Consider the following 144,179-nt stretch of genomic DNA (forward strand, 5'->3'; position numbering starts at 1 on the left):
CCGTCAAATTTGGGGTACATGAAAATGGGTGCAAGCATATTTTAAAGTGGCTAATGTGAACTTTTAAAAAATTTGAAAAATCCACCTGCCGCAACCACCTGCAATCCAAAAAACACCTGGCGCATACTTGGGGATCCCCCCCTGAGTCTATTCCACTAGTTTTACAGTTTGTCCGCAACATTTTTTTTTTGCCCCCAAAACATAAGTACTGTTTTTGGGGTGTCCTGTGGAACTTTTTTTTAAATGTTTTGACACAGATTACCTTTGGGGGACTGTCCAAGGGGTGCAGGGTGGTTTTTGGAAGTTTGTACCAAAAACCCCCAAATTCTGCACTTCTTTTCGCCACCTATTCATAGGTGATACTTTTTCTCAGGGTCTGATGCATTGACTTTCTGCATCGGCGAAAAGTCGGAAAAATTGAATACGGGAATAAGTGAAAACTGCGAAAATTCCGTCATTGGCGATAAAGTATCGTCGAAAACGGCTTTTCGCAGCCGAATTGAATATGGCCCTATAACTCACTTCTGAAGGGTGTGTATATCAATCTTTCAGGATTTATAAAACATTGTTACAGTTTTACACTATATATTATCTTTTTCTTTAACATATATTTTTTTGGAGAAAAATACCAAAAAGCAGAAACTTTCATTAGATCACAGGTAGCACCGGAACCACTTCACAATACAATTTCATAGAAGTCTACGTCCGCTCGAGATCTGACTCATACAGAACTCCTCACCGTTGCGGATGCCCTGCATAATACATGCGCAGACCACGGCTGCCGTTTATACAGTCTGCCGAAAATCACAAAATCCGTCTGGTTATATTCTTGCGTCCGACCCACGACTGTGTCAGGCCCACAATATTGGTTAGTTATTAGTTATATAGTGACGCAATCGTTTGCTTTGGGCAATTATCTTGCTTAGGGGGAGGTTTATCAAAACTTGGAGAGAGATAAAGTACCAACCAATCAGCTCCTAACTGTCATTAAAAAAAAAAAAAGGTCTAATTTGGAGGTGGAGCACTAAAGCATGCGCAACTGTGATTTCTTTAGGATTCGCAGCTGTGAAAATATAGAAATGCTGGTATTTATTAACATTCCCCTTGTGTACTAGCGGGTGACGGACTGAGCACGTCATGAGACTCCAACATCCGCGCATCATCGAGATCACCATCAACACTTAGGACTGCCTGTGGCTGGCGTAGTGTCTCCTTCACAGCGTTCTCTAAACATGGCCTCCGTGGCTGCTGCTCTGCATTGAGAACGCGCCCGCGCTCACTGACACTTCTGTGACACGCCATGAAAATGGCCTTTTTGTTTTGCATTCACTTCAAGCCACCTCCCAGTCACCTCCCTGGAGCGCCCATGGCTATGGCTGTCCGCCACCAGCTCTATTGCGGGCGAAGCCGTTTGTAACAGCGGCCTCTGCGTTCGCACCCAGTGGTACGCATGCGCCGTTGGGGCATCGAGGACTTGTCACGCAAATAATCGCTCAACTGTGCAAACATTGGTGCAGTTGGTACTTTGTCTCTCTCCAAGCTTTGATAAATCTCCTCATAGTCTTTGAAATGACAGTTAGAGCGCCTCATTAGGCTCCGCCCCCTATGCACGGACTGCGGGTTGCTGTTAAGGTTCTCCTTATTCTGCCGACTTCACTAGGAAGTGGGAGGGATGCGGCAGAAGTGCCTACTCTTCCAGGGGTGCTGGGGGCTACCTGAAGAATTGGGAGACTCCCGCAGGTTTCGGGAGAGAAGGCAAGTGCAAGGCGTGTATTATTATTGTCTCAGTAAGTTACACTAATCACATTATTGGCAATATATCGTAACCTGTCTAGTTCTATGGGGGGAATTCAATTAGGTGCATGTTTTGAAACAGGCGTTACACTCGCACACTTTAAATTCACACTTTGCCTTCAATTAGAAATGCCAATTCGCACTACTCGCAGTGAGAGTATGCAAATTTTGTCCAAAAAAGCGAACAGGGAAAATAGTATTAAAGTGGGGAGGCTTTCCTGGACACCAAAATAGTGACAACTTCGTTAGCAGAATCATATAGAAGACTGTAATACCCGTTTTACACCAGAGCAAAAACCTGGGTTATTGCTGGGTATACCCGGGTCGCAGCTCAGTGTAAAAGGGTCCCTGAAAAATAACCTGGGTCAAGTGACCCAGCAATCCAGCCCAGGTAGCTACCAGGGTCGGACCCAGGATGGACCCGGGTAATGGTGCAGTGTAAACGACGCAACCCGGGTTATCTGACCTGGGTCATGCCTAAAATTAGCTGATTGGTGGTTGTGGAGCAGTCACCTCCCACTTTTTATGACCTCACAAGTTTAGCAGCGCAGACCCAGGTTCAGTGTGAACCCAGATCAATGGTGCTGTGTAAACGGTGTCTGACCTGGGTTGGAACCATGTCTGAAAACCCAGGTCAGACCCAGGTTTTTGGTGGAAAAGAGGTATTAGGAAGGAAAGTACTGTATGCTTTAAAAAGGTGTAAAATTACTGATTTGTGCATTTTTTTTTTTTTATTGTAAAATAATGTGAAAAGCTGTAGAATTTCTTTAGATTACAAATAAACGCAAAAAAAGTGAAGGAAAAAAGATACTTTTGGGGGTAATTTGAGGCAACTTTAAAAAAATTTATAAAAATATATAGAAAGCAATTATTTTACATTTAAATACTTTTTTTTGCATTATTTAGCTAAAAAGCTTATTTTGGGGTAATTTGAGGCCATTTAATTATTGGCCCAATTAGGCTAATTGAAAACTTACAAACACCTAAATGGTCATTAGGAGGTGTCCAAGGGGTTCTGAAGTAAATCTAATTTTTACCTTAAAATATTTTCCCAGCCTTTTCACCTGCTCAGGGGTGTGCGGACTTAAACAAACTGGAGTTGAATTGCAAATCTAATTTGCAATGCGGGACCAAACTCACACCTAATTAAATTCCCCCCAAAGTACCAACCAATCAGCTCCTAACTGTCATTTTTCCAACATAGAATGTAACATGACAGTTAGAAGCTGATTGGTTGGTACTTTATCTCCATCCACTTTATCTCTCTCCAAGGCTTAGTACATCTACCCCCACAGCCTGTAACGTGACAGTTAGGAGCTGATTGGTTAGTACTTTATCTCTCTCCAAGGATCACCCTCAGAATCTGTGCAGGCACTAGTACGCTAATCACTGTACAACAAATTCTTAATTCTGAAGGTGCATACACACACAACGATTTTTTGAACGATTATCGTTACACAATATCGTTTAACGATAATCGTTTGAAAAAAATCGTTCACTTTCTGAGTCAAACGATGAACGATTATTGTTCATGCGCGTTCAAGTTTGTAGTTTGTCGTTTGTAGTTTGTAGTTCAGTCAGACTTGTCAACTCAACGATTTTCATTAAGGGAATATGCAAAAATCGTTTGTAGTTCATAAAAATCGTTCATTACACTTTAAAAAATCTGACAGATAATCTGACAGAAAATCGTTCATAAAAATCGTTCATAAAATCGTTGGTAACAAAATCGTTGTGTGTGTATGCAGCTTAATGGAGCATACACACGGTCAGATTTGTCAGACTTGTCAGATTTGTCAGATGAACGATTGAACGATTTGAACGATTTGACCAAAGTTTTGAACGATTGAACGATTTTTGACTGCATTAAAATGAATGGAATCGTCCAAGTCTGACTGCAAACACATCAGATGTCAGATATCGTTATCTGACAAACGGGAACGCGCATCGTTGATCGTCCATCGTTCAGGCATGTCAGATATGTCAGATTTTCCTTCAGATATGAACGACTGAACGATTTTTAAATCGTTATCGTTCATATCTGAAGGAAAAATCTGACCGTGTGTATGCACCAAGCTGCATACACACACAACGATTTAGTTAATGAACGATTTTAGTAAACAATTTTCTCCCTTGAAAAAATGAACTAAAATCGTTTACTAAAGTTGTTCATTTACTATGTTCATTTAAAGGTGCGTACACACTGGGCGATAAAGTGGACGACTGAACGATAACGATATCGTTCAGCGTTCCCACGGGTCGTTCGTCATTATCGTTCATCGGGCTGACATACAGGACAACCTGACGATCTCGTCAGGTTGCTGCATGTCAGGGAATGGGGGAGAGAGCCCGGAGCTGAACGATATCGTTAATGATATCGTTCAGCGGCTGTGCTCAATGTCATGAACGACATTGAGCACAGCCTGCCGGGGACAACACTACACGATATCGCTCAGGGAGCATATCGTGTAGTGTGTACCCACCATTATCAATGTTAACACATCAGCCCTTCATTTCATTATCCCACTTACTCAGGAAGCCTGTCCTATCCCTGCTGAGAGAAGAAGATTTATTCCATACAAAATTCCACTTTCACTTTCACTTGCATGGTCTGCTGTTGTAGGCTGGAATCGGAGCTCTATAAAACACAGAGCCGTCATGGAAGGAGCGGATTACGTCCTCATTCTCTTATTCTGTCACACATGTGAGTGTATAACATTTGTGTCCTGCATGTATGTGTTACGTAGCTGCCAGTGTATGTGCATTGCCCTGTGTGTCTGCAGCCAGCTCCCCCACCCCTCTTCCCTGTCTCTCTGTATTCTCTTCCCTGCATTATAGTCTAGTAGTCTCCCTGCTCTCTGCTTCCAGTAATAGTGTCTGCATTATACACATTATGTCGCTAGCCGTAACAAACTATTGCTATGGGGCCTTCATATACCAAGTCACAACCCTGCATATATATCTGTTATTTATTCATCCTAATTTCTGTACACCTGCATTTATTTACTAGGCTCGCCAATCCTGTGACTGCCTAGCAGTCCTGAAGCTCTCAGGGCATGCTTAGACTTGTAGTTCTGCAATAGCCAGAGTGCCACAGGTTGTCTAGGGATGGCCATCAAATGGTTAACATCGATGGCAAGAAACCATCAACAGAAAACCATTGATGGTTTGCACCTCCGATGAACATCCTGCTTGTGCTACACAGGGCAGTTGCGCTATGCGCTGTGCCCACGGCGCCATCTAAAAAATATGTTTGAAGAGACATCTACCATCGATGGCAAGACAACAAACCATCGATGGTTGATCCCTAGGGTTGACTACCTTTCATTTATAATAAGTCACAAATTCTGTTTGTGAAGTTTACTTTAGTACTGTAATATAGCCATGTTTCCCTGGGGTGCCCCCCAGTTGTAGGAGAATAGTCCCTGCCACCAATAGGCCTCTTCATGGGCACCAGGAACTGATTGCTTCTGCTGGAGCCTGGGCCTGGTAAACAGTCCTGGGCACTGGAGGCTGTGATACAGGCCTGAGGCTGCTGTAGCCGGGATTGAAAGAGAGAGGAAAGTGAGGGGCGTCTTTTGTTCATCACAGGAGCTTGTTGTCTTGAGGAACAAGAACTAACGGGATCAGTGATGCAGACACAGCGGCAGAATCTGCAGCTCTTTTGTGCCTGTATTCCAGGCAGCTGGAAGTGTAAGAGGATGGGGCCCACCTCGGAGGGATTCCAGATGTGGGAGGGGAGCGTGCAGGGATTGTTATTCCATGATGTACTAGATAAGGAATCTGAAGGGATAGATAAGGCTCTGCGCTGTGACACATATAGCGCCTAATACAGAGCCAGACGTATGCAAATTTGTGGAGCGTTCTTTGCAAGGATTCGCAGGGCGCACACTCAGAAAGTGGCGCATGCGAATGATCCAGAGCCGTACACATTTTAAACCCACCTATACTTACGACTGAAGAGGCGGAACTGCGGATGTGATGGGGCGTGAGGGCATATTCTCGCAATGGCATCCTACGCAGACCTGCACATGAGGCTTACATTGTGCAGTGTGTGTATTGCCGGTCTGAGGGCGCACTGATGGCGATGGCTAGCTGAGCATACACATAGGGGTGCGGACGCACGCTCAGATGCTGCCATATCTCCAGATGCGCGCAACTCTGCGTATGGGCCAGTATGTGCTTTGTTTCCTAGCGCTGGTCTTTTACGCAATTTGAGGCGAAATGTCGGAATCATTTTTGTCTATTTACGTCATTTTCGGTTATTTCAATTATGCCCATATTCAATTACATTGACTTTTCGCTGGTGCGAAAAGTCAAAGTAAAAAAAAACGGGATATGTTTTCACCACCTTTTTGCTGCCGAGAAAAAGTGCAGAATTGGGGTTTAGGGGTGCAGGCTTCCAAAAAATAGCCTGCACCCCTGGGAGTGTCATTTAAAGAAAAACTGCGTCAAAAAAAGTTTATAAAAAAATCGGGACACCCCAAAACAAATTAAGTTTAATATTGGGGGGTTAAAAAAAACAATTAGGGGAACAAAGTGCCAAACTATCTAAATGAATTCAGGTCGGGTCCCCATGTATGCGGCAGGTGTTTTCTTCATTGCTGGGACAAGCGGCAGGTGCATTTTTGCAGAATTTTTAAAATTAACTTTAGGGACTTAAAAATATGCTTGCACCCATTTTGATGTACCCCAAATTTGAGGGGCATAGTTAATTTTTGCCCCCAAAAAACCTGTGCTATTCTTCATCACTTTTCAAAGTCAGGAAAAAAAACCTGTCGCTGCTATTTAAAAATCCCGACAATATGCAGAAGTCCAAATCGGGGGTACCTATAGCGATTCCCCATGTCAGGGCATATTTTGGGGTGTCCCAGGATCAATTCCCAAAAATTCAGAGGACATTTCGCCAGTCAGTTTTACGCCGAGTCCCGATTCCGCACCTTTTAAATTGAATATGGGGATAAAGTGGACACGCGCCCAATACTTTATCCCCAGAAAAGCTCCGATGTGGAGCGAAAACTCCAGCACGGACTTTTCGCTCCCATATTGAATACCCCCCTATGTGTGCAGATTTGCTTCCATCTCTGTATTGAGCCGATGTATATATTGTATTCTATTGTATTTATTATTGATTAGCTGTTCCAATACAATATATTAGATATTTTTGCCTAAATTCACAAAGTAAAAATGAACATTTTCATCTGAATTTAGCACAGTGCTATCTCTGATACACGGGCTCTTGTACGAGCCTGTCCTGGGGAAAAGCAGACGCTGTCACTCTGCTTGTGGGTTCGGCGTCGGCTAAAGACCCCCATACTTCAGCAATCTGAAAACCACAATTGAACAATTTGAAGATTTATTGCCCGATCTTAGGATTTCCCAAACGAGCAATCTGCGCCCATACACTACAGATCTTTTTCAGTGATTTGCAGATCGATTGCAGCAACCACAGATCTGGCAATCTTGAAAGGCCCATTATTTTGCTAGAAACGGTCTGCAAATCTGCTGATCATGTCCATACACTAGCAATCTACAGCCCCAATCCATCTGTGAAATCCAACATGTTGGACAATCTGATTAAACAATTCCAATCACTTTTTGGTTGCAATCTGCGATCTGTGAAGCCCCATACATTGCAGATATTTATACACAATCAATTGCAAATTGCGCAATTGCTGCAATCCATCTCTGATGTATGGGGGCCTTTAGTGTACTGCGGAGCTTGGTAAATCTGACTTTTACAGCCCCCCATAGAAACCTCTGGGGGCTGCTTTTGGGGGCGGAAATTGAGGGGCTGCAACATTGGAGTTATCTGCTACGGTCCCTCATTAATTGCTGAAGATACTTCAGTTTTGCGGAGCTCCCCCGAGTTCCCGGAATGAATGAATGTGCCCCTTAGTGCCCTTTCAGTTGCAGTTTGTGCGGAGTTGTTGGACTCTGTGTTAGAGATAACAGGCCCAGCATTACAATGAGTTACAGTAATCGGGGGAACTGGTTACATTTTAACTTCACATTTGCTCCTTGTACACATGTATCTGGTGTGCAAGTAATTTATAGAGCAGTGGGGAGTGATGGGTGATAAGAGGGGGATGGGCACAATGGCAGATATATACAATGTATCTGTATTACTCCCAGATGCCATACCTCCATATATAGAGGTTTATTAAAGGTGTCTCCATTCACTCCCAGCCCTGACCCAGCACAGCACATGTCCGTGTACCCACGCTACCCTTTGTGCTGTTTATGTGGTACTCCAGATACTAGGAGTACCACTTATAGTAGTCTGCCCTTGTATAGATGTTAAAACATATATTAGAATTGTATATACTGTAAGTAAGGTACTATGGCTGTTATAATATGTCCTTGTTTATATTGTTCTTTATTTACGATGTTGGGGCTCTGGACCCCACAAGGGTAACCCAGAGCCAATAGGGAAAGAGAGGAGTGAATAAAGCAGAGGGGAGCCAGCAGCAGGTAACATGACAGAAGCGGCTGGAGACAGCAGCTGGTGGCTGAGGTGGACAGTTAGGGCAGTAACAGGGAGCCCTGAGGAGGCTGTCAGATGGAGAGAGGTCTGCCTTAACAGGACCCGGGACGCGCGGCAAGTGCGCAGTTGTCCCTGACGGAACGGAGCGGGAGGTAGCCCCTGTCTCGCTGTTTATTACCTGAGGTGATCGGAGAGCGGTCCCGACGGCGAGGGTGCTGCCGCTGTTGATCCGGAGCCATTTCAGCGGCCCGGAGGAAGCGTCCGGCAAGAGAAGGAGGATGGAGTCATCAGGAGGGGGCGCGGCTGAGGCGGAGTCCCGGAGGCCGGCGCTGCAGCAAAGGATAGGCTGGTCCAAGCAGCTGGGGGACAAGCGTTGACTCTGCAGAAAGAAAGAGGAGACGGAGCTGAGTAACGGGTGAGCTGGTGAGAAAGGCTGCATGGCACACATCGTACCCACAGTAGTCAGCACAGCTAGCGGCAGACAGTGAGACTAAGCTGCGCTAGAGACCTCATCATAGTTTTCCCAGAAACCAGCCCCATACCAAGCATACATAGCAGTTATGTCCTATCACTGCCACGTCCCTGTAGATACCTGTCAGCCTAGGAAAAAGACAGTTCATGGGACTATTATTTCACCGTTCTCAGGGACAATACAGTAATACAGCCGTTTAAAGAGAGCCCTGTAATTACAATTGTTGTAAGCCCACAAGCCAGCTGCCCACAGGAACATTTAACTAGGGCTGTCTGCAGCAACAAACTGTAATACCCCTTTTCCACCTAAATTCCGGGTCTGACCCGGAGTTCGAACAAAGGGCCTGATTCAGACCCACTCGCGAGCGGCTGTCCGCTTGCAAGTGGGTCGATGTTCTGGACTGAGCATGCGCACGACGGAGGGAGCTCCGTCGTGCGCATGCGCCAGACGCGACGAGCGAAGGAAAGTCCTTCGCTCGTTGTGTCTGATCAAAGGGGGCGTGCTGTCGATGTTGATTGACAGCACGCCCCCTTTGGTAGGCGTGCCGGGGGCGTGCCTCCCTGACGGGGGCTTTCCCACGGGAACGCCTCCCGTCAGAAGCCGGCCCACTGACATCACTAGGGATGTCAGTGGGAGTGATTTTGGCTCTGATAGAGCCAAAATCACTCCGGAGCTTGCGGTTGAAAACCTCAACCGCAGGCTCCGGCTTGCAGTTTCGATGGTCGCGATGGTCAAGACCATCGCGACCATCAAACAGCGCTCTCGTATAGCCTGTGGGTGGTGACCCACAGCTATACGAGCGTCCAGGAGGACGCTCCATTTTCATGGTGGCCGGCCCTCATTCAGAGCGTGCGCTCTGCTCAGAGCGTACGGCTCTGAATGAGGGCCAAAGTTCCTATCCGGATCAGACCCGGAATTTTGCCGGCGCTGACTCGGGATATTCCCAAGTCAGCGCCGCTCACACCACAGTCGGGTCTGCATAGACCCGGCTTTTGCGGAGTGAAAGTGGACGCTTGGAGATGACGTCATCTCCAAGCGCCACTGAAGCCGGACCAATCGGCCGGCTAGCAGCGCACTCCAGGTCTTCGTGACCCGGAGTGCGCTGTTCCCATAGCAGGGTTTCACGGGCTAAGCCCGTGTTAAACCCTGCTAGTTACCTGGGTTGGATTGCCGGGTCACTCGACCCGGCGATCCAACCCTCTGCCCTTTTACACTAGGGAGCTGCCCAGGTTAACCCTTCAAAAACCCGGGTTTTAGCTCCAGTGTAAAAGGGGTATTACAAAGTAGCTGTGACTGCCAGCCGCCCTACACAGCCAGAAAAAGATACTACATAGACTGTAACAGTTGCAAAGTAGCCGAGATTGCAAGCCAGCACCGTAGTGGGAGTCAGTGGAGTTCAGGGGAAAAGAGACAGTCAGCACGCAGAAAGAATAAAGTCTACCCGTAGGAGCTAATCGGTGTTAAAACCACTAATAGGGTAATTTGCATCCTCATTGACTTTTGGAAGTGTAACAGAACATTGCTTCTTCAACTAGAGTTATATAGACGTTAGTCGCAATACTGGGCAGGATTACTAAGGAGAGACTGATCTCACAGCAGCAAGTTCCCTTTAACTAATCTAAGTCACTATAAGAGAAGCAACAGTATAAAGGACAACTTCAGTCAATGATAGCGTAAAAGTGAACTAGCACCCGGGCAACATTGTGTACACCAACGGGACTTTTGTGTAAATGAGCTCATGAACTTGTAGTTTTCTGGCCAGAAAAGTGTAGAAAATAGGCTAATTTACTGTCTAAATTCAAACTGTTGGTTATTTTTATTGTGTATTGCAAATAAGAAGAGTTGTTCTGATTGTAATTGAACTTGTAATTGACCCATTAAAGTGTAGACATTGTAATTCACTTGCTTCTACTCTAATAATATACTTACCTCTTGACCTCTCTGTAATCACTGGAGAAAGTATATAGGAACCCCATTCCTCACCTGTACCCAGATAGGGGGGTATCACATTTAGACCACGCCCACTCTGGTCCTTCACCATTTATACAACCATTATCCATTTGATAACAGCAGACAGCATGGTTGACGTAGTGGTTAGCATCACTGCCTTACAGCCCTGCTGCCATGGGTTCAATTCCTGACCGTGGCATTAGGGGCCTGATTCTGAGGTGGATGCTGCTGCGACCGCTGACCTCCATTGCGTCCGCGACTTTACGTAAATGCTAGTATCAGCCCTTCCCCTGACTGACTGTGCAACGGCTGACGCTGTGGTACCGATTGGTGCATCTTTAGATGCCAGTACCAGTCGCACCACTGACACTCGCACAAGACCTATGGCAGATGCAGCCTTCCCCGTCTGACTGTGGCCTATGTGTGCGGCTGTGCGACTGTTTTGCTAACACGCCCGCGACACTAACACGCCCATGGCACTAACACCTCCACGACACTAACATGCTCGCGACACTAACACCTCCATGACACTAACATCCCCATGGCACTAACATACCTGAGACACTAACACCCCCACGACATTAACACCCCCACGACACTAACACCCCCACGACACTAACACCTCCATGGCACTAACACACTCACGACACCTTTATCCTCATTACTAGCCCTGAACTTTCCCACAACGTTTCTGATACCGTGCGTATTAATCGCTACCGTGCCTTTGTGCGCACACACCATGGGACGCATTCGCCGCAGGAGTGTTAAGGAATTTTTGCACATGCGCAGTTGCAAAAGAACACTTAACTCCGTGAACATTGGCAGTGCATCCACCTCTGGATCTGGCCCTGTATGTGTGGAGTTTGTACTTTCTCCCAGTGTGTGCTTGGGTTTCCCCTGCGTTCTTTGGTTTCCTCCTACGCGCCAACAATATACAGGTTGGTTAGGGATGTAATTAATATGCCGGCCATAGATATACCGCCGGCAGAATCCCGCCGCCCGGCAAAATGCCAACACGGATATCCCAAAGGGGATCAGGATACTGGTGTCGGCATCCCGACCACCGGAATCCCGAACGAACTGACAGCCCAGGGATGGGGGAGTTAGGTTTAGGGCCCCCGGGGGAAGTTAGGGTTAGGCACCCCCTCCCCCCCGGGAGGGTTAGGCTGCGGGGAGTGGGGGATAGGCACCACCGGGGGGGTTTAGGGTAAGGCACCACCCCTGGGAGGGTTAGGTTTAGGGTGCGGGAAGGGGGGATTAGGGTAGGGTGAGGCACCACCGGCGAGAGGTTAGGGTTAGGCACCCCCCAGGTAGATTAGGGTTAGGCACCCCCCAGGTAGATAAGGGTTAGGCACCACTAAGGGAGGGTTATGTAGGGGGAATAGGGGAGGAATAGGGTATTTAACTGCCCGTGTCAGGATGTTCTTTGATCGGGCTTCCGGCGTTGGGACTTTAAGCAGCGGCGATATTTCATACCCAATCCGGGTATTTGACTTCCAACAAAAAAAATTATCCCTACAGTATATGTGTGTGTCATTGTGGTATGGAAGATAGGGGGTCTATGTACTAAGCCTTGGATGGAGATAAAGTGAACGGAGCTCCTAACTGACATTTTTTAAGCACAGCCTGTGACATGGCAGTTAGGAGCTGATTGGTTGTTAGTTACATTATCTCTGTTCACTGTTATCTCCATCCAAGGCTTAGTAAATAGCCCCCGTAGATTGTAAGCTCCACTGGGGCAGGGACTGATGCGATAGACTGAAATGGTAACTTTTATTTTAGGGTTTCAAAATGTGTCTGCAGCAGCGCACAGTGGGGTCGATATAGCAGAGGATATTAATGTGTTTGCAGCTGCGATTTCACACGGAACTCATCTGTGAAAACATGCTAACACCTGGCAACGCATAGCTGGCATAAAGACGCCCACTGCTGCCTTCTCATGTCCGTCCAATGTCGTACCCCTGCGTACACATCGGTACCATCGACGCACATTAAGCAGTCACGCAGCGTGTACGGCAGGTCTGACCAGCCTCAAACACTGCAGGTCTCCTCGCACGCAGAGAGCGCTCAGGCTGCGTCTGCATTCACAGTGGCTAATTTATGCATGCCCCACGAAACAGCGTTTAAATGGTCCAACACGTCTGCATTTTCCTAACCACCCCCCGTGACCACCCCCCAAACTCTGACTTCCTGTCACTCACTTTGCGAGTGGTTCCTGCTTACGAGACTAATCTCAGTGCAATCGCTGCACGTGCGCAGTCTGTCGTTCACACATGCGCAGCAGCAGACAATCGCTTGTTATGCAAAAATATCGCCATTGCCTCTGTATCAGGCCCTGAGTGTGACATGGCTAAACCGCTGTTTACAGCTGACGCGTCCCAGGGAGTAGTGTGCAACATCCTAAGAAGGTGCTAAGATGTCATCAGGCCACACTGGTTTAGGTCACAGATATAGGAAAGGAGAAATGCAATTGAAATGTTATATTTACACATTGAGAGACTGTTATAGGCTAAATCAGTTGTGTTTTAGGAAAGTAAACTGGTTTGGGTGGTACTGTATATATAGGGCTGTTTCTAGACAATCTGGCTCCCAGTGCAAACAGTCAAAATGCTCCCTCTCCCCCCCACCTCATGGCTATTTTCAAGATAAATAATATGCGTGCGTGTGCGCCAAACTAGGGGTGTGGCCTCACATCAAGGGGCGTGGCCTTGCAGGAAACCTTCTCCTTATGCAGATATTTGAATTCATTTCAGACTTGGAGCTATATATAAGCTATATAAGGACATAAGATGCATGATGTAGGGTCCACACATCAATGAGAACCAGAGACAATTAGTACATGTAGTAAAAGGGGCACTCTCATATGTCAACAATATCAATATCCAACAGCAAAATCAGTGGTTTAAGGTGCCGTTGTAGGAGCCTCGTTGTAAATAAGCGCCTCCAAATGCTGATTGTAGGAGTTTGGTGGTGGCAGCAAGTTAGACGCTCGCTGTGCAGTGGGCGGAGTCAGTAACAGGCAGTTACCGGCAGTAATATTCCAGCATCCAGTAGGATCAACAATAATCTGTGATCGCCTGGCAAGGTCATCCGATCACAATCATAAAATAGTGATAAAAGGTAAATGAATAACTTCTCAATGTTTATTTGTTAACTCACCCTGAATGCCACTGAGAGTAGAAGTATTTATAATGCATGGCATGGGGGGAGCTCTGAGTGGTGGTGTACATACCCTATGGACGACACTAAATATTCCCCGTGTTTGGAGTTCACTACACCCCTTGAATGGGTCAGGACATAACCTCGGCACGCACCTCCTTTTACTTAATTGATCTTCTGAAATTAAGTATGGATGGCACTAGTTACTGATATATGCTGATTTAGCCCCCAAAATAACTGGGGCTGATATTGAGATTACACACATTATGCAGGCACTAAATGCCATCACTATAAAAACACAATTGTGTGCATACGCATCGGTGGACTAACTGTAAATTGCACGCAGCCCTGCACCTGATTTATGGCACGCTCAGACACAATGACACCCAGGTTTTTAACCATTTAGCTGACGTGGTTGCATGGGGTGCGAACGCAGCTGACAAGGTGCGACCGCACCGCCCCGCTGTGTTTTTGAAGAGGAAATCCTTTCTACACATGTGCAGAACAGATCTCCCCGGATTTCCTGCGATTTCTTTGGATAAACATTTGTTTTGGTAGTGTTGACTTTTAGGTTCTAGTACCAAAAAACAAACTCTTGAATTCAATAGGTATAGCCCTCCTTCATATTTATAACGACAGTAACTTTTTTTTAGTTGTTGTTAAAATAGCCTTACAAAGTTATGTACTGAGGCCCTGATTCAGCGCCGGACGCTCTGACAGAGCGCTCGATCTGAATCAGGGCCAGGCTGTTTTCTTCTTTGACCGGCCTCCTGGCCGCTCGCATAGCTGTGGGTGACCACCCACAGCTATAGCGAGCGGCCAAAACGATGGTCGCGATGGTCAAGGCCATCGCGACCATCGGGCTTGCGACGAGTCCCTTGCGGTAGGGTCTCGTGGCCGCAAACCCTGGAGTGCTTTTGTCTCTATCAGAGCCAAAAGCACTCCCACTGACATCACTAGTGATGTCAGTGGGGCTAGCCGCAGACGGTAGGCGTTCCCATGGGAACGCCTTCGTCTGGCTAGCCACGCCGATGGTGAGTGACAGCACGCCCCCTTTGGTGCGAGACCCATAGCGACGGCTTGGCCGTCGCTATTCGGGTCTCGCGCATGCGCATGACGGAGCCCCCTCCGTCATGCGCATGCGCACTGGGCTAACATCGACCCGCTTGCGAGCGCTCAGCGCTCGCGAGCGGGTCTGAATTAGGCCCTGTATGCATGAGCAATGAAGAACACATATTGCATCAGAGGTGAATCTGCTATCAGCCAAGCAAAAGCAGCTAGCCACGTGCTGGTGACCATCAGAGCCGTAACTAGACTTTATGGTGCCCTGTGCCAGAGAGAGCATTGGCGCCCCCCCACCCACCCATTTTTTAAATAGGGACATAAGATGGTGCACCTGAAAAAGTGCCATGGCCTCTGGAGAAGGGCCAGGGAAGAGATAGGGGAGGCCAGGAGATGCTTGGGACAAAATAAGAGGGAGCTACAAGTGCGAATTATAAAACTGACAGGCCCAAACAGCGCCCCCTTCCCTGCGGTGCCCTGTGCCATGGTACTGGTCGCACTACCCTAGTTACGGCCCTGGTGACAGTTACCATCATCAGCATGTATTTTCACCTGCCCTGGGCACCTGCAGTTCATATGGCTGCTGTCAGGTGTATAGGTATGTCTGAGTGGATCTAGGTCTACCTGCAAATAGGCAAAGCTATCCTTACTGTAATCAGTGCATATTAGCCTGCCCCTCTCCCTTATCATCTCTCCAGTCACAAGCGCATAATACAAGCCTACACTCCCAGTATGCCTTCTCCCTAAAGAGCAGAATACCTTCTCGCATCCCGCGCACTTCCCTAGTGAAGTGAGAGAACATGATGACGCATTTCACTGCAAATCACGTCCCAATGTCCTTACCCCCTTGTGATGCAGGAACTGCTTCATTGTGTAGTGGTGGGCGGGGACATGATGAAATGATCTGCTTACCCTGCATTTGTTCTATGGACCTCCCCGCCAGCATCTCTGGGGGTATAAAGTAGGGGTGAGCGGGTTCGGTTCTACTCGGTTCCATTCGGATTTAAAAACCGAATCTTATTGGCTATCCAAAACTTGTGACAGCTGATAGCCAATAAGATTCGGTTTTTAAATCCGAACGGAACCGAGTAGAACCGAACCCGCTCACCCCTAGTATAAAGTAGGGCTGGCAATCGGTGGGGTGTCCGTAACCTTCGATGGGCCCATTGGTGATTACCGTCAATGGCACAAGAAAACATCTATGGTAAACCATCAATTGTTTGTACTGCCTTGATGACCACTGTTGCTGCTGGCACGGCGGGACGCGGACCAATCAAAAATGGGGGTGGGCTTAGTGGCAGTCGGGGGCTCCATCCTGTCAAGGGGAAAAAAACAAACATCGGCTCCCAGTCATCCTTCGATGGCGGAGAACATTTGGTTCTCTGCCATCGATGGCAAAACTAGTTAAGATCGGCCAGACATCATCGGTGCTTTGAAAATATCGATGAGCGATGGTCATCCCTAGGATAAAGTTGGCAAGCATGATCCACACCAGCCCCTGTGTTTAGGTGGAGTGTACACAATAATAAGCAAATGATATTGATGACATGATATTGTATTTGCTTTACGTGACAATGCTGATGATTTATATTAGCTTTATTGTGAATTTGTGTAAGTACTATTGTATTGTGACTCATATGAAGCTCTGGTGTCTTCCTGCAGGTTCCGGACTGGAGGTCACTGTTCCCTCTTCTGAGACTGCTGTACTTCATACTCAGACCCTCCTGCCTTGTACGTTCACTGTGGTCAGCCCCCCTGTGAAACTCCAGCTCTTGGCCATATTCTGGCACTTTGAAAACAAGGAGCTGCTGAGATTTGACAATAAGGGGAAGGTTTCCAGTCCTAGAGTGTCCATCGATGAGCAGGCGGTCACCCAGGGCAACGTCTCGCTGTCCATTCACAATGTGACCATCGCTGACCAGGGAAAGTACAAATGCTTAGTGATTTACAGTCCCGACAGACAAGAGAAGGAGACTCAGCTAAATATCCAAGGTAAGAACATTAAGTGTAGCGCAAACATTATTATCCTGTGAGTTCTGAGCTAAAAATAGGTCATTATTATTGTTTAGAATTAACGCTCCTGTTTTTGCAAATGGTTCTATTGTATTGTATTGTATAATTTTCTGCCAGAAATTATATTTTGTCAAAAATTTGTGTTGCTTGAAATAAAAGGCTTTAGGACCTCATTCAGAGTCGGTCGTAGCGGCCGCACGGTCGTACGCCACCGATGCTTGCTAAACTGCGCATGCGTAAAGTTTGCAATGCACGTGCGCAAACTAGCCGCTACGATCTGAAATTTCTCTCTCCTTGAACACAGCCAGGTCGGTAGTTTGAGTGACAGATTGAGGCGTTTGTGGGTGGTAACGGGCAGGTGCTTGAAAACGGGGGAGTGGAGATCCGAACGCAGGCGTGCCTAATTATGCGAACGGCGTTTTATGGGAGTGCATAATTAACAAAGTAGTGTCATGGCACACGTGACATGGGTGGTTTGTACACTGACATGATCGTAGAGCTTAAGAGAGGGTATGGTCAACCTTAAGCTCTATGACCAGTTCCGATGGTCTTGATTAATCCTTATATGCCCGGAGATGACGTGTAATGCGTACGAGAAGGGGGCGTATTTATTTGTCTTCCGGCCGCTTCCTCCCCTTGGTCGGCCAGCTATCGATCCGATCTTAGGGACGCAACATGCGAGTGCATCATTTGCATATCCGGACCCTTTTCCCGTACGACCGTGCAGCCGCAACGACCGACTCTGAATGAGGTCCTTAATGTGTAGGAGTAGAGATATACATATATGATTAGCGCTAATACACAAAAACCATATAAGGGTTGTCCATCTTTAACGGGAGTCGAAACACGTTGATAGTTTGCATGTTGCAGTTGCTCATTTTTATCCAGCGGGTGTATCGGACGGGTGAGTCTCAACTTTGCTGATTGAAATATACATAAGCTTCAAACCTAGTACAGCTTGCTGATGAAGTACTACTAATTACTGCTGGGACGTTTATGCGCGACTTTACACGTCCTCACTGCAGCGCAATCTTACACCACTGATCTATGCGCTGGTGCATCAGACAGAAATGTATTATTATTATCTAAAAGGATCTTTGCTGCTTCACTCCCTGAGGACATTAGGTTCCAGGTGCTGCAAATACAACTAATTCTACTCTGGACAGTCGTTTGACTGTGTGTAATTCATTTTATCAGCGTTTGGGACAGTTGTTGCGGGATACGTTTAAAAAGTCACCTGCAGTGTTCCATACTATGGAGAGTTTGTTCATCCAATATCTCACATGCCCCTTTAATGTTATAGGGTGGGATGTATCAATGTAAAAGATATTCTCAAACATCCGAAAAATAGTCCGCCGGCATCGCAAGACCCGTAGGATTCTATTGTGATGCTCTGGAAGTTTGTATAGGGATGCACCACTAGAACCAGGCTCAGGTGTGGTTGTTTTGCTTTCTTGTGGCCGAGCTCCCCGTTTTCGAGGTAGGACAGACAGAGGATTGGATGCTTTGTTCTTTGAAAACAGATTATTTTTATTGTTGCGGTACTTAGAATTGTAATAGACCATGTTTTTCGCAATAAATACTTTGCAAAGCAACTGATCCAAGAAATGAATAAAGGAACATACAATGTTGTCTGCAATGTAACTAAGTAGAGATACTACACTTATACAACCTAAACAATATACAATCTTAAACTTAGATAGATACAGCACAGCAAAACTCTTGTACACCATGAAAGAGGAAATGAACCCTGGTTGTGATAAATCTCCTGCTCAATTTCTTGTGACCTCAGCTGGCAACTAAAAAGGTACAGTATGCAAAAGAACAGAGGCCCTGATTCATAGCCGGACGCTCTTTCAGAGCGCTCGCTCTGAATCAGGGCGGCATTTTTTTTATGTGAGCCGGCCTCCTGGCCACTCGCTAAGCTGTGGGTGACCACCCACAGCTTTTGCGAGCGGCCGGGTGATGGTCGTGACAATTGTGACCATCGGGCTTGCGACGAGACCCTTGTGTTAGGGTCTCGTCCATCGCAAGCCCCAGTGAGCTTCCGGCTCTAATAGAGCCGGAAGCTCACTACTGAGGCCGCCCCCAAACGGCAGGCGTTCCTTCGGGAACGCCTCCGTTTGGCAGCCACCCCCTCTGCCCGCCTCCAAAACGGGGTGAGCTGTCAATCAAAATCGACAGCAGCCCCCTATTGGTGCGAGACCTGTAGCGACGGAGCGAATGTCGCTGGCCGGGTCTCGCGCATGCGCAGTGAGGGACCATCGACCCGCTTGCGAGCGCTGTGTGCTTGAGCAGGTCTGAATCAGGCCCATAGAATCTTGCAAGCGATTCCTGGCGATGGTACAAGCTGCAGACCCAAAGTTTAAAGTCCAAAACACAGCAAAGTGTCCCAAATTCAGGTGAACATACCCTGACATCCAGGTGTAGCAGTAGAATGAGACAGGCCTTTTGTTTATAATAGCGTGAGAAAGTCTATGTGGCTTTGCTATTGAAGGACACATCATAGGTAAGCATGCACTTTATACAGGTGAAGCTGCAGGCTGAGACAGGTCTTTTTGACCTAAAACAAGTCACTGATAAACATACAAATCCAGCTAAAGCTTAGGTAAAAGATTCACTACAAGCGGGGGTTTCTATTGCCAGCTGAGGTCACGCAGTGGTGGGAACCCTTTGAGCAATATCAAATAAATGAGTGAAACATCAACAGCACATTAGCAAGCAATACATTCCCTTTTGGAAGAATATAATACAGATGCGTCCACATACATCTGGCTTCCTTGCGCGTTAAACAGGCCTTCTAGTCGCACCATGCCGTGGCGTGACTCTAGCACTGAGCGTCTTTTTGTGCGTCTTTTTACCTTCAAATGCATCTGAATCGCACATCGATGTGAATATATAGCACAAGCAGCTTCTGCTGAGTACAATCATATGCGGCATGCCTATATTCTGTGAGCGAGTGCGGGTGTATCTGCATGCGAAACGCTATACGTTACATTGCCAGCGGCTGTAACACTGTAACGTAGCATTTTCGCATGCAGATACACCCGCACTCACTCACATAAAGAGACTCACACAAAGACGCTACCGAGTCACACGGAGGTCCCGCATTATGTGTGGCGTGATTTGTAGCACACAGAGGATAGATGTATGTGGGCACATCTGTAGGTGAACAGGTATAAGCTAGAACCAGCAGTCCTATTGCTACTCAGAGGTACAAACGAAGCCTTTTAGCAAAGTGAGTATTTAAATAAAACACCAGCAGATGAACTTACATTACATTCAGGAGAAATAGCAATTTTAAATGTTACTCAACAAAAGGGGTGTAGTAGGCTTTAGCGCCGGCCGAAAATCCCGACTGCGGCAGCCCGGCAAGGGTGAAGATCCCGATTGTCCCTAAGGTATCACTAACCTAATTGTACCCCATAACCCTAACCCTCCCTTAGGGGTGTCTAACCCTAACCTCCTCCCTAAGTGCCTAACCCTAATCCCCACTCTCACTCTACACCTAACCCCCCCATCCCTGCCGCCTAAACCTAAGTCCCCCGGGGGGGTGCCTAACCCTAACCTCCCCCCGGGGGTGCCTAACCCTAACTCCCCCTTCCCCTAGCCTAAACCCATCCCTCCTGGGGGTGTGCCTAACCCTAAGTCCCCCCGGGAGCCCTAAACCTTACTCTCCCCACCCCGCGGCTGCCCGCGCCAGGCTTACCTTCGTTCGGTATGCTGGGCGTCGGTCTTCCGGCGTATGATTAATGACAAACATTGAGTTTTCGACGCCTGTCATTAGTACCACACCGGGATTAGAGAGTCTGGAAGCCGGCGGTCGGCATTTAGACCGTCGGCTTCCAAACTACTTCCCAACAAAAGGTACATATGAAATGTTTAGCGAAGTGAGTATTTAGGTAAAACACCAGCAGATAAATTTACATCACAACAAACTGAGCATTTAAACAAATACCATCAGATGAATGGACCAGACTGCATTCACAGTAATATCAGCAGGTGAACATGCTTTGCATCAGATAAAACCAGCAATTAACATGTATGGCATTAAGGGGTCTACTTACTAAGCAGTGTTAGGAGACAGAGGGGGTCATTCAGACCCGCTCGCGAGCAAAGTTCGCTCGCTAGCGGGTCGATGTTGTGAGAATGCGCACAACGGAGGGAGCTCCGTCATGCGCATGCGCGAGACCCGGCGAGCGACGAGAAATACGTCGCTCGGGGTCTCGCACCAAAGGGGGCGTGCTGTCGATGATGACTGACAGCACGCCCCCTTTGGTGGGCATGCCGGGGGCATGGGAACGCCTACCGTCTGAGTCCGGCCCCACTGACATCAGTAATGATGTCAGTGGGAGTGACTTTGGCTCTGATAGAGCTCCTGGACTTGCGGAAGCGAGACCCTACCGCAGGGTCTCGTCGCAAGCCCGATGGTCGCGATGGTCATTGACCATCGCGACCATCATCATGGACGCTCGCATAAGCTGTGGGTGGTAACCCACAGCTATGCGAGCGTCCATGAGGACGCTCCAAAAACAGGTAGGAGGGCCCTGATTCAGAGCGAGCGCTCTGGTCAGAGCGTTCAGCTCTGAATCAGGCCCAGAGTGAAAAGTGATAAGGTGCCAGCCAATCAGCTCCCAACTGTCATTTTTCAAACACAGCCTGTGACATGACAGTTAGGAGCTGATTGGCTGGCACCTTATCACTTTTCACTCTGTCTCCTAACACTGCTTAGTAACTAGACCCCTAAGGGGTTAGCTTCTCAATCACTACCAGCCTTGAACATACATTGCATTAACATAAACCAGAAGTTGAACAGTTGCACCAGACATGAGCTGGTGTGATACAATATAACACATAATATCCCAGCATGAGCTGGTGGGACACAGAGTAACCCCTGGCAACAAAATATGCAGACTATCCGCGGGCACACAGGAAAAAGGGTGACCTGTGCCTACTTCCCCCATGTTTCCTCACCTTACACCACACACCAAAGTGATTTGTAATCCAGGAGTGCTCCGGACTTTTCCTCCCGGCTGGGAGAGCGCAGTAATCCCCTGGCAGATCCTCTTCCTCCGACTCCCGGGCGCGGGTTTCTTCTGTGTCCTCTGCGTGGTCTTGCGGAGCTCTCTTCAGGGGCTGCCCTCTCTGCTGCCTGCAGCCGGCAAGCGGATCCTCCCGTCTCTCTGGCGGGGCCTCCACCTTCCATGGCCGTCACTCCGTCCTGCAGCACCCACGGACATCCGGCAGCACAGGCTCCTTCCCTCCAGTCCGGGTGTTAGATTTGACGGCGAGCCCTCCGATTTGCACCGAGGGGGGGCCCACACCGCGCACACTGCACCCATTTTAATACCACTCTGGAGTCCCACATCTGCGCCGGTGTCAGCGCTGGGAAAATGGCTGCCGGTGATCTGCGCATGTGCTGTAGACTCGGTTTCCAATGTCTACCGCCGGAGATGGAGATAGGAGGGGGCCTCGGACGGAGACTGCACACGGGCCCCCTTCTCTCGTGAAATGCCCCTAGTAAGTGAATGGATCCTGCTCAGACTATTAGTAGGTACAGAAATGCTACTGCAGCGTAGAAGTCCTATCAGCTGGTCTCTGCGCCTGATTCAGGGACAGACGCTAATGCCGCTGCTGCTGCGAATGTGTATGCAGTGGATGTGTGAGAATATGCAACTGTTGCAGATGTCTAGATTTGTATTGAGACTCCCACTGGCCCCTTCGCGAATCCAAGGTGCAGCACCGGCCGCAGATCTTCCGATAACTGGCCTTCTGAGGAGTCCTATGGTCGTACAGAGTGGGTGCAAGCACTGAGACATCGAAGCCATGTTTTCTGCTTATGGGATGACCAATGCAGCCTGCGTCACGCACTGAAAACGCTCGCGGCACGCCTGTCCTTTCCCAAACGCTCCCAGACTGTCTATCGCACTGCACGAAAATAGAGGTAATGTACCTTGGCGCTTGCACAGTGCGGCTCAGATGCATGAGCAGACTGCCGATAATCACTCAACTGCGTAAAAATTCCGGCATCGCCTCCATCTTTGAATCAGGCCCTCTGTAGGAAATAAAACTGTTGGGCCCCCCTTCAAAATCTTCCTAAGCAATGGTAAATGATTAATAGTTTAAGTATAGAAAGCCCCATTGTCTCACCATCAGCTGTTTGTCTCTGCGGACAGTCTGTGGGGCTTAGTTCAGGTCGGCAGCTGCTGTCATACTGTGGCCCCCATTTAACAAGGAAGCATAACCCCTTTAACGCTTGCTAAAGGAGTTATGTCATCCTTTCTGGATTTAACAAACAGCAATAATCTAATGGGGGGCATCCACTAGACGATTTTATCCCTGTCCAACCTCTTAACGATTTTCCCTTGAAGTTTCCCTTGAAATTTGATCTTCCACTCTGAACAATTTGCAAAAGATCTAACGATAAACTATGTTGTTTCAATCTGTGATTGAGAGCTTTCAGCTATAGTGGGCAGATAGTGGTTCATCATTTGATCGTTCAGCTTGAACGATGTGTAAACGATGTGTAAACGATTTGTAAGCAATCAAGTGAAATTGACCTGCATGTTCAGTCGATGGAGGAGACGATCAAACGACCAGCGGGAGCGCACATCGTACATCGTTAGAAACAATTACTGCACGATTTGCAAACGATGTTCAAACGATGTTTGAACGATTGTCGAACGATTATCGAATTATTTTATCATTATCGTTCAATCGTTCAACTTTATCGTCTAGTGGATACCCCACTTAAGAATGCAGCTATTTGCTGGCAATGAGGACCCGGCGCTGCCTTTCCGGCTTCAGCGCGTACATACGCAGACGGACTGTCGCAAATGTGCATTACACCAGCAGTCGGCACAGCAGCGTTATGCTGCCAGCAGGTGAGTGGAGGACCCCGCAGACGAGGTGGGCTTTGCGAGACCTCGTTGGGGGGCTGAATATTGATAAATATTAGTGGCATTTTCGTTTGTATCACAGTCATACTAAACGAAAATTGCCGCTGGGTATTTTCGTTCCTATATAAATGGGGCCCTGTGTTCGGATCTCCCTATAGTGCCCATGAAGTTTCATGAAGTCTATTTTATTAGTTTGTAATCTATAGTTGTATGAAAGTAGTGGAGGGTTTTTCTATTTTATCTCTTAAGCTTAGTTTATAGAAGTGGAGATGTTGCCCATAGTAACCAAACAGATTCTAGCTATTATCTTCTAGAAGGTGCTAGATAAATTCTAAGTAGTATCTGATTGGTTGCTATGGGCAACATCTCCACTTCTATAAACCTGCACTTTGGTAAAATAAACCACTAAAGACCCCATAGGGAGCAAACAGGAAACTGCAAGCTCATTTTGCATATAAGTGGGTGGAGTTACAGACTGCCCAAGTGATTCCTAACAGCATCTTCTCAACACGTTCTGCCACAATTATCTGAGAAGAGGGTGGGAGTTCTTCTGGGCAACAGGAAATCCCCCTGTGTGCACATGTGGTATTATTCCAGGCGAAGAGAATCTTCATAACTTGACAGGGTATGAACTAACCTTGCAGCAGCTCTGTTCCTGAGTAACCGTGTTGTACACTGCTTCAGAGACTAATGGTGCGTACACACTGGGCGATTAAAGTGGACGACTGAACGACATTGAGCACAGCCTGCCGGGGACACACTAGACGACATTGAGCACAGCCGCTGAACGATATCATTAGCGATATCGTTCAGCGCCGGGCTCTCTCACCCATTCCCTGACATGCAGCAACCTGACGAGGTCGTCAGGTTGGCCTGCATGTCAGCCCGATGAACGAGGATGACGAACGACCCGCGGGAACGCGCGTCGTCGTCATCGTTCATCTTTTTTGTGTTAAAAATGGACGATAAAGTGGACGACTGAACGATAACGATATCGTTATCGTTCAGTCGTCCACTTTAATCGCCCAGTGTGTACGCACCATTAGGAATGGCTTCCTGAACCAAACAACATTTTCCTTGCAAATTTGAAAGATTTTGAAAAACAAGAGAAATGACAGGAGGTGCAATAAGCAGATAAGCAGCTCTGGTTACATGATCATAGGCACTGCATAGCTAAATCACCTTACATATGGGCCTCATTCATCAATGATTTTTATCACTCACAATGAGTGATAAAACTTGTTGTGTATGATAAATGGTGCCCCAGCCAATCAGCTCCCAACTGTCATTTTTCAAACAGATGACAGTTGGGAGCTGATTGGCTGGAGCACCATTCATCATACGCAACAGGTTTAATCGCTCGTTGTGAATGATAAAACTCATTGATATATGAGGCCCAAAGTTCGTAGAGGACTGGCCAGGCCCCACAGTGATTCTCTCATTCCTAGCTGCTGCTGCAGGTCCACTATTTCTGGGAGGCTTCAGAGGTGGCAACATGCGCTCACAGAATACTAGGGTTCATATTTGCCTACTGTCTGGGTGGGGTTGGGTGCCTAAACCTAACCTCCCCCTCCTCACACCCTAATCCTAACACTCCCTTCCCCTAATGCCTAACCCCGCTACCTAACCCTAACCTCCCCCTAACACCCCGATACTTACCTTCGGGATGCCAGCGGTCGAGATACCATACCTCCCAACTGTCCCGCATTTAGCGGGACAGTCCCGCTTTTCTGGGACTGTCCCGCCCGCGGGCCGCATTGTCCCGCGGTGGGGGGGAATTTGGGGGAAGCATACACGCTGCTCTGCTATGCAGAGCAGCATGTATGCAGAGCTAGAATAGACACTGTGCGCATGTGCACAGCATCTATTCAGAGTATTGGGGGGAAGCCCGGGGGCTGCCCAGCATCTCAGAGATGCTTGGCACGCCCCATTAGTGATGTAAACGGGGGCTTGTCATCAGACCACGCCCCCTTTACAATTAGGTCATGCCCCCGGCGCGCGCAGGTCCCGACTCTCTCCCAACAATTGTTGGGAGGTATGAGATACTGGTGCCGGGATCCCGACCTGTCAGGATTTCGGCACCGGTATTCAGACCGTCTGCATCAGCACGCCGGGATGCCGACTACATCCCGTCGGGGAGACGTTTGAAATTTGTGGAGTTCCCTCGGACTCTGGGGTAAGCAATTTAGCCTCCCAAACCCTGATGAAATGTGCTGGATGGGGGCATGATCACAGGATTGTCAGCGTATTGTGCCATTGTGGCCTGGCATTGACATTGTGGCATACTTGCCTACTTTTGAAAACTAGTTTTAGGGAGATTGTCGGTGGCTGAGGGGGCGTGTCATGTTCAGCCCTGGGGGCGTGTCTAGCTCCACCTATGGGCGTGTCTATTATCATTTAGGGGCGTGTCCTGCAGTGGCAAATGAAAACTATAGTACTAAGAGCAGCATACCACCAGAGCTAGTTTTTGTATGGGTATCATACTACCAAAGGCTGTATAGTCAAATATCATGTGTTAGTTGCGATGTGATTGATGGTTAAGATGTATCTGTATATAATATTATAGCATGGTTTCAATCAGGCTGAAAAATTATTTTAAAAAAAAGTGGCCGCCCTCATTCAGTGCAAGCGCTCGCTTTTTGCGAGCGCCTCTGAATGAGGTCCTGAGTCCCCTCGCAGTCACTGATAAATTGTTTAAGCAAGCACGTACAATGTGCAAACTAGAGAGGGTGCAGGGTGTGGTCATTGTGGTATGCAAGGCATGGAAATGCTGCCCCCTCTGAGCACTTTTCAAAAAACACTAATCATTGGAATCTATTGTTTGAGGCCATTTTATGGTTAATATCAGGCTTGCCTACCCTCCCTATATTAGCAGGAGGCTCCTGAAAGTACAGCTGCCTGTTAAAAAAAATATATAAATCATATGTTGACTTGTTAACCAGGGGCTGGCTGACAACTTTTAGCCTGGGGGGCAAATGCATGCAGGCGGCCCTGGCAGATGAGTAGCGTGTAGCCAGGGTGCCCGAAGAACGTGCGTGCTACGGCGCCGACCCCCCTCAAGTGTTTCAGGGAGGAGGCGGGTCCATATGGGATTAATGTAAGGTAAAAATAAAGATTAGGGGCAGCCCCCTGTCGTAGTGCCCATATGCAGTGCCCCCGTGTGCCACAGGAGAGAACACCCTTATGCAGGCCTCCAGTAGTGCCCCCAGTAGTGATCCCCCCTATGCAGTGCCCCTTGTGCCCCCAGTAGTAAGCCCCTTATATAGTGCCCCCAGTAGTGGTCCCCCCTGTGCCCCCAATAGTAAGCCCCTTATATAGTGCCCCCAATAGTGGTACCTCCTATGCAGTGCCCCTTATATAGTGCCCCCAGTAGCAGTCCACCCCCCATGCAGTGCCCCCAATAGTGGTAACCCTTATGCAATGCCCCTTAAATAGTGGCCCCAGTTGTAGTCTCCCCCCTATGCAGTACCCCCAGTATTGCCCTTTATATAGAGCCCCCAGCAGTGGTCCCTCGATGCAGTGCCCCCAGTGGTAGTCCCCTCCCCCTATGTAGTGCCCCTAGTAGTAGTCTCCTCCCTTGTAGTGCCCCTAGTAGTAGTCCCCTCCCCTTGTAGTGCCCCTAGTAGTAGTCCCCTCCTTGTAGTGCCCCCAGTAGTAGCCCCCCTTGTAGTGCCCCCAGTAGTAGTAGTCCCCCCCCCTTTGTAGTGCCCCCAGTAGTAGTAGTCCCCCCCTTGGTAGTGCCCCCAGTAGTAGTAGTTCCCCCATTAGTAGTAGTCCCCCCCTTGTAGTGCCCCCAGTAGTAGTAGTCCCCACCCCTTGTAGTGCCCCCAGTAGTAGTAGTCCCCACCCCTTGTAGTGCCCCCAGTAGTAGTAGTCCCCCCCTTGTAGTGCCCTCAGTAGTAGCCCCCCCCTTGTAGTGTCCCCAGTAGTAGTAGTAGTCCCCAACCCCCCTTGTAGTGCTCCCAGTAGTAGCAGTCCCCCCCTTTGTAGTGCCCCCATTAGTGGTCTCCTCATTGTAGTGCCAGACCCCCCCCCCAGTAGACACACGTAATATAAAAAAAACAAAATAAAAAAAACCACTTACCTGAATCCCCGCTCCCGCCGCCGCCATCTGCTCCTCCGTCTGTCCTCCCGGGTCTGGCCGCTCTGCATTATGGGAGAGACGTCATGACGCCTCTCCCATTGCCCACTGCGGGAGCCGGAAGATGGAGCGGCTCCTGCAGTGGGCGCAGCAGCAGCTAATGAGAGTCTGTCAGACTCTCTTTGGCTGCTGCTTACAACAAACACACAGCTGCCGGAGCCGGCGGCTGTGTGTTTGTCACTTGTGTAGCGCTGACCGAACTCCGTCCGGTCAGCGCTACACACGCGGTGCAGTCTGTGTCACAGTGACACAGACTGCCTGCGGCCCGGGGGGCACATGGCACCCTGGCCCCCAACCCAGCCCACCACTGTTGTTAACCATTAAATGTCCTTAGACAATAGTTGCCAATGATTAGGGCCAGCTGTATTTTTAGTTCCCTTATTGTGAGATATCATATATCCAGATTACAGTCACAGGCAACAACTGCACTCTGAAAGGGCACTCACTAACAGCCATCCATTTATTGGCTGTCAGTGAGTGCACTTTCAATGTGCAGTTATTGCCTGTGACAGTCAGCACCCCAACAGCTATAAAGCTATATATATATATATATAGACTCATGACGCTTGTGACACAGGTCTCAATGGCCGCTTCTAATTATATTTTGTGAGGCCATCACAGATCACACACCTGTCTCTGCACACAGTGCAGCGCTGCTGACGCGCCTCTGATCTGCTCCGCTCTGCCCGTTGCCACCGCCGCGCCCAAGCACACTCCGTCCGTGTGCGCTGATTGCTGACTAGCCGGCCACCGCTACCCACAACCCCGCGCTGGCCGGCCTTTAAGTATCATGACGTCCCCTCGGCTGACTCCGCCCCCCGACAGTCCGGTTCGCGCATGCGCAGTCCTAGGGGGATTAAGAAATCGGGAGTTTAGATAATGTTTGCGGGAGAGCGGGAGGGTTTATTAAAAAACGGTAGACTCCCGCTAAAATCGGGAGGGTAGGTAACCCTGCATTGTGGGTTTTTGGCCATGAGCAGATTGGTTGCTATGGACAACCTCTCCACTGATCGACTTCTCCACTCTTTTCACTAGTAGGTACATTAACCCCTATAGCTGGACTGACTTCTATTAAGCTTGCAGTATTGAATTCACATAATCCGCAGTATTCCCTGTTAGGGATAATAGGCTCTTGGCAAGTTGGCACATGTTACTCCCGCCTGGGTTATTGGGTGTAGTTCAGTCTCTGACTGCTGAGCTGCTCGGTCAATGCTCCTACTTGCCTGTTGCTGCAAATGGGCGGCTCCACCCTGAGCTTCTGTAATATTCACTCAGCTTTAGCTTTTCCCCTCGGCCTGTGGTAAATTCTGCCTCCTGCAAATGGTGGCATGTTACAAATCTGGGTGATTGGTGGAGATCAAAGCCAATATTGTACCGTTTCATGCATCATAAATCTCCCCAGGCAGGGGAGCAGTGAGGACATTGCCAGGTGAGAGGAAGATACGTAGGTGTTACTGAATAAACCTTTATTTTTTTACCATTGAAGAATTTGGATGGTTTACATTACATGGGGGGGGGGGGAATCGGGGGGGATCAAGTATTTATTTGGGGAATGATGAAAAGATGACTGATTTTCTTTGTCAAAAATTATCCTCTTTTGGAGCACATAATACTGAAGGAATCTTTTCATAATATATAGTGAATTATGTATTAACCTAAGACATAATGGACCTCATTCAGAGCCGCTCGCTAGATGCGATCGGTCGCTTGCAAAAAGGGCCGGGTATGCAAATCAAGCGCTCGCTCTTTGCGCTGTAAGGACGCACTCTATGTCTTAATGAGCGACGACAGTTAGCGTACGCTGGACTATAAAACCTCCCACCTGTCACTCGCAGCACACGTCATCTCCGGGAAGTGTCTGATTAATCGTGAACATCGAGGGCCATCAGAGCTGCTTGCAGCGCTTGGGGTTGACCTAAGCTACCCCAAGCACTGTGAGCAGTTCAGGCTATAATACAACCAAGTCACGTGTGCAATGACGCTACTTTGATAATTATGCACGCCCATTAAACGCCGTTCTGACGGTCAGACACGCCTGCATTCACACAATCACTCCCCCGTTCACAAGCACCTTCCCCTGTTACCACCCACAAACGGCGCAATCTGTCACTCAAAGTTGCGGCCCGACTGCGGGCTACAGGCGAGTACGTTCCCATCGCACTGACTGGTTCGCCCACGCGCATTGCAAATTATACGCATGCGCAGATTGCGAAAAATCGCTCAATGCGTGCGAGCGCAGCATTTCGCCCGGGTCTGAATGAGGTCCAATGTTTGGAGGGTGGCAGAGGGGGTCCCTTTCAGAGGAATTTTCTCATTTATTATTGTGTAATTGATAGGAGCCACCAGCGGCTCACAATGCCCGCTCTGTCCCTGCCATTGCTAGACTCCTGGGACGCTGAGAACAGCCGCACTACGTCAGCCGCAACATGTCTGCATGATTAAGGTGCTTGTCCCTGGGAGCTTACTGATTGGCCTTTGCTTGGGTAGAGGCAGTGAGGGCTGGGTCTCCCTACCGGTTATAGCGTTCTTGCCCTGCACTGACGATGGCCTGCTGTGCTCCTGCCTTTGTCTGCTGATCCTTGGTATCTCCTGGTTCTAGTCTGTGTTTGTGCCTACACGCAATGTTCAACTTGCCCTTGTGTACGTCACCTTTCCTCTGGTATCCCAGACCATTTTGGTCTGTCAGCAGTATTCAGCTACTCCAGTATCTGCCAGCACCACTCACTGCTGCAATCAGCACTCCTGCATTACACCTGACTGCAGTGTTTAGTTACCTCAGCCTGCCAGCATTTCTCACTGCAGAACCAGTATTTCTGTATTACATCTGACGCAGGTACCCTGCTGCTTGTTACCCACTCCAGCCTTATTACTGGGTGCCACCCAGTTTCCAACATAGGCCCGTATTTAGGGCCTGATTCAGACCCACTCGCGAGCGGCTGTCCGCTCGCAAGTGGGTCGATGTTCTGCACTGAGCATGCGCACGACGGAGGGAGCTCCGTCGTGCGCATGCGCCAGACGCGACGAGCGAAGGACTTTCCTTCGCTCGTTGTGTCTGATCAAAGGGGGCGTGCTGTCGATGTTGATTGACAGCACGCCCCCTTTGGTGGGCGTGCCGGGGGCGTGCCTCCCTGCCGGGGGCGCTCCTAAGGGAACGCCTACCGTCAGAAGCCGGCCCACTGACATCACTAGTGATGTCAGTGGGAGTGATTTTGGCTCTGATAGAGCCAAAATCACTCCGGGCCTTGCGGTTGAAAACCTCAACCGCAGGCTTCGGCTCGCAGTTTCGATGGTCGCGATGGTCAAGACCATCGCGGCCATCAAACTGCACGCTCGTATAGGCTGTGGGTGGTGACCCACAGCTATACGAGCGTCCAGGAGGACGCTCCATAGTTATGGAGGCCGGCCCTCATTCAGAGCGTGCGCTCTGCTCAGAGCGTACGGCTCTGAATGAGGGCCTTAATTAGAAGCGAAAAGCCACGTTCCGAGAAAAGTATCGCCGATCGCGGCTTTTCGCATGGTCGGACCTTATCGCCTAATTCAATTCCAGACGGTTTTCGCCTAGGCGGAAAGTCAATGCAATGTAATAGGCGAAAAAGATTCGCCTCTGAATAGCAGGTGAAAAAAGTGCAACATTTATATTTTGGGGTGCAAATACTGGGAAACCACTCAGGACCCTTGGGACAGCCCCCCAAAGGACAACTGTGTCAAAAAATCCGGGAAAAAAACATAAGAACACCCCAAAAAAAGTACTTTCATTTTGGGGGCGATAAAGTAAAAAGTGGGGGGACAAGCATAAAAACTGTCAAAATAGACTTCTTGTGGGTCTGCAAGTATAGGTCAGGTGTTTTTAGGATAACAGGTGCGGTTTTCACATCGTTTTTTTAACTTCACTTTAGAGCCTTTAAAATATGCTAGCACCCATTTTCATGTACCCCAAATGTGACAGGACTACTTATATTCTCCAAAAATACTGCTTAATGCCATTCTTCACGACTTTTACAAGGACTCTAATAACAAGTATTTTAAACAACTTCAGTACCCCAAATAGTTTTAGTAGGGCTATTGGAACACTTCTACATTGATCCCCAATGTTAGTGCATCTTTTTGGGGAGTTCAGACTGGTTTCCCCTATTCTGACAGTGCTTTCCACCTGTTCTGAATTCGCCGCTTTCCGTTTTCACCTGGCTAGTAATTGAATAGGGCGAATAGCGGGGACGCGCACGATAAGTTTTCGCGTCCGAAACACGTGATGTAGGCGAAAAGTTGGATAGGCGGAACTTTTTTGCTGGGGCGAAACTAATTGAATACCCCCCTTAAGCTCCTACTATCTATAGCAGTGGTGGCGAACCTATGGCACGTGTGCCGGAGGGGGCACTCAGAGCCCTCTCTGTGGGTACGCGCCGTTGCCCCAACACAGCACAGCGTGGGGCTGGGCTGCTCCCCACCGTGTGCCTAAAGACATCCAGCCGAGGGAAGCGGCACAGGAGGTGACATCTGTCTCTGGATCAGGTTGGTGGTCTCGGGTTATGGGTGCCGCGGGGCCGGAGGCCTGAGGCCACGCTATTTTTTTTTTATTTCTTCAATTCAATTTGGTGATCGCGGGTCGGAGGGACGGTGCGGGGGCTATGGTGCGATGAGCGGGGTGTGCATGTGTGTGTTAACTAGGGATGGGGCTGTACAGATGTCTATGGGGTATAATATATTATAACTATATTGCAGAACATGAACTGGGGGCACAACTATGGAGCATTATATGATTTAGGGCATAACTATGGGGCATAATATGATTTGGGGCATAACTATATTGTAGAACATTAACTGGGGGCATAACTATGGGGCATTATATTATTTGGAGTATGATATGAACTGGGGGGCCAAACTGTGGGGCATAATATGAGTTAAGAGTATTGCTGTGTTGGCACTTTGCAGTAAATAAGTGGGTTTTGGGTTGCAGTTTGGGCACTCGGTCTCTAAAAGGTTCACCATCACTGATCTAGAGTTGAAATCCTGGCAGCATCTAAGTACCGGTGAGAGTATTTATCTGTATGGGAAAATGGTGGCTGTTATAGGTGAAGCCCTCTCTAGCTGATTCTAGGAGTTAATGAGATTTTCTGGGTGTGCAATGACAGTGGCTGACCGATAGTTGGTCCTAAAATCGGCGTAATTTACTGAGAAATATTCTTAAAAACAGCACATTCGCGCACATATACGGAGATGTACACAACTTGGTACATACAAGCTGGTACAATAGAAACATCTCCTAACAGGTGCATAAGTGCTGGCATGGCGTATACGCATGAACTCGGCCTCACTGGCATTAGGGTAGGGAGAGGGGGAGGGTTAGCATAGTGACAAACAAGTGTTGGTATGCTAACCCTGTCGGGATGCCCGCGTCGGGATTCTGACCGCTGGGATCACGACTGCCGTGCATCACGTACCCAATCCCTTGCCAGTCCTAATGTTAGTTGTCTGCACAATGCCTGCAGGTGCGGTATTTGCTCGTGTTCACATTCAGAGCACGTGTGATGTGAAATTACGCCACCTGGCCTAGTGCTCGCTCTGCAGCTGTCCCTATATGTTCAGAACTTAAGAGATAGGACTATTTGACAAGGGAGATCCTATTTTACTGTTACCTGGGTCAGTTTGAACAGCAAATGCATCTCTAATGATCACTGACTGTAACTATTATATTAATATAACTATGCTGTTTTGATTCATCTCTCTTCCAGCTGCCCCAGGGGTGAGGATAAATAAAAAGGCTCTTCGTCAGGATGAGAATAGTCTGCTGGAATGTTCTATCACAGACTTCTTCCCGAGAGATATTACAGTGAGGTGGCTGAGGAACGGGCTGCCTCTGACAGGATCCGTATTGGAGAAATCTCAGGTGAACGCTGACGGGACCTATAACATAAACAGCTCAGTGACCATCACCCCCGCTCAGGCAAAGGACAATCCTGTTATTACCTGTCAGGTGGAACATGCGTCTCTCCGTGGTCCTCTCCAAGATGACTTCAGAGTGGCGTATGGAGGTGAGTACAGCATTGTGGACCTTTCTGGCTTTAGGTGATAGAGCTACTTTCCCTCTAGTGACTGTAACCTGTTGTTGGGGGGGATTCGTGGCTGCTTCATAATACAGCTGCTGTCTGCAGATGCCATTATCTGTAAATGTGTCTTTCACCCACTGCCCGTGGCCTAGCAAAGGATGAGAGGATGGGATTCATATGAAGCAATCCAAGATCCACAAGGTTTAGTACGTCACGATGTCGGCTATGTGGGCGAAAAATTCTGGGTCTGATTAAGACCTGCTCGCAAGCGGGTCGATGGTGTGGCACTGCGCACGTGCGGCGTGCGCAAGCCCCGGAGCGAGTGCGAAATTCACTCGCTCTGGGGCTCGCTACAAATGGGGCGGCTGTCGATGTTGATTGACAGCTCACCCCGTTTTGTAGGCGGGTCGGGGGGTGGCTGGCCAAATGGAGGCGTTCCCAGAACGCTTGCCGTTTGGGGGCAGCCCTTACTGACATCACTCTTGAAGCTCACTGGGGCTTGCGGCAGACGAGACCCTACCACAAGGGTTTCGACGCAAGCCTGACCATCACCTGGCCGCTCGCAAAAGCTTAGCGAGCAGCCAGGAAGCCGTTTTAAAAAAAAAAAAAAGCGGCCGCCCTGATCCAGAGCGAGCGCTCGCTTTTTGCGAACGGCTCTGAATCAGTGCCTCTGTTCATTTAAATCAGAGATGTGAGGTTCGGTTTTCCTGAAATACGAACACACCCGAACTTAGGGGTACAGGTTATCCGATGCTGCGTTTGATAATGCAGCTCTCGGATAAGTAACACATGCAGGAGGAATGATGCCACCCACTGCATTACCATTTTTACAAGGACAGAATTGCAAAGCTACTTGCGAGCAGCTTTCCAATTCCGTCCTAAACTAAAGCCTGGCCCCAAAACCGAATCCGAACCAAAACACTTGAGATCGGTTTTACCAATAACCTAAACGCGATGATGAATTAGATCCAAAACCAAAACACCGGGGGGGGGGGGGGGAGTCCATCCACTGCGACCCGCGTGTGGGAAAGGCACCCGTAGGCTATTTTAGGGTCTCTTTAGAAATAGGGTCCCCGGGACCCCGCTAAAACAGCCTAGGGGGAACGCTAGTGGTCGTGTACACTGACGCTCAATCGCTGACATTGGAGACCGTTCTCAGGCGGTAAATCTGTTCCTGCCATAGTGTAATGGTGGCGTCTACAGACGCACCAGGCGGTATTACAGCATCTACAGGCGCTCAAAGTAGGTGCGTCAGTCCTTGCACATTCATACGCACGGATGTACACCCAGGGACGGGCTTTGTAGCGGTATTTGCGTAAAGTTACGGGAAATTTGGATTCAACTGGCAGATGTGTAAGGAGCTGCTGGACCCTGATTCTTTCCAAAATACTTGAATTCCAAATTTAATACTGGATTTGGCGCAACCCTTGATAGATCGGCAGCAGACTCAGTGACAGCCGCTCTTGGCGCAACAGGTCCCGTGAGACTCTGCTATCACTGGACCTAAATTTTGCATCTTTTTTTTCCAAAAGTTAAAACACGGTGTGACCAGGACACACCAGGAGACGGCACTGGTTAATTTGATATGCGACACTTGTATGTATTTCTGGGACTGTAGGGTCTATTACCTAAGCTTTGGATGGAGATAAAATGAACGGAAATAAAGTCCCAACCAACCAGCTCCTAACTGTCATTTTTCAAACACAGCCTGTGACGTGACAGTTAAGAGCTGATTGGCTGGTACTTCTTCTACGTTCACTTTATCTCCAGCCGAGGCTTAATACATAGGGCCTGATTCAGACCCGCTCGCTATATGCGTGCGCTCGTGGACCGATGTTCTGCATGCGCACAGTTAAAGATAAATGTGACATTTGACTTGAATTGGACACTTTTATCCACTATACATATCTGTAAATAGACAACCAGCATTTAAAATTACGTTATTACTATGATCCCTATCTCATAGAGCCTCCATCCATTAAAAAAGTAATTTTTCAGAAAACTCTTCCATCCGCTCACCTCTTCAGTTATTAATAATTATACACATTGCAATTTTAAGGTACAACTCCTGCCCCAGCATAGTCTATCAGCCACAGAGTGCACTTGATATGGAAAGAGAGGCACCACCACATCACAGTGCCTGCCCCAGCATAGTCTATCAGCCACAGTGTGCACTTTATAATGGAAAGAGAGGCACCACCACATCACTGTGCCTGCCCCAGCATAGTCTATCAGCCACAGTGTGCACTTGATAATGGAAAGAGAGGCACCACCACATCACAGTGCCTGCCCCAGCATAGTCTATCAGCCACAGTGTGCACTTGATAATGGAAAGAGAGGCACCACCACATCACAGTGCCTTCCCCTAGCATAGTCTAACAGCCACAGTGTGCACTTGATAAAGGAAAGAGAGGCACCACCACATCATCACAGTGCCTGCCCCAGCATAGTCTATCAGCGACAGTGTGCACTTGATAATGGAAAAAGAGGCACCACCACATCGCAGTGCCTGCCCCAGCATAGTCTAACAGCCACAGTGTGCACTTGATAAAGGAAAGAGAGGCACCACAACATCATCACAGTGCCTGCCCCCAGCATAGTCTAACAGCCACAGTGTGCACTTGATAATGGAAAAAGAGGCACCACCACATCACAGTGCCTGCCCCAGCATAGTCTAACAGCCACAGTGTGCACTTGATAAAGGAAAGAGAGGCACCACAACATCATCACAGTGCCTGCCCCAGCATAGTCTATCAGCCACAGAGTGCACTTGATAAAGGAAAGAGAGGCACCACCACATCACAGTGCCTGCCCCAACATAGTCTAACAGCCACAGTGTGCACTTGATAAAGGAAAGAGAGGCACCACCACATCACTGTGCCTGCCCCAGCATAGTCTATCAGCCACAGAGTGCACTTGATAAAGGAAAGAGAGGCACCACCACATCACAGTGCCTGGCCCAGCATAGTCTATCAGCCACAGTGTGCACTTGATAATGAAAAGAGAGACACCACCACATCACAGTGCCTGCCCCAGCATAGTCTATCAGCCACAGTGTGCACTTGATAAAGGAAAGAGAAGCACCACCACATAACAGTGCCTGCACCAGCATAGTCTATCAGTCACAGTGTGCACTTGATAAAGGAAAGAGAAGCACCACCACATAACAGTGCCTGCCCCAGCATAGTCTATCAGCCACAGTGTGCACTTGATAAAGGAAAGAGAGGCACCACCACATAACAGTGCCTGCACCAGCATAGTCTATCAGTCACAGTGTGCACTTGATAAAGGAAAGAGAGCCACCACCACATCACAGTGCCTGCCCCTGCCTAGTATATCAGTCACAGTGTGCACTTGATAAAGGAAAGAGAGGCACCACCACATCACAGTGCCTGCCCCTGCCTAGTCTGTCAGCCACAGTGTGCACTTGATAAAGGAAAGAGAGGCACCACCACATCACAGTGCGCTACGGAACAGTTTATTGTTGTAGCATGTTTTCTTTTGTTTAGAAAACTAACATGTTTCTGCAGTCGCTCCCTCTGTGCAAGTCACATCTTTAAAGACCCCCGATGGCGAGGAGCAGATATATGTGTGTGAAGCGAGGGGCTATTACCCAGAAGTCATGGACATAAACTGGTTGTTGGATGGGAAGAGAACTGAGCCGCCTGGAGAAAGGATCAATGGCCTTTTCAATAAAGAGATCTATTACCGGATTCTTCTCAACAAGGACAATCGACCAACTGAAATATCTTGTGAAGTCCAACATGAGACATTGTCCAGGCCCATCACTCAGACACTGGAAGTCCAAGCAAACAGTAAGTTATTAATACATTTCCCATTTGTGTTACTGCCTGCACCTATGCAGTTCAATATTGTTCGAGTATCATCTTAACACTAACATCTTAATTAAATATAGACACAGAGACATGATTGGCAAATGCAGAGGTCACAAAAAGAAAAAAATATTATAGCCACAGGCGCTTGGAAGGGGTCAATAATGGTATAAATATAAAAAGTAACACTATTTCATTATTCACATCATAGATAACACCTCACTGTGGTTAAAAAAGGGTTGCTAGGTAATACACAGAAAGAATTATAGTATATATATATATATATATATATATATATATATATATACAGTCAGGTGCATAAATATTGGGACATTGACAGAATTTTCATATTTTGGCCTCTATTCACCACCACAATGGCTTTGAAATGAAACAAACAAGATGTGCTTTACCTGCAGACTTTCAGATTCAATTTGAGGGTAATTACATCCAAATCAGGTGAACGGTGTAGGAATTACAACGGTTTCTATATGTGCCTCCCACTTTTTAAGGGGCCAAAAGTAATGGGACAAACTAAACAATCCTAAATCTAACTTTCACTTTTTAATACTTTGTTGCAAATCCTTTGCAGGCAATTGCAGCCTGAAGTCTGGAACGCATAGACATCACCAGACGCTGGGTTTCTTCCCTGGTGATGCTCTAAATATCTTCAGTTCCTGCTTGTTCTTGGGGCATTTTCCCTTCAGTTTTGTCTTCATCAAGTGAAATGCATGCTCAATCGGATTCAGGTCAGGGGATTGAGTTGGCCATTGCATAACATTCCACTTTTTAGCCTTAAAAAACTCTTTGGTTGCTTTTGCAGTATGCTTCGGGTCATTGTCCATCTGCACTGTGAAGCGCCGTCCAATGAGTTCTGAAGCATTTGACTGAATATGAGCATATAATATTGCCCGAAACACTTCAGAATTAATTCTGCTGCTTTTGTCAGCAGTCACATCATCAATAAATACAAGGGAACCAGTTCCATTGGCAGCTATACATGCCCACGCCATGACACTACCACCACCATGCTTCACTGATGAGGTGGTATGTTTTGGATCATGAGCAGTTCCTTTCCTTCTCCATACTCTTCTCTTCCCATCACTCTGGTACAAGTTGATCTTTGTCTCATCTGTCCATAGGATGTTGTTCCAGAACTGTAATGGCTTTTTTAGATGTTGTTTGGCAAACTCTAATCTGGTCTTCCTGTTTTTGAGGCTCATCAATGGTTTACATCTTGTGGTGAACCCTCTATATTCACTCTTGTGAAGTCTTCTCTTGATTGTTGACTTTGACACATATACACCTACCTCCTGGAGAGTGTTCTTGATTTGGCCAACTGTTGTGAAGGGGTTTTTCTTCACCAGGAAAATAATTCTTCTGTCATCCACCACAGTTGTTTTCCGTGGTCTTCCGGGTATTTTGGTGTTGCTGAGCTCTCCGATGCGTTCTTTCTTTTTAAGAATGTTCCAAACAGTTGATTTGGCCACACCTAATGTTTTTGCTATCTCTCTGATGGGTTTGTTTTGATTTTTCAGCCTAATGATGGCTTGCTTCAATGATTGTGACAGCTCTTTAGATCTCATATTGAGAGTTGACAGCAACGGATTCCAAATGCAAATGTCACACCTAGAATCAACTCCAGACCTTTTACCTGCTTAATTTATAATGAAATAACGAGGGAATAGCCCACAACTGTCCATGAAATAGCTTTTGAGTTGATAGTGCCATTATTTTTGGCCCCTTAAAAAGTGGGAGGCACATATAGAAACCGTTGTAATTCCTACACCGTTCACCTGATTTGGATGTAATTACCCTCAAATTAAATCTGAAAGTCTGCAGGTAAAGCACATCTTGTTTGTTTCATTTCAAAGCCATTGTGGTGGTGAATAGAGGCCAAAATATGAAAATTCTGTCAATGTCCCAATATTTATGCACCTGACTGTATAACTGTGCTGTAGGTGTATCTAAAATTGGTAAGTTGCAACTAATAAGTGAAGGTCCCCGGGAAAAGGACGGTAGCATTTGGCTGATACATTGTTTTATTATTTTATTACTTTTCTCTATGCATTTGATACTTCTGTGATTGAAGGTCTTTTACTATGGTGGATTTTTAAAAATAAATATATGTATATATATATATATATATATATTGTGACACAGTTTGGTTAGGGGGTCCCTCTCCTGGGTAGAGGACTCCTTCCTTACACACACACACGGCAGCAGGGAAGCAGCACACCATTCTGGATGCAAGTACAAGCTGGTCGGCGTCAGTCTTTATTGTACAATGTCAGAAATATAAAGAAATCATAAACATAAATCCTAGCCCTGTCGGGGCACTAACTTCACAGGTAGTTCCCTCACTACCAGAACCTGGCAGGGCCTAATGCCCTCACCAGCAACAAAAGCACAGCACAACACTTACAGATAGGTTTTCAAGTGTCTCTGAGCAAACTCCCTGTCTGCTCTCCCAGGTGAGACACTCAGCCCTAAACACACTAGGCTTATATTGGCCACTCTCAGGTGGAAACCCTAACAAGCCTGTTACCAGGCTGCGAGAATCAAAACCTGGAGTGGCCGTGGGTGGAGCCCTCCCTCTCCTCTCACCCACAACCCCCAGGTCCGAAACCGGCTTTTCAAAAAGCCGAAACTCAAGCCTGCTACACTGCAGACTTTCTCCTGGGGGTTTAAAACACATAAGACAGGAATCTGGGACAAATGTACCTGCCACAGACCACTTTACCAATGATCCTATCACATATCCCCCCCCCTTTGTTTCGACCTGTGGGGCGGAACAACTGAAGCCCCCAAACAATGAACGCGTGACAACGCGTCAGCATTGGCCAGCTGGCTTACTGGCTTGTGTTCCACTGAAAATGTAAAAGTTTGTAACGCCAAGAACCATCTCGTAATTCTCGCATTACTGTCCTTATTTTCGGACATCCACTTCAAAGGGGCATGGTCAGTGATCAATTTGAACTTTCTTCCAACCAAGTAGTACCTGAGAGCCTCTAATGCCCACTTTATGGCCAACGCCTCCTTCTCCACTGTGGCATAGTTTCTCTCATGTACATTCAACTTTCTACTTAGATAGAAAATAGGGTGTTCCTCACCCTCCTTGTTCTGGGACAGGACCGCTCCTATACCTACTTCTGATGCATCGGTTTGTACTATGAATTCCCTTTCAAAATTAGGAGTAATCAGGACTGGTTGGGAACACAACGCTACTTTCAATTCCTGAAAAGCTTTCTCTGCCTCAGGACTCCATTCTACCATGACTTTTTGTTTGCCTTTGGTCAGGTCAGTCAGTGGGACTGCCATGGTGGCAAAGTTGGGTATAAACCTCCTGTAGTACCCCGTAATTCCCAAGAAGGCTCTCACCTGCTTCTTATTCAGAGGCCGTTGCCAGTTTTGTATGGCATCAACTTTATTGAGCTGAGGCTTTATCAGGCCTCTGCCAATGGTGTATCCCAGATATTTTACTTCCTCCATGCCTAGACAACACTTTTTTGGGTTGGCTGTCAAACCTGCCTTATAGATGGAGTCCAACACTGCTTGTACCCTGGGTAAGTGAGACTGCCAATCAGGACTATGAATGACCACGTCATCCAGATAAGCAGCTGCATATCGTCTATGGGGCCTTAGAATCCTGTCCATCATTCTTTGGAAGGTAGCAGGTGCCCCATGTAGCCCGAAGGGCAACATCTTGTACTGAAACAAGCCCTCTGGCGCTGAAAAAGCTGTCTTTTGTTTGGCGCTCTCGGTTAACGGTACTTGCCAATATGCTTTGGTTAGGTCAAGAGTGGTTAAATACCTTGCCGTCCCTAGTCTCTCAATCAGTTCATCCACTCTTGGCATCGGGTAGGCATCGAATTTTGAAACACTGTTCAACTTTCGGAAGTCATTGCAGAAACGCACACTCCCGTCGGGCTTTGGAATCAACACAATGGGACTTGACCATTCACTATGTGATTCTTCAATAAGCCCTAACTCTAGCATATTTTTAATTTCTTTCGACACCGATTCTCTTTGTGCTTCTGGTAACCTATAGAGCTTTAGATTAACTTTAACCCCTGGGTCAGTGATTATGTCATGTTTAATGACCGAGGTTTTCCCAGGTACATCAGAGAACAGCACCCTATTTCTGATCAGAAACTCCTTGAACTCTTGTTGTTGAATTGCCGACAGGGTTTTTGCCACTGTCACTTCTGGAACTAAGGGCCCTGGATTTACTGGAGGGGCTCGGACGGCCGACAGTTCCGTTCTATCTTTCCAGGGCTTTAACAGATTTATATGGTATATCTGTTCCGGCTTTCTTTTCCCCGGCTGGTAAACTTTGTAATTGACCTGTCCCACTCTTTCTAAGATTTCAAAGGGCCCTTGCCATTTAGCCAAAAGTTTATTTTCCACAGTGGGAACCAACACTAACACTCTGTCCCCAGGAGCAAAGCTGCGTAACCGGGCATTGCGGTTGTATACCCTCTGCTGTGCCTGTTGAGCCTGTTCCAGGTGCTCTCTCACTATCGGCACTACCGCAGCAATTCTCTCCTGCATTTGAGAAACATACTCAATCACCATTTTGTAAGGACTAGACTGCCCCTCCCATGTCTCTTTGGCAATGTCTAGTGACCCCCTTGGGTGTCTCCCATACAACAAGTCGAAGGGTGAAAACCCGGTGGAGGACTGGGGAACTTCTCTTATGGCCAACAATAAATACGGCAATAAGTAATCCCAATCCCTACCATCCTTGTCGACCACTTTCCTAAGCATGTGTTTTAACGTCTTGTTAAACCTCTCGACCAGCCCATCGGTTTGGGGGTGATAAACCGAAGTTCTTAACTGTTCAATTTTGAACAGGCGGCATAACTCTTTCATGACTTTTGACATAAATGGTGTACCCTGGTCAGTTAGCATCTCCTTGGGTATACCCAGCCTGCTAAAGACATGAACTAGCTCTCTGGCAATGGTCTTGGTTGACGTATTGCAGAACGGGATCGCTTCCGGGTACCTGGTAGCGTAATCCATTATGACCAGAATATACTGGTGTCCCCTGGCAGACTTCATTAAGGGTCCAACCAAATCCATCGCTATTCTTTCAAACGGCACCTCTATAATAGGCAATGGAACTAGTGGACCCTTAAAATGTGGCCTGGGAGCATGATACTGACACTCAGGGCAGGATGCGCAAAAGTCAGACATCTCTTTATAGCCCAGGCCAGAAAAACCTCTGCATTATTCGCTCAGTGGATTTCTCTACCCCTAGATGGCCTGCCGTTATATGACCATGGGCCAGATCCAACACTGTTCTTCTGTAGGCTTTGGGAACTATTAGTTGTTCCACAATATCTTCCCCCTTCTTGGTCACCTGATATAACAAATCCTGACACATTGCCATGTGGGGATAGGACAAAGGACTATCAGGGTCTACGGGTTTACCATCAACTACTTTTACATTCTCCCTGGCTTTTACCAAAGTAGGGTCATTCAACTGCTCCACGGCAAAGACCTCTCTTCTGACCTCTAAATCAGGCAGACGATCACCTGGCCCAACAACACTTCCCACCTCAATGGGAGGCACATCAGTTGGCGGGCCACCGTCACGTTCCGCATTCTCTAGTTCGCCAACCATAGTAGAAAAAGGGAATAACTCTGACTCAGAAGAAACTCCCTCCTCCACTACATCGACAACCTTCTCAAATGGATCGGGGTTGTTCACCTCTGGAACAAAACGGCTTTCCCACAACTTCCAGAAGTGAGCAAAGTCTCTCCCCAATATTGCATCGTACACCAGACCATGCACCAAACCCACAGAAACTATAGCAGAGCCACATGGTGTCTCGATGTTCACCTCGGCCATAACATAATATCGAGTATCCCCATGTATGCAGGTCACACCAACAGTTTTCCCTGTATGCCTCAAGGGGTTCACCAGCTCAGCTTTTATAAGTGTCACCAAGCTACCAGAGTCTAACAGTGCCTCTACTCGGTTGCCATCTACAGTGAGTACACACATGTGCTTATCAGTCTCAGCCTGCCGGTCAGCCTTACAGGCTGTCTGTGCAAAGAAAGACCCCCTGCGGTAGACATGAGCAGTATCACATTGCATAGGTTCAGTTGTAAGTGAACAAATAGCGGCAATATGGCCGAAGCCACCACATCGGAAACACTGAGTCATATTAATGTCTAGTCGTTTACTGGGCAAGAACCTTCCCGGCCTGGCAGGCCTGTCTCCAGGTTCTACACCCTCAGTCTTAGGTACATTCCACCGCCCAGCACCCTTCTCCCCTGGAACAGTCTTACCAGTGTCTGTGGGAGTTCGCCGGTGCGCCATCAAGGCTCGGTGGGGCATACTCATCAGCTCCTCAGCCGCCACGTACCTCTCCACCAGCTCGACCAACTGGTCTGTGGACTTAGGGTCTGCATGGCTCACCCACTTGCGCAGAGTCACAGGTAATGATCGCAGGTACCGGTCCATCACGACCCTTTCCACGATCTGTGGTCCCGTCAGCGTCTCGGGCTGTAGCCATTTTGAGGACAGATGGACGAGGTCATGCATCTGTGAACGTGGAGGCTTGTCCCTATGGAACTCCCAGCAGTGGACCCGTTGGGCACGAACAAAGGTGGTGACTCCCAAGCGAGTTAGGATCTCCTGTTTTAGTTTTTTATAGTCCTTGGCATCAGCCAGGCATAAGTCGAAATAGGCCTTTTGTGGCTCCCCAGACAAAAAAGGTGCCACCAGACTTGCCCACTGCTCCTTGGGCCAACTCTCCCTTTCGGCCGTTCTTTCAAACGCGGTGAGATAGGCCTCCACATCATCGCCCGAAGTCATCTTTTGGAGGAAGTGACTGGCTCGTACGGAGTGAGTGGGGGTGGGAGGACCAGTAGTAACCTCTCTGGGCCGGGCGACCAGGTGCTGTACCACCTCTCTTATGGCCTGGCTGTTTTCCGCTAAGGCCTGGCGGGTTTCCTCAATGGCGACCTGTTGAAGTCTGTTAGTCTCCTGCTGAGCTGCTGTAGCTTGAAGCAAGGCCTTAATAATGTCCTCCATTTTGTCCTGGGGTGTAGGTTGGAAGCTGAACCTTGCCTCTGTGAGCATTGGCTGACGCCTCCTCTATGGGACTCCAAGGACACAGCGTTATTTCCACACTCACAAATTGGGTGTCTGTCCCTTTAATTTTTAAACGGAAAGTTTTCCTCTTGCTGCAACTTCAGTGTGTGTGGTTGCCCACATTCTCCACCATATTGTGACACAGTTAGGTTAGGGGGTCCCTCTCCTGGGTAGAGGACTCCTTCCTTACACACACACAGCAGCAGGGAAGCAGCACACCAGTCTGGATGCAAGTACAAGCTGGTCGGCGCCAGTCTTTATTGTACAATGTCAGAAATATAAAGAAAACATAAACATAAATCCTAGCCCTGTCGGGGCACTAACTTCACAGGTAGTTCCCTCACTACCAGAACCTGGCAGGGCCTAATGCCCTCACCAGCAACAAAAGCACAGCACAACACTTACAGTTAGGTTTTCAAGTGTCTCTGAACAAACTCCCTGTCTGCTCTCCCAGGTGAGACACTCAGCCCTAAACACACTAGGCTTATATTGGCCACTCTCAGGTGGAAACCCTAACAAGCCTGTTACCAGGCTGCGAGAACCAAAACCTGGAGTGGCCGTGGGTGGAGCCCTCCCTCTCCTCTCACCCACAACCCCCAGGTCCCAAACCGGCTTTTCAAAAAGCCGAAACTCAAGCCTGCTACACTGCAGACTTTCTCCTGGGGGTTTAAAACACATAAGACAGGAATCTGGGACAAATGTACCTGCCACAGACCACTTTACCAATGATCCTATGACAATATATATATATATATATATATATATATATAAACAACACAAGTACTGATAACAGCGCTATCCGAAACAGGTTATTTTCAATCGAATAATCAGTCTCTATTAAATCACGTCCACTTAGACACACTATATTCCCAATTTCTGAAGGTGGCTGCTCAGTTTCCTAAGGTTGACCTTTGCTGTATGGTCCTCAGATCACATGAAAATACAAAAAAGTGGAAACAAGCGCCCAATAGTGTGATATTGTTATAATAATTGTGACACGCACAACACAAATATGTTCTGCGTACCGTACGAACCTAATAAATAGGCATGCAGTATGGAATCTTTTGGGAACTTCACTCCTAGTCTCCCTTTGCTGTATAGTCCTCAGAGAACATGAAAAATATAGAAATAGAAACAGACGCCCAATAGTGTGATACTGTTGTGATGATAATAACACGCACCACACAAAAATACTCTGCATACCGTGTATCCTAATACATAGGCATATGATATGGGATCTTTAAGGAGTCTCACTGCTCTTCTCTCATATGATTTGGTGAGATGATGACAACCGATTGTTACCCGGCCCAATTCGTTATATACGGAAACAAGATAACACTCTCATGGTGTAATACTACACAATTCTTTAATACACACACACAAGACACATATAAAAAGAATAATTACATTAAAAAAGAATATCAGAAGCTTATCTGGTGTCTGACTCAGTCAGAAAGCATAGGCCACACTGTCCTCAACGCGTTTCACCTCTGATGCTTAAAATAGAATTATATTTTAGTAGTAGCATATTATTTATTAATATTTTATTATAATTGTTATATATTTATATATCTGCCAATTGAGGACATTGGTGGAATGAATATTCTGCTGATTGTATCCTTGCCATTTAATCTATACCCTTCTAGCTATGCATATTGGACTTACTTAAAATGGCGGCGCCCAGGTAAAAGTAATGGGCTTTAAGAAAATGGCCGCAGATATCTTAATAACATGTGGATGGTCAGCCAGGAACATGCAGAGCCCCTGGTGGAGCCGGGCGTGATATGCAGAGTGAGGACGCTCCGTATAGGGGAATTTCAGTGAAAGACTTCCAGCGAAACTCCCGCGATATCTGGGAGTCTCGCGCATGCGCTATGGGTCTCAAAATGGCGGCGCCCACCGGACATCCGATCCGGCCTTTTTTGGGCATCTTCTAATTATGTAATTAGGTTTTAGGGTATATAGGCAGGGATAAACCCTCTCATTACATCCTCCTGACGAAGCCCAGCTATTTTAAGCATCAGAGGTGAAACGCGTTGAGGACAGTGTGGCCTATGCTTTCTGACTGAGTCAGACACCAGATAAGCTTCTGATATTCTTTTTTAATGTAATTATTCTTTTTATATGTGTCTTGTGTGTGTGTATTAAAGAATTGTGTAGTATTACACCATGAGAGTGTTATCTTGTTTCGTATATAACGAATTGGGCCGGGTAACAATCGGTTATCATCATCTCACCAAATCATATGAGAGAAGAGCAGTGAGACTCCTTAAAGATCCCATATCATATGCCTATGTATTAGGATACACGGTATGCAGAGTATTTTTGTGTGGTGCGTGTTATTATCATCACAACAGTATCACACTATTGGGCGTCTGTTTCTATTTCTATATTTTTCATGTTCTCTGAGGACTATACAGCAAAGGGAGACTAGGAGTGAAGTTCCCAAAAGATTCCATACTACATGCCTATTTATTAGGTTCGTACGGTACGCAGAACATATTTATGTGGTGCGTGTCACAATTATTATAACAATATCACACTATTGGGCGCTTGTTTCCACTTTTTTGTGTATATATATATATATATATATATATACATACCATATATACTCGAGTATAAGTCGACCCGAATATAAGCCGAGGTAACTATTTTTACCACAAAAAACTGGGAAAACTTATTGACTCGAGTATAAGCCTAGGGTTGGAAATGCAGCAGCTACCGGTAAATTTTAAAAATAAAAATAGATACCAATAAAATTACATTAATTGAGGCATCAGTAGGTAAAATGTTTTTGAATATTTATTTCAAAGAAAAACAGTAAATTAGCTCTGTAAGTGGAAAAGAGAGTCAACAAAACCAATATGGTATCAACAATAATTTTAAAAGTACAAAAATCTTAGCTCAATCAGCAACCAAGCTAAAACACAAGAGTTAAAATCCTTCAAAACTGGATTCCTCCTCATCATCTGTATGTCCAAACAGAGCTTCAACTTTATCTGGTCTGAGGCTATCAGCATAGACATTGTCGTCATCACTGAGTTCGCAGTCATCACCATCACTGCTGTCATTCTCATACAAAGCGCTGTCTTCACTGCCATCCATAGCATTACTAATGCCACATTTCTTGAAGGCACGTTGCACCATGTTCTCTGGAATCTCTTCCCATGCATCACGAACCCACTTTGATACCAATTCTATGTCGGGCTTCATCAGATTTCCAACTTTTGTCAATCGGGCTTGACCAGATGACATCCATTCATGCCACTTTTTTCGCACACGGTCTTTGAAAGGTTTGTTTAAACACACATCTAGGGGCTGCAATACAGATGTAAGCCCACCTGGAATAACGGCCAAAGAAACTTGAGAAGACTTTGCCAATTTTTTTATGGCATCAGATGTGTGGGCTCTGAACATATCCCAAACTAGCAATGATGGTTTTTTCTTTAAGGCTGTTCCTGGACATCCATTCCAAATTTCTTCCAGACATTTTTTTGTTCCGTCTTCATCCATCCAGCCTTTAATATGTGCACGCACTGTAATTCGTGGTGGGAATTTGACCTTTTTAGGCAAGGTCTTTCTTTTAAAAATAATGACAGGCCGCAGCTTAGTTCCATTAGCCAAACATGACAGAACGACTGTGAAATGGTTTTTTTCATTTCCTGTGGTTCTGAGTAAAATAGTTTTTTCTCCCAAACTTGACAGAGTTCTGTTGCTAGGAAGATCAAAGGTCATAGGTGTTTCATCCATATTCCCAATATCTCCCAGGTCAAAGTTATGGATCCTTCTTTGTTTTATGATGAATGAATGGAATGACATCACTTTCTCATCAAGGTCTTTTGGCAACTTCTGTGAAATCTTTGTTCTTTGCCGCAAACACAAGGCAAACCTATTCATAAAGCGGGTACACCATCCTGCTGACGCAACAAAATTTTCAATGCCTGGTGCTTTTAATTTGTCATCTTTAGCCATTTGAAGGGCACGTAAGCGAATTCCCATACGTGTCACGCAGTAACCATTAAGACGACACTCCATAACCCATTTATGCAATTCAGTCTCCAGAGCTTCATATGAAGTCGTTAAACCACGTCGAGCTTTTTTTGCCTTTGGAATCTTTTCCAAGTCAGCTTTCATTTTCCGCCACTCCCTCACTTGTTTTTCGTCAACACAAAATTCCCTACTTGCAATACTGTTATTGCTCTCTTCTGCTCTTGACACAACCTTTAGTTTGAAACCAGCTTCGTATGACCTGCGTTTTTGTTTTGGTCCAGGATTAGAAGTATTGGGATCCATTTCTAACAGGATAAAAAAAAAAAAAAAAAGACTTTGAAAACTTTTGAACAGTACGCATGCACTAGGCCGTGCTGCATTGAAAGCCAGCTACAGTACTTTTTCTATTTGCTCTCTGTTCGCAAGCTCTAGCCGTACACATCCATTCGCACAGCGAGCATGTTGATGCGCAAGGCAAGATTTCACTCCAGCTGACGTTGCCCAGCTGTTCCCGACGTGGCTCTGCGCAGTGTGACGTGATGTCAGAGGTATTACCAGTAGATGAGCAGCTTTGCGGATGGCTTTGCAAAGGACTGTGCTATGGAAAGCCGTCCGCCTCTCACTGACAGCGCCGGACGGGGGAAAGCCGCTCAGTGTGTATGGTCCTGGACAGGGCCGGCCCTAGCCCAAATTTTTTTGGTAAGCGGCTATACCGTATTTTTTGGCACCCCCTATGCAGTGTCCCCGGTAGTGGTCCCCCCTATGCAGTGCCCCTTGTGCCCCCAGTAGTAAGCCCCTTATATAGTGCCCCCAGTAGTAGCCACCCTTGTAGTGCTCCCAGTAGTAGCCACCCCTTGTAGTGCCCCCAGTAGTAGCCCCCACTGTAGTGCTCCCAGTAGTAATCACCCCTGGTAGTGCCCCCAGTAGTAATCCCCCTGGTAGTGCCCCCAGTAGTATTACCCCCCCTGGTACTGCCCCCAGTAGTAATATCCCCCCCTGGTACTGCCCCCAGTAGTAATATCCCCCCTGGTACTGCCCCCAGTAGTAATATCCCCCCCTGGTACTGCCCCCAGTAGTAATATCCCCCCCTGGTACTGCCCCCAGTAGTAATATTCCCCCCTGGTAGTGTCCCCAGTAGTAATACCCCCTGGTAGTGACCCCAGTAGTATTACCCCCCTGGTACTGCCCCCAGTAGTAATATCCCCCCCTGGTACTGCCCCCAGTAGTAATATCCCCCCCTGGTACTGCCCCCAGTAATATTCCCCCCTGGTAGTGTCCCCAGTAGTAATACCCCCTGGTAGTGCCCCCAGAAGTAATCCCCCCTGGTACTGCCCCAGTAGTAATCCCCCCCCTGGTACTGCCCCCAGTAGTAAAATTCCCCCTCTGGTAGTGCATTCAGTAATAATCCCCCCTGGTACTGCCCCCAGTAGTAATACCCCCCCTGGTAGTGTCCCCAGTAGCAATATCCCCCCCTGGTAGTGCCCCCAATATTAATCCCCCCCCTGGTAGTGCCCCCAGTAGCAATATCCCCCCCTGGTAGTGCCCCCAGTATTAACCCCCCCTGGTAGTACCCCCAGTAGCAACATCCCCCCCTGGTAGTGCCCCCAGTATTAATCCCCCCCTGTTAGTGCCCCCAGTAGCAATATCCCCCCCTGGTAGTGCCCCCAGTATTAACCCCCCCTGGTAGTGCCCCCAGTAGCAACACCCCCCCTGGTAGTGCTCCCAGTATTCCCCCCCCCTGGTAGTGCCCCCATTATTAATCCCCCCCCCTCTGGTAGTGCCCCCAGTATTAACCCCCCCTGGTAGTGCCCCCAGTAGCAACATCCCCCCTGGTAGTGCCCCCAGTATTCCCCCCCTCCCTGGTAGTGCCCCCAGTAGCAACATCCCCCCCCTGGTAGTTCCCCCATTATTAATCCCCCCCCTCTGGTAGTGCCCCCAGTAGCGATATCCCCCCATGGTAGTACCCCCCGGTAGTAGCCCCCCCAGTAGAAAGAAATGTAAAAAAAAAAAACACTTACCTGTAACCCCGCTCCTGGTCCCGACGCTGCTACAGGCTCCTCCGCCGCTTTGCATAATGGGAGAGACGTCGTCATGACGACGTCTCTCCCATTACCCACTGCGGGAGCCGGAAGATGGCTCCCGCAGTGGGAGCAGCAGTAGCCGCTGAGAGTCTGACAGACTCTCAGCGGCTGCTGATTACACCAAACACATAGCTGCCGGCTCCGGCGGCTGTGTGTTTAGCAGTGTGTAGTGCTGACCGAACTCCGTCCGGTCTGCGCTACACACGTGGTGCAGCTGTGTCACAGTGACACAGTCTGCACCGCGGCCCGCATGGTACGCTACTCAGCAGCGTACCATGCGGGCATGACTCGAGTATAAGCCGAGGGGGTGCTTTTTCAGCACCAAAAATGTGCTGAAAAACTCGGCTTATACTCGAGTATATACGGTACATATATAGATATATATATATATATATATATATATATATGTTCAAGTTACCTGACCATTGAAGTACTGCCTGACTATCAGATAAGCTCTTGATTGTTTATTTTTTGGTACGCACACTACTTATCCATTTGGGCACAGATTCATTTGTTTCTAAAACACTACACTATTAGGTGCACGTTTTTCATTATTACTTTTCAGCACCTTCTTCTCCAATTGCCATACGGATTACTTGGAAAAACTGCAGCCACCTGTTACATTCAGGAGTGTTCTACACAACGTATCATCAATCATCAATATTTGACTATTCACTCTACACTAGGAATTTGACATTTGTGCGCCAGTATTCACTTATTTCTCTATCTCTACCTCTATCTTTCGCTCTCTACAGCGCAGTTATACTTATTTATTATAAACACATTGATCAGACTTTAATAATTGATTACGTAAACCATAGATTGGCCAATAAGACAATGGCCCACTCAGCTACAGCCAACCTACGGGTGGTGGGGGATGGGGGAGGGCACTGTACACTGCCTAACGCAGACAGAGTTGCAGAGAAAACCCCTCCCTCTCTTGGCACAGACTGGACTATCCTATCTGGAGACGCCCAGTCCCTCCTGCGCTCAGCCTTTCGCTATACTGCAGGGATTCCTAAATCTTTCTTTAAGCGTCCGGTAAGCTTTATAGATAGGCCCCTCAGACATAGTTTATTATACACTGTTACACATGGCGTAAAGCACTAAAACACAACGTTATCCACAAAGAAAAGAATGGATTTTGGCAACAAACAAATGTTTGAAATCTTACGGCAGAGAATCTCCTTAGGTGTCAGCACATTTATCCCAAAATTGGGGCACATTGGAAGGAAAGGGGGCTGGGACATGTATTAAGGGGAGATGTATCAAGCCTTGGAGAGGTTGGCCAAAATAACCAATCAGCTCCTAACTGTCCTATCAAAAGACTGTGCATGATAAATGACAGTTAGGAGCTGATTGGTCGCTTTGTGTAACTTCCCCACTTTATCTCTCCCCTAGGCTTGGTACACCTCCCCCTCAGACACAAAAGTAACGTACAATTGGCTTCACAGTGCCGTAGTAAAACCATGTCACCTCTCATATATCACAGACTGTTGGATCCAATAAAAATGTGCCCTTTAATCTTTATTACACACACTGTACTCCGGTAATTATAAGAGCTTCTGGCTAAGAACAATGTGTCCATAATATACTGTTACTTATGTTTCAGTGTTTGCTTCTTACTTTATAAGCTCCCGGGTGTCTGTCAGGCTGGCGGCTTTATGTATGATAGCGTTATCTTTGTGGTTATGTTCTATTGATTCATTTATCACCATTACATGTGTGTTCTGGAGTAAAGGTCACGTTTTTATTGAAAGCCGTTCTATGTGATCTCTGACAGTGCAAACACCTTGTGGCTGGTGCAGAACTGAGCACCAGTCTGTTTGCCGAGCGTTTTATTATCACACTGTACATTCTCGAGCCTGTGAGCTTATTTGTATTGGGGAGTTCTCACATAGGCTTATTTTACTATGGTGTAAACAGGAACAGGTGATTTCATTCCTTCCAGCCGTGGTGGAACTACAAGTCCTAGTATGCTCCGCCAGCCATTGGATTTGAATGGTGGGATGTGCTGGGACTTGTAGTTCCGCCACAGCTGGAGAACCACAGTGTGAATCACCTAGCATAGAGTGACAGGTATATAACTGCACGTTGTCCCGTTTCTGTGCCTGCAGCTGACTGTAAGAAGTCCTGTCACACCGGCCTCACCGTCTTCTTCCTGGTATTAGCGATCCTGTCGTTTGGATTTCTAGTGGCTGTCTGGTATTTCATCACCAAGAAGAAATGTGAGATGATTATATTATATAATACTATTCTCAAGCTTTGTAATACTACACTGCTATGTTACAGGTAACAGCACATAATAGTACAATAGCATAAATAGCATTAGGCACAATTTATATCCCCTGCTAAGAATAGAAGCCAGGAAAGCTCATTCCCATAATACTCTGTACATCAATCCCTTATCTCAGAGCTCATCTACCAACATTACATTTAGGAATAACATGTGCATCAGGCTCTCAGCATCCAATCAGTGACTTGTATCTGTCCAGTGCAATGTATACAGTGAAAGAAAGTATCTGATTGGCTGCCTGTGGCTTACTAACTCCCCCCCCCCACCACCAAAGCCTAACCCTAACCTTCTTCTAATACAGAGGTTCCCAAACTCAGGACCTCATTCAGAGTCGGTCGCAACCGACTCGATGTTAGCCCACTGGGCATGCGCACGACGGAGCCAGCTCCGTCGTGCGCATGCGCGAGACCCGGCTAGCGACAGGCGCTCCGTCGCTAGGGGTCTCGCAGCAAACGGGGCGAGCTGCCGATGGTGAGTGACAGCTCGCCCCGTTTGCTGGGTGGGCAGGGGGCGTGCCCGGCCAAACGGAGGCGTTCCAGTTGGAACGCTTGCCGTTTGGGGGCGGCCCCACTGACACCAACCTTAGGGTCTGGTCGTAAGCCCCGATGGTTGCGATGGTCTTGACCATCGCGACCATCACCCATGTCGGTCGCTAGAGCTGTGGGTGTTATCCCACAGCTTAGCGATCGACAAGGAGGCGGTCGTTCAGGATGCAAGCGGCCGCCCTGATTCAGAGCAACCGCTTGCATCTAATGACTACCTCTGAATGAGGCCCTCAGTCCTCAAGGCGTCCTAACGGCCCAGGTTCTAAGGAAATCCATGGTTGAGCACAGATGATTAAATCAAAAGACTGAAGTAGTAATTAAGTCACCTGTGCCCAAGCATGGTTATCCTTAAAATCTGGACCTAGGGTGCTTTGAGGAGCTAGCTTGGGAACCTCTGCCTGAGTACCTATCTCTAACCTCTGCAACCCACCCACAGCCTTACAGTAACCTCCACCGCAACCTAAATCTAATGTCGTCAATCTGAGAATGTTGGGACTTCACGTCGACATTTCATATTTCAACATGTTGTCTATCTACATTTCAAAAATGTTGACACCATCATTGTAGACACTGGGGTGTCGACAATGTGTAAGTGAAATTGTGATTTGTCTGTTTTCCCTTTTGAAGACTTCCAGCGGTTCCAGGTGAGTCCCATCCACGTGGAGCCATTTAGGACTGACGATGAGCAGGTGACCCTGTACTGTGTGGCTTCTAACTGCAGAGCGTACGTACATGTCACCTGGGTTATTAGAGAGAAGAATGTGGAGGAGATCACAATATCAGAACCTCAGTCACGTAAGGATGAAGAGAAGGCGCCGTTACTCTGCGGTGATTACACTGTGAGGACAGTCCGGCTGCAGTCGCCATCGGACAAGCTGTACAACGTTATCACTGCGCTGAGGTTTAAACATTCTGAACCCAAACACAAAGACATGGAGGTCACCTGCAGCTTCCTCTGTGCTGGGAGAACCGAGAAGAGGAGTTGGAAATGTAATTTTACTTCGAGTAAGAAAACCGATTGTATTTTATAGTGTTTAGGCTCAGTTATCAGTGCTGATAGTAACATTTGGGTGACATACAGGCGTATTTACTAAGCCTTGGATGGAGATAAAATGATCAAAGAAAAAATACTAGCCAACCAGCTCCTAACTGCCATGTAACAGGATGTGGGGTCTATTTACTAAGCAGTGTTGGGACACAGAGTGAAAAGTGATAAGGTACCAGCCAATCAGCTCCTAACTGTCATTTTTCAAACACAGCCTGTGAGATGGTAGTAAGGAGCTGATTGGCTGGTACATTATCTAATTTCACTTTGTCTCCTAACACTGCTTAGTAAATAGACCCCTGTGTTTGAAAAATGACAGTCAGGAGCTAATTGGTTGGGACTTTATCTCCGTTCACTTTATAGCCATCCAAGTCTTAGTAAATAGGCCCCATAGATAGTTGGTTAGGCGGCAAGAAAACACTGAATACGTTTGGCGTATGCCATTACAACCAAGAGGCACACTCCCATTTCAGGAACAAAAGAAGATGCCCCATAAGCCGCGGGCGTGGGAACGCACAGTCCAAGGTCATGCTGCCTACAGCACCCCCTGACCTAGCGTTGGCCCTGGTATTGCGGAGCACACCATACATTACTGAGCACACCATACATTACTGAGCATACCATACATTACTGATCACACCATACATTACTGATCACTCCATACATTACTGATCACACCATACATTACTGAGCACTCCATACATTACTGATCACACCATACATTACTGATCACACCATACATTACTGAGCACACCATACATTACTGAGCACTCCATACGTTACTGATCACACCATACATTACTGATCACACCATACATTACTGAGCACACCATTCATTACTGAGCACACCATACATTACTGATCACACCATACATTACTGAGCACTCCATACATTACTGATCACATCATACATTACTGATCACACCATACATTACTGATCACACCATACATTACTGAGCACTCCATACATTACTGATCACACCATACATTACTGATCACACCATACATTACTGATCACACCATACATTACTGAGCACTCCATACATTACTGATCACACCATACATTACTGAGCACTCCATACATTACCGAGCACACCATACATTACTGAGCACACCATTCATTACTGAGCACACCATACATTACTGATCACTCCATTCATTACTGATCACACCATACATTACTGAGCACTCCATACATTACTGATCACACCATACATTACTGATCACACATACATTACTGAGCACTCCATACATTACTGATCACACCATACATTACTGAGCACACCATACATTACTGATCACACCATACATTACTGAGCACACCATACATTACTGATCACACCATACATTACTGAGCACTCCATACATTACTGATCACACCATACATTACTGATCACACCATACATTACTGATCACACCATACATTACTGAGCACTCCATACATTACTGAGCACACCATACATTACTGAGCACACCATACATTACTGATCACACCATACATTACTGATCACATCATACATTACTGATCACATCATACATTACTGAGCACTCCATACATTACTGATCACACCATACATTACTGAGCACACCATACATTACTGAGCACACCATACATTACTGAGGACACCATACATTACTGATCACACCATACATTACTGACCACACCATACATTACTGATCACACCATTCATTACTGATCACACCATACATTACTGATCACACCATACATTACTGAGCACTCCATACATTACTGAGGACACCATACATTACTGAGGACACCATACATTACTGATCACACCATACATTACTGATCACACCATACATTACTGAGCACACCATTCATTACTGATCACACCATACATTACTGAGCACACCATACATTACTGATCACACCATACATTACTGAGCACTCCATACATTACTGATCACACCATACATTACTGATCACACCATACATTACTGATCACACCATACATTACTGAGCACTCCATACATTACTGAGCACACCATACATTACTGATCACACCATACATTATTGATCACACCATTCATTACTGATCACACCATACATTACTGATCACACCATACATTACTGAGCACACCAGTCATTACTGAGCACACCAGTCATTACTGTTCACACCATACATTACTGATCACACCATACTACATTACTGATCACACCATACATTACTGAGCACTCCATACATTACTGATCACACCATACATTACTGATCACACCATACATTACTGAGCACTCCATACATTACTGATCACACCATACATTACTGATCACACCATACTACATTACTGAGCACACCATACATTACTGAGCACACCATACATTACTGATCACTCCATACATTACTGATCACACCATACATTACTGAGCACGCCATACATTACTGATCACGCCATACATTACTGAGCACGCCATACATTACTGATCACGCCATACATTACTGAGCACGCCATACATTACTGATCACATCATACATTACTGATCACACCATACATTACTGATCACACCATACATTACTGAGCACACCATACATTACTGAGCACTCCATACATTACTGATCACACCATACATTACTGATCACACCATACATTACTGAGCACGCCATACATTACTGATCACGCCATACATTACTGAGCACGCCATACATTACTGATCACGCCATACATTACTGAGCACGCCATACATTACTGATCACATCATACATTACTGATCACACCATACATTACTGATCACACCATACATTACTGAGCACACCATACATTACTGAGCACACCATACATTACTGAGCACACCATACATTATTGATCACACCATACATTACTGAGCACACCATACATTACTGATCACACCATACATTACTGAGCACACCATACATTACTGATCACACCATACATTACTGAGCACGCCATACATTACTGATCACACCATACATTACTGAGCACGCCATACATTACTGATCACGCCATACATTACTGAGCACGCCATACATTACTGATCACATCATACATTACTGAGCACACCATACATTACTGAGCACACCATACATTATTGATCACACCATACATTACTGAGCACACCATACATTACTGATCACACCATACATTACTGAGCACACCATACATTACTGATCACACCATACATTACTGAGCACACCATACATTACTGAGCACACCATACATTACTGATCACACCATACATTATTGATCACACCATACATTACTGATCACACCATACATTACTGATCACACCATACATTTCTGATCACACCATACATTATTGATCACACCATACATTACTGATCACACCATACATTACTGAGCACACCATACATTACTGATCACACCATACATTACTGATGACACCATACATTACTGATCACACCACGCATTACTGAGCACACCACACATTACTGAGCACACCACACATTACTGAGCACACCATACATTACTGAGCACTCCATTCATTACTGATCACACCATACATTACTGAGCACACCATACATTACTGAGCACACCATACATTACTGAGCACACCATTCATTACTGAGCACACCATGCATTACTGAGCACACCATTCATTACTGAGCACACCATGCATTACTGATCACACCATACATTACTGATCACACCATACATTACTGAGCACACCATACATTACTGAGCACACCATACATTACTGAGCACACCATTCATTACTGAGCACACCATGCATTACTGAGCACACCATTCATTACTGAGCACACCATGCATTACTGATCACACCATACATTACTGATCACACCATACATTACTGATCACACCACTTGTTATTTTCATGGCAAATTTTGATAGTGTAGTGTAGTGTTGTGTAAAAATTAGAAGTTAAAATATTGTCTTTAGCTGTAGTACTACACATTCCTGCAAGCCTCCCCCGCCTACTGGTACTTGGAATACCACAACTACCAGCATGTGAAGCATTACAGGCCCTCTGGTACCTATAGTTTCACAGCCAAATAAATACTTAAAAAAAAAAAACACAACGTGAAAGTTCAATTTTATTTAAACACACATGCACACTCACACTCACTGACACACATACTCACCTAGTATCCTTGATGACATTATGTCCCCTTGTCCAGGAGGATTCCATAGGGGTAGCTGTAATAAAAAATCCATACTCACCTCTCCTATGCGTTGTTCATGTCCTCTTCAGTCCCTGTAGGCATCCAGGGAGTGAAAAAAAACACAAAAACCCGAAACCATGCCGGACAGGATGAAAGGTATGTGTTTACACATACCTTTCCACCGCGCAAATGACTGGGGCTCACGTGTGCCCAGTCATTGCAGGAGCCACCAGCCAATCAGCGAGCATCTTAGTTTGCTGATTGACTGTGTGCGGTCAGCCTGTCTCCTCCATAGACTTCAATGGTGAGAAATATCCATTGAAGTCTATGGTGGGAACCGCAACATTGTATCCAGTGATGTACCCACTTGAGGTGAACCTTGTGGTTACATCATTGGATACAATGTCGCGGTTCCCACCATAGACTTCAATGGAGATTTCTCACCATTGAAGTCTATGGAGTAGACAGGCAGACCGCATACAACCAATCAGCAAACAGCTCAGATGGAGACGCTTGCTGATTGGCTGGCGGCTCCTGCAATGACTGGGCACACGTGTGCCCCAGTCATTCGCGCGGTGGAAAGGTATGTGTAAACACATACCTTTCATCCTGTCCGGCATGGTTTCGGGTTTTTGTGTTTTTGTTAACCCCCTGGATGCCTACAGGAACCGAAGAGAACATGACATAATGTCATCAGGGATACTAGTGAGTATGTGTGTGAGTGTGCATGTGTGTTTAAATAAAATTGTACTTTCACGGTGTGTCTTGTTTTTTTTTAAGTATTTCTTTGGCTGTGAAACTACAGGTACCAGCGGGCCCTTAATGTCCCGCATGCTGGTACTTGTGGTTCTCCAAGTACCAGCATGCAGGGGAGGCTTGCTGGAACATGTAGTACCACAGCTTTAGACAATATTTTAGCTTCTAATTTTTATACAATACTACACTATCAACCCGGCACCCAATGGCCAGGGGTACTGGGGATAGCCCCTGGCTATCAGCCTAGGCCTGGGATGCCCTGGAGATGAGGACCCCTTTATTGGGGGGCCCCACCTCCCCAGGGATCCCCAGCCTGGGCTGAGTAATGGACAGGGGTAATGCTTTGGCCACGGAACACGGTGAAAGGGTTTCCCTGGCTGTGGCATTACCCCCCTGCTAGAAAGAGTAGTCCGGTGCTGGTTATGAAAATTACAGGGTACGCCTACTAATTTTGTTCCCTTTTTTTCCACAACCAGGACCGGCTCAGAAAAGCCTTGTGCTGGTATTTAATATACAGGGGCCCTCTACGCATTTTGGCCCCTGTATTTTTAGAACCAGGACAGTCTGTACAGAGCCCGGGGCTGGGTATGCTTCTGGGGAGGAGGTGCACATCCTTTTTTTTTTTTTTTTTTTACAACACACAGACAGAAGCCTTCATGGATCTCACTGATCTGTGAAGGCTTCTGTATAACTCGCACCCTTTAATGCTAGTTGCATTAAAAGGTGTAAGTTTACATAGGGAAATACTCGCACAGATTCGCATAGTGTAGTAGCCTCGAGCTAAAAAGTTCGCAGGCTATTACATTTTTGAGTCCCAGCACCAACTCACACCTTCAAAAAATGCGAGAAGGCGCGGGTTGGATTTTTACTTAAAATTGCAACCTATTACATTTGGCCCTTGGAGAGAGAGAAAGCGGACGGAGATAAAGTACCAACCAATCATCTCCTAACTGTCACTTTACTGGCTGTGTTTGAAAAATAACAGTTAGAAGCTGATTGGTTGGTACTTTATCTCCATACACTTTCTCTCTCCATGACACAAACATCAATTATTTGCATTCAAATTCTGACATGCTTCCTTCATTATGGGTTAAGTGAAGATGGGACACTGCTACAAGGTTCCTTATGGTGCCCACACACATACCGACTTGCTCCCAATCAGCCGATGTGCACGATTTCCCCTGAACTCTTCCCAGGCAGTCGTGGTCACGATTTGGAGTTAAAAATGTCCAATCTGACTAAAGATCTATCTTGCAGCCAATGCATTGTATCCCAGATTGGCTAATCTGCCCTACAGCACGGCAGATCTGAAGATGCGAGGTACGACGAGCGGGGACGCGCATCGCCATCGTGATCAAGAGTAGAAACTCACGATTTGGCCATTTTTTACATGATCTGTCATCACGATTCGTCGAAATCGGCCAAATTGGATGAAAAGTCGGTATGTGTGTGGGCACCTTTAGATCTTTACAGTGGATACTGAACATTGATGGTTCCCCCTTTAGCTGACTCAATCAGGTCCAAAAAGTGAACTTATGTACTTTTATTTGCAGAAAGGCCACATATATCAAGTCATACCCCTATGAATCTGTCTCTGTGTGACCCCGGGGATGTCCTGTGCTCTGTCACTCTGGAGACGTTTTATCCCAAAAATATCCAGATAACATGGAGCTGCGGAGTGGGACATTACCAGGATCTGGAGAAGTTTCCAGATAAAATTGTTAACAATTCTGACTACACATTTAATGCTGGGAGTGAGTGCAGAGTCCCCGGGAATCTCTTCCGGGATCCAGGATTCAGGGTTCGTGTGACGTGGAAACATGTCTCTATGGATGAGGCTGAGTCTCGGGAAGTGTCTGTAACAGGTAACATCACTGACTCTGCTACATTCTGCTTTATTATTTTATTTATTCTTCACAGCAAAATCCATTCATAACATTGTCTCCCATTATATCACTATGTGTTACAGACCTTCCTTGGCGCCCAGTGATGGAAGATATGATAATACCACCATTACTACACAGCACGGAGGCCAAACTGCAGTGCAGAATCTGGTGGTATTACCCGGAGGAGCTGGGGGTGAAGTGGATGAGGAGAGAAGCTGGGAAGCAGGAACTGTACGAGGTGTCTCCCAGTGATAGATACAAGATTCCTGTAATGGAGACCACACAGGAGCCGGATAAGACTTACACCTGCACAGCCAGTCTCATTGTATCTGTGTCAGTGCTAACAGACCAGGGGTCAGAGTTCATCTGCCGGGTGACGCACCCCACTCTGGTGACCCCACTGGAGAAGAGGACGGGAGAGCTCTGTGTGACAGGTGAGGGTGTATATATAAAGAAATATATATATTTTTTTTATAACATTACAGTATGCTCTTTTAACAGTATTACTCTGGTGTTTGTGGCACTATGTGTTATAGGCTGTGTAGGGAATGGATACGCTGGAACTTGTTACCTCCTGGTCAGAGTTCTGTTCTGAAAGCAATGCTTATTTCTAACAAAAAAGTTCCGGTACTTGCTGTGGTGCTGGTACTTGCTGTGGTGCCGGTACTTGCTGCGGTGCCGGTACTTGCTGTGGTGCTGGTACTTGCTGTGGTGCTGGTACTTGCTGTGGTGCCGGTACTTGCTGTGGTTCCGGTACTTGCTGTGGTTCCGGTACTTGCTGTGGTGCTGGTACTCGCTGAGGTGCTGGTACTCGCTGCGGTGCTGGTACTCGCTGCGGTGCCGGTACTCGCTGCGGTGCCGGTACTCGCTGCGGTGCCGGTACTCGCTGCGGTGCCGGTACTCGCTGCGGTGCAGGTACTTGCTGCAGTGCCGGTACTTGCTGCAGTGCCGGTACTTGCTGAGGTGCTGGTACACCTGTGGATCAGTGCTCAGATGCTTATTCTATTCATTGCTTAAATTATTTCACTGATTTCTTTCTGTTTCTGGAACTAGTTATAACTTACAAGAGCCAATAATTAGAGCAAGAAAAGCTGCCGGTACCGTGTACCCATGCGTTCCAACATCCTCTCACAGATGTAACACTAGGAATGAGGATTACAATACTCCGTTGCTTCATCCCTGCACTTCTTTGATGTCAGCGAGAGACACAATAGTGTATTCAGCATTGTGAAGGGTACTTCTTGCAGAGCCTGTGTAGCAGTATACCGAGGGATGCATCACCACTGCAATATCTGGTCTGCAAGAAGGTCAGTTACAATAAAGACAGTGGTGTCACTGGGGTCGCTGACACTTGGTGCACACAATAGATCACCTGCACTCGTCAAAAACAGGTGTGCGTGAAAAGGGGCGTGGCCTTTCTGGGAAAGGGCATGACCTCGTGCCACACCCCTGGCTTCTTCACAAAGACTTTCTCTGCACTGATGGCTCCTTCTCAGTGATCAGGAGCTGTAACACATTCCCACTCACTCATCGATTTGATACTTTCCCACTCACCTCTCACTGTAACACATTCCCACTCGCTTATCGATGTGATACTTTCCCACTCACTTCTCACTGTAACACATTCCCACTCACTCATCAATGTGACACTTTCCCACTCACCTCTCACTGTAACACATTCCCACTCACTCATCAATGTGACACTTTCCCACTCACCTCTCACTGTAATACATTCCCACTCACTCATCAATGTGATATTTTCCACTCACTGTAACACATTCCCACTCACTCTTCAATGTGATACTTTTTCACTCACTGTAACACATTCCCACTCACTCATCAATGTGATACTTTCCCACTCACTGTAACACATTCCCACTCACTCATCAATGTGATACTTTCCCACTCAACTCTCACTGTAACACATTCCCACACACTTCTCACTGTAACACATTCCCACACACCTCACTGTAACACATTCCCAGGGCTCCCTTGATAATTTCACAATCAGATAAAAAAATAAATAAATAATGTGTCACACACACCTCCTGTCCATCCGTGCTGCATACATTTGTCTCCTCACCTCTCCCCTCCAATGTCACAAATGCTATTTCCATCCGTGCTGCATCCAGATGTCTCTTCAGCCAGCCAGGTATTCACTATAGCTGCTGGCTTCCAGTTCCAGCAACTCTGACCAATGGGGAAGGGGTGGGCAGGTATGGGTAAAAAGACCCCTCCCACCTTGAGTCTGCACTGCTGCTCCATCACCCATCCGCAGCGCCATGACACCAGCCCTTGGCTAGGTACTCCCAGTGGGGCTCTGAGGGGGACCCAGCTAGCAGAGGCTCCTTTGACCCCAGACTGCAGCCGGGAATCAAGGGGAGACAGACCAGAGGCACTGACATGGACACTGGTTTGTCCAGGACTCCACTAGACCACCAGGGCATTACTAGCACTGGCACAGGACATTTGTAAGGCCAGGGGACCCATTGGTTAAAGTCAGCTTAGGGGATAAGGTGCTCTCCCTTTGGCCAATCCACCAGCTCAGGGCGCCATTCCACTGCAGTCTTGCTGCTACCTGAGCTGCTCCTCCCTCACTCTCTGCCCCCTCTGAGACTCACGGCAGCCATTTTTAGTATTCAGGTCTCCGAGACCCACCCTGGGCTACTTTTTCACAGATGCTGGCAAAAATTGCAGACCATCTAATGGTTCCTGTGATAGCTCCCCCTATGGGATGGCCACAGCAGGTACTCCCTGCAAATCCTTTGCCTCCCCCATGGGTAGACATACTTTCCACCTCAGTGCGGAGTCTGGCGGATACCTCTACAGCAGAGATACCCTTACCTAGTAAATCTGCTAAGCGTGCTGTGTTATCTTCCTAGTCCACCCAGCTATGAGATTCTGATTTATCATCTGGGGAGGCAGAAGATGCAGACCTCTCTCTCTCTCTCTCTCTGACACCCTTTCAGGAGATGAGGAACCCCCCTCTAAATTAAATATACCTGCACTTGTGAGAGCTGTATAATCTATTCTTCAAATAGAAGAGGCAGAACCTGCTCCTAAGGTAAAACAGTCATCTTTTAAATGACAAAAGGTAATTTTACTAGAATTTCCTCACTCTGATTAGCTATCGGATCATATGAGCGAGGCGTGAAATATGCCCACTAAAAGATTTAACTTTTTACCCTCTTTCCGCTACTGATTGCACTACATGGGAAGTTCCCCCCGCAGTGGATACCTATGTGACATGTCTGCTCAAGAATGCTACCTTACCTATCCATACTGAGGCCTCCTTGAAGGAGACTACGGATAGAAGAATTGAAGCTTGTCTAAAATCTATATACTCTCTTACAGGAGCTATTACTCGTCTGCAAGGGCTATGGTCTGGGTGGCAAAAGCCATTGAGAGTTGGGCAGTAGAGAGGAATAGGTTTGGGACTCTTGAGACCCGAACCCACCCAAACTAAGGGGATCCGAGCCAGATCCGAGTCGACTCGAGTTTTCCCACCTGACTCGCATCTGAAAATAAGGCAAAACGTCATCATCCTGGTACCGGATTCTCGAGGGTTTTGGATTCTATAAATGTCCCGCTATCGCCGCCATTTTTCATTCTGGCTGTGGAGAGTGAAGAGGGAGGGAGCTGGGAGCTGTGCTACAGTGTTGCTTAATGTCCATAGGGGCTGGCTGTTGTCCATATAGGGGCTGGCTGTTGTTGTGTCTGAGTTTGTCCTGTCTATCCATAGGGGCTGGCTGTCTGTTGTCCATATATAGGGGAGCTTGTCCTGTCCATAGGTCTGGCTGACTGTTGTCCATAGAGGATGGCTGTTCTGCTGTGTTGTTCAGGGGGTGCTCTGTCCATAAGGGGTGCTCTTCACCCACCCCCAGTGTGAAAAAAAAAATTATAAAAAAATTCTGTGCGCGTTAGACACACTTGTCACAACGTAGGTGTGCAGGGGTGCTGTGTTGCTGTCTGTCAAGGGACTGCTACCTCTTTCAGGGGTGCTTTTCACTCCCAGTATGAAAAAAAAAAAATAATTTCTGTGCGTGTTAGCCACACCTATCATCAATGTAGGTGCGCATGGGTGCTGTTCTGTTTGTCAAAGGGCTGCTGCTGCCTCTTTCAGGGTTTGTTTTCACCCACCCCCAGTGTGAAAAAAACAACAATAATTTTTTTATGTGTGTGTTAGCCACACCTGTCATCAACGTAGGTGCCCAGGGGTGCTGTGCTGCTGTGCTGTCTGTCAAGGGGCTGCTGTTGCCTCTTTCAGGGATGCTCTTCACCCCCAGTGTGAAAAAAACAACAGCTATTTTTTCTGTGGGTAGTTGTGTGCCTTAGCCCCAACTTAGCTGCGCTTTAATTGCTTGGTGACACTGTTGTAAGACCACAGTGAGTATGGAGGACAGTCATATGACTGGAGAGCAGGATCCACATACCAGTCTTGTAGCTGCCAGCAGCAGTCATGATGACGATGCAAGACCGTCAACATCATCTATGAAGGCCGATGTACCAGGGCTTAAGTCAGACCAAAAAGTCAGGCTAAAACTTTTACCCTGTTAAGGCAAAAAAATCAGTCAGCTTTAGATAAAAAAAAATGGCTATATGCCATTCACTACATGAAGAGGCAAGGAAAGGATAAGGCCTTAGCCTTTATTTATGACTGGTAATTATTTAAGCCCTTCTGCTTGTAGAAGAGGTACAAAAAAAAATTAAATTGTCTCAGAAAAGTGACAGATCAACGAGGAGAATCCAAATGAGTTTGCGGTTGCCATGTGTGAGCCTGACCGTTCTAATACTGTACTTGAAGAGGATCGTACTTCCATCATTTGTGTGCCCTCTGCAAATGTGGGGATGAGCAGCACAAGTCAACATGCTGACGTAGAAATCGAGGATGCTTCTATGGAATTGCACGAGGAGGATGAGGAGGATATTTATGTAACCTGTAGATAACAACAACAAGGATGATGAGGATGTTGATGCCGAGGATGTTTGTGCAAAAGCTGTAAATCACAATCAGGCAACAGTTGTTGCCCATGGTGGGAAAATCCCATTGTGGAATAATTTCCACCCAAATCTGGACAACCTTTGCCAAGCCATTTGTAACCGTTGCCATGTAAGTAAGTAGAGGAAAGGAACTTAACCTTCTTGGAACCTCTTCCCTGTTACGTCACTTGCAGTGCATTCATCAAATTGGAAAGGGTATTGAAACTTTGGGGACAAAAGAACAAACAATCAGCCCAGTGTCACCAAGCTGCCCCCTTCTAACTGGATCCAAGCGCCTGCAATATCCACCACCAACACCTGCATCATTATCAACATCCTCATTTGTGATTGGAAGTAGTCCTGGATCCAATATCATAAGGACTGACTCCTCTCCTATCCGTTGTTACTCAGAAGGATCCCTGAGTGTTACGCCTGCTGCTGTTGTTGCTATGAGTGGATATTCATCCCAGAAGGGGACCAGGAAGAAGACTACTTTTTAGTAGTTCAGGAAGTTCAACCAAACAATTGACTGTCACACAATCCTTTGATTTGTGAAAAAGTATGGTGGCAAACACCCAGTTGCACAGCGGATTACATAACAGCTATGCTGGTATTAGATGTGCATCCAGTATCCGCCATTAATGCAGTGGGTTTTACACAGTTAATGGAGGACGTGTGTCCCTTCTAGATTCCACTTCTCTAGAATAGCAATTCCCAATCTGTACAAGGACATTAAAAAAAAAACCTTATTAATGTCCTCCGAAATGCCGTTGTGCCCACTGTCCACTTAACCACAGATATGTGGACAAGTGGGACAGGGCAAACTAAAGATTACATGACTGTAAGAGGCATACCGCTTAGAACCTCTTAGAGAAACTCAGGGAAATTATTGCAAAATGGCTTACCCAACTTGGACTTTCCTCAGGATTTGTGATTTCTGACAATGCCAGCAATATTGGGCGAATTCGAACACATCCCATGTTTTGCTCACACAATGATTTTGGTGGTGCAAATTTTTTTAAAAAATGACAGGGGTGTGCATGAGATGCTCTCGGTGGCCTGAAAGATTTCTGGACATTTTCGACATTCAGCAACTACGTGTCGAAGATTGCAGCACCAGCAAGAACTGTTGAATTTGCCCTGCCATCAGCTGAAGCAAGAGGTAGTAACTAGGTGGAATTCTACCCTCTATATGCTTTAGCAGATGGAGGAGCAGAAAAATGCCATCGAAGGCTACACTACGGCCTTTGACATAGGGAAAGGAGCGGGAATGCAGCTTAGTCAAGCACAGTGGAGAATATTTTCCATGTTGTGCAAGGTTCTCAAACCCTTTGAACTTGCCACACGTGATGTTAGTTCAGACACTGCCAGCTTGAGTCAGGTCATTCCCCTAATCAGACTGGAGAAACTGAAGGAGGAGCTGAAGCGGAGTGATTCCGCTAAGTATGTGGGACTTGTAGATCAAGCCCTTCATTCGCTTTGACAGGATCCAAGGGTCTTCAATCTCATGAAATCAGATCACTATATTTTGGCGACCAAGTTTAAAGCTGCATACACACACAACGATTTTGTTACCAACGATTTTATGAACGATTTTCTGTCAGATTATCTGTAAAAAATTTTAAAGTGTAATGAACAATTTTTTTGAACTACAAACGATTTTTGCATATTCCCTTAATGAAAATAGTTCAGTTGGTCAGTCTGACTGAACTACAAACATGAACGATAATCGTTCATCATTTCAACTCAGAAACTGAACGATTTTTTGAATGATAAACAATATCGTTATCAATAATCGTTAAAAAATCGTTGTGTGTGTGTATGCACCTTTAGTCATACCTTGTGTTTTTCTTTCTGATGGCCATAAATCTGAAAAGATGCAAAGAGATGGTGGTGAAAAAATTGTCAGCTCAAGCGGAACGTGACACGGCAGCATCTCCTCCTTCAGTTTCTACAACTGCCAGGAAAAAACAACATTTTCCTAAGAGACCAACTGCTGGTGGTGATGCAGATCAGTCAGCAAAATCTAATGACATCTGGTTGGGTCTGAAAGAACTGCCTACAATGAGTGACCTGTCTACCATGGCTTTGTCTGATACGGTCACCATTCAGAGAATGGTGGATGATTATTTTAGGGATAGCATCCAAATAGGCATGTCAGACAGTCCGTTTCACTACTGACAGAAAAAGGAGGCACAAACTGGCTTTGCTGTACTTAAGTTGCCCACACTCCAGTGTGTACTCTGAAAGAGTTTTCAGGACAGACGGGAACCTTGTCAGTGATCGTCGTAGGAGGTTACTTCTCCAAAATGTGGAAAAAGATGTTGTTTATCAAAATGAATTACAAATTCCACGGGGAAGACCTTTACCAGCACTTAAGTCCAAAAAATACAGAAGTGTCTGTAATGGTGGATTCCATTGGGGACGAATTAATATTGTGTGAAGAAGAGGAGGATGCACACACTGATGGGGATGACAATGACGACATCTAATCTAATGTATTGTAAAGCCAGTTTGTGTATGGGATCATTGCCACCAATGTCCACTGCGCATTGGCAGTTTGTTTTGTGGGGGGTCCAAACAAACCAATCATTTCAGCCACAAATGGCAGTCCCTGTCACTGAAGTGATTGGTTTGTTAAACTGTGAATGTCCTGTTTCATATATACAACATAAGGGTGGGTTGGAGGGCCCAAGGACAATTTCATCTTGCACCTTTTTCCTTTCCATTATGTGCTGGTTTGGGCATTGCTGCTTGACATTTTTAATGTCACGGTTTAAGAAGGTCCAGAAATTTTAATGGCCACAGACAGTATCTCCTGCATGCCCCTTTCATTTTTTTGAAAGAAAATTCTGAACCAATTGCTGCTTGTTGTATCAACCCGACAGCACAAGTCACACAACGGTGACATTCAGCCAAGGGTTCTCAGCCCTTAAGACTGCTACACGGCCCAAAGGCCACATCTTGCTTCACGGCCTAAAGGCCACCTGTCACCACTCCTCACCAGCCCTCAAGGTTGTAATGGCCACCACTTGCCAAGAGTTCCAGGCCTCAAGGCTGTTGCAGGACTAATCATAGCTCGGTATTCCACTACTGCTCACCCTGGAGGCTGCATCAACAATCAACTATCAATTCTTCAGCCAGGGGCTGCACCAGCTATCAATTCTTCAGCCAGGGGCTGCACCAATTATCAATTCTTCAGCCAGGGGCTGCTCCAATTATCAATTCTTCAGCCAGGGGCTGCGCCAACTATCAATTCTTCAGCCAGGGGCTGCGCCAACTATCAATTCTTCAGCCATGGGCTGCACCAATTTTCAATTCAACTATCAACTATCAATTCTTCAATCCTCAAGGGGTACCCCAACCATCATCTTTGCACAGTCCTCAACTCTATTTATCACTCAGTTTTGAGCCAGCTAGCTGGATGCAACCTTTTGGTCCTTAACTAGATGAAAAAACATCAATATTGTGAGCTGTGAGGTGGTCAAGATTGACTGGAAATGAGTGGAAATAAATGTTATTGAGGTTAATAATACTGTAGGAACAAAAAAAGGCCCATTTTATGTGATTTTAGCTGTTTTTATGATCTAAAACCAAAAAACAAAACACGGAGGTGAGGTTTTGGCAAAACCAATCCAGATCCAAAACCAGGGGAGATCCACATCCAAAACCAAAAACATGGGTGTCAGCGCACATCTCTATTGAGCAGAGGCTCTAGAAGAGACATTTCCCTCTGATGCTTCGAGGGAACAGCTGTCCTACATATCTCACATTAGAGATGCAGCCTACTATTTGGATGAAACAGCTATGGATATAGCTCTCCTGGGGGTAAATTTACTGAAGTGAGAGTTTTTAGAAGTGAGTTTTAGATGTGATGTTGCCCATAGAAACCAATCAGATTCAAGCTATTGTCTGCTAGAAGGTGCTAGTTAAATGTTAAGTAGAATCTGATTGGTTGCTATGGGCAACATCACTTCTAAAACTCACTTCTAAAAACTCTCACTTTAGTAAATTTACCCCTGCCACTTCTGTAGTAGCCTGCTGTATTGTTTGGCTCCGCTGATGGAAGGCAGATGTGGACTCTAAAAAGACTCTGGAGTCTCTGACTTAATCAGGAAATATCCTGTTTGGTCCAGAATTTGACAAAATTGTGACTAACTTAGCAGATTCCAAGATAGCGTTCCTGTCCTCTGCATATAATGCGAAGCCTTTGATGCCATCCTTTTGGTCCTTTCGACCTCAAGGAGAAGCTAAAAGCCAGTTCTTTTCAAGACACCAGGCATCAACTAAGGCTTCCAAGCCTAGGACCAAGCAGACCTTGGCCAATAGATGTCAACCTACCAAATCTGAGGACAAACCCTCAGTCAGACGGGGCGGGCCTCTCCCTGGGGACTTCTTCAATTTGCCCAGTTCTGGTTTCAGACCACAACAGATGCCTGGGTAAAAGAAGTGGGATATGCCCTATACTTCCTGAGGCGACCCCCCCCCCAGCAGTACTTTAGCATAGGTGCTCCATTGGACCCAGGCAAGGCCCTGCTGCTCCAAAAAGGCCATTCAGTCCTTACTGCTCTCAGGAGTAATATTTCTTGATTGAGGTAAGCCACTGCCGTTTCGTTGTCTGACTGTACTTGTACTGGCTTGTTCTGAAGGATATCCGGAGCCAGAGTGAGAGCTCTGTAGATGGCTCAGAGTTCTAGGATGTTGATTGGTAAGACCGCCTTGGCCTGAGTCCAGCGGCCCTGGAAGGAGTGCTTGCTGGTCACTGCACCCCACACACGGAGGCTTGCGTTCGTGGTTAGGAATAACCAGTCTGGGATCCAAAAGGGGCGTTCCTTGTTCAAGCGGGACATCTGTAGCCACCAGGCCAGAGACAGGCGAACCTCATCATCTGTGATCTGAGCAGATGAGACAGCCGGTTACACCTGGAGAGGATCAGGTGTTGTAGAGGCATGGAGTAAAACATAGTGTACTGGCCTACGTCAATCACCAGGGAGGCAATCAAAGTCGAGCAGCAATGGCAGATGTGTCTCGCATTCTCAAATGGACCGAATGTCCAACCATCGCCACAGTGTTCATCCCAGGAATTCTCAATAGATTTCCTAAGCTATTACATCGTGCATGCAAGAGGGTGGTCTCTACATCCAGAAGTCTTTCAACTTCTGGTGGACAAATGGGGTCTACCAGATGTGCATCTCATGGCCTCAAGACACAACCACAAAGGTCCAGTGTATGGAGCTAGGACAAGGGACACCAATGCAGCCTTCATGGATGCATTATCTGTGAAGTGGATCTTCCATTTGGCGTGCCTCTTCCCTCCAATATCCCTTCATTCTTCTTCTGGTTCCATAGGGCCCACAGGAATTACCTTGGGGTATGTAGTTGGATCGCAATCATTGCACCAAACAGCAAAAAGAGTTGGGCTCCCAGCATGCACTGGTCCTCCTCCCTATATACCCCGCCCCCAGCCACAGGCATTTAGTTTCTTTGTTTGGTGCGTGGCAACAAGACGCACTTGTTATACAGAGGGACTGCTAGGCAGTACCAAGCTTTTTTCTATTCATGATTAACCTAAAGTTTTTCGTACTTCAGAATTTAGCGGTATCAGGGGCCGTGAAAGACTCTTGTACCACGACTCCTACTACCTCTGCCGACGCTGAAACACCAGCACCGCTATACGCCCTGAAGTTCTCGGCAGGCCTCAGCGAGGCTTGGCTAGCAGCTGCCGCTGAGGTCTGGGACTGCAGTCGGATCACGGAGATGTCGGGTAAGCGGTTCCTCTCGGGGAATCATGCGCTAAGCAGTCCCCCGCCTCCGGTGTTGAGATGCATCGGAGGCGGCTGCAGGTGAAGGTCTCGTGTAACGTTTCCTCACTAAGGCGGCCGGGGCCATATCGTCTGTCACCGGGGATGAGTGGTAAGACGCACTACAGCGCACGAGTCAACGTCTTGGTACCATGAGGTCAGCTAACCCGGCCGTCAAAATTGCAGCCATGGGGAGATAGGTGCTCCCCTGGACGCTCCTTCCCCCAGATGCAAACTTTCGGGTACGGATTCCCACGTCTCGCTTGCTATAATTGACCACCTCGTGTGTGAGATGCTTGCAGTTTAGCGTTTGTCCTTGCACTGCTGCAGTGGTCTCAGATGTTTGGTCTGTCTCTCTATATACCTCTATATTAGGTATGGCATATAGCGCACTCTTTATCCTACCATCACCCCACCGGGGCTGGCTAGTTGATTCAGCGTCCTGACTGCTTTAGCAATTGTGCGTATTTATGCACTGTATGTGACTGTATGCTAGCTGCTGCTTGTACACTGCCTGTTTTTTCAAAACTGTGAGGTATATCTATCACTGTGTTTCTCCTCATCCCTCTCAAGGTGTGTGGGGTCTTTCATTGATATAAAGTCACATTCTGCATTTGCAGTATACTGTATACCTTATACCATTTATACATTTCTCATTGCCTTTTGAAAAAACCCCTGCAAGAGGGGAGAAACATGTCAAGGTGTTCTCTGGACTGCTTTTCCAACTCTTGACCATACTACACTGCTGTACTCCATCTGTGGATCCATTGCTTGGTGATTTGCACTACCTGCATATTACCCACCAGTGTTGCCGAGACACACAGACGGACATTGCTGAGCCTGTTATGTCGGACCATCATTCCTGCTATCTGTTGCCCCCGCTGGATGGGCGGATTCTCCACAGAGGCAGATTGTCCAGCCTTCACCCCTTGCGTCCTGATCGGAAGTTACTGAGGCGCGAACGGCTGACTATCCTGCACGTCTTCCCTGTTTGTGAGTCATTGAAGCCACGCACAGTCCCGCAGTTAGCCGCCAGAGCGGCGCTTGTCACAGGGACCAATATCACATTTACTTGTTTCAATTTGTCTGGGAGTCGCAGGAGCAACTGGTTCCTAGGGAGTCTTTGGAGATTCTAGTCCATCGGGACAGGTGAGATACTGGACTGCGGGTTTGGTCTGGAGACGCCCCGCTATTATATTCACCATACCAAGATTTTTGACAGCTCCACGGCACGGCAATTTAGGGAGTCATTATACCCTATATCAGGTTATAACAGAGTGACTATACCTACTTTACAGATTGATATCATTTTGGTTGCTAATAGCAACATATGCTGATTACCATCAAGGCTCTACATAGAGGGCCTGATTCAGAGCCGGACGCTCTGACCAGAGCGCTCGCTCTGAATCAGGGCCCTCCTCCATTAAAATGGAGCGTCCTCCTGGACGCTCGTATAGCTGTGGGTCACCACCCACAGCATATACGAGCGTCCAAAAAGATGGTCGCGATGGTCTTGACCATCGCGACCATCGGACTTGCGAGGGAAACCCTGCGGTCGGGTTTCCCAGCCACAAGCCTTGGAGTGATTTTGGCTCTATCAGAGCCAAAATCACTCCCACTGACATCACTAGTGATGTCAGTGGGGCCGGCTTCAGACGGTAGGCGTTCCCATGGGAACGCCTCCATCTGGCAGGCACGCCCCCGACATTCCCACCAAAGGGGGCGTGCTGTCAATCAACATCAACAGCACGCCCCCTTTGGTGCAAGACCCGGAGCGATGGGAAGCCCGTCGCTCGCCGGGTCTCGCGCATGCGCACGACGGAGCTCCCTCCGTCGTGCGCATGCGCAGTGGGGAACATCGACCCACTTGCGAGCGTACTGCCGCTCGCGAGTGGGTCTGAATGACCACCAGAGTTTTAAACATCTATCTTTTTTTCCTATGATATATTGGAAACATTATGTGTTTAGATTATTAATGTAACATTTTATATTTTGCTTCATTCAATGTGCACTGTTTATATGTTTTTAGAGTTGAACTGCAGTTAATTTTTTCACATGTTCAATAAAAATACTATATATTTATAATTTTCACAGCCTATGTTTTATATAGTGATTAGCGCAGACACTTATTTGTATTCTTATACATTTCTCATGTGGATGCAAGCTCTCCAGTGCTTATATCCTGTAAATCCTGTTCTGTCTGATCAGGATGTTAATCCGAATGCATTGTGTAATAAATGTTGCAATATTTCTGGTACATCTGCACCAGCACTGGGGTCATCATTGATGACCATAACCCCTCAGCTTTTGTCCTATTTAATGGACAAAGCCACGGGGGTACGGGCTCCGGCTGCTTCGGTGCCTCATGCTATGGGATACTCTCAGAATGTGCATCATCCTATGTGTATGTCCCAAATTAATTCCTGTTGGGTTAATTCTGCTGCTCACTCTAGTCAGAGTATACTGCCGTCTTCAGCCTCTCCGCAGGTGGATAGACCAGTGGTAGTAAAAAAGCAGGGGCATAAAAGAGGTTCTCGTCATGTGTTGCATCAGGTGCTTGACTCAACTTCCTCATCGGACTCTAATACTCAGAGTTCTGGGTCTGTCTCAGTGATAGAAGACCATCAATTTGTGGATGTTCCCTTTCTAGTGAGAGCGGTTAGATCTGTCCTCAATATAAAGGTGGTAGAGGAGGTTGCTCTGATGGATGATGAGCCGATCTTTAGACGTCAGTCGGTGACTAAAGATTATTCTCCTCTGGGCACCTGCTGAATCTCATGTCTGAAGCATGGGATACTCCCAGTGGCATCCCTCCCCGCGGTGACACCTGGAGCGGAGAGGGATGCCTTGTGCGCGGTGAAGCCGCGCGTGCCCCAAAAAGGGGGCGTGGCCTCAGGTAAGGGAGCGTGGCCTCGCAGTCCGAACCTGGTGCCCAGCCAGTGTAGCTTATGGAGAGTGGTGGGGGCTGCCGGAGGTGCGGGCAGTGCAGGCTCCCTCACTGTGACAGGAGCCGAGTGTTGCACTTGATACAGTGCAGCACCCACACCCGGCTCCTGTTACTGAGGGGAAGACTTCACCTTGGTGTCACTCCTCGGCGGGTGACACCCGGGTGCGGGCCGCACCCCCCGCACCCCGCTTGTGATGCCACTGGATACTCCTAGTAAGCATTTTCATTCCACATGGAATATAACCTCTCGATACCCATTGGCCCCTGGAGCGTGTAACAAATGGGAAGTTCCCCCTACGATCGATGCTCATGTGACAAGATTGATCAGGAGCGCTACGTTACCCATTCCCGTGGCATCCTTTTTAATAAAGGTTACAGGTAGAAAAATCGATAATTATTTGAAATCAATGTTTTAATTATCTGGAGCTATTACGAGACCAGCTACGGCTGTAGCCTTCGTAGCCAAGGCTATGGAGGATTGGACAAAGTCTCTGGAGGATATTATGGATGATCCAATCAGAGGGCAGCTGTCTCTTCTCAGCCAGATGTGAAAAACAGCTATATATATGCAGGGATTGATGCAGGTATCCTGGTTTCTAGGGTCTTGGCCAACTCAATTGCAGCCCGAAGAGCCCTTTTGCTAAAGACCTGGAAGGCGGATGCAGGTTCTAAAAGGCTCTGGAGTCTTTGCCTTTTACAGGGAAGGTACTGTTTGGACCAGAGTTGGATGACATAATTACTTCTTTGGCTAGAGCGAAGTCTGCTGAACTGCCATCTACAACTACCTCTAGGAGGCAGTCGTCATCTCGTCCCTTTCGTCCACAAGGTAGGACAAAGAAACAGTCTTCTGCCAGACAGAGTCACTCCCACAGGAAGCTGCAGCCCAAGAAATCCTGGTCAGCCAAACGTCCGGCTTCCAAGCCAGATGGTAAGCCTACTGTCTGACAGACCGGCCTCCCGCTGGAAGATATCAGGGTTGGAGGCCGACTTTTACAGTTCACCCAGGCCTGGCATCAGACCACTACAGATGCCTGGGTGCGAGAGCTGGTCTCTCATGTTTATGCCATTACATTCCTGAGGAATCCCCCTCAAAGGTTTGTTGCTACAAACCTTCCTGCAGACCCAGTCAGAGCTTCTATTGGGGCACTCCTGAGGTCAGGAGTCATAGTCCCCGTTCCTGTGACGCAACAGGGAAGGGGTTATTATTCAAATTTATTTTTGATTCAAAAACTCAATGGGTCACAACGCTCTAACCTGAATCTGAAATCTCTCAACAGATTCGTCAAGGTGCCCAAATTCTGTATGGAAACCCTACAGTCAATTATACTGGTGATGGAGCCTGCAGACTTCATGGTCTCACTGAACATACAAGATGCATATCTGCATGTCCCGATTGCAGGATCCCACCAATCCCTACTCAGATTGGTGGTAGATCAGCAACATTACCAATTTCAGGCCCTACCCTTTGGGCTAGCCACAGAGACTTGGGTATTCACTAAGATAATGGCAGTCATGATGGCACATCTCAGACGACAAGGAGTCAGGATACTGCCATATCTAGTCAACCTCCTGATATTGGCACTATCTCAGAAGATGCTACAATGTCATCTATGGATGACCATTGTCTGCTTACAGGAGCACAGCTGGGTGATCAATTAGAAAAAGTAATCTCTTTCTCCACCCCAGCACTGCTGGACTCTCTGGGACAGAAGATTCTTCTTCCAGAGGACAAGATTGTGGCACTACAGGCTCGTGGGCACAATCTACTTTGCAAGCCAATAGTGTCAGTTCACTTGGCAATGCAGATGCTGGACTCCATGGTAGCCACATTCGACATGGTGGCTCATGCCCAGTTCCACTCAAGGTCTCTACAGCTGTGGATCCTGGCCCAGTGGGATGGTCAGTATCAGTGTATAAAGTCTCAGATGATTCGCATCTCACCGGAGGTTTGGCTCTCTCTCGCTTGGTGGCTGGAAACGACTCATGTAGACAAGGGTCGTCCATTATGGATCCTGGAGTCTGCGAGGATTTGGAGCAGTGTCGGGTCATCACACCTTTCAGGGAAGGTGGACAGACCAAGAAAGTCACCTGCCAATAAATAAATTGGAGCTTTGAGCAGTGCACAAAGCTCTCATATTGGCGCAGGACCTCCTTCAGGGCAGGCATGTCCAGGTTTAGTCCAACAAGGCCGTCTTCCAGCAATCTCGGCAATATTCATCCCAGGTGTTCTCAACTGGTAAGTGGACTTCCTAAGTCACCAGGACATACATGCCGGAAAATGGGTTCTTCATCAGGATGTGTTTCAACTCCTGGTGGACAGGTGGGGGTTACCAGATGTAGACCTCATGGCATCACATCACAACCACAAGGTCCCCAGGTACAGGTCCAGAACAAAGGACCCCTCAGCTGCCTTCGTGGATGCTCTGGCGGTGAGATTGAACTTCAGGTTGGCATACCTGTTTCCTTCAATCTCCCTCCTCTCAAGAGTCATCAGAAAGTTCAAGCAGGAAGGCGGCAGGATGATACTAATAGCCCCTGCCTGGCCCAGGAGGCATTGGTTCTCAGATCTGACATGTCTATCCATAGACAGTCCACTCCCACTGCCTCTACAGCAGAATCTGCTAATGCAGGGTCCCTGCCTATACAAGGATTTATCTCGGCTGTCTTTGACGGTATGGCTCTTGAGTCCTCTGTCTTAAAGGCAAAAGGTTTTTCCTCTGCTGTGATTCAGACAATGTTGAGAGCAAGGAAGCCTGTTCCACTCGCATCTATCACAGAATTTGGTAGTATTTTTTCTTTGGTGTTCCCACAGAAAATATGACTCTCAAGATATTCAAGTTATCAAGAGTACTGGCTTTTCTTCAGGCTAGAGTAGACTTAGAGGACCTGGCTACCTTGAGAGTCCAAGTTTCTGCTTTGACTGTTTGGTTCCAGCACAAGATTGCTCCCCTGCCGGATGTTAGGACATTCTTACAGGGGGTTCTGCAGCTGCAACCTCCATTTCTCCCACCGGTGGCACTGTGGGATTTGTCTTTGGTTCTCAGGGCACTGCAGTTGCATCCCTTTGAGCCTTTGGATAAGATGGACTTGAGATGGCTGACAATGAAAACCCTTTTTCTCCTCGCCATCTCTTCAGCTCGCAGAGCTTCTGACTTGGCAGCTTTGTCATGTCGATCACCATATTTGATTTTTCATCAAAATAGAGCTGCCTCCGTACCAAGGCGGGCTACCTCCCAAAGGTGGTTTCAGGTTTTCATATAAATTAGGAAATTGTAGTCCCAGCCTTTAAGTCTTCAGATCTGTCTACAGGTGAAGCTTCCTTGGATGTGGTTCGAGCTCTTTGTATCTACGTGGATCGGACCAGCTCCACCAGGAAATCAGATTCACTCTTTGTGTTATGGATTTCACAAACGAGGTTGGCCAGCATACAAACAAACAAACAAACGTTAGCTCGCTGACTTCGTATCAGTATTTCTCAAGTCTATACACAGGCTGATTTCCCTGTTCCTAACAAGGGGACAGCACATTCCACTCGGTCTGTTGGACCATCGTGGGCAGAAAGACATGCCGCCTCCGCTGAACAGCTCTGCAAGGCAGCCACTTGGTCTTCCATTACTACGTTTATCAAGTTTATGCTTTTGATACGTTTGCCTCCCAGGATGCTTCTTTTCGGCGGCGGATTCTCCTCTCTGCTCAGGAGTGTCCCCTGCCTTAAGAGTACTGCTTTAGGACATCCCCAAGGTAATTCCTGTGGTCCCTATGAAACCCGAAGAAGAAATACAGAATTATGGTATGACATATCCTGGATAATTATTTTTCTTCGAGCTCCACAGGGCACCCACCCTGATGCACCTGGCCTCAGTTGGGATCTGTTTTTTAGCCTTTTTGTATCACAGATTACCTTTTCGTATGATTGTTTCTTGTGTCTTTTTTTCTTCCACCTTCGCCCTCCATCTCTTGCCGCTAGGCTTAGTCACGTACTGAATGCCTGTAGCTGGGGTATATAGGAAGGAGTATCAGTGCATGCTGGGATCCCCAAAGCTTTTTGCTGTTTGGTGCATTGGATGCGATGCAAGTACATACCCCAAGGTAATTTCTGTGGACCCTATGGACATTGAAGAAAAAACGTTATCAAAGGTATGTTATACCATAATTCTATATTTCCCGAGTTCTTGGGAAGTTCAAACAGGAAGGGGGCACAGTCCTGTTGATAGCTCTGGCTTGGCTCAAACTCCACTTCTACTCCGACCTTCAAAGTCTCTCCATAGACGTTCCTCTACAACTTCCTCTATGACCAGACCTGTTGTCTCAGGGTCCCTGTCTACATCCAAACCTGGCCCGTCTGTCTTTAACGGCTTGGCTCTTGAGGCATCCTTCCTGAGGTCTAAGGGATTTTTTAGCTCTGTGGTCCAGACCATGATCAGATCTCGTAAACCGACCTCTGCTTGTCACGACCAGGGTTTCTCGGCATGGTGGTCAGCGGGTGATACCTGTGAGGATGCTGTGGCGGGGGGCCTCTGGCGGTGGTGCTGGTGCCTGGCGGGGAGCATTGGCTGTGCATGGTCCTGTATGAGCATATTGTCACTCTGTGCTGGCTAGGCCTGGCGGTGCTTCCGTTCCGCTCCGGCATGAGCACCGCCATCTTGCTTTCGGCCATGTGACCTACTCGCCCAATCCTGGTGTTTCACGTGCTCACTCTCTGACCACGCCTGAGTGCTGAGTATTTTAGGGAGTTCAGAGCTCCCTTGCATTGCCAGTGCAACGTGTTTCTCAGCGCAAACTGAAAGAAAGTTCTTGAGCTTGTCTGCTGCCTGTTGGATCTCTGCCTAAGCCTGCTTCACATAACCTACTCCATACCCTGCTGGAATCCCCTGCCTTCTCCTATTGCCTCTCACTTGCCTGATTACCTGTGTCAGCTGTTACCCTGCACCCTGCCTCCACTTGCATTTCCTCTAGACATTAATTTCTTCAGCCTGCAATTCATTTCAGCCTCACAAAACCTGGAATACTGGACTGTCTTCTGTTAGCACTACCTGGACTTTTCCCCATTGCTTCACTACAGTTCCCAAGTGCACTTTTGTGCTATACCCGGACTTTCTGTTTTGCCACATTCATGTCTTTTAAGCCACTCATTAAAAACTCCACGTTTATTTTTTAATCTGCTTCAGTGTCTGCTCCTATTACCACCCCGGGTCCTCAATAAAACCAGAAGCTCACAGTTTGCACTGGCCCAATGGACTCAGCCACTGGACAGGAGTCTGGAGCAGAATTATTCCAGTGCATCGCAGGCCGTTTGGAAAACCTGGAAGCTATGCAGCACCAAATGGCCCAGTTCCTGCAAGATTTGATTAAACGACAGGATAACTTGCAAACCTCTCTGTCCACCCCTAATGTAACAGTGGTTATACCCGCTTCTGTGTCTGAAAATACGGGGTACAGGGTATCTCCCCGGTTACACCTTCCTATGCCAAGTAAATTTGATGGCAACCCCAAGCTTTGTCGGGGGTTCCTGAATCAGTGTGATATACATTTCACCTTACAGCCTGATAATTTTCCCACTGCAAGAACTAAAGTGGCCTACATCATGTCACTGTTGTCTGGCTCAGGCTTGGATTGGGCTTCCCCACTCTGGGAGAATTCAAATTCTTTGCTGGATAACTATACCAACTTTGTGTCATCATTCAGGAAGATTTTTGATGAGCCTGGGCGTATCGTATCACTGTGAAGGCAGCTGTAGGCGATAAGCCACAGGATTGATTATTTCAGTAATGGAGAAGGGTCCGATGAAACGTGGAGCAAACTTCATTGAGGGTACTCTGAGCCGTAGGTTCCAGGTAGACAACCAAACCTGATTTCCAACTTGCATACAGGGCACCTTTCTCCATTTCTTGTCTGCCTGAAGTTTGTAGTGAGAGGACACCTTCTCCAAATCAGCATGTACCTGAGTCCAATTTGACGCGAACCTCCATACAGTATCATCCACAGCTGGAACATCAAAGACAGGAAGGCTTTGGAACTCAGGGATTCGGGGATGTAGACCATAAACAATCTGGAACGGGGTTTGATTTATGGAAGAATGATAGGTATGTGCAAATTCAGCCCAGGGCAATAATTCAGACCAATTGTCTTGAGAGGATGACATGAAGATCCTTAGGAAGGTCTCAAGGTCCTGGTTGACTCTTTCCGTAGATCCATTACTTTGTGGATGGTAAGCTGTGGAGAAGTTTAGTTTTACTTGCAGAACGGAACACAGAGCTCTCCAAAATCTTGCCACGAATTGAGCTCCACGATCTGAGACTATTTCTGTAGGAAGACCGTGGAGACGAAATATATGTTGGACGAACAGATGAGCCAAATCCGAAGCAGTAGGAAGTTTCTTTAGGGGTACATAACGGACCATCTTCGAAAATCGGTCTACCACGACCCAGATGGTAGTATAACCCTGGGAACTTGGCAAATCAGTCACAAAGGCCATGGAGAGATGCGTCCACGGATGCAATGGGATAGGCAGGGGCAACAACTCACCAGCTGGGGCTTGATGTGAGGATTTGTGCTGGGCACATGATGTACATGACTCCAATACATCAACTTTCATCGATGGCCACCAATAGGCTCTTCAAGAGCTCCAGAGTCTTCCGAGTACCAGAATTGCCTGCAAAGCGTGAGGAGTGAGCCCAAGTGAGAAGCTGCTTCCTTAACTCCAGGGCCACAAAGATTTTCCAGGTAGGTGGTTGCAATTGTATGTGGGCAAACACCCTTGACTCCAGCACGGGAGTACTGCGTAGAATTTCAGAATTATTGTTGCAGGAGAGAGATCTTGACAGAGCATCTGCTTTTTGATTAAGAGCTCCAGAACCACCCCGGGTCCACAACAAAACCAGAACCTCACACTGATAGGATTTTTTACCAGGTATGGCATACATATTTCCAGTGGTGTGCCTCTGGTTTAAAACTTCTCTAGAATACTTGCCTTTCTTCAGACTGGATTGGATCTCGGACTCCTCATAGCATCCCTGAAAGTGCACGTCTCTGCTCTGTCAGGATGTTTGCATCTTCTTGCAGGGTGTTTTACGTATACAACCTCCCTTTGTCCCTCCTGTGGCTCCGTGGGGTTTGTCAGTGGTTCTCCATGCACTTCATGAACCTCCATTCGAACCCTTGGAATCAGTGAATGTCAAGTGGCTCACTGCGAAGACTGTTTCTTCTGGCTATAGCATCTGCCTGTAGGGTATCAGATTTAGCTTTCATATCGCTCCCCCTTGTTAATCTTTCATCAGGACAGGGCTGTTCTTAGAACTTGCTCAGGCTTCCTTTCCAAAGTGGTTTCTCGTTTCCACATTAATGAGGAAATTGTGGTTCCGGCCTTTCAATCACCAGACCTCTAGGCAGGTGAGGCCTTTTTGGATGTGGTCCATGCTCTGAAGATCTACATTGACTGCACTAGTTCCATCAGGAAATCAGACTCCCTCTTCATCTTATATGGATTTCATAAGAAGGGATGGCCAGCTAACAAACAGACTCTGGCCAGATGTATTCGCATGGCTATCTCACAGGCTTACACACAGACTGGCCTTCCTGTGCCAACTACAGTATCTGCTCATTCTACTCGCTCTGTGGGTCCCTTGTGGGCAGCCTGGCATGGCGCCTCTGCTGAACAGCTATGCAAGGCAGCCACATGATCTTCTGTCCACACCTTTCTTAGGTTTTATGCCTTTGATACATTTGCCTCTCAGATGCTTCCTAGGGGTGTAGGGTTCTCAGCTCAGGAGCGTTCACGCCCTTGAACAACTGCTTTGGGACATCCCCATTGTCTCCCTGTGGAGTCCTATGAACCCTGAAGAAGAAAAGGAGAGTTATGGTAAAACTTACCCTTGCTAACACTCTTGCATCGAAGTCCACAGGCCACCTGCCCTGACGCACTTGGCTTCTATTAGTTTCTTCTCTTGGTCACTTGTTTCCTTCTCTGTGTGAGAGTGTGATTCCTCAGTGTACCAGTCTTCCTTCTCTCTTATCCTGCTCCTGCCTTGGGCTTTTTGACAAAACTGAGTTGCCCTCAGGCTGTGGGCGGGGTATGGGGGAAGGACCGGAGCATCCTGGAATTGAAAAGCTTTGCTGTTGGTGTCCGGTCCTCCAAGTCCCACCTACACCCCATTGTCTCCCTGTGGACCCTATGGACTTCGAAGAAAGAGAGTTATCAAGTTTTACCATAACTCTCCTTTTGCATTCACTTCATATCAACTACGTGGCCATCCGCAGTGCTAGCAATTAGCGTGCACCTTTGAATCAGAGAGGACGGAATTGTAGGGACGCACACAAGCAGCTTTGTAGTTCTGCAAATGCAGCAGGAGTTGTATGACACCCCCTGCTGTGTATGACACCCCCTGCTGTGTATGACACCTCGTGCTGTGTATGGCAAACCCTGCTGTGTATGACACCCTGTACTGTGTATGACACCCCGTGCTGTGTATGGCAAACCCTGCTGTGTAAGACACCCCCTGCTGCATTTGTGATCCCAGCATTATGACCAACGTCAAAGGCTGGGATAACCAACGCAGGCTGACCGGCTTTCAATGCCAGGAAACTGCGTCTTTTGGCGACGCAGCTCCTGGTTTTGCCACTCCCAGAAAACTGGGCCAACGAGACCCCGGTTCCAGGAATGCCGGGCACCCCTCGTCCCTTAAATGCACCTGCCTGTCAATCAGGCAGAGGTATAGCAGGGGCTGTGGAGCTCATTCAGACACGGACGCTAAGCTGCGCTCTCTCGCAGCCAAAAGGGACCGGGTATGCAAATACCGCAATCGCACTGTCTGGTGGAAGGACGCCCTCTATGTCTTAGAGAGCGACGGCAGAGTGATTGCACGCCAGTATAAAGATGCCCACTTTGCTCTCTTAACACACGTCATCTCCAGTAAGTGTATGACTAATCGGAACCATCGGATGCGAAAGCAGCGCTTGAGGTTAACTATACCCTGCCACAAGCACTGCGATCACTGCAGGCTGAAATACAACCAAGTGACGTGTACAATTACGCTTCTTTGCTAATTATGCACACCCATAAGATGCCGTTTTGATGCCCAGACACTCCTGCGTTCGCAGCACCTTCCCGTTACCACCCACAAACGGCGCTGTCACTCAAAGTAGCGTCCAGTCTGTGTACTACGAGCGCACGATTTCTGGACGGTGTGACTGGTTCGCGCATGCGTACATTGACGCATACGCACGCGTAAATGTGCGATAATCGCCCATAGCGTGCGTCCGCAGCTTAGCGAGCGGGTCTGAATCAAGCCCTGTGTGCGATCCTACAGGACCCATTCTAAATATGCGCAAAACAGGTCCTAGCATGTGCAGATTCCCGATAATCGGGTATCTGTGTTCAGCATAGCACTTGCGTGCACTGCTATATCAGCCCCTTATTCTGCGACAATACATAGGTAGGTGGTAAGTGTCAAAGTAGCATAAACCTAAATGAAGACAAAGCATTTTTTTATCTGTCATGAATACTGATGCTAGGCATACACTATACAATTATTCGGCCGATCCACCCGATATCGGTGGATCAGCCAGATACTCGTATAGTGTATGTGGCCGACACATCTGAGAATATCGATCGGTCAGGCATGCATGATCCACCAGCATGTCCGTCCGATGCGATATTTTGTATTTAAAAGGGAAGGAACAGGGAAGTGTCACCTCCCTGGGGGCGGAGCACAGATATTGGGAGCAACACACCATGAGATATCTTACAGTGTATGCCTCAGAAATCTGCAGACAGTCAGGCTTCCAAATAAAATGTCTGTCGGTCTGAAAGGCATTTTATCTGGCCGTGTATACCCATCTTAAGTGAAATTAATTAAAAATCAATCTAATGATAGCTCTAATGAGGCCCCCCCGCCGGTCTGAGGCCCCCCCGCACCCCGGCTTACCTGATCCATGGTCGCGCTGTGCAGGGCAGACCCACCTTCCCTCCCGGTCGGCTCCATCTCACTGACTGATGTTGGGTGGAGGTGGCCACACCTTCTCCCAGTATCAGCCAATGGGGAGAGCCGGAGGCGGAGCTGACTGGGAAGACGCGACCACGGAGCGGGGGGCACGCAACCAAGGAGCAGGTAAGTGCAGTAGAGGGGAGTGAGGTGACTGATAGGGGAGTGAGGAGGGTGCGGAGGGAAGGGCAGTGGACAGCGGCCTGGCACCGTAGGTGCAGGGGGAAGGCCGAGCCCCGGGTTGGTCTGGGCCCCATAGCAGCCGCACCCCCTGCACCCACGGTAGTTACGCCACTGGATGGTGCCTAAGTGCGCATGCGCACGACAGAGGGAGCTCCGTCGTGCGCATGAGCGAGACCCGGCGAGCGACTGGGAATTCGTCTCTCAGGGTCTTGCACCAAAGGGGGCGTGCTGTCGATGGTGAGTGACAGCACGCCCCCTTTGGTGGGCATGCCGGAGGCGTGGCTGCCAGACGGAGGCGTTCCCATGGGAATGCCTACCGTCTGGGGCCGGCCCCACTGACATCACTACTGATGTCAGTGGGAGTGATTTTGGCTCTGATAGAGCCAAAATCACTCCTGGGCTTGCGGCAGCGAGACCCTACCGCAGGGTCTCGTCGCAAGCCCGATGGTCGCGATGGTCTTGACCATCGCGACCATCATCATGGACGCTCGCATAAGCTGTGGGTGGTAACCCACAGCTATGCGAGCGTCCAGGAGGCCGCTCCAATGTTAGGTAGCCCGGCCCTGATTCAGAGCGAGCGCTCTGGTCAGAGCGTCCGGCTCTGAATCAGGCCCTCAGTTGTTTAATTTAGACCCTCTGGATGTAGAGTCCTCAATATGGACATCCACTATTTCTCCTGGTGGAGAATGATGATGTTGGTGAACCCGTCTGATTCCCAAATTTCTGCAAGGTTTATTGTTGGGATATTTTCCACTACTAGGGGTATATTTACTAAAGGTCGATTTGAATCAATTTTGATCAATAAAAAAAAAAAATCGATCAACATCGATGTTGTTTCACATGTTTACTAACAGGCAATATTTTATTTATTATTTTAAGTATTAGTAAATGTGGGACTTAGGGCCTGATTCAGAGCCGGACGCTCTGACCAGAGCGCTCGCTCTGAATCAGGGCCCTCCTCCATTAAAATGGAGCGTCCTCCTGGACGCTCGTATAGCTGTGGGTCACCACCCACAGCATATACGAGCGTCCAAAAAGATGGTCGCGATGGTCTTGACCATCGCGACCATCGGACTTGCGACGGAAACCCTGCGGTAGGGTTTCCCAGCCACAAGCCCTGGAAGGATTTTGGCTCTATCAGAGCCAAAATCACTCCCACTGACATCACTAGTGATGTCAGTGGGGCCGGCTTCATACGGTAGGCGTTCCCATGGGAACGCCTCCGTCTGGCAGGCACGCCCCCAGCACGCCCACAATAGGGAGCGTGCTGGCAGTCACCATCGACAGCACGCCCCCTTTGGTGCGAGACCCGGAGCGACAGCTTGGCTGTCGCAGTCCGGGTCTCGCGCATGCGCACGACGGAGCTCCCTCCGTCGTGCGCATGCGCAGTGGGGAACATCGACCCACTTGCGAGCGTACTGCCGCTTGCGAGTGGGTCTGAATGACCCCCTTAGCCCCAGAAACACAACATCGATGTTAATCGATACTTTTTTAATCAGTCCTAAATAGATTGTAATCGATTAAAATCGACCTTCAGTAAATATACCCTTAGGGCCATATTCAATTACAGGCGAAAAGTCCCGTACTTTTTGCATGCCAGACTTTTCTCCGACATCGCCAGTTTTGGGTGCAAACCTTTTCGTGCACACCCCCATTCTTCGCCATATTCAATTGAAAAGGACGCAAAACGGCGCCCCGTGAAACTCTTAACAGGTGAAAAGTGCTGTCAAATTTGTGGAAATCAGCCTGACCCCCCCCCAAAAGATGGACTAACATTGGTTGTGGTGAAGAATAGCATTTAGCATTATTTTTTAATTTGGGGTACACGAAAATGGGTGCTAGCATATTTTAAAGTTGCTAATGTGAAGTTTTAAAAATGGTGAAAAATCCACCTGCCGCAACCACCTGCAAAACACCTGGGGCATACTTGGGGACCCGCCTGGAGTCTATTTCACTAGTTTTTAAGTTGGTCCCCCAACTTTGGACTTTTTCGCCCTCAAAATGAAAGTACTTTTTTTGGGTGATCTAAAGTATTTTTTAAACTTTTTTTTGACGCAGCTTACCTTTGGGGGACTGTCCCAAGGGTGCAGGGGGGTTTCCGCAACTTTGCACCCCAAAACACCAATTCTGCACTTTTTTTCGACACCTATTCTAAGGCGAGTCTTTTTCGGTCGGGTCGAGTGCATTGAGTTTCAGCACCGGTGAAAAGTTTCTGGAATTGAATACGGAAGGAAACTTTTCGCATGGCAAAATTACGTCACCGGCGAAACTTTTTCGACGAGTTCGGCTTTTCGCTGCTAATTGAATACGGCCCTTAGTCTTTTCTTAGAAAATTGGACCCACTTACATAACTTAGTAGAGTGATTACTCGTACATTACTGAATGTGATCTAATCTAATATTCTGTCCTTACGTTGATGGTAAAAGACATTACATAGTGTATATCGCATGGCTCTAATTCCGTTATGTTGTTTTCAGGAATCCCGACGGTGAATATTACACATACCGATAAAGCTCTGAGAGCAGAAATTACACATTTCTTCCCTGAACATATTACAGTGACTTGGAGTCGATATAAAAAGGATAAGGATAAGTATGAGAGCTACAAAGAGGAAAATACAAATAATATACAGGATAAGAAGGACAACACCTACACGTGTATCAGTGAACTATCCGCCAAGTCTCTCAGTAAAAAAGAGAGACATGATAAAAGGTATAAAATCATTGTGGAACACGAAACACTGAAACATCCAATTGAGAAGATCATCGTACGTGAGAAAGGTAGGTGACCATTCCCGGCTTTCTGCTCACATAACAGAGCACAGTGATATGTGGTATATAGGGCTGGATGTGGCATATTATATAAGAGCTACTAATACCATTCATAAGTCTATATGTGACAGTAGCAGAACTGACAATATATGAGCTACAATGAGGGTAGAAAGAGTAATATGTGCAGCAGACTTTATGCCAGTAATCCCACCGGGGGTCACAAATCAGGTTATTGTTGGGAATTGCTGATAATCGGACGATGTTGTGTTGTTGGTATAAGCCCATTTTACACCCAACTGTACAGTACATTAAGAGGATCATAGTGCACATTGGTGCTGATTGCAACTTTATGCTAATGCTGCTACAAAGCCCCTTCTTGGTGAGACCCTGATGCCAGTGTGATACCCCACTAGGTGCTCTAAGGGGTGAAGTGTGTCGGTCTCGTACCTTCCGGTGAGGATGGGCTCTTTCTCCCTGCATTGGTCATACTTATCCTTTTAGCCAGCCAGAGAGATAAGAAGGGTTATCCATACAGAAAGGGTACAGCCATCGTTTCCAAATATTTTTTACTTTATTCAATAAAGCAGATCGTAGCACAAGTTCAGGTTACTATTACTATAATAACAGCTACAATATAACATTTTAATCCAACTCAATAACATTTACAAGCGATTCACACTTACAACAAAGATACAATTTATTTTACTGGAAGTCAGCGATGACGGATTCTCCTCCGAGCAGAAATAGGAAACAAGATAACACTATACCGACAACATTCTATATAAAACAGGAGTAAACAGAAAATGTCCATAACAATAGAGTTAATCCTACAATATTCACAATCAACACAGTTCAGCTGATGAATCTTTACAGGTGGTGCACGTATGGAGTTGCTGTTCTATTTACATTTGTTTAGCTATTTATTAGATGCCTCGCTGAGGATACTGCAGATAGCGTCCCAACCAGGCCCGCCGAGAGCCGCGGCAGGCGCGGGTAATAGGGGGTGTGGCCTAATCGCGGGAGGCGTGGCCACGCCCCCTTTCCGAGGAAAAAAAAAGATATGCAGCGCTGCGCGCTGGGGAGGGGGGTGCTCTGTGCCCCCTCAGCCCTGCTCAAAGCCAGGGGGGGCGCGATCAGTGTGATCTCTCCCCCCCACAGGCATAGGAGACTGCTGTGTGCTGGGCTGCTGTGAGGGAGGGGGAGCGGCGCCGGATCCGGGCCCCTCAGGAAGCCCGGGCCCTGGTAAATCTGTACCCACTTCCCCCTCCTCTCGGCGCCCCTGGTCCCAACAGCCACTTGCCTGACCACCTGACACCACTGTTGCCAACTCTGAAATGAGAAACAAGCAACTATTGAGGGAAAAACAAGCCCAAAACAAGCCCAACCCAATCCGATAAAGCCCAAAACATAAGCCCAACGTAATATGGTGGTACTGGTGTGGGGGTAATTTAATGAAAACCACAAACGTTATTGTTTATTGTTCATTTTATTAAAATACATATAAATATTTGCAAAGCATGGCTTTTCCCTGCTCTACGAATAAACTCCACAACATCACTGTCCCCCATAGACTAATGCGGAAGGGGGGCATGATGATGTTGGTGTACTCGCCTGACTCCCAAATTTCTGCAAGGTTTATTGTTGGGATATTTTCCACTATAGGGGTATATTTACTAAAGGTAAATTTTAATCGATTTAAAACTTAGAAAAAAATATCGATCAACATCGATGTTGTGTTTCTGGGGCTAAATCACACATTTACTAACAGACAATTTTTTTTTAAATATTAGTAAATGTGTAATTTAGCCCCAGAAACACAACATCGATGTTGATTGATACTTTTTTCATCAATTTTAAATAGATCATAATCGATTAAAATCAACCTTTAGTAAATATACCCCATGTCTTTTCTTAGAAAATTGGACCCACACACTAGGCACTCTGGCCCTGATTCAGAGCCGGACGCTCTGACCAGAGCGCTTGCTCTGAATCAGGGCCCACCTCCATAAATATGGAGCGTCCTCCTGGACGCTCGTATAGCTGTGGGTCACCACCCACAGCATATACGAGCGTGCAGGATGATGGTCGCGATGGTCTTGACCATCGCGACCATCGCCACTGCGAGCAGAAGCCTGCGGTTGAGTTTCTCAACCGCAAGGCCAGGAGTGATTTTGGCTCTATCAGAGCCAAAATCACTCCCACTGACATCACTAGTGATGTCAGTGGGGCCGGCTTCTGATGGTAGGCGTTCCCTTGGGAACGCCTCCGTCTGGCAGGCACGCCCCCGGCACGCCCACCAAAGGGGGCGTGCTGTCAATCAACATCGACAGCATGCCCCCTTTGATCAGACACTACGAGCGAAGGAAAGTCCTTCGCTCGTCGCGTCTTGCGCATGCGCACGACGGAGCTCCCTCCGTCGTGCGCATGCGCAGTGCAGACCATCGACCCACTTGCGAGCGGACATCCGCTCACGAGTGGGTCTGAATGAGGGCCTCTATCAATAGAATTGAAGGTAACACATCCCCTTACCTACCAGATGCCTTATTACCATGCAGCACAGAATTTATTTTAATTATTTATTTATTACCAGTAATTTATATAGCGCACACATATTCCGCAGCGCTTTTACAGAGAATATTTGGCCATTCACATCAGTCCCTGCCCCTGAGGAGCTTACACTCTATACTCCCTATCACATGCTCACACACACATACACAATAGGGTTAATTTTTTTTTTGTTGGGAGCCAATTAACCTACCAGTGTATTTTTGGAGTGTGGGAGGAAACCGGAGTTCTCGGAGGAAACCCACCCAAGCACAGGGAGAATATACAAACTCCACACAGTTAGGGCCGTGGTGGGAAACAAACCCACAACCTCAGTGCTGCGAGGCAGTAATGCTGACCATTACACCATCTGTGCTGTCCATTACACGCAATGTCACAGAATAACACACACATGCTATGGTTTCCTGTCATAGACATGTCAGTACCATAATACACTTTGTACACTTACACTCTGCCGATAATGGAAATATCTGTATACTGTAAAATAATTTATTTATTCACAGTACGTTGTGGAACCAACGTATGAAGCGTTAGTGATTAGTAAGATAGAGCGTCACAAGTTCCTGCCCTCAGACATGTATAAGTGTTTGTAATGTGTCCTTTCCTGACTGCTCCCATCAGAACTGGTTTAAACAAAAATAAACAATTTTCAAACTGGACAAAATGTGTTTCTACCCCTAAGATCACCCATTGGGCCTGATTCACTACGGATCGCTATTCTACTTATTTGCATTCACATTGCGATGGCAGCCTGACATAACATAACATGACTTCCCCTTACTCACATCCGTATACATTGACAGCATAGCGAAACAATCGGTAACATCGGACAGTTAATGAAGCCCAGACCTTACTCAGGAATCGCTTACTTCTGAGCACAGTACGAGACCTCAGGCGGTGTCTGGTATCGCAGTGGATCATTTATGCACGCCCATGCAACAGCATTGAAACACACTGGCACGCCTGCGTTCGCCCGACCACCCACCTGTCACCACCCATAAATGGCACTTCCTGTCAGTCACTCTGCCATGGGACTGCTTAGTAACTGCGAACGCAATTCCTAACGCAGCGCCTAGCTCGTGCACTGTGATGCATGCGCAGTGCGAATAATTAACCAATTGCGTGCATATACGCAACTGCGTTCCTTGCTGAATCAGGCCCATTGTCTCTTCTCTGCACTATTGCACAGGCTGGTAAAGTATTAATCTATTAATTTAACATTCATCCAGGTACATTGTATCTGACAGACAATCAAAACAGAAAGACGCCTTTGCCTGAAGCTTCTCAACAGAAGGAAAACTCTGACTGCAATGAGGGAAATGAAGTGTGTACAGAAGAAGGTAAGATCCACGTACACAGCATTGTACAGTGGCTTCCATGTCCATGCCTAGTTTCTTGCTTTCTGCCACTTCATCTCGGATGTCATCTCGCCACCTTAAACGTAATATTTACAAAATAGAATTAATTATATCTACCGGCCCATAGTAGTTACCAACCTGATATCTCTATCACTGTTGATAACTCGACAATCAACCCCATAAGCCCGGTGCCTAGGTGTCATTCTTGACTTTTTACTGTCCTTTGTTCCCCACATTCAATCTGTCTTAAAATGTTACATACTGTACATCTACGAAACATATCCAGAATACAAACATATCTTACCCAAATCACTGCAAAAACTCTAATCCATGCACTCATTATTTCCTGCATTGATTATTGCAATAGTCTCCTTATTGGTCTTCCCTAAAACATACTCTCACCACTACAATACATTTTGAATGCAGCTGCGAGGCTTATCTTCCTCGACAAACATTCATTGTCTGTTGCCCCGCTCTGTCAGTCCTTCCATTGGTTACCGGCTTTCTAACGTATTCAATATAAAATACTTTTACTTACACATAAAGCTATTAACTAAACCACACCAACATACATCTCTTCACTTATCTCAAAATATCTTCCAAACCGACCTCCCCGCTCTGCACAAGATCTGCGTCTTTAATCCATTCGCATTACATGTTCCCATTCACGGTTACAGGACTTTTTTTCGGGCTGCACCCACTCTGTAGAATACTCTCCCACACACAATAAGACTTTCCTCTAGTCTCCAAACCTTCAAGCATTCCCTGAAAACTCACTTATTCAGACAAGCTTAGAAACACCCACATAACCTTCATATCTCTATCATACCCAATTACATCCCTTCTTACAGCCCAGAGGCGTCACCGGGTCTGGTGACACCAGGTGTGCACTCTGAGTATCCAAAAGGGGATGTGACCTAAAATAAAGGGGTGTGGGCTCGCTGGGTATCTCGGTGACTTCACTTGGGAGGGTAGCCCTGCATAACCGGAGATGCTGAGCTGCCCCCGGAGACTGGGCAGTCTGCACTATCGGCTCCTCTTCTATGACAGGAGCCAGGTGCTTCAGGAGAATGTCACACTGCAGCACCCAGCTCCTGTCACTGCAGAGGAGCCGGCATTTTGGTGTCACCCCCTCTGAGGGTGACACCCGGGTGCGGCCTGCACCCCCCTCATGACGCCAATTTACAATCCATACATAACCTTACATACCTTCTCTTTACTAACTTTCACATCCTCCTAACCCTGGGCCAACATTCCTGTGTGACTGGATCATGCAGCTCACCAATAACCTCTGCAATCTGGCTGGACAATATACAATATATAGCACCTATCCTTGTGTATCAATGTCTTATTTCCCTGTAGATTGTAAGCTTGCGAGCAGGGCCCTCTTTATGTCTGTTATTACCCAGTTTTGTTCTATTAATGTTGTTTCTAATTGTAAAGCGCAACAGAATATACTGCGCTATAGAAGAAACTGTTACTAATGGTAATGACCTGGTGTCGGAGAAAGGGAACCGTGTAATCCACAAACCGGCCATTTATATCAGACATGAGATCTCTGCTCTATCCTTATATTTAGTGGATCTTTTTTATTTATTTATTAACAGTTTTTTATATAGCGCAGCATATTCCGTTGCCCTTTACAATTGGAAACATTTATAGAACAAAACTGGGTAATAACAGACAGACATAGAGGTAAGAGGGCCCTGCTTGCCAGCTTACAATCTATAGGGAAATAGGCATTGATACACAAGGATAGGTGCTATATATTGCAATTTGCTCCGGCCAGAATGCAGAGTTTCTTGGTTGGCTGCATGATCCAGTCACACAGGAATGTCGGCCAAATGTCAGGAGTATGTGAAAGAAAGACAGTGTGAGGTTGTGTGTGGACTGTGAGAGGGGATGTAATTAGACATGGAAGCTATGAAGGTTATGTGGGCGGTTCTGGAATCTGATAAGCTTGTCTGAAAAGGTGAGTTTTCAGGGAATGCTTGAAGGATTGAAGATTAGAGGTAAGTCTTATTGTGCGTGGTAAGGCATTCCATAGAGTGGGTGCAGCCCAAAGAAAGTTGCCATTAATGTCTCCTGCCCCTACCTAAAGCAAAGTACTCATACATCCACATCCACACATACTGTAGACCCTGACTCCAAATTAGTTATGCAAGCTGAACCCACTACACAAACACTGGGCTGGAGCTAAGGTAAAGCTGCTCAGAGGAAGGACCTTTTTGGTATCCAGAGATACCTGGGGGTAGATTTACTAAGAATGGTGTTTGCCCGAGAATAAACAGGATGGTCAGGGATTTACTAAGAATCATGTTTCCCTGTCTCTCGATCTGAGGGTGATACTGATCGTGTTGTATCGTGTGTGTTTAGTCGTATTGGCATCTTATCAATACGCTCCTAAACAGATCAGTCAGATCTGTGCAGTGCTTTTGTTTGTGAGTATAAATAGAGGGTTAAAAAATGTGAAAAAAAAAATAGCATGCCCCTTCCCCCCAACCAGCCTCGGACCTCTGAGCCCATTTTGGTACTGGAAATTCAGGGGAAAAAATGGCCTGGGGTTATTATCGTTATTATTATTAACAATTACTTTATAGTGCAGCATATTCCGTTTCGTTACAATTGGGAACAAACAGTAATAAAACAAGACTGGGTAATAATAGACAGACATAGAGGTAAGAGGGCCCTGCTCTCAAACTTACATTCTATGGGGAAATGGGCACTGATACACAAGGATAGGTGCTACTTATTGCATATTGGCCCAGCAGAGTGCAGAGGGTTCTTGGTGGGCTATATAATTCCATCACACAGAGTATGTTAAAGTGAAGAAAGAGAAAATATATAAAGTTATGAGTGGACTGTATAGAGATGGAGGTAATTAGTAGAGTAGCTTATGGAGGTTATGAGGGTGGTTCTGGAATCTGATAAGCTGATTGAAGAGATGAGTTTTCAGGGCATGCTTGAAGGTTTGGAGACTAGAGGAAAGTCTTATTGTGTGTGGGAGAGTATTCCACAGAGTGGGTGCAGCCCATAAAAAATCCTGTAACCGTGCATGGGAACAAGTAATGCGTGGGGATGAAATACGCAGATCTTGTGCAGAGTGTAAATGTCGGGTTTGGAGATATTTTGAGATAAGTGAAGAGATATACCTTGGTGTGGTTGGTTAATAGCCTCATGTGTAAGTAAAAATATTTTATATTGAATATGGTATAGAACAGGTAGCCAAAGCAGGGACTGATAGAGTGGATCAGCAGAAAATTAATGTTTAGCGAGGTTGATCAGCCTCACAGCTGCATTCAGAATGGATTGTAGTGGTGAGTGTCTGTTTTGGGGAAGACCAGTAAGGAGACTATTGCAATAATCAATGCGGGACATAATCAGTGTATGAATTAGAAGTTTTGCAGTATCTTGTGTAAGATATGGGCATATTCTAGATATGTATTTTAGATTTATGTAACTTGATTTGGAAATAGATTGAAGGTGGGGAACAAAGGACAATTCAGAGTCAAAGATGACACCTAGGCAGCGAGCTTGTGGGGTAGGGTTTAATAGTCGAGTTACCAACAATGATATCAGGTTAATAACTACTGTTGGCCAGTGGATAAATTGTTAATTCTGTTTTGGAAAGATTAAATTTGAAGTGGTGAGAAGATGACATCTAAGATGAAGTTGCAGAAAGACATTCAGTAATGCGGACCAGCACAGATGGTGACAAATCTGGGGAGGATAGGTAGATTTGAGTATCATCCGGATATGGATGAAACTGAAATCTGAAGAAGCCAAGAGACGTGATGTAGATTGAGAAAAGCAGAGGACCTAAGACCTCCTTGTGGAGGTAACGAAGAGGAGACAGAATCAGAAAAACCAACAGTGAAAGAGCAAATAGATAAGTAGGATAAGAGCCAGGATAGGGCTGTATCCTGAAGGCCCAGGGATTGTAGTTTTTGTATGAGGAGAGAGTGGTCAACAGTGTTTAATGCAGCAGAGAGACCTAGAAGAATAAGAAGTGAGTAATGGCCTCTAGACTTAGCAGTGATAAGATCAATCACTACCTTTGTCAGTGCTGTCTCTGTGGAGTGTTGGGAACAAAAGCCTGACTGACATGGGTCCAATAAGTTTTGCAAGTTAAGAAAGTGTGTGAGGCAAGTGTAGGCAAGTCTCTCAAGTAGTTTGGAGGAGCATTGGAGCTGGGAAATGGGACAGTTATTTGATAGTGTTAGGGTCATAATTCTGTTTTTCAGAATGGGAGTAATCACCACATACTGGAACAGTGATGGAAAGATACCAGTAGAGAGACAGATTACAGATTTTAATTAAGGTTGGGATGAGCACAGGAGACAGCTTTACTGATTTGTGAGGACATAGGATCAAGAGGACAGGTAGTAGAGTAGGAGGATGCAGGGCTGGATTGTGGGTGCCCTGGGGCAACTAAGTTGTGGGAGCCTCCTACAATAGATTTAACACCCTATGCCCCTTTTCCCCTTCCCCATTATTCGCCACAGTACCCCCCCCAATGTGCCCCGCAGTGCCCACCTGTATAGTATACAGTGCCCGTGAGTACTCACCTCAGGACGGGTGTGACGCTGATGAAGGGACTCAGGAGCCGCTCACACTGTGTGCACTCACTGTGCCTGCATGCAGAACAGCTGCTGCATCTCCCGTCTGGGAACAGGTGCTGCTGGGGATCTGTTCTTGACAAACAAGAACCGCCCCTGTCGTCCCCTCTTAATCCGGCCCTGGGAGGATGAGAAGAGTGTAGATACTTCATCTTCATTTGTGGGGTCAAATGAAGAGAAGTTGCCAGAGGGTTCAGGGAAGGAATCAAGCAGGTCATTGGCTGAGGATGAAGAAACCATTTTATATCGGATCTTTTCAATCTTGTCCTTGAATAGGAGGCAAGAACTTGTGTGCTGATAGTAGTTGGTGGGTTTGGTGCTGGAGGGGTAAGGCAGCGATTTAAAGGTATTAAAAAGTTGTTTGGTGTTAGAAGTTTGAACAGAGATGAGAGATTGGAAACATGTTTGTTTGGCAGGGGCCCAGGGGGTGTCCAGAGCCTTACGATAAGAGAGGTAAGGCGGGTATCCACTACAAGATCTGAAAACGACTGCACGATTACAACATTGTAATCGTTCAGTCGTTTGTCAGTCGTGTGATCAGCCTGCACTGAACGAGCAGTCGTTCAGTGCAGGGTCATCAATCATCTGGAAACATGCTGAACCTGACAATATCGTCAGGTTGACCAGCATGTTGGAAAGATGATAGATGTTTAAACGACCAGCGGGCACGCGCATCGCTGGTCGTTTTAGACACTTTTGCAAACGATTTGCAAATGATTTGCATATGATTGAACGATCAAACGATCGTTATCATTCAATCGTTCAGCTTAATCGTCTAGTGGATACCCCCCTATAGATAGTCTTCTATGTGAGGACGTCACATGGAGTATGAGATTTACGCCACTGTTGCTCTGCTTTACTTGAGAGTTTTTGTAGGATCCCCCCCGTATTTCCAGTAACCAGCACTGGGTTTAACCAGCCAGGGGGCTTACACTATAGCAGGTAGACAGTGTCGGACTGGGGCATGAAGGGCCCACCGAGGGAATGCAGTGATAGGGGCCCATACTTAGGGGTGTGGCCAGCCTCCAGAGGGGGTCTGGTCCCCTTTAAATATATACATATATTAGGGGTGAGCGGGTTCGGATTTCTGAAATCCGAACCCCCCCGAGCCCCCCCGATCCGAGTCCGATCCGAATCAGGCTCGACTTTTCCCGCCTGACTCGGATCTGAAATCGAGGCAAAACGTCATCATCCCGCCTTCCGAGTCTCGCGGGTTTTGGATCCTATATAAGGTACCCACGTCGGCGCCATTTTCTCACTCGGCTGTGGACAGTGAAGAGGGAGGGTGGGAGTTAGGGCTGTGTAGTGTAGTGTAGTGTAGTGCTGCTGTTGTCCACTACTTCAAAGTCCATAGGGGCTGGCTGTGTTGTGCTGTGCTGCTGTTGTTAATAGGGGCTGTGTCCACTACTTCAAAGTCCATAGGGGCTGGCTGGACTGTGTTGTGCAGTCAGTTCTCCATAGGGGCTGTGTCCACTCCAAAGTCCTGTGCAGTGTCCCAGTCCTAAAGAGGTGCTGTAGTGTTGTCCAGGGGGTGCTCTGTCCATCAGGGGTGCTCCCCCCAAGTGCTAAAAAAATAATATATTTTCTGTGTTTGTGAATTGTGTGCGCAGTAGCCGCACGTGCATCAACAAAGTAGTGCCAAGCGTGCGCCTGTGTCATAAGTAAAGGGCCGGCTGGCTTGACCGTTAAAGGGTGCTGTAACCCCCGAAAGTACACTCCAGTCCAAACCAAAAAAAATTTATTTTCTGTGTTTGTGAATTGTGTGCGCAGTAGCCGCACGTGCATCAACAAAGTAGTGCCAAGCGTGCGCCTGTGTCATAAGTAAAGGGCCGGCTGGCTTGACCGTTAAAGGGTGCTGTAACCCCCAAAGTACACTCCAGTCCAAACCAAAAAAAAAATTATTTTCTGTGTTTGAGAATTGTGTGCGCAGTAGCCGCATGTGCATCAACAAAGTAGTGCCAAGCGTGCGCCTGTGTCATAAGTAAAGGGCCAGCTGGCTTGACCGTTAAAGGGTGCTGTAACCCCCAAAGTACACTCCAGTCCAAACCAAAAAAAAATTTATTTTCTGTGTTTGTGAATTGTGTGCGCAGTAGCCGCACGTGCATCAACAAAGTAGTGCCAAGCGTGCGCCTGTGTCATAAGTAAAGGGCCGGCTGGCTTGACCGTTAAAGGGTGCTGTAACCCCCGAAAGTACACTCCAGTCCAAACCAAAAAAAAAATAATTTTCTGTGTTTGTGAATTGTGTGCGCAGTAGCCGCACGTGCATCAACAAAGTAGTGCCAAGCGTGCGCCTGTGTCATAAGTAAAGGGCCGGCTGGCTTGACCGTTAAAGGGTCCTGTAACCCCCAAAGTACACTCCAGTCCAAACCGAAAAAAAATTATTTTCTGTGTTTGTGAATTGTGTGCGCAGTAGCCGCACGTGCATCAACAAAGTAGTGCTAAGTGTGCGCCTGTGTCATAAGTAAAGGGCCGGCTGGCTTGACCGTTAAAGGGTGCTGTAACCCCCGAAAGTACACTCCAGTCCAAACCAAAAAAAAAATTATTTTCTGTGTTTGTGAATTGTGTGCGCAGTAGCCGCACGTGCATCAACAAAGTAGTGCCAAGCGTGCGCCTGTGTCATAAGTAAAGGGCCGGCTGGCTTGACCGTTAAAGGGGTCTGTAACCCCCAAAGTACACTCCAAACCAAAAAAATATATATTTTCTGTGTTTGTGACTTGTGTGCACTGTGGCTGCACGTGCATCAACAAAGGAGCAGCGCCAAGCGTGCGCCTGTGTCCCATAAGTAAAGAGCCGGCTGGCTCATTTCTTAAAGGGTGGTGTAACCCACAAAGTGCACTACTCTCCAGCAAAAACAAAAAAATATTTTCTGTGTTTGTGTGCGCTTTAGCCGCACGTATATATATCAATATAACATAAATGGAGGACCAAACTTTCTCTGATAAAAATAAAATAGGGAAAGATCAAGAACCACTTCCTACTAGTGCTGTTGCTGCTGCTGGGAGTTGTTCATCATCCCAGAGAGGAAGTAGGAACATCACTACTTTTACTAAACAATTGACCCTCCAACAGTCCCTAGCGATGAGGATGAAGTACGACAGCAGTCATCCTGAAGCAAAACGTATAACTGAGGCCTTGACTGCTATGTTGGTGTTAGACGTGCGTCCGGTATCCGACATTGGTGCAGTGGGATTTAGACAATTGATGGAGGTAGTGTGTCCTCGGTTCCAAATCCCGTCTAGATTCCACCTGCATCCTCAAAGCAGCAGCGACAAGCGTGCGTCTGTCTGTTAAAGGGTGGTGACACCCTCAAAGTGTGCTACACAAACAATGAAAATATTTTTCTTTTTTTTTCTGTCTTTGTGAAATGTGTGGGCTGTAGCCGCACCTGCATCCTTAAAGCAGCAGCGACAAGCGTGCGTCTGTCTGTTAAAGGGTGGTGACACCCTCAAAGTGTGCTACACAAACAATAAAAATATTCTTCTTTTTTTTTCGGTCTTTGTGAAATGTGTGGGCTGTAGCCGCACCTGCATCCTTAAAGCAGCAGCGACAAGCGTGCGTCTGTCTGTTAAAGGGTGGTGACACCCTCAAAGTGTGCTACACAAAGAATAAAAATATTCTTCTTCTTTTTTCTGTCTTTGTGAATTGTGTGGGCTGTAGCCGCACTTGCATCCTCAAAGCAGCAGCGACAAGCGTGCGTCTGTCTGTTAGAGGGTGGTGTAACCCTCAAAGTGTGCTCCACAAACAATAAAAATATTCTTTTTTTTTTTCTGTCTTTGTGAATTGTGTGGGCTGTAGCCGCACTTGAATCCTCAAAGCAGCAGCGACAAGCGTGCGTCTGTCTGTTAAAGGATTACATCGGTGACAGCATCCAAGTAGGCATGTCAGACAGTCCGTACCTGTACTGGCAGGAAAAAGAAGCAATTTGGAGGTCCCTGTACAAACTGGCTCTATTTTACCTGAGTTGCCCCCCCTCCAGTGTGTACTCCGAAAGAGTGTTTAGTGCAGCCGGGAACCTTGTTAGCGAAAGGCGTAGGAGGTTGCTTCCACAAAATGTGGAGAAGATGATGTTCATAAAATGAATGATCAACTCTTCCAGGGAGACCAGCCTCCAGAACGTACAGAGGGACCTGTGGTTCCAGCAGGGACGAATTAATACTCTGTGAGGATGAGGATGTACATAACACTGAAGAGGGTGAGGAATCTGTGGATGAGGAGGATGAGGACGACTTCTTGCCTCCGTAGAGCCAGTTTGTGCAGGGACAGATTAATTGCCAGCTTGTTTTGTGGGGGCCCAAACGAACCAATCATTTCAGCCACAGTTGTGTGGCAGACCCTGGCGCTGAAATGATTGGTTTGTTAAAGTGTGCATGTCCTGTTTATACAACATAAGGGTGGGTGGGAGGGCCCAAGGACAATTCCATCTTGCACCTCTTTTTTTTCTTTGCATTATGTACAGTTTGGGGCCTAGTTTTTCAATGCCATCCTGTCTGCCACTGCAGTTTCACGCCTAGACGGGTCACGTGTTTGTGCCGCCCACTCGTGTCGCTTAGCATAGTCATCCAGCTACCTCGGTGCAACCTTTTGGACATAAAAACACTATTGTGAGGTGTGAGGTGTTCAGAATAGACTGGAAATGAGTGGAAATTAAGGTTATTGAGGTTAATAATAGCATAGGAGCAGAAAAACCTACAAATTCTGTGATTTTAGCTGTTTTTATGCTTTTTTTCAAAAAAATACAGATCCAAAACACAAAACCCAGAACCCAAAACACGGAAGGGTGGTTTTGGCAAAACCAATCCAGATCCAAAACACGAAGAAAGATCCAGATCCAAAACCAAAACACAAAACACGAAAAGTGGCCGGTGCACACCCCTAACATATATATATATATAGTAAATACTGCTAGTGAATGCATGATAATGTAACAGATTAATAACAGCAGTGCATTGTAGAGAATACACAATAGTCCTGTCCAGTATATTTCAAGTGCACAGTCTGGAACCTGATCCCTAAAGAAGGGGGGGGCCCTCAGGTACTGTGGCCCACCGAGGGTTTCCCCTGTACCCCTGTGGGCCAGTCCGACCCTGCAGGTAGACACAAACTTTCCCTACTGAACCACAAGTATCACCATTAAAAAAAATAAAATAAATAACATTATACAAGCCTGCACAGATGTTATAGATCTGAGCAGTACTTGAAAATCGTTTGTCAAAGGCATATCATTTTTATGGCCGGGTTTGGTGTCAGTTTTCAATATTGCCACTTGATAAATCCAGAGTTTTCTGTTCTATTATGTCCACGGTTTAAAAGGTGCTTTAGTATTCAATTTTATTCTACCCTTCTCTAAACTGTACTTTGTCTGTGGTTTTGTGGCAGATTTGGCTGTAGTAAATCAGCGGGTTGCAAAACCACCAGGACTTAGAACCCACTGCTTAGTAACTTTAGCCCCTGGACTTTCATACTGTGGGAAATGTAATAGCCTGTGACTTGCCGGCATTGTCAAGATCCTGATGAGGCCATCTGGTGTTTTAAAGTGTCAATTATTTAAAAGGCAAAACCAATATCTGGAAAACTTGCCGAAGCCTGCAAGTCACAGCCTATTACATTTCCCCCGTGGTGGGATTTGTTCCCCTATTTACTACCTTCCTCTTTCCATCTTTTTAGCAGCGCTATATTCATTTAGTGGTTTTTAATTACTGTAAGTTGTTGGGGTATCGGGGATATCTATAATAAGTAGGGATGTGCGCCGGACCATTTTTGCCGGATTTGGATTTGGTTCTAATTCGTCGTCCGGCTTTGGATTTGGATTTGCCAAACTGCGGTGACTGGCTTTGGATTTGGATTTGGATTTGGATTTTTTGCCAAAATTGGCAAAAAAATCTAAAATGACATAAATTGGGCTTTTTTTTCTTCCTAGAGTATTATTTACCTCAATAACAGTAATTTCCAGTCATTTACAGTCAATTTAGACCACCTCACAGCTTAAATTGTTTTCACCATTATTGGCTAAGGGTTGCAGTGAGCTGACTGGTTACCAAGCGTCAGAGCAGCGGCGCAGTGGCACAGACACCACAGTTTAAAGCACATCTATGAAACTATGCCACACAGCAGTGGCAGAAATGAAAGGTAGTGCTAGATGGAATTGTCCTTGGGCCCTCCCACCCACCCTTTATGTTGAATCTTAAAAAGGACATGCACACTTTAACAAACCAAGCATTTCAGCGACAGGTACTGCCACTTTGTGGCTGAAGTGCTTGGTTTGTTTGGGCCCCCACAAAAAAATCTTCCAATCTACTAAAGGCAACAGGTCTACAGTGGCATGATGTCACCATCATTGCCATCCTCACCCTCATCAGTGTGTACATCATCCGATTCCTCACACAATATCAGTTCATCCCCGCTGGAATCCACCATTACAGAAGTATCTGTACTGTGACGTGATTGGCGGGAAAGGTTTTCTTCGTGAAATTTCCAGTTCATTTTAATGAACATAATTTTTTCTACATTTTGTGGAAGTAGCCTCCTTCGTCGTTCGCTCACAAGGTTCCCGGCTGTACTGAAAACTCTCTCCGAGTACACACTGGAGGGTGGGCAGCTTAAGTAATGCAAAGCCAGTTTATACAAGGGTCTCCAAATTGCCTTTTTTTTCTTCCAATATTCGAAGGGACTCTGTGACATGTCTACGTGTATGGTGTCCTGAAAATAATCCTCCGCCATTCTTTGGATGGTAATCGTATTAGATGGAGTTACGGTAGAGGTGTCACTGGTGTTGGGCAAATCTTTTAGACCCGACCAGATGTCAAAATGTTGACTTGACTTATCTGCATCACCACTGGGTCTTTTGGAAAAGGTGCATTTTTTTCTGGCTGCTGCTGGAGAAACCGAAGGAGGAAACGTCATCGTAGTGCCATGTGTCACTTCAGCTGCCAACTTGCTCACCAGGAGCGCTTTGGATCTTTTAAGATCTGGGTCAGTTGTAAAGAAAGACACAGCATATGACTTGAACCTAGGATCAAGAATGGTTGCTAAAATATAATGATCAGATTTCAAGATCTTGGCCACCCGTGGATCCTGGCGAAGCGAACAAAGGACTTGGTTTATCAGTCCAGCATACTTTGCGGAATCACTTTGTTTAATCTCATCCTTCAATTTTTCCAAAAGCGAAATCAGGGGAATCACCTTACTCAAGCTAGCAGTGTCAGCACTCACTTCACAAGTGGCAACTTCAAATGGTTTGAGCACCTTGCAAAAGACAGAAAGTACTCTCCACTGTGCTGGGGTAAGGTACATTCCCCCTCCTCTCCCAATGTCATGGTGTCAGGGCTCAGCCGGGGATCGACTCCCGCTTACCGCGCCGCCGGCTTCCCCTGTCATCCTGGGTGGTCGGGCAGCTTGCGCGACGGCGGGGGAGAAGCTGAGTATTCTCCCCGCATGCAGTGGCTTCCTGGTGGGCTGGTGTCCGGCATCGCAAGTCCGGACATGGGCGCCGCCATGACAGTCGGCCCATGTGACTGTATCCTTCTCCCTGATAGGTCCGTGATCAGCTGATGCTGTGCACCTGTCTAAGGGTTCCCCTGGGTATAAAACTGTTCCACAGGTTCCAGGAAATTGCCTGAACAACGGTTGTCTCCTAGCATGCTATAGTGAGTTCCCGGTCCAGGTTCCTAACCTTCCTTGTAGCAGCAGTGTTATCATCTCTACCTGTGTGCCTTCCGTCTCTGTAACATCCGTGCAGCAGTGTATACCATCTCCACCTGTGTGCCTCCCATCTCTGGTGAATATCCGTGCCGCAGTGTATACCATCTCTACCTGTGTGCCTCCCGTCCCTGATGAATACCCATGCAGCAGTGTTACCACCTTTACCTGTGTGCCTATACGTCTCTGGTGAATACCCGTGCAGCAGTGTTACCACCTTTACCTGTGTGCCTATACGTCTCTGGTGAATACCCGTGCCATCCCCACCTGTGTGCCTTACGTCTCCAGTGAACATCCGTGCTACAACGTATACCACCTCTACCCGTATGCCTTCTATCACTGGTGACGTCTCAAGTAACTGTGAGTTGCTGCCCACTTGAAATCCTTATTGACATTTGATCCTCGTGTCAAGGTGTTTTTCTATACAGTGTTTTAAGGGACTGTTTGGTGCCTTGCAGGCATATCCTCGCTGGGCCACGGGTGTAGTGTCTCTATCCCTGCAGGGCTTGGGTACCTGGTCAAAGGACCGCGACCTGCTCACGGGGTGCAGCTAAGCCCATATCCCAATTGGGGGGGTCACTGGCGAACACCATCCTGTGGGTTAGACTCCGCACCTTTGCCCAGGTCTCGCCAACACTCAAGACCTGTGGATGAGGAGAACGTACATCCAGGCCCCTCGTCTCCACTTCCTTCCCCAACTTAGGCCCACCACGTCCTCTTCTCTAGTCTCAGACGTGACACATGGCTTGTCGTATAGCTATGGATGGCTTTTTGCTGCTCCTCCATCCGCTGAAGCATATACAGGGTTGAGTTCCATCTCGTTACCACTTCTTGCTTCAGTTGATGGCAGGGAAAATTAAACTGCTCTTGCAGGTGCTGCAATCTCCTGCACGCTGTTGCTGAATGCCGAAAATGTCCCAAAATTTTTCGGGCCACAGACAGCATCTCCTGCACGCCCCTGTCGTTTTTAAAAAAACCCTGCATCACTAAGTTTATTGTGTGAGCAAAACAGGGGATGTGTTGGAATTCACCCAGCTGTAATGCTTTCACTATATTTGTAGCATTGTCAGAAATCACAAATCCTGAGGAGAGTCCAAGTGGGGTAAGCCATGTTTCTATGACATCTCTTAGTTTTTCTAAGAGGTTGTCAGCGGTATGCCTCTTATTGAATCCGGTGATGCACAGAGTTGCCTGCCTCTGAATGAGCTGGTGTTGTTTGTTAGATACTGCTGCTGCTGAAGGCGATTCACCCACCCAGTGGGCCGTCACAGTCATGTAATCTTTAGTTTGTCCACTACCGCTTGTCCACATATCTGTGGTTAAGTGGACAGTGGGTACAATAGCATTTTGCAGGCCAATAATTAGGTTCTGTTTAACGTCCTGGTACAGCCGAGGAATGGCTTTTCGGGTAAAATTAAACCGGGATGGAATTTGGTACCGGGGACACATGACCTCAATTAGCTGTGTAAATCCCACTGCATTAATTGCGGATATTGGACGCAGATCTAATATTAGCATAGCTGTCATGGCGTCAGTGATCCGCTGTGCGACAGGGTAAGAGCTGTCATACTTGCTTCCCCTTGCAAGAGATTCTTTAACAGTCAATTGTTTTTTTGGTATACTACTAGTAGTCTTCTTGGTCCACTTCTGGGATGAAGATCCACCAGCAGCAGCAGCAGCAGGCCTAGCGCTCAAAGATTCAGTTTCTTCTGAGGTGTCCTGGAAATTGGAGGAGTCACCGTGACTTAGAATTAACAAATTGGATGTTGTACTACCACTGATCATTCCTGAGGATATTGAGGAGGAAGGTGTTGTCGGCAGAGATTGCAGGTGCTGGGATTTAGCAGAGAGAAGGTATCTAGCTAATGCTGGACTGCTTGTTGTTATTTTTTTTGCAGTAGTTTCTGTTATCAAACACCTGTCATGAGCTCGCTGCAGATGACGTAATAGCGTAGAGGTTCCTAGATGCTTAACGTCCCTACCTCTACTAACTGTGGTCTCACAGAGGCTACAAATGGCTTGACAAACATTGTCAGGGTTTGGGTAAAAGTAATTCCACACAAAAGATGTGGATTTGTTGGTGCTATGCCCAGGCATGGCAATGGCCTTCTTATCTTGGCCAAGAGCTGCTTCCACTGGTGCCTGACTTATACAAATGATATCCTCATCCTCAACATCCTCATTAGTGCCAGCGTCAGCTGCACATATATTCCTCTCATCCTTGTCACGGCCAGGGTATTTCAGCATGGCGCTAGGCGAGTGTTACCTGTGAGGTCATTGTGGCGCGGGCTCTCTGGTGGCGGAGCTGGTGTCTGGCGGGGGGCTTTGGCTGCGCGTGTTGTTGTGTGGGCCTGTTGTCACTCTGCGCTGGTAAGGCCTGGCGGCGTCTCCGTTCCATTTGGCATGGGCGCCGCCATCTTGCCTTCTGGCCATGTGATGCGGCTGGCCAATCCTGGTGAGTCACATGTTCCCTCCGGCCAGTAACAGCACGGCATGGGGTATTTAGGAAGGGTCAATGCCTTCCTTCTTTGCCAATGCAACGTGTATCTCAGCCTAGCTGAGAGGGAGTTCTCTGTGCTTATCCTGTTCCTGTGAATTCGCTGTCTGCCAGTCTGCCTGTCAGCTCCTAGCTCCCACTGGACTACCCCGCTACCTCCATCACCCTTGCCCATACCTGAGTGCCTGAGCCTGCTGACATCCTGCGCTTCAGTTCACTACCTGCAAACCTGGCTTGTTTATTTTCAGTTCACTATCTGCAAACCTGGCTTGATTATTTTCAGTTTCACTACCTGCACACCTGGACAGCTCTAATTGTTTCTACTTGGACATTAACCCTTTTGCTCCCACCACAGAACTCTTGTGCACATTTATATATTCCTGGACTTTTATTTACTGCCACATTATATGTCTACTCAAGCACTTATTAAAGATCCTAGCTTTATTTTCAAATCTGCTTCTGTGATCGCTCCTGCTACCACCCCGGATCCACAAACAACCCAGAACATAACAATCCTCTTGCAATTCCACGGTGGCATCCTCAATTTCTATGTCCTCGGCAATACTGCTCATCCCCACAACTACAGATGGAAAAGAAACTGTGGAGGGCGGCTTCTCTGAAAGGTCAGGCTTACACATAACAATGCCACTCATGGACCCACTTAGACTCTCCTCAGGGATTTCTGACATTTGTGTTTCAAAAAACACAGTTTGTTCTACTGCCTTATTGGTTTTACATTTTTTCACACTTCTATAGTCTGATTGAAAAGGTCTTTTATCATCATGAGAGGCAATCTTGTGCCTCACTGACAGTTGCAGAACCACCACTCAGAAATAAAGGGCAAAGCCTGAGTCTTTCCTTGCCGCTACGTGTGGTGAATGGTACGTTGCCAATTTTCTGTTTCTCTGCACTAGTAGAGGTTTTTCTTTAGAGGTTTTTTTTTGTCTTTACCCCTGTGAAATCTAAATTTTTTGATTTCAGGTTCCCTAAGTTTTTAAACCCTCTACGCCCTTGAGCATCAGCTTTAGATGAAAGTGATGGACTTCTAGCCGCTGCAATGCTAGCATTTACATGTTGTTTCTGCTCTCCTCTCGGTTCATTCTCGTGATCCATATTACTTTATCACTATGAACTGGAGTCACGGAGCTTTTATATTAAACACTCAGTGGGCTATGCCCTGTCACGGAGCTTGTATACACACAGTGGGCTATGCCCTTTCACGGAGCTTGTATAATACACTCAGTGGGCTATGCCCTGTCACGGAGCTTGTATAATACTCAGTGGGCTATGCCCTGTCACGGAGCTTGTATAATAGACACAGTGGGCTATGCCCTGTCACGGAGCTTGTATAATACTCAGTGGGCTTATGCCCTGTCACGGAGCTTGTATAATACACTCAGTGGGCTTATGCCCTGTCACGGAGCTTGTACAATAGACACAGTGGGCTATGCCCTGTCACGGAGCTTGTATAATACACTCAGTGGGCTTATGCCCTGTCACAGAGCTTGTATAATACACTCAGTGGGCTTATGCCCTGTCACGGAGCTTGTATAATAGACACAGAGGGCTATGCCCTTTCACGGAGCTTGTATAATACACTCAGTGGGCTATGCCCTGTCACGGAGCTTGTATAATACACTCAGTGGGCTATGCCCTGTCACGGAGCTTGTATAATACACTCAGTGGGCTATGCCCTGTCACGGAGCTTGTATACACTCAGTGGGCTTATGCCCTGTCACGGAGCTTGTATAATACACTCAGTGGGCTATGCCCTGTCACGGAGCTTGTATAATACACTCAGTGGGCTATGCCCTGTCACGGAGCTTGTATAATACTCAGTGGGCTTATGCCCTGTCACGGAGCTTGTATAATACACTCAGTGGGCTTATGCCCTGTCACGGAGCTTGTATACACTCAGTGGGCTTATGCCCTGTCACGGAGCTTGTATAATACACGCAGTGAGCTTATGCCCTGTCACGGAGCTTGTATAATACACTCAGTGGGCTTATGCCCTGTCACGGAGCTTGTATAATACTCAGTGGGCTTATGCCCTGTCACAGAGCTTGTATACTACACTCAGTGGGCTATGCCCTGTCACGGAGCTTGTATAATACACTCAGTGGGCTTATGCCCTATCACGGAGCTTGTATAATACACTCAGTGGGCTTATGCCCTGTCACGGAGCTTGTATAATACACTCAGTGGGCTTATGCCCTGTCACGGAGCTTGTATAATACACTCAGTGGGCTATGCCCTGTCACGGAGCTTGTATAATACACTAAGTGGGCTTATGCCCTGTCACGGAGCTTGTATAATACACACAGTGGGCTTATGCCCTGTCACAGAGCTTGTATAATACACTCAGTGGGCTTATGCCCTGTCACGGAGCTTGTATAATAGACACAGAGGGCTATGCCCTTTCACGGAGCTTGTATAATACACTCAGTGGGCTATGCCCTGTCACGGAGCTTGTATAATACACTCAGTGGGCTATGCCCTGTCACGGAGCTTGTATAATACACTCAGTGGGCTTATGCCCTGTCACAGAGCTTGTATAATACACTCAGTGGGCTTATGCCCTGTCACGGAGCTTGTATAATAGACACAGAGGGCTATGCCCTTTCACGGAGCTTGTATAATACACTCAGTGGGCTTATGCCCTGTCACGGAGCTTGTATAATACACTCAGTGGGCTATGCCCTGTCACGGAGCTTGTATAATACACTCAGTGGGCTATGCCCTGTCACGGAGCTTGTATACACTCAGTGGGCTTATGCCCTGTCACGGAGCTTGTATAATACACTCAGTGGGCTATGCCCTGTCACGGAGCTTGTATAATACACTCAGTGGGCTATGCCCTGTCACGGAGCTTGTATAATACACTCAGTGGGCTTATGCCCTGTCACGGAGCTTGTATAATACACTCAGTGGGCTTATGCCCTGTCACGGAGCTTGTATAATACACACAGTGGGCTTATGCCCTGTCACAGAGCTTGTATAATACACTCAGTGGGCTTATGCCCTGTCACGGAGCTTGTATAATAGACACAGAGGGCTATGCCCTTTCACGGAGCTTGTATAATACACTCAGTGGGCTATGCCCTGTCACGGAGCTTGTATAATACACTCAGTGGGCTATGCCCTGTCACGGAGCTTGTATAATACACTCAGTGGGCTTATGCCGTGTCACAGAGCTTGTATAATACACTCAGTGGGCTTATGCCCTGTCACGGAGCTTGTATAATAGACACAGAGGGCTATGCCCTTTCACGGAGCTTGTATAATACACTCAGTGGGCTATGCCCTGTCACAGAGCTTGTATAATACACTCAGTGGGCTATGCCCTGTCACGGAGCTTGTATAATACACTCAGTGGGCTATGCCCTGTCACGGAGCTTGTATACACTCAGTGGGCTTATGCCCTGTCACGGAGCTTGTATAATACACTCAGTGGGCTATGCCCTGTCACGGAGCTTGTATAATACACTCAGTGGGCTATGCCCTGTCACGGAGCTTGTATAATACACTCAGTGGTCTTATGCCCTGTCACGGAGCTTGTATACACTCAGTGGGCTTATGCCCTGTCACGGAGCTTGTATAATACACTCAGTGAGCTTATGCCCTGTCACGGAGCTTGTATAATACACTCAGTGAGCTTATGCCCTGTCACGGAGCTTGTATAATACACTCAGTGGGCTTATGCCCTGTCACGGAGCTTGTATAATACTCAGTGGGCTTATGCCCTGTCACAGAGTTTGTATACTACACTCAGTGGGCTATGCCCTGTCTCGGAGCTTGTATAATACACTCAGTGGGCTTATGCCCTATCACGGAGCTTGTATACACACAGTGGGCTTATGCCCTGTCACGGAGCTTGTATAATACACTCAGTGGGCTTATGCCCTGTCACGGAGCTTGTATAATACACTCAGTGGGCTATGCCCTGTCACGGAGCTTGTATAATACACTAAGTGGGCTTATGCCCTGTCACAGAGCTTGTATAATACACACAGTGGGCTTATGCCCTGTCACGGAGCTTGTATAATACACTCAGTGGGCTTATGCCCTGTCACGGAGCTTGTATACACTTAGTGGGCTATGCCCTGTCACGGAGCTTGTATAATACACTCAGTGGGCTTATGCCCTGTCACGGAGCTTGTATAATAGACACAGTGTGCTATGCCCTGTCACGGAGCTTGTATACACACAGTGGGCTATGCCCTGTCACGGAGCTTGTATAATACACTCAGTGGGCTTATGCCCTGTCACGGAGCTTGTATAATAGACACAGTGGGCTATGCCCTGTCACGGAGCTTGTATAATAGACACAGTGGGCTATGCCCTGTCACGGAGCTTGTATAATACACACAGTGGGCTATGCCCTGTCACGGAGCTTGTATAATACTCAGTGGGCTTATGCCCTTTCACGGAGCTTGTATAATACACTCAGTGTGCTATGCCCTGTCACGGAGCTTGTATAATAGACACAGTGGGCTATGCCCTGTCACAGAGCTTGTATAATACACTCAGTGGGCTATGCCCTGTCACGGAGCTTGTATAATAGACACAGTGGGCTATGCCCTGTCACGGAGCTTGTATAATACACACAGTGGGCTATGCCCTGTCACAGAGCTTGTATAATACACTCAGTGGACTATGCCCTGTCACGGAGCTTGTATAATAGACACAGTGGGCTATGCCCTGTCACGGAGCTTGTATAATACACTCAGTGGGCTATGCCCTGTCACGGAGCTTGTATAATACACTCAGTGGGCTTATGCCCTGTCACGGAGCTTGTATAATAGACACAGTGGGCTATGCCCTGTCACGGAGCTTGTATAATAGACACAGTGGGCTATGCCCTGTCACGGAGCTTGTATAATACACACAGTGGGCTATGCCCTGTCACGGAGCTTGTATAATACTCAGTGGGCTTATGCCCTTTCACGGAGCTTGTATAATACACTCAGTGTGCTATGCCCTGTCACGGAGCTTGTATAATAGACACAGTGGGCTATGCCCTGTCACAGAGCTTGTATAATACACTCAGTGGGCTATGCCCTGTCACGGAGCTTGTATAATAGACACAGTGGGCCATGCCCTGTCACGGAGCTTGTATACACTCAGTGGGCTTATGCCCTGTCACGGAGCTTGTATAATACACTCAGTGGGCTATGCCCTGTCACGGAGCTTGTATAATACTCAGTGGGCTATGCCCTGTCACGGAGCTTGTATAATAGACACAGTGGGCTATGCCCTTTCACGGAGCTTGTATAATACACTCAGTGGGCTATGCCCTGTCACGGAGCTTGTATAATACTCAGTGGGCTTATGCCCTGTCACAGAGCTTGTATAATACACACAGTGGGCTATGCCCTTTCACGGAGCTTGTATAATACACTCAGTGGGCTTATGCCCTGTCACGGAGCTTGTATAATACTCAGTGGGCTTATGCCCTGTCACGGAGCTTATATAATACACTCAGTGGGCTATGCCCTGTCACGGAGCTTGTATAATAGACACAGTGGGCTATGCCCTGTCACGGAGCTTGTATAATACTCTGTGGGCTTATGCCCTGTCACAGAGCTTGTATACACTCAGTGGGCTTATGCTCTTTCACGGAGCTTGTATAATACACTCAGTGGGCTATGCCCTGTCACGGAGCTTGTATAATACAGTACACATACACACAGTGGGCTTATTATGCCCAGTCACGGAGCACACACAAAGGGCTTATGCCCAGTAAAGTCACAGAGGTTAAGCGGCAAGAACACTGCCTACTCTGTCTAATCTAACACAAGCACAGACAGTGCACTACCTAACTACGCGTGACACGCGAAATGGCGCCGACTGCCGGGCGCCGCGCCTTTTATAGAGGCCGAACGTCACCCGGCTCTCGCGAGGTCTCGCGAGAATCCGACGCCGGACGGGTGACGTTCGGCCTCGAGGTGGAATCCGAGTCAGGCGGGAACACCCGAACTTGCGTTCGGGTGGACTCGGATTCCACCTGTTCGGAGCGGTTCGGATTCCTCAGAATCCGAACCGCTCATCACTAATAATAAGTAGGAGGGTCTGCGCTTGTTAGGAACGCTCCAACACGAATATTTTGTTTAACAATACAATTTCTGTTCATAGCAAACAACTTATTGGGAAAGTTCCAATATGGATGACAGCTGACGGACAATAGTGTTGAATAGTGATTGCCGCTGTAGCGCCTGAGTCGGACGCAATCTGCACAAAATGCCAATGTTTATGTACTTGACAGATTTTTTTAAAATTATGCTGCATGAAAATTCCTTTGAGATCGAGACAGACGGTGCTATGCTATACATGCTGTGGAAAAGGGATGAGCGGCAACTGGGGGGGAGGCTAGAAATGAACGCAAAACAGTCTGTTCAGTGGGCGTATTACGGGAATGTCGCAGGCGTGTCACTGCACACATGTATCAGACTCAGGCATAGGAGGCCGTGGTCAGATGGAGATACTGAAGGTATGAAAGTTTTGAAGGTATAAGGATGTACCAAACGGCCTTACAGTGCGCACGGGCGCTAACAGCGGCATCTCAGTTCTTGCACGTTTGGCCGCATGGGTGTACACAAGGGAAGAAGTGTGTGGCAACATTTGTATAAAGTCACAGACGGGCAACCACCAATAGACCCATTTGACTCAGAATCTTAGCGTGTGATATAACTGTAGTATAGCGCTAGTAACTGCTCACAGGACAGACGCTATGACCAGTGTATGGCCTTTACCATGGACATTTAGGGGTCTATTTACTAAGCAGTGTTAGGAGACAGAGTGAAAAGTGATAAGGTACCAGCCAATCAGCTCCCAACTGTCATTTTTCAAACACAGGCTGTGACATGACAGTTAGGAGCTGATTGGCTGGCACCTTATCACTTTTCACTCTGTCTTCTAACACTGCTGAATGCAGGAAGTACTATGTATTACTGTATCTGTGTTCTGTATATTACAGCTCCGGAGCCCAGCAGGACAGCAGAGGAAACACAGATGTTACAGGATAATAAAGATGGGGGGAAAAAAGAAAAACAAAGCAGCAAGAAGAGAAAAAAAAATTTTTCTAGTAGGAAGGATAAGTAAGGATTCTGGGACGGTCTCTCCTCTCACTTCCTGTGGAATATTGTTAAACCTGAAGAAGACTCATTTCTATCTGGTTCTAATCAGCTACTGACTGTCCATGTTATGTTGCTGATAACACTTTATATTCCACAATAGTCGGGGTTGGTGGGATAAGCCGTCCATTTACCTCAGACAAGGCTGTATATGTATTGTGTAACCTGTACATCAGTGATGGGTAACCTGATACTTTCAGGGGCTGCATGTGGGACCCTCTGTCTTTCCACAGAGCCAAACATTAATTTCAGTAAAGATAAAAGCAGCCCCAATGACCTCAGCACCCCCACATCACTCATCCCAATATACCCTGATGTACGCCATAGACCTTCCATTGGTGTCATGGGTCCCTAACTTGCCATAAAATTACCGCACGTGCCCTCATGACCCCACATGTGCCCACTAACTGGGAGTACGAGTGACCACCCAGAACTAATATAGTTCATTTAAATAATGATCTTATCTATACGCCGGAGCCTGCCGAGGAAAGATGGAGATGATTGATGTAGACTACATTGCACTGGCCCTGATGATTGGATGAGCTGCATCACCTGATCTGTGTTGCGCAGAGGAGGTCATGTGATGTGGAAGGCAGCTGCTGCCTTTCAGTTTTAGCAGAGAATGGGGGGGAATAGGACTGGGGGGCACAGATAAATTCTCTCCAGGCCGCTGCGGACACACGGGCCATCTGTAGCCCATCACAGCTGCAGACACACAACACTGGTGCAGTATACCCTGCTCCCTCCCTTACTCCCTGTACACAGAGCACTGTATAGCTTTGCCGGTTCTGTCACTGAGCAGAGAGTAATGTAAGTGTTCTGCACAGGTCATCCCCACCTGACATGGGACTAATGCTGTCTTTGTTTTTTCTTGTTCTCTAAAGTTAATTGCTCCTGAAGAATGTGACTTACCTGCTGTACAGGACCTGAGCCTCCACCTCATCAGCTGCCTCCCCGAGGCACTGTGCTTAGTGCTGATTCCTACCGTCACAATTCATTTTGTTCATTTAATCAGCCTAATGTTTCTCTATGACTTGCACAGAATTTACCCTTCTCAGTGTCGGAAGATGACGGCCGTCTAACATCTGACATTTCTGTAGCTTGACTTGGTATCGCCAGGGTGCTGTCATAGACCATAGAACGAGGGGGATCTCCTCTTTCATATGTTGGGGTCCTTTAGTACGTGTTGCCTTGTGATCACCAGGCACTGTTCCCTCACTACTGAAAACATACGTTATAGGTATATAAAAGTATAAAGGGGGGGCACTGTATGCCCTATCACCCCCATAATGAAAGCTGCAACCAAATGGGCACCCATATTTAAAAGCAGGGAGTCCCCACTTTAAACTAATGTGACCCTCTTATCAATTATTGTCTGATGTTCACCTGAGATCACCAGACAATATCGCTCAGCGCTCTGGAAACAGTTTTCCATAGACAGGGGGGCACATTGTTCCCTATATCCCCCATACTGGCCCATACACATGAGGGCACCCTGTTTTCAAAGAGGGGAGTCTCCTCATTTAAATGATGTGCCCCTTAGTAGTTATTACTAGTACAATAATAGAAACATTATACAAAATATAAAATTTTCCACAAATTAAATGAGAGAATAACTTGTTATTTGACACAAGATGTGGGAGATAGGGGCTCTAGATTCCTCCCCCCATCTTGTGTCAAATAAAAAAGTTATCCCTTATGGAATGCAGTCATTTTTATGATCGGCCTTGCTCTGCTCCCATATTCCTCCTACACATAGGAAGCGTTAAAATCAAGACAGCGAAAAGTGTGTAGGAAATAGATGCATTGTGTGGTTTTTTTTCAGAACCTACACATAGAATCCTGCTTTGTACTTTTAGAAAGGTGGATTATTGGCAAAACAAGAGCCACAAAATAAAATAAAAAAATAATCATGTTTGCGTTTGGTTCTCGTTCTCTAAGTTTTAATAATAAAAAAATAAAAAATAAACACTTTTTGGCCACTTGGGTCAAAAAAAAATAATTGACATGGTAGAGTGGTCAAAAAGCCTAATAGCATTTTCTGAAAATATGATATATCAGTCTTCTGAAAAAAAACAAGGTATCATTTGTGTGGGTACCGCATAAAAAAAATTGTGATATTGATGTTGGAATGTGACGAGCGCAAATGTGAAAAAATTACCTCAGCACAAGAGTGAAAAAACAGCATCAAAGGGGTTAATACGTTTTTGAAGAAAAACACTTCTGTATCCTATAGTGAAATTCCTTGTAATACATATTTCTGCCCCCAGATGACAGAATCATTATATGTATAACAAATGTGTGATATCTATGCAGAGAATGTGTACTGTACTGTGCTTTGTGAATCATATTACTATGTTTTTGCCCTGGTTTGAATGAATAAATCAGCAGCATATGTAGAGGTAACTGTCAGTCACTTGCAGAAAATCACATGGCTGAGCAGTGGAGAACTACAAATGATTGACAGTTACCACTGCTGACAACTAGAAATGATTGACAGTTACCACTGCTGACAACTACAAGTGATTGGCAATTACCACTGCTGACAGCTACAAATGATTGGCAGTTACCACTGCTGACAGCTACAAATGATTGGCAGTTACCACTGCTGACAGCTACAAATGATTGGCAGTTACCACTGCTGACAGCTACAAATGATTGGCAGTTACCACTGCTGACAGCTACAAATGATTGACAGTTACCACTGCTAACAGCTACAAATGATTGGCAGTTACCACTGCTGACAGCTACAAATGATTGGCAGTTACCACTGCTAACAGCTACAAATGATTGGCAGTTACCACTGCTGACAGCTACAAATGATTGGCAGTTACCACTGCTGACAGCTACAAATGATTGGCAGTTACCACTGCTTACAACTACAAGTGATTGACAGTTACCACTGCTGACAACTAGAAATGATTGACAGTTACCACTGCTGATAGCTACAAATGATTGAGTGTTACCACTGTTGACAGCTACAAATGATTGACAGTTACCACTGCTGACAGCTACAAATGATTGGCAGTTACCACTGCTGACAACTACAAATGATTGACAGTTACAGTACCACTGCTGACAGCTACAAATGATTGGCAGTTACCACTGCTTACAACTACAAGTGATTGACAGTTACCACTGCTGACAACTAGAAATGATTGACAGTTACCACTGCTGATAGCTACAAATGATTGAGTGTTACCACTGTTGACAGCTACAAATGATTGACAGTTACCACTGCTGACAGCTACAAATGATTGGCAGCTACCACTGCTGACAACTACAAATGATTGACAGTTACAGTACCACTGCTGACAGCTACAAATGATTGAAAGTTACCACTGCTGACAGCTACAAATGATTGACAGTTATCACTGCTGACAGCTACAAATGATTGACAGTTATCACTGCTGACAGCTACAAATGATTGGCAGTTACCACTGCTGACAGCTACAAATGATTGAGAGCTACCACTGCTTAAACCACAGATGCTGAACCGAACAATGAAATAAAAAAATGCAGTAAGTAATGTGCCCCTTCCCAAATTCTCAGCCAGCCCCAGTCCTACACTGCCTTGGTTGGTTTTCTCTCCAGAAAGAGATAGCATGAGTGTGTGGTCCTTAGCTGTAGTGAATAGAAACTTTAAGTTAGCCCATGGAAAGGGACACAGCAGAAATGGAGCCTCTGGTGCATTTGTCTATTCAAGGCTGTCTTTGGTGGAGGGGGTTGGGGAGGGCTTAGCGCTTCAGACACACCCCTGGAGGCGTGGTCACACCTATTGTGACATCACCAAGCCTCCCTGTCATAGGAGCCGCGTCTTTGTCATAATATACAAATATTAACTGTGATTATACAGTCGGTTCCGTTATTTCCGTGATCCTGAGTTCTTGTCATTAAGCGCATGTTAGTTACTGCTACCATGCCGTTGTTATTCATATTACATGTATATAATTATATATATATATATATATATATATACATATATATATATATATATATATATATATATATGGAATACATGCGACGCCAAATCCGGCAACACAACACACGGCACTGCAGTTCTAAAGGTAACTTTATGATTCAACGTTTCAAGGCACGTGTGCCTCATCCTCAGGAAGAAATACAATGCACAAACAGTAAAAAAACTTACCTTATATCCCCATCGAAAGAGTGATAAAAGGCGGTGCAGCAGGAGCGTGTGCACGCGACCGGGGAGTTTGGCGCGCCCGAGTGACGTCATCATCTCGTTCCCCGGCGGTTGTCATAGAAGCCTTTCACGCTACCGCGATCACTGCCTGCATAGAAGTGCAAAGAAGAAAGTACGTGAAAAATCAAAAAGTGAAAAAACAACAATTATTACATGAAGAACAAATCATAAATGACCTAAAAATGTGAATAAAAACAATACAAAGTAGATCCTGGAAACCATGCATACACAGACCATATAAGTATAGCCGCCTACGTAAGGCTTGTACCTAGCTACCAATATATAAACAAATGTCCCTACAGGAATTTATTAATCAAGAGAGTTCCATATGATGCGTTCATTTAACCCTCGAGGGGCCACAGTGTCCAATTTGAAGATCCATGAAGCTTCCAATTTTATCAGTTCTTTAAGACGGTCCCCACCACGTAATTTAACAGGAACGTGATCTATTATTTTATACCTAAGTGAGGCCAATTGATGTTGGTGATTTTTGAAATGAACTGCAACTGGTTGGTCCATGGGCTTGTTGTTGAGTGCTGCTCTTATTGCAGATCTATGTAAAGCCATTCTTTCTTTAAATTTTCGGGAAGTCATCCCTACATAGCAAAGGCCACATGGACATGTAATTACATAGATGACAAAGGAAGAGTTACACGAAAGAACATGTCTTATATAAAAAGTCCTCCCTGTATGCGGATGTTGAAAGGTTGTTCCCGTCTGTAAGTAACTACATGTTACGCAGGACGGGTACCGATTGCAGCCTGGTTCAAATTGGTAATGTCGGTGCGGACTAAGATGTCCCATAAGTTCCTTCCCTGTTTGTAGCAAAGCCATAGGTCTACTTTTATGTAGGCCTGGCAAATCTTTGTCACTTGTTATAATGGGCCACAATGCTCGACTGGCTTGAGGGATAACGGCACTACTAGTGTCATAAGTAGTACTCCACAAGAATGCAGACATTTCCGATTTATTAAGGCTCTTTGGGGTTAATAAGGTTGTTCTATCCATAGCTAACACCTTTTGTTTGATGGTAATAAGATCCTTGTTTCTATAGCCTCTCTCTCCAAACCTGGCTATCACCTTGTCCAATACACTTGGTAATAGATCGCCGTCGCTTGTTATTCTTGCTATACGGAGCATCTGAGAATACGGTGTACACGTGCCTCGAAACGTTGAAGCATAAAGTTACCTTTAGAACTGCAGTGCCGTGTGTTGTGTTGCCGGATTTGGCGTTGCGTGTATTCCCTATCTGAATTTTTCAAAGGGCACGCAGGACATAAACTCTATTTTTATAGGAGTGCCGAACCTATTATCTGTGTATATATATATATATATATATATATATATATATAAAGTAAATAGATTGCCGGCACTCACCAATGAAAGCAGCTTAGGTTATATTAATTTGCTCACAGTATAGCAGAGACGTTTCGGTTGGCCTCACCAACCTTTTTCAAGCCATAAACAGAGAGAAGCAGTAAAGCTCACAACAAGTATGAATCCAGATGAGTAAAGCACTATATATATATATATATTTTACTTCTGTTTCATGTATTGTGCTTAGTAACGAGAAATTATTATAAACTGCATTTAGTCTGACCAGAGAGAAGACACATGAAAGTATAACAACACTAGTTATCATTAGCTGCAATGTATGATGTATAAGCTGCCATTACAGTATATGGAATATGTAATACTAAGTCCCTTGTGTACAGTCAGTGTATATAAGAGCCTGTCACTGGCCACATGTAATGAAGTTTATAATTTCTGTGATAAAATAAAGCATCAGTATTCATATACGGACATTTATTTCCTGAGAATCAACCCGTGACGATATCAATAGCCGCTTATTAATATATGAAATATATGTTCAAAGCAGATTTCTCCATGTGTTATGTGCACCTTATATCCAAGTGTCTCAATAACTACATGTGGGGTTAGGATCTGCATGTAACAGTGAGTACCGCTGTACCTACTATACTTCAGTAAACCAACACCACTGGGTAAGTAACTGGGCTGCTTATAGTGTGAGTCGACTGGTGTGTGCCTACATAACTCTGCATTATCATCATCACCTGCACACATAATTTCTAACAGGTTGTAAGACAATCTTGTAGGGGCTGCCTTTAGTTGTACAGTTTGATGTGGTCAAACTATATGTCCCCCTTAATGGCCACTGTGCAGCCTAGGGTGAGAGGTACACTTGGGTGGTGAGTGTCAAGGTGTGGTGCGGTGTCCCGCATAAGAGTGTACTCCCTGGTAAATAGGTGACTTACTCACAGGCCAAGAGTTCAGTACAGTCCAAACAGGTGTCTCTGGTGTTGGAGCGTGGAAGCAGATGATACTACAGAGTCCCAGTGTCTGATGTTGGAGTGCTGCCCAAAGTATATACAATGTCTACATTGTAGTTCAATGTATTAAACAAGTTCAAACTTTCTCCGATACAGTAATCATCTTTGAAAAAGTCTATATTGATGAAACGTGTCAGTCCACCTGCAGTGCACAGGGAAGCAGTAAGGAGGAGCATCAGTTCAGAGTGTTAGTCTGCTATCTTATACATAAACACTGCATCTCTCAGTAATTCCTGTATATTCTGTGACCTTGCTTTGGTCTTGGATTATACTGATACCGTTACGCCTGATATGATAACAAAGCGCATTGGCCACTCACTACAGACATGTGAAGGGACTGAGGGCCTGATTCAGAGCCGGAAGCTCTGAAAGAGCGCTCGCTCTGAATCAGGGCGTTTTTTTTTCTTTTTTGGAGCGGCCTCCTGGCCGCTCGCATAGCTGTGGGTGACCACCCACAGCTATAGCGAGCGGCCAGGTTGATGGTCGTGATGGTCAAGACCATTGCGACCATCGGGCTTGCGATGAGACCCTTGTGGTAGGGTCTCGTGGCCGCAAGCCCCAGAGAGCTTTCGGCTCTAACAGAGCCGGAAGCTCTCCCACTGACATCACTGGTGATGTCAGTGGGGCCACCCCCAAATGGCAAGCATTCCGTTGGGAACGCCTCCATTTGGCCGGCCACCCCCCCGGCCCGCCCACCAAATGGGGTGAGCTGTAACTCACCATTGACAGCTCGACCCCTTTGATGCGAGACCAGGAGCGACGGAGCACTCGTCGCTAGCTGGGTCTTGCGCATGCGCACGACGGAACCGGCTCCGTCGTGCACATGCCCAGTGGGCAAACATCGACCCGGTTGCGAGCGCATAGCGCTTGCAAGCAGGTCTGAATCAGGCCCTGAGTACGGTCTTACAATAAATATTTATCCCTCAAGCTTTCACTTTCAGGAGCTCAGCTGGGTGCGGAGCTGCTATTTATATGTCACTGCTCTCTGGGACTGATTCAGTACGGATCGCAATTTTAATCGCAGCTGTGAATTCGCACGAAACGCAGCTGCAAAAATGTACTAATCATTTGCAAAGCACAGACGACATAAAGACGCCCACTGCTGCCATCTCATATTCGTCCAATGTCGTACTTCTGCGTAAACATCGGTACCATCGACGCACATCGGCCAGTCACACAGCATTTACACCGGCTCTGACCAGCCGCAGACACTGCAAGTCTCCTCGCACGCAGAGAGGTCTCATGCTGCATATGCCATCGCAGTGACTAATTTAAAAGGCGTTCAAATGGATACACGCCTGCGTTTCTCAGACCATTCCCCCGTCACCACCACCAAACGCTGTCAGCCTGTCACTCACTTTGCGATAGTTTCCTCTGTGTGTCCACAGTTGCAGTGTGATCGCTGTGCATGCGGCGTGTGACTTATACACATTTGCGATGGCAAACAATCGCTCGATCTGCGTCTGTGGTTTTATCTACGATCGGTACTGAATCAGGCCCTCTGTTCTTATTGATAGATTAGAATATTACTGAACTCTTAAAGTTGTAAGACATTGACATTTGCCCTCATGTTACCTTGTGACACTCAGGTCCTATTGATACAGGCTGTCCCAATCACCCGCTTAATATTTCTACTTACAGGGCACTACAAGTACAGTACACCTTTGTGAGATTGTTTATCGGATGGTAGCCTAACCGTCCACTACTACAGCCTAACCCTCCCCTACCACAGCCTAACCCTCCGCTGTTACATTCTAACCCTCCCCTACCACAGCCTAACCCTCCCCTACCACAGCCTAATCGTCCACTACTATAACCTAACCCTCCCCTACCACACCTTAACCCTCCCATACCACACCCTAACCCTCCCCTACCACAACTTAACCTTCCCCTACCACAGCCTAACCCTTCCCTGTCACAGCCTAACTCTCCCCTACCACAACCTAACCCTCCCCTACCACACCTTAACCCTCCCATACCACACCCTAACCCTCCCCTACCACAGCCTAACTCTCCCCTACCACAACCTAACCCTCCCCTACCACACCCTAACCCTCCCTACCACAACCTAACCCTCCCCTACCACAGCCTAACCCTCATCCTCCATCCCACAGCCTAACCCTCCCCTCCCACATCCTAACCCTCCCCTACCACAGACTAACCCTCCCCTACCACAGCCTAACCCTCCACTACTACAGCCTAACCCTCCCCTACCACAGCCTAACCCTCCACTACTACAACCTAACCTTCCCCTACCACAACCTAACCCTCCTAACGCTAACTCCCCTATCACAGCCTAACCCTACCCTATTACAGCCTAATGCTAACTCCCCTACCACAGCCTAACCCTCATCCTCCATCCCACATCATAAAGCTGGGAGCACAGTGGAGCAATAAGGGCCCAATATGTCATTTCCGGCCAAATCGGAACAACATATCATATTAGCCTCTTGTATACATTTCCACACACATTCTCTTATCAGGCTCATCACTGTGAATTTGGCTGAAGCACTGATAGCAGCAGCCATTTCTTCTGAGCTCTGGGGTCTTTTTACTAAGCCTTGGATGGAGAGTCCCAACCAATCAGCTCCTAACTGCCATGTCACAGGCTGTATTTAAAAAAATAACAGGAGCTGGTTGGTTGGGACTTTATCACCGTTCACTTTATCTCCATCCAAGGCTTAGTAAATAGACGTGTTTATCTTTTCATTCGCTGAGGTTCTAACTTTTCTTTCTGCAGTCCCGAGCCCATAACCTGTTAGCAGATGCGCTATATAGGAGCAGCAGTAAGTATAATCACATAGGAACTCTTTATTTATGTATAAACAGGGTAAAATACATACTTCAGACCTAACGTGCTGCTTTCCCCGTGGAGGAGGAAAGAAAGGAGAACTTCTACTACAACAGAATTTGGATAAATATCTAATGACTATCTTCTTTGTTATCTAACTTTATCTGCAGCTGGACACTGATGACATCCCCATGGCTCCTCCTCCTGCGCTGGAGTTAGGCCGACTCCTCTTCACACTGCAAGACCCACCCCCTGTATGTGCAATGTGACGTCATGATATCATGACCATGCCTAACATGGAGAAGTAAATAACCAAAGAAAAGAAGGAATTGTCATTAGTCGATGCACTTGGATTAACAATAACCTTTATTATCTGCATCTTAAAACTGTATTGGTATTGAGTGTTAAATCAGTGAAATATAAAAAATAGAAATTTGTTAATAGAAAAGAAGAATTGTGTAAATTTAAATTTTATTCCGACTACTTAGAGCTCCTCTTGTGACCTAAATTAGTGTGTTTGTTAGTAGTATATTATCTATAATCTATAATTTTTCTCAAATGATCACGTGTGAGTATATCTTGTCTCCCAAAATAGTTATTCTGATTGTAGAGATATTATTTTCTTGTATCTAAAAATCTGTTTTTTCAGGGAATGAATATTACTGCCTCAGAAGTATCATGTGTATTACAAACAAAGTATCTAGTGCAGGGGTTCCCAAACTTTTTTGAATCATGGCGCCCTAGAGTATCAGCATATTTTCCACGGCGCCCCTGGGCCAAAAAGTTTTTTATTCAGAAATTCAGAAAAAAATGACATGAAGTAAATTGTGCCTATGTCACCCTAAGGGTCAGTTATGGGGTGGCTGACGGGCTGCGCTTCTTTTTGTCCACATATTTCTGATTGGCAGCCATTAGCCCTGGTTTTGCCAATCACACTGACTAAAATAAATTTTATTTGGTACTGGACCACCAACCTGAGGCACCCGTGCCAGTGTCCTGAGGCACCCCAGGGAAACACTGCACCCAGTTTGGGAACCACTGATCTAGTGCATAGAAAATGTACACTTTGAGTCAATCCTATTAAGTAAGAAGGGTGCGGGTGTTCCGGTCTCCAGATATACCTTTTAAAGGTAACGGGCAAAAGTCCAGATTGATTTGGAATTTGAGAAGATCAGACGTTGGAGCAGAAGTGTCAAGAGGGCCGATAGCCACAAGACCAGCCTGCAGGTTGCACTAAGGAGCCGAAGGTGCAGCTAATGAGCCGATGGTTACAGCTGTTTTTTTCGATAAGTTGGCCCACAGTCTGATGTGGCTGCTAGGGAGCCGATGATAGTGGCCTACAGGCTGATGGTGCGGCCAAGGGGCCGATGAAGCGGCTACAGAGCTGATGGTGATGGCTGATGAGCCAATGGAGTGGCCAACAGGCCGGTGATTCGGTCAAGGGACCGATGGTGCAGCCTACTAAGCCGATGGTGATGGCTAGTGAGCCGATGGAGTGGCAAACAGGCCGATGATTTGGTCAAGGGACTGATGGTGTGGCCACTGAACTGATGGTGATGGCTAGTGAGCCGATAGAGTGGTCAACAGGCTGATGAGTCGGTCAAGGGACCGATGGTGCGGCCACTGAGCTGATGGCTAGTGAGCCGATGGAGTGGCCAACAGGCCGATGATTTGGTCAAGGGACAGAAGGTGCGGCCACTGAGCTGATGGAGTGGCCAACAGGCCGATGATTTGGTCGAGGGACCGATGGTGCGGCCACTGAGTCGATGGTGATGGCTAGTTAGCCGATGGCAGCACAGGGATCCGGAGAAGCTGTACTGGAATGAGGAGGCACCCAGCGCCAAGAGTCAGCAGGAATTAGCTGGTGCTGCAGCTAAGGAGAGCTAATGGCAGCACAGGGATCCGGAGAAACTGTACCGGAACGAGGAGGTGCCCAGCGCCCGGAGTCAGCAGGATTCAGCTGGTCTGGAGTCAAAAGATACACGATGGTGGCAGGATGACAGCGTGTCCAGCAATAGATAACTAACATGCTGACCATGCAGCAGCCGATGGAGCAACAAATCCAGTATAGTCGGCAAGGCAGCATGGATCCAAACGAGTTTAAATATCCAGGATCACAAATCAACCAGTTGGTGCAATCATGACCTTACTTACTGGGGCGTGCCTGATTGTCCTGGCCTGGGAAAACACTGGATTAACCCCATCCTGTCCGGGCACTATTTAAGAGGCCAAAACGCAGTAACAGTGGGTTGCTGTTGCAACGGTGATGAACTGCAACAGGCCGGCATTCTGCACCCTCCGCGGCCCTATGGGGCTGCAAGCAAAATAGAGTGAATCCAGGCTGCCGTAAAGTGCGGGCATTGCCGCGATGACTCGCACCGGCGAGATCATCGCGGCTAATAGGATTGACCCCTTTGTGTCCCTTGTTAGAGAATGTCAGAGGAAACATTCCATTATTTGTTATTGTATCAGATCATACATTAAATGGTTCTTTTATATAAAGCACACTGATAGATTCATTTGAGAGATAATATACTGTACACCTTTTCCTAATTACTATGAAAACCTATGGATTAATAGTAAATTAGTGGGACATATTGTGATATCTAAAATTTATCCAATTAGGTTCCAGTACACATGTGAGTTAGCTTCACATTTAATGAATATAAATATATAAGTGCTTCTCTTCAGTCCATTAATTCATGTAAGCCTCATGAGTATTTAGCACAGCCGGGAACCTTGTGAGTGATCAGCGTAGGAGGTTACTTCCTCAGAATGTGGAAAAACTGATGTTCATAAAATTAAAATTAAATAAGGAAGAATTTTGCCACCACACAAAGTACAGAGACTTCTGTTCATAAAAAAAATTAAAGTGAAATGATGAAGAACTTTGCTGCCAATTAGAACAAAGTACAGAGACTTCGGTACACTCTAGTGGGGATAAACTAATATTGTGTGATGATGATGATTATATTAACATTGATGATGGTGAGGATAAGGGTGATGAGGGAGGATTAACAACACAGTTAGCCACCGTAAATCCATTGTCAGTTTGTTTTGTGAGGGCTCAATCAAATCAAGCACTTCAGCCACAAAAGTGGCAATCCATGTTGCTAAAGTGCTTGGTTGAATTGCACATATCCTTTTTACCATACAACAAAATTCCAAAGACAATTCCAGTGTGCACCAATATTCATTATGGGCTTTTCCTTACATTAGCAACTCTTATTTTCATGTCACTCATTTTAGATGAAACAGTGCTAATCGTCCAGATTTAGTATCCACAAACACTAAATCATCCATTACAGCAGCTCAGTCTAATTTTAGTTACCTTTTATTGCAGATTAGCTGGTAATCTACTGCTAGCAGAGTTAGACAATGCAGCATCATGTGTTATGTTTGTTCCGCTGCTCTGTCACTTAGTTTAGCCAGCTCGCTACAGCCTTTAGCCAGTATTGGTGAAAACAATATTGTAAGATGTGAGGTGGTCAAAATTTACTGGAAATTAATATTATTGAGATTAATAATACTATACTAATACTAACAGACCCAAATTATATGATTTTAGCTATTGCTATAATTTTTTAATGAAATCCAGATCCAAAACAGTAGAGTGGTTTGGTCAAACCAAAACAAAAACATGGAGCCCGTACACAGCTCTAATATATATATATTTATATTAGGGGTGTGCACCGGCCACTTTTCGTGTTTTGTGTTTTGGTTTTGGATCTGGATCTTTCTTCGTGTTTTGGATCTGGATTGGTTTTGCCAAAACCACCCTTCCGTGTTTTGGGTTCTGGGTTTTGTGTTTTGGATCTGTATTTTTTTGAAAAAAAGCATAAAAACAGCTAAAATCACAGAATTTGTAGGTTTTTCTGCTCCTATGCTATTATTAACCTCAATAACCTTAATTTCCACTCATTTCCAGTCTATTCTGAACACCTCACACCTCACAATAGTGTTTTTATGTCCAAAAGGTTGCACCGAGGTAGCTGGATGACTATGCTAAGCGACACGAGTGGGCGGCACAAACACGTGACCCATTTAGACGTGAAACTGCAGTGGCAGACAGGATGGCAGTTTGAAAAACTAGGCCCCAAACTGTACATAATGCAAAGAAAAAAAAGAGGTGCAAGATGGAATTGTCCTTGGGCCCTCCCACCCACCCTTATGTTGTATAAACAGGACATGCACACTTTAACAAACCAATCATTTCAGTGCCAGGGTCTGCCACCCAACTGTGGCTGAAATGATTGGTTCATTTGGGCCCCCACAAAACAAGCTGGCAATTAATCTGTCCCTGACAAACTGGCTCTACGGAGGCAAGATGTCATCCTCATCCTCCTCATCCACCGATTCCTCACCCTCTTCAGTGTGTACATCCTCATCCTCACAGAGTATTAATTCGTCCCCGCTGGAACCACAGGTCCCTCTGTACGTTCTGGAGGCTGGTCTCCCTGGAAGAGTTGATAATTCATTTTATGAACATCATCTTCTCCACATTTTGTGGAAGCAACCTCCTACGCCTTTCGCTGACAAGGCTCCCAGCTGCACTAAACACTCTTTCGGAGTACACACTGGAGGGGGGGCAACTCAGGTAAAATAGAGCCAGTTTGTACAGGGACCTCCAAATTGCTTCTTTTTCCTGCCAGTACAGGTACGGACTGTCTGACATGCCTACTTGGATGCTGTCACCGATGTAATCCTTTAACAGACAGACGCACACTTGTCGCTGCTGCTTTGAGGATGCAAGTGCGGCTACAGCCCACACAATTCACAAAGACAGAAAAAAAAAGAAGAATATTTTTATTGTTTGTGGAGCGCACTTTGAGGGTTACACCACCCTTTAACAGACAGACGCACGCTTGTCGCTGCTGCTTTGAGGATGCAAGTGCGGCTACAGCCCACACAATTCACAAAGACAGAAAAAAGAAGAAGAATATTTTTATTGTTTGTGTACCACACTTTGAGGGTGTCACCACCCTTTAACAGACAGACGCACGCTTGTCGCTGCTGCTTTGAGGATGCAAGTGCGGCTACATCGCACACAAGTCACAAACACATTCAAAAAATAGTTTTTTATTTTTTGGAGCACTTTGAGAGTTACACCACCCTTTAACAGACAGACACACGCTTGTCGCTGTTGCTTTGAGGATGCAAGTGCGGCTACAGCCCACACAATTCACAAAGACAGAAAAAAAAAGAACAATATTTTTATTGTTTGTGTAGCACACTTTGAGGGTGTCACCACTCTTTAACAGACAGACGCACGCTTGTCGCTGCTGCTTTGAGGACAGTATCATATGCAGTGACAGTAGATTTGTCAGAAATTGTTGGCACGTCCTTCAGTCCAGACCAGATGTCCAAACCAGCCCTTGACTTATGACACAGGCGCACGCTTGGCGCTGCTACTATATCGATGCACGTGCGGCTACATCGCACACAAGTCACAAACACATTAAAAAAATAGTTTTTTATTTTTTGGAGCACTTTGAGGGTTACACCACCCTTTAACAGACAGACGCACGCTTGTCACTGCTGCTTTGAGGATGCAAGTGCGGCTACAGCCCACACAATTCACAAAGACAGAAAAAAGAAGAATATTTTTATTGTTTGTGTAGCACATTTTGAGGGTGTCACCACCCTTTAACAGACAGACGCACGCTTGTCGCTGCTGCTTTGAGGATGCAAGTGCGGCTACAGCCCACACAATTCACAAAGACAGAAAAAAGAAGAATATTTTTATTGTTTGTGTAGCACACTTTGAGGGTGTCACCACCCTTTAACAGACCGACGCACGCTTGTCGCTGCTGCTTTGAGGATGCAAGTGCGGCTACAGCCCACACAATTCACAAAGACAGAAAAAAGAAGAATATTTTTATTGTTTGTGTTGCACACTTTGAGGGTGTCACCACCCTTTAACAGACAGACGCACGCTTGTCGCTGCTGCTTTAAGGATGCAGGTGCGGCTACAGCCCACACATTTCACAAAGACAGAAAAAAAAAGAAGAATATTTTTATTGTTTGTGTAGCACACTTTGAGGGTGTCACCACCCTTTAACAGACAGATGCACGCTTGTCGCTGCTGCTTTGAGGATGCAGGTGGAATCTAGATGGGATTTGGAACCGGGGACACACTACCTCCATCAATTGTCTAAATCCCACTGCACTAATGGCGGATACCGGACACACGTCTAACACCAACATAGCAGTCAAGGCCTCAGTTATAAGTTTTGCTTCAGGATGACTGCTGTCGTACTTCATTCTCATCGCTAGGGACTGTTGGAGGGTCAATTGTTTAGTAAAAGTAGTGATGTTCCTACTTCCTCTCTGGGATGATGAACAACTCCCAGCAGCAGCAATAGCACTAGGAGGAAGTGGTTCTTGATCTTTCCCTATTTTATTTTTATCGGAGAAAGTTTGGTCCTCCATTTATGTTATATTGATATATACGTGTGGCTAAAGCGCACACAAACACAGAAAATATTTTTTTATTTTTGCTGGAGAGTAGTGCACTTTGTGGGTTACACCACCCTTTAAGAAATGAGCCAGCCGGCTCTTTACTTATGGGACACAGGCGCACGCTTGGCGCTGCTCCTTTGTTGATGCACGTGCAGCCACAGTGCACACAAGTCACAAACACAGAAAATATATATTTTTTTGGTTTGGAGTGTACTTTGGGGGTTACAGCACCCTTTAACGGTCAAGCCAGCCGGCCCTTTACTTATGACACATTTGCACGCTTGGCACTACTTTGTTGATGCACGTGCGGCTACTGCGCACACAATTCACAAACACAGAAAATATTTTTTTTTTGGTTTGGAGTGTACTTTGGGGGTTACAGCACCCTTTAATGGTCAAGCCAGCCGGCCCTTTACTTATGACACAGGCGCATGCTTGGCACTACTTTGTTGATGCACGTGCGGCTACTGCGCACACAATTCACAAACACAGAAAATATTTTTTTTTTGGTTTGGAGTGTACTTTGGGGGTTACAGCACCCTTTAACGGTCAAGCCAGCCGGCCCTTTACTTATGACACAGGCGCACGCTTGGCACTACTTTGTTGATGCACGTGCGGCTACTGCGCACACAATTCACAAACACAGAAAATTATTTTTTTTTTGGTTTGGACTGGAGTGTACTTTGGGGGTTACAGCACCCTTTAACGGTCAAGCCAGCTGGCCCTTTACTTATGACACAGGCGCACGCTTGGCACTACTTTGTTGATGCACGTGCGGCTACTGCGCACACAATTCACAAACACACAAAAAATATTATATTTTTAGCACTTGGGGGGAGCACCCCTGATGGACAGAGCACCCCCTGGACAACACTACAGCACCCCTTTAGGACTGGGACACTGCACAGGACTTTGGAGTGGACACAGCCCCTATGGAGAACTGACTGCACAACACAGTCCAGCCAGCCCCTATGGACTTTGAAGTAGTGGACAACAGCAGCACAGCGCAGCACAGCACAGCACAACACTACTCTGCACTACACTACACTACACTACACAGCCCAGCCAGCCAGCCCTAACTCCCACCCTCCCTCTTCACTGTCCACAGCCAAGTGAGAAAATGGCGCCGACGCGGGTAACTTATATAGGATCCAAAACCCGCGAGACTCGGAAGGCGGGATGATGACGTTTTGCCTCGATTTCAGATCCGAGTCAGGTGGGAAAAGTCGAGCCTGACTCGGATCGGCCTCGGATCGGGGGGGCTCGTGGGGGTTCGGATTTCAGAAATCTGAACTCGCTCACCCCTAATTTATATTAGAAGTGTGCGCTTCGGTTCCCCAGAAATCTGAATCCACCCAATCCACTTTTTTTTTTATTTTTCTGTTTATATGTGGTATATGTTTATAACTCCTAGTAAAATACTATACTACTATGTGAGTGCATCTTTCTTATACCCACATGAAAAATCTGCATTGAGTGAACCACTCCAACAAATTGGGAGGAACATAAGGGTTCGGACGGAAGAAATAATTTTCAGATGCACCCTGATAAATGACCCGTCACTATTGACAACAATGCTGTGAGGGAAGGCCATACCGGTTCCTTAAAGACCACTTTGATGTGCTCGTTAACCATGTATTTGCCGTACGCATATCACTTACCTTCGCTATCCTGAACGTTTCACTACAGTACGACCAGCCGCGTCACAGCGTGGGCATCATGGTTACCTAGGTTCCCAATGATGCCCGGCACGCTGACGTCTTCAGTGCGGGACTCCAGCAGCGTCACGAGGGGTCCCGGGCGGCGTCCGGACACTTGCAATTGGCGGGCACAACTTTCTTTACTTACTATATACTTTTACCTTGACAAAGGGGCGTGGTGCCCCGAAACGTTGGTGTTATGTGTTTTGGTACACATTAAACAAGCTTTTTGATAAATCTCCAAGTGCCGCTGATCTTCTTCGGTTTATATATATATATATATATATATATATATATGAAAAAGGCGGCACTGACAGGTCTTGCAGATAAAAACTTTGGCCCTCATTCAGAGCCGGACGCTCTGACCAGAGCGCTCGCTCTGAATCAGGGCCCACCTCCATTAATATGGAGCGTCCTCCTGGACGCTCGTATAGCTGTGGGTCACCACCCACAGCCTATACGAGCGTGCAGGATGATGGTCGCGATGGTCTTGACCATCGCGACCATCGCCAGTGCGAGCAGAAGCCTGCGGTTGAGTTTCTGAACCGCAAGGCCAGGAGTGATTTTGGCTCTATCAGAGCCAAAATCACTCCCACTGACATCACTAGTGATGTCAGTGGGGCCGGCTTCTGACGGTAGGCGTTCCCTTGGGAACGCCTCCGTCTGGCAGGCACGCCCCCGGCACGCCCACCAAAGGGGGCGTGCTGTCAATCAACATCGACAGCACGCCCCCTTTGATCAGTCACAACGAGCGAAGGAAAGTCCTTCGCTCGTCGCATCTCGCGCATGCCCACGACGGAGCTCCCTCCGTCGTGCGCATGCGCAGTGCACACCATCGACCCACTTGCGAGCGGACAGCCGATCGCGAGTGCGTCTGAATCAGGCCCCTTGTCAACTCTTGTGTGGTGTTTCATTCGTAATGACTTTTATCAAGAATACATGGGCAAATGTAAACATACATCCCTATATACCAGCATATCCACAGTGATAGGGTGCTAATTCCCGCTGTGAGCCGCTGGGTGCCACGAGTGTACATAAACATACTGTACATACATTGGTATATATAAACATACATACACATACACATACTGTACATACATTGGTATATATATTACAAACATACATACACATAAACATACTTTACATACATTGGTATACATAAACTTGCATACAATGGTATACATAAACATACTGTACATACATTGGTATACATAAAAATACATACAATGGTATACATAATCAAATTCAAAGGTATACAAAAATATACATACACAGGTATACATAAACATACATAAAATGGGTTACATAAACATACATATGTAATACTCTAAAAGTGTTTCGGAGATATGTAATGTGGAATTTCTCACTGTTCCAGTCGTACCTTTTGTTTCTGGTTTTCCACTCCACAACAGAGAGGCAGGTGCTCCCCAAATCCCCATCACAATAAATAAGGCAATATTAACATATTTTTTTTATTAAGCTGGAGCTTCTCATCATATCAGGAAACTCCTACACATGCAGTCAGCAATAATACACTCCTCTCTTTACTGCAGTAATACTCAGATACTATAGCTTCCTAAGAGCTGCAAGCTCTATGACACTGTATAACATTGGTAAAGAGGGGTTTCCAGAAAAGTCTATATATATATACTGTACATTCAGTAAGATGAGCTTGGTGTTTAATTCCCTTTTATTTCGCTACCAGACTTAGGACCTCAGTCAGAGTTGGTCGTAAATGGCCACTCGGTCGTACGCCTAACGACCGAGAAACTGAAAAAGGAAGCAATCGCACCCAAAGTGACGCCCATACGTGAACAATGCACCTCCTCTAGCTAGCGAGTGATAGCAGCTAGCGATCGAATCAATCGTTGTCAGTCGTTGTCAGTCGCTGTATGTTAATTTTCTTCTAATGGTTGCGGCCGCTTGTATTGTGTTGATGCCCACAAAGATTAAAAAAAAAAATGCATAGAAAGAGCCATCCCCATGAAATGTATTTATTCTTATTATTCGCTAATGCAAACGCAGCTGGATCAATTACAAGCCAATTAGCAGTGTTATTAGCTTCAACAAATGATTATTAGCTGCTTGCATTGTGTGGCTCAAAATAGAAACATCAATCCTAACATCAGTTACGTTTGACACTATCGATTGTACTGTGTGGCTCAAAATAGAAACATCAATCCTAACATCAGTTACATTTGATACTATCGATTGTACTGTGTGGCTTGCGGGAGCTCCTACCCTACCTTAAGCTGTAAGATCAGCCAGGCCTCTAACCTGCTCGCAGAGTGACGTTTTACTACTTCTGGCCTTCTATGTCGGTCGTAGCAGGTAATTTATGTACGCCCCTAAAACGCCCTCAAAACGCTGAGCCACGCCTGCGTTTTCAGACCACCACCCCCATTGACACCCACAAATGGCCTTTCATGTCAATCAACTTTTCGAAGCCACTTCCTGCTCGTAAGCCGTAAGATCGACAGCATTTTGGATCGCAAAGCCTCGTACGCACATGTGCACAACCAACCGTGCGCATGCGTGGTTTGTATACATCGGAGGCGTACAACCAAGCGGCCGTTTATGACCGACTCTGAATGAGGTCCTTAGGTTTTGCAGGGGAGAGTTTGACAGGTCACTAACTCCTTGAACTCAGGGTTTCTGCAGGGAATGTGTGTCTTTAAGAGATACACTCCTGTGTCTTTGGTTCAGTCACGTATTATACAGCACTTAGGGGCCGCTAGCTTCTTAGGGTAATATTCCCTAGTCACTGTTCCCTCAATTATCTACTAATTCTGTCACCGCTCCTGCCAGAGAGGGAAGTGTAGCCTGCGCCTATCTGCTGCTGCTGCAGAGGTGAAGCAGTGAGATTGTGCAGTAATAATCACAGAGGGCCTGATTCCGCTCGTTCGCTATAAGCGATATTCGCACAACTGCGCATGCGTATGGGTCCTAATGTGCATGCGCAAACCAGTCATTGCGATCGGAAATCGTGTGCTCACAAAATAGTGAGGGACTGCTAATTTGATTGACAGAATGTACCGTTTGTGGGTGGTAACAGGGGAAGGTGCTTGAAAACGGAGGAGTGGAGATCCGAACGCAGGCGTGCCTAACGGTAAAAAGGGCGTTTAATGGGAGTGCATAATTAGTAAAGGAGCGTCATCGACCACGTCACTTGGTTGTCTTTTAGCCTGAACTGCTCGCAGTGATAGCGGTAGGAAAATCCTACCCCAAGAATTGCGAGCAGTTCATACGCCTTTCAATGTACCCGATTAATCAAATAAATACCGGAGATGACGTGTGATGCGAACGGCAAAGGGGCGTCTTTACAAAATAGCAAGCGCACTTTTCGAACGCTCGCTCAGACATAGAGGCGTCAACAGACCGCAATGAGCGAGCGCTCAATTTAAATAGCCTGCCCCTTTTTTGGAACGACCGTCCGCAAATAGCGTCCGGCTCTGAATCAGGCCCTGAGCTCCTTTTCTTTCAACGGGCAGATCAGCACCACTAAGAGGACAGCTCCAGCTGTCAGTCTCTCCAGTGTCTGCCTCCAGCCACCTCCCTGGGTCTGCCTTGATGTGCTGTCAGCTGCAGGTACACGGCCCTGGAATCTCCCCCTCACACAGCCCTTCCTGGGCTCCGTCACACTGCAGAGCTCACACACACAGCTGTCCTGTCAGCCAGCACTACAACAGCACACAGCCCCTGCTTCTCAAAAGGTTACCTCAGCTCTTCCCTAATGGTCAGTGGGGTCAGACATTTATAGATGTCCAGGCTTAGGTCCCAGATGTCTCCCACTCTCAGCATGTGGGGCTCCCCCAATCGCTGGGTAACCATCGATGGTACCATAGGTGGTTATCATCGATGGTATAAAATCATTCAAAGGGAAACTATTGATGGTCTCAACCATCAATGGTCCTTCCTGCTCTATGACATACTGGGCTGCCTGCCAATCAGAACAGAGTGGCAGGGCTACACGGGTGTGTCGGGGGGCAGAGCTAGGCTCTGTGTCCTGGCATTTAGGTAATAAAAGAGCATTAGGGGCTCTATGCCATAGATGGTGGCAGGGGTGTAACTAGAACTTTTTGGGCCCCATAGCAACATTTTTAAGGGGTCCCCCTAACTTAGGTCTTACACAATAACCACAGTAGTTCCCCTAAAACATTAAATGGCCACTGTAATGGTGCCCCTTATGCAATGCCCACTGTAATGGTACCCCTTACGCAGTGCCCCCAGTAGTGAGCCCCCTGTAATGCCCCCAGTAGTGAGCCCCCTGTAATGCCCCCAGTAGTGAGCCCTTTGTAATTGCCCCCAGTAGTGAGCCCCCTGTAATGCCCCCAGTAGTGAGCCCCCTGTAGCTGCCCCCAGTAGTGAGCCCCTGTAGTGACCCCCTGTAGCTGCCCCAAGTAGTGAGCCCCTGTAATGCCCCCAGTAGTGACCCCCTGTAGCTGCCCCCAGTAGTGAGCACCCTGTAATGCCCCCAGTAGTGAGCCCCCTGTAATGCCCCCAGTAGTGACCCCCTGTAGCTACCCCCAGTAGTGAGCCCCCTGTAATGCCCCCTGTAGTGAGCCCCCAGTAGCTGCCCCAGTAGTGAGCCCCCTGTAGCTGCCCCCAGTAGTGAGCCCCCTGTAGTGACCCCCTGTAATGCCCCCAGTAGTGAGCCCCCTGTAGTGAGCCCCCAGTAGTGAGCCCTGTAATGCCCCCAGTAGTGACCCCCTGTAGCTGCCCACTGTAATGCCCCCTGTAGTGAGCCCCCAGTAGCTGCCCCCTGTAGTGAGCCCCCAGTAGCTGCCCCCAGTAGCTGCCCCCTGTAGTGAGCCCCCTATAGCTGCCCCCAGTAGTGAGCCCCCAGGAGTGAGCCCCCTGTAATGCCCCCAGTAGTGACCCCTGTAATGCCCCCTGTAGTGAGCCCCCAGTAGCTGCCCCCTGTAGTGAGCCCCCTGTAGCTGCCCCCTGTAGTGAGCCCGCAGTAGCTGCCCCCTGTAGTGAGTCCCCTGTAGCTGCCCCCAGTAGTGAGCCCCCTGGAGTGAGCCCCCTGTAATGCCCCCAGTAGTGAGCCCCCAGTAACTGCCCCCTGTAGTGAGCCCCCAGTAGCTGCCCCCTGTAATGCCCCCTGTAGCTGCCCCCAGTAGTGAGCCCCCAGGAGTGAGCCCCCTGTAATGCCCCCAGTAGTGACCCCTGTAATGACCCCTGTAGTGAGCCCCCAGTAGCTGCCCCCTGTAGTGAGCCCCCAGTAGCTGCCCCAAGTAGTGAGCCCCCAGTAGTGAGCCCCCTGGAGTGAGCCCCCTGTAATGCCCCCTGTAGCTGCCCACTGTAATGCCCCCTGTAGTGAGCCCCCAGTAGCTGCCCCCTGTAGTGAGCCCCCAGTAGCTGCCCCCAGTAGCTGCCCCCTGTAGTGAGCCCCCTGTAGCTGCCCCCAGTAGTGAGCCCCCAGGAGTGAGCCCCCTGTAATGCCCCCAGTAGTGACCCCTGTAATGCCCCCTGTAGTGAGCCCCCAGTAGCTGCCCCCTGTAGTGAGCCCCCAGTAGCTGCCCCCTGTAGTGAGCCCCCAGTAGCTGCCCCCTGTAGTGAGTCCCCTGTAGCTGCCCCCAGTAGTGAGCCCCCAGGAGTGAGCCCCCTGTAATGCCCCCAGTAGTGAGCCCCCAGTAACTGCCCCCTGTAGTGAGCCCGCAGTAGCTGCCCCCTGTAGTGAGCCCCCTGTAGCTGCCCCCAGTAGTGAGCCCCCAGGAGTGAGCCCCCTGTAATGCCCCCAGTAGTGACCCCTGTAATGCCCCCTGTAGTGAGCCCCCAGTAGCTGCCCCCTGTAGTGAGCCCCCTGTAGTGAGCCCCCAGTAGCTGCCCCCAGTAGTGAGCCCCCAGTAGTGAGCCCCCTGTAATGCCCCCTGTAGTGAGCCCCCAGTAGCTGTCCCTTGTAGTGAGCCCCCAGTAGCTGCCCCCTGTAGTGAGCCCCCAGTAGCTGCCCCCAGTAGTGAGATCCCAGTAGCTTCCTGCCATGCGCGCGGGCGCACACACACACACAAAAAAACCCCCCCAAAATAAAAATCACTTACCTTTATCCCCGCTCCTGTGAAGCCGCCGACCGCCCCGTCGCCCGCTCCTCGGCACTATGGGAGTGACGTCATGACATCACTCCCATAGTGCACTGCGGGACCTGGAAGACGGAGTGAGCTCCGTCCTCCGGCTGCCGCCGGGGGTTTGAGTAGGAGCCGGGCGTCCGCTGGTAACACAATCTCAGCGGGAGCCCAGCATATGGAAGGTGCAGGGGGTGCGATCACTGGGCCGGCGTGCCCCTTAAGCCGCCGGGCCCCATAGCAACTGCACGCCCTGCACCCTCCATAGTTACGACACTGGATGGTGGAGAACCATTGGTTCTCAACCATCGATGGCAAAACTATCTGACACTGCAGCCTGGCAAGGGGGGGACAAGGATCCCCCTGCAGCACTGCCAACAGTATCACATATATATAATAGTTCACATATAACTCAGGGCCTGATTCAGACCCTCTGTCCCTCTCGCAAGCGCTATGTGCTCGAAAGCAGGTCGATGGCCGGGCAGTGCGCATGCACCAAAAGGGGCGGCTCCAGCACTCGCATCCCCGTTTAGTAGGTGGGTTGGGGGAGTGGCTGGCCAAACAGAGGTGTTCCCGAAGGAACGCCTGCCATTTGGGGGCGGCCCCACTGACATCACGAGTGATGTCAGTGGTGAGCTTCCAGCTCTATTAGAGCTGCAAGCTCACTGGGGCTTGGGGCAGAGGGTCTCGTCGCAAGCCCAATGGTCTCGATGGTCGCAACCATTACCTGGCCGCTCGCCCTTCAGACCTGCGAGCTGCCTACAGTAGCGAGCAGGTCTGAATCAGGGCCTCAGTTCATTATAAACAAAAAGTACCCCATATTATATTTTGAGTATGGGGAAATATATATAAGCCCCATTTTATACAAGTGTGATACCACCCCATAAGCTTACATACAATGCTATACATATACATACATACAATGGGTTATATAGAACATACATACAGTACAATTGTACATACATACAGTGCAATTCTATACATAAGCTTACATACAATGGTATACATAAACATACATACAATGGTATACATAAACATACATACAATGGTATAGATAACCATACATACAATGGTATACATAAACATGCATACAAAGGTATACATAAACATACATACAATGGTATTGTCGAAGTCAAATAATTGGTTATGATCGTATTATTATCTGACGATCTAGTTGTCTGTGGGCTGATAAAGAGTAGAGCGGATGCTACTCTGCATCGGCGAAATCCGATTTGCACAAATGCATATATGTATATTTATATCTATGCAAGGTTTAGTCAGTGATGAGAAACAGGTTCTGGGTACATGTCTGTGACTAGTATTTAAAATACACAAAGATACTATGAGGTGTTTAGGAATATTTAAATTGCAAAGTTAGAGACAATTGTCAGAAGTTTGACTATCGTTAGCAATTGTATGCCTTGTGTTCAATGCTATTGTAGTTAAGAGGAACTGACATTTACATTCTAAATAAGCATAGGAAAGCCTTTGTTGAGTAATCAGACTTATTGACTCCTGCAAAGGCTTGCTATGTCACCTGTGAGCAGAACAACTTCATTGTATATGATATATTGGAATTACATTCAGACAGATATAATAATCAAAAGTGCCAGTTAATGGATAAAAATAAAAATAAAATATATATTTATATATATATATATTAATCCATGACACATACAATGATGCACATTTGCTCACACATATATACATGCATACACATAGACGATCGCATGTGTATCCAAATGCGTACACATAGAAGCTTACATGCATACTAACATACATATACATAGTTGCTATCTCAATATACAGACGTACGACGCACACTGATGAATACCTGTAAATATCTCACATTCACTTATGCAAGCACATATATAAAAGGTTCCCTAGCATTGAGCGTAATATTAGAGATTTTGGGCCTGATTCAGACCCACTCGCGAGCGGCTGTACGCTCGCAAGTGGGTCGATGGTCTGCACTGAGCATGCGCACGATGGAGGGAGCTCCGTCGTGCGCATGCGCCAGACACGACGAGCGAAGGACTTTCCTTCGCTCGTTGTGTCCGATCAAAGGGGGCGTGCTGTCAATGTTGATTGACAGCACGCCCCCTTTGGTGGGCGTGCCGGGGGCGTGCCTCCCTGACGGGGGCGTTCCCACGGGAACGCCTCCCGTCAGAAGCCGGCCCACTGACATCACTAGTGATGTCAGTGGGAGTGATTTTGGCTCTGATAGAGCCAAAATCACTCCGGAGCTTGCGGTTGAAAACCTCAACCGCAGGCTCCGGCTCGCAATTTCGATGGTCGCGATGGTCACGACCATCGCGGCCATCAAAATGCACGCTCGTATAGCCTGTGGGTGGTGACCCACAGCTATACGAGCGTCCAGGAGGACGCTCCATGAAAAAGGAGCCCGGCCCTCATGCAGAGCGTGCGCTCTGCTCAGAGCGTACGGCTCTGAATGAGGGCCTTTGTTAGCAAATCATTATGGTATAAAATGTATATATATGATATTTAAGGTATAGAACTTAGTAGACATGTCGTGTTTGGTATCATACTGACACCCTGTTTAATTCCAGATATCCGAATCTATCGGCGAAGGAGTCGCATCTTGCGTTCGGTGGTTATGGATTATGGGGAATTATTGGTTAGAATATGTACTTTGTATGTAGTGTCTTAACTCGTTTGGAGGGATGGACCATATCCCTGTTGTCACCATATGAACTGTCCTATGGCCTGCATCGTACCAGAATGACAAGAATCAAGAACCAATTAAATCACGTATGCTTGTCTCTATTGTTGGTGTAACACTCTGGAAGGTATATAGGCTTGTGCTTTTGGGGCTAGATCTCAGTCATACCCATTTGATGACCGCAGACGTCAGGATTGATGACTGGGACCTGGATCCGGGGCGCTTGAGTATGTATTGGCTGTACCTTTTGTATTTAATTGTCTTTGTGCTAATTGTGATAGATCAAAGAGTGTAACTTACATTTTGTTGCAATAAGAACTTTTTGTGCTTTGGAACCACAATGAAAGGCTGGAAAGCAATTATTTCTGTTTAGTGATATTGGGGTATTCATAGTTGGGTGCTCATAGTTTTGGAGGTCACGCTACCAAGAGGATCTCGATTTCGCAACAATGGGTGGAATAAGGCGCCATATACAGGAAAGAACGCACTGTGTTCAAAACCTGCACCATCTGGTGTTGTGAAACCGATATCCATTGTTATGTGATTTCAAGAGCGCTGACTAGGACCTGGGGCAGGAGAGAAAATGAAAAGTTTGTTTCTTTCATTGTCTGTCTTGGCGCTAGAGTGCGAGTCGCACAATAGCGTATTTCCTATATTGCTGCCACATGTTCAAACAATCATTCTGATAATATTGTTGTATTGATAGCGTGTTTACATTGTTTAAAACCTCTGAATCATACTGCCATACTAGCGAAGTTTATTTTCTGTGCAGAAAACTAAAAGTGTGTGTGAGCAGACATGTGATTGCAACGTGATAGAGGCTACTACTAGCCTAGGCTAGGTACCATGTGTTGGTCCTGAAGACTCGGTAGGTGTTTGACGAGGCAGAAAGCTACTGAGTGTGTACATGTAGCAGGTGTATTGCAGCAAGGACAGGGATTTTGGACCTCATTCAGAGCCGGTCGCACAGAGCGTGCGGTCGGTCTGAATGAGGGGAGGACCTCTTGAATTTTCAAGACGTCCTCCTTTGCGGTGGTAAGGCTGGTTAACACCCACAGCCTTACGACTGCCTAAGGTGATGGTCGCGATGGTCAAGACCATCGCGACCATCGGGGCTTACGATGAGACCCTAGGGCAGGGTCTCCCTTGTCATAAGCCCCGGGGAGCTTTCAGCTCTGTCTGAGCCGGAAGCTCTCCACTGACATCACTAGTGATGTCAGTGGGGCCGCTCCCAAACGGTAGGCGTTCCCATGGGAACGCCCCCGTTTGGGCTGCCACCCCCCCGGCCCACCTTCCAAATGGGGCGAGCTGTCAATCAACATCAACAGCTCGCCCCCTTTGGATCGAGACCCGCTACGACCGGCGCTGTCGGTCGTAGCAGGTCTCACGCATGCGCACAACGGCGCTGGCACCGTCGTGCACATGCTCTGTGGGGGGCCATCGACCCGGTCCGAGCGCATCGGCGCTAACGACCGGGTCTGAATGACCCCCTTTGTACCTTGAAGAAAACAAGGGTTTTTGAAATTCGGCTCCCAATAGTAATCGCAGAGCCCATTGATCAGTTAGGTTCTCTGGACACTGCGACTAGACCGCACGTTTGGGTAGACCATGATTGTGACTTGGGTTGTAGTGGAGGAAATCACTGGAAAGGGTAAGTGCTATTGGAACACTAAAATTCTAACAGGGGAGAGTACTCAAAAAGGGTGAGCTACCAGACAAGGGCTGAAAGGTGTCCGGAAAGACAGTATATTCATATAGACGTTATTCTGTTCCTCAATGTACACGCTGTCCATAATGGTAAGCAGGCCAGTTGTGCACAACGGGATAGGAGTGCGTGAATGTAGCTCCATTGGAATCGTTCACTGGTCCACATTCACTAGAGATAAGCTGCTCAGCATTTTCCCAGATGGGCGCCAAGCAGACGCTGGGAATGGTCGACGATGTGCTGCTTTTGGAAGGTCCGACAGGTTCGGCAAGGTATATAATGTATATAAAGTATGGTGCATATGCAACTGCATACTGTGATGTATGGGTTAAGATGACCAAGAGATGTGTGAAACCTTTTCCTAAAATTGGCAGTTTTGATGTGGAGGTGTTGAATAATGTTAGAGATAACATCTGTGTGGTGAAATCTCTAAAGAAACGAGTAAAGTATAATGACTGTTTAAAATTGTGGCAGCACGAGGGGAACACGTGGTTGAGCGGCGTGCTTGTGCTGCTAAGTAGCATCGTGAGAACTACGCAAAAGACCGTGCACGCAACACAGCATTGCGCATGCACCACAGGGGAGTGCACCCAAGATGCTACTTAGCATTGGGTGTGTGCCGCAAGGGAGCGCGTATGCATGGCAAAGTAGCTTTGCCGAAGGTACAAGTATTAGCACATGCTCACCTCCGCCGCCCTATGCGGTTGAAGGTGATGGTACAGCCAATACCAAAAATTATAAAAATCGTAACAAGTAACAATAAATAAAAATGTATCTGAAAAAAAAATGTGTATTTTAAATCACCTCTAGGAATTTTAAGTGTGCACAAGCCTTAGTCATTGCACCTCTAGGAAAAGATCAGGTGTCTTTGTTTACAGTAAATATTGAGATTGAGAACTGAGGCCAGAATAGCTACTATATGTGTTAATTTTTCCTTGATCTCCTTGAAAGTCTAGGCAATCTGCAATGAAACTTATGCATTCATAATTAATCACATCAAACCCAAATATGAAGGTTCTCTATGTATAAGTTTGTACATGCTGCATATGAGAATTTTCTGTCTGGAGTTTTGTATGTGCGCATGTGTATGTACTTCTGAAAAAAAATCCTTGCAATACAGCAGTTAAGGAATTCTCTTCTTAGTAAGGTAACGTGGTGTGTTATACTGTATTATCTATATATTAGATCGCATGTAAACCACATATAAGATTGCAGTTTATGATTTGAGGGTTTGCTGAATATGTGTTGTACGCTAATTCGTTTATGTCATGTTTGAATGATACTAAACTATTGTTGCTTCATCTCTCACAAACAGGACACAAGGTTGCAAAGGACAAATTACAGCTATGTCAGACTAAGGTTAAAAACTTGGGACACTGTCTAACCCAGGAGCTACGACACTTGACCACTGACAGAATACAGGACCTCATTCAGAGCTGGACGCTATTTGCGGATGGTCGTTCCGAAAAAGGGGCCGGATATTTAAATTGAGCGCTCGCTCTTTGCGGTCTGTTGACGCCTCTATGTCTGAGCAAGCGTCCGAAACATGCGCTCGCTATTTTGTAAAGATGCCCCTTGGCCGCTCGCATCATACGTCATCTCCGCTATTTATTAGATTAATCGAGTACATCGAAAGGTGTATGAACTGCTCGCAATTCTTGTGGTAGGATTTTCCTACCGCAATCATGCGAGCAGTTCAGGCTAAAAGACAACCAAGTGACGTGGTCGATGACGCTGCCTTGTTAATTATGCACACCCTTAAAACGCCCGTTTTGACCGTTTGGCACGCCTGCGTTCGGATCTCCACTCCCCGTTTTCAAGCACCTTCCCATGTTACCACCCACAAACGCCTCATTCTGTCACTCAAATTACCAGGCCCTCGCTATTTTGCGAGCACACGATTTCCGACCGCACTGACTGGTTGGTGCATGCGCATTACGACCCATACGCATGCGCAGATGAGCGAACATCGCTCGGAGCGAGCAAGCGGCCACTTACGAGCAACTC

At 46.9% G+C, this 144,179-nt stretch overlaps 1 protein-coding gene across 1 annotated transcript; it reads left to right on the plus strand.

Moving 5' to 3' along the window:
* Nucleotides 1-4,412: 4,412 nt before the first annotated feature.
* LOC148506366 (uncharacterized) lies at nt 4,413-116,117 on the plus strand. Its single transcript, XM_088446915.1, has 11 exons — nt 4,413-4,498; nt 16,587-16,916; nt 33,707-34,006; nt 37,552-37,836; nt 53,148-53,258; nt 54,499-54,876; nt 61,347-61,658; nt 61,763-62,113; nt 88,048-88,350; nt 92,136-92,246; nt 114,052-116,117. The coding sequence occupies exons 1-11, from the start codon at nt 4,453-4,455 to the stop codon at nt 114,174-114,176; spliced, it is 2,652 nt and encodes an 883-aa protein (XP_088303041.1). The 5' UTR covers nt 4,413-4,452; the 3' UTR covers nt 114,177-116,117.
* Nucleotides 116,118-144,179: the final 28,062 nt, after the last annotated feature.

The sequence above is a fragment of the Taudactylus pleione genome, unplaced genomic scaffold (assembly GCF_031769625.1).
Source record: "Taudactylus pleione unplaced genomic scaffold, aTauple2 ptg000407l, whole genome shotgun sequence".
Taxonomy (NCBI): domain Eukaryota; kingdom Metazoa; phylum Chordata; class Amphibia; order Anura; family Myobatrachidae; genus Taudactylus; species Taudactylus pleione.

What these genes read in the sequence shown, in the direction of transcription:
- LOC148506366 (XM_088446915.1), top strand. Translation starts at nt 4,453, where the DNA reads ATGGAAGGAGCGGATTACGTCCTCATTCTCTTATTCTGTCACACAT. An exon ending in GACTCAGCTAAATATCCAAG is followed by an intron (nt 16,917 to 33,706) that starts GTAAGAACATTA and finishes TCTCTCTTCCAG; the next exon opens with CTGCCCCAGGGGTGAGGATA. An exon ending in TGAAGTGTGTACAGAAGAAG is followed by an intron (nt 92,247 to 114,051) that starts GTAAGATCCACG and finishes TGTATATTACAG; the next exon opens with CTCCGGAGCCCAGCAGGACA.